Raw genomic sequence first — 135,761 nt, forward strand, 5'->3', positions numbered from 1 at the left:
GCGTGTACAAACATGTGGGCTGTGTATGTAAGCAGGCGAGTGTGTATAGGATGGGGCGGTGTGCGCACAGGTATTCATGATCACGTGTGCCTACAACTCTGTTTACATGACGCAGCTGCAGGTGTGTCCGGCCTGCTCCTCCAGCCTGGAGCGCCCTTCCGGACCTGGGTGTCCTGATCGCCCCCACTTATCTTGGGAGACTCGGCGGGGCGTCCTCCCCTCTGCGGGCGGCCGGCCCTGGCTCCTTGGCCGCTCAGCTGCGTCATCAGTCTCCCCTGGTTGTTGTTGTCTGGGGGTGGGAGGGGGTGAGGGTGTGTCCCTTCACGACTGCGTCACGCAGGTGCTTGCAACACGCCTGCCCAGGACTCTAATGGTGATAACATGGGCGTGGCTGCCGGGGCGGGCATGTGCCGGAGCGGCACCCTCGTGACCTCTCTCTAATCCCATTTATTAGTCTCAGGTGAGGAAACCAGGCCTCGGAGGGTGATTGGCCGGAACAGATACTCGGCAGAACCGGAACGTGAACCCCATGCCGAGCTGCAGCCCTGTGGTCTCCTAACTTGCTCCCTTCAGGGCTGTCTCATTCTCTGTTAAACTTTCATCTGCTTTGGAACGGAGCTCACGTGCACCTGGGAAGTGATTCAGAATGTGCAAAAGAGTACAACGTCAAAGCAAATGTCGCCCCACCCCTGTCCCCCCCAGCCTTCCTGTCCCCTGTCGGGGGCAGCCGCTGTTCCAGGTTCTTGCGGGTCCAGGGCCCCGTCACCCTGGGTTTGCTCACTCTAGGTGTGTGTGCGTGCATGTGCGTGCCTGTGTGGGTGCAGCTCCTTCCAGGGAGGTTTTAAGCACACACACACACACACACACACAGGCCACACTGCGCCAGTAGTGCCACATCCCACGTTCGGCTCCGCACCTGGCTCTGTTTACTTCACAGCACACCTCGGCAGTCTCCCCGCATCAGCGTGCAGAGAATGTCCTCCCTGCTTTTAGTGAGTGCTTGGCCCTGGTGGTGAATTCACTCAAACACTTCCTGCTTCCAGGGCTGCGATGAACGCTGTCGTACCGACTAGGCTGCCCTTGAATGAATGGGTCCGTGAGTGGGGGAGCGAGTGAAGAGGGGGGAGAGTGCGTGAGGCTGGGCCCTGGACCGGGGAGGCGCCCTGGGTGTGGGGCTGGAGACCCCTGCGGGCCTGTCTCCTAAGGGAACGGGAGACTGTGAGCATCTGCTGGAGTCCGGAGGGTCGCCACTGCCACCGCTGCTGCTGCCGCCGCCGCCACATGCAGGTCTCTGGGCAACGCCCCCTCAGCTGCTCCTTCTCCACGCAGTCGGGTCACGCTGCCGGTGAAGTGTGCCTGCCATCAGTCACCTTCCAAACTCACTGGGCCAGTGCGGCCAGTGCGGCCAGCTGCCCCCACTCCTGAGGCCAGGACCTCGCTCTCGAGATGCCTTAGCTGAGGTCACGGGGCTACTGGGTGACCACACCAGGGCTCAGGCCCAGGTGAGTCTTTGGGGTGCACACTCTCGCCTGCACTGACAGGGGAGGTGGAGGAACAGAGGTGGCTGCTGGCCTCGTTGAGCCACAGTCTCGAGGAGCGGCAAGGGAGCTGTCCAGTCGGCCGCAGTGTCCGACTGGGTCCAGGGAGGCCGAGCCGGGAGGGTGTGGCCTGGGGGCGGAGGGAGTGGGAATGAAGGTCCAGGCAGCCAGCAACGCTGCCGGGGCTTTGGGAAGACGGCGGTTGGTGCCTCCATGACGCACGGGGAGCCTGGAGCCGCAGGACGGTGAAGGGGTGAGGGCCGGCCAACGATGCGGGCACCCCTGGTACCCCTTCCTGCCGTTTCCAGGGGGCCTCCGGCCTTCCTGGCCCCCTGAGGAGGAAGCTTTTGTTCTGCGTTGCTAGGGAAGCTGGGGCAGGAGTGTGGAGGTGGCCCACCCGAGTTAGCCCCGCAGAGGGGCCCCCAGACGTCTCCCCACACCGACAGCCCACGTGGGGACCCAAGGCAGCTGGTCTCCAGGCGGTCTCCAGGGAGAGAGACCCTGGGTCAGCTTAGGAGCTCACCTGCGCAGTGAGCCCCACGGCCCTGGACTGCAGCTCAGTGACCCGGTGGCCGCGCTGCTCCGAGTGCCAGCCCCTCGCCGGGGAGGGGGGTTCATTCACACCTCCCTCGCTGCGCTGTGCTGGGATGGAGGGGCTAACGGGCGTGAATGCTCGTTGCCGGGCTCGGCACACAGTAGGGCTCAGCAGAAGGAGGCGTTTTCCCTGTTAGGGTGGGCAGCCTGAGTAAAGGGGTTTGGACTGCGGAGCCCGAGGCTTCGAGAGGTGAGTCACCCCATGAGTGACCTGGGTGAGTCAGGTCCCTTCCCTGAGCCTCGGTGTCCTCTGTAAATGGGGACCACAGTGGGCACTTCAAAGGGCGCTAATGAGCATTACGGGGACGGCGTGTGTCAGGCTGACTCACCGCCGAAGCTCCTTCAAAGCAAGTTTCTCCCTCCCTGGGCCCGAGAGCCCACGGGCCCTTGTAAAGCCCAGCTGAGACGCCGGATGACAGGGCTGACTCAGAGCTGCAGCCCGGCCCCTCTGCGCACCGGAAACTGCCCTCAGCTCCCAGCCTCTCGGGCTGGCGGTGGGGCTTTCCCGCTGGTTTATGGGGAGACCAGGCCCTTTGCCATTTGGCGTGAGGGCAGGGCTGAAGCTGTGCCCCTTCCTAGAGGGTGCCTAGCTAGGTAGTCATCCACTTCCTGTTACTAAGTCAGTCAGTCAGTCAGTCAGCAAACACACTTCCCCCTGAGACTCCATGCGCTCCCTGCGGGGCCCTGGGGAAACAGCAGTGAGTCAGAATGGGCCCCTCACCTCAAGGGGCTCAGAGTCTGGGGGGAGAACTATGTGGGGACAACATGTCAGGTGGAGGGGCTGTGGAAGTCAGAGCAGGTATCTGGCCCCATCTGAAAGATCTTGGAGGGCTGCCTGGAGGAGGCAGATGATGACTGATGGAGTCCCAATGCACCCGGCGAGGGGCGGGGATCCCGTGGGCAGGTGCATAAGGAGGAGAGCAGTGAGGTCAGATGAGTGCCTGGCCGGGTTCCCTCGGGAGCCGCTGGTGGGAGCCCGGAGCCCAGGGAGCCTGCAGGAGCAGGGAGAAGGGGCCGGGCAGGCTGAGGGGCTCCTGTGCCAAGACCAAAGGCAGCGGGGGGTGGGCAGGGCTCGGCGAAAGGAAACCACTGCTAGCCCTCTGCTTCAGAAAGTTCACGCTGGTGGTGTGACAGTGGGACAGGAGGGGAAAAGCTGGAGTCTGGGCCCTGGGGCAGAGGCTGAACGCGGCCACGGGAGCCGGGATAAGCAGCTCCGTCCAGGAGCAGGAAAGGGCAGCTGGCCGGGGCGTGGGGGGAGGAGGAGGCGCTGGGCAGTTCCTGGGGGCCAGGCTGGGTCCTCCCAGGCTGCCCGGGGCCACCCACCAGCCAGGGGTCCAGAGGGTGCAAGGGGCCAGATGTGGAGGGAGGGACCCCGAAGGGTCTGGCTTTGCACCTGCAAACACACCCGCCCCGGGGAAAGGCAGTCTCAGGAAAAGTGACAGGCGGGCACCTGCCAAAGCGGCAGGAAGGGGCCTGGACTCTCACAGGCCATGGGTGTGGGGTTTGGGCCACGTTTAACCGGGTCTCCTGGGGGTGACGGGGGCAGGGGCCTCCAGCTGGCTCCTGACTAAACGCGTGGCTCCTGTGTTCCTGGCCCCGAGCCACGCCTTCTACTTCCACAGTTTCATTTAATCCTCCTAATTGCCCCGTGACAACCGCCACCACAGCGATGACAGGAGACACTCGCCTGGCCCTGACGGGTCCTAGGCATGCTTCTGAGCGTCTTACATCTGCAAGCTTATTTCCGATCTTCACTGAGTTTCTGCGAGGCATGCGCTGTGACGCCCATTTTACAGAAGGGGAAACGGAGGCACAGAAAGCCACGCAACGCGCCCAAATCTGCAGGGCGAGGACGAGGATGCAGATGGAGAGCTGTCTGTCCCCGGTCCTGAGCTCCTGCTCCTCCCTCATCCTGCCCCCACCCCGGTGCCTGTGCCTGGTGAGGGAGGGGCGTCCAGGGTCTGGCAGGGGCAGGGGTATAACCGAGGGCATTTGGGAGGAAAGGGGGTGGGGGGATCTGCAATGGCAGCGCTTCCTGAGGGGGAGCTGCTGTGGGGTGACATTACCCCCTACCCACCCGGAGGCTCTGCAGGTCCCCGGGGCTGAGAGGGGTGAGTGGTCAGGGGGCTCCCTGACAGGTGGGGTGGCCGGAGCTCTAGGCCGGAGAAGAGGGAGGCGGAGTGGAATCTGACTCACTGGAGGTGAGGAGGAGGTGACACAGCTTCTCTGGCCTCCCCCGGCCCCCCTGCGGCCCGAGGACATTCAGTGGACTCGTGGACCTTTTCTTCCGGCCCCTGCTGGCCACTCCTTTCCTGAAGCACTCCCTCCCTCCAGCTCCTGTGAACCCACATTCCGCTCCTCCTCCTCCTCCTCCTCCTCCTCCTCCTCGGAGTTCTGTCCTCCCCTCCCCATCCCACCCGGGAGCCCGGCGCTCAGGGCCTTCCCCGACCACAGCCTCACTCCTGTCCCCGGACCGTGTCCCGAGCCAGGCCGTGCCCGCTACAGCTCTCCCGTGGCTCCACACTGGGTTCTGGATGAAGCCAGAACTTGGACCCGCGGCCCCCTCTTTGCGGGCCAGACTCCAGCTCCAGCCTGCCCCGCTGGCCTCATTTTGGGCCCCCCTGCACTCTCCAACCTGGCGCCAAACCCAGCCGCTCTGTCCCTGAAAGGGCTTCACTGTCCCATCTTAGGGACTTTGAACGTGACACTCATTCAGCCCGCAATGTGCCCTCCGGCCTCCCTGCCCAGCTCGCTCCTGCTCAGCTCCAGCACCTGCCCCTCCAGGGAGCCTCCCCTGACCTCCCAGGCTGGGCTTGCCGCCTGGTCTGTGCTGACTGTGGCTTCTTACACCCAAAGAGGAGCAGGTTGGAGGGGAAACAGGGCCTCGATAGTGACCTTAAGACTGACTGAGACTGCCCAGACCTGGGGTTCCCGAGAAAGGTCTGGGCCGGAGACAGGAAAAAGCCAAGGACAAGAAATGAGGGCCGTCCCAGGAGAACATGCAGGAGACGGGGGGCTGGAGACACCCCACGTTTGCCCCAACACGAGAGGCCTGGGCAGGAGGAAAGGATTCTGGAAGGAGGCTGGGGAGGAGGAGGAGGAGGAGGGGAGGGAGCAGGAGAAGCAGGAGGGCAGAGAGGCAAGACGACTCCCAGCATTCCCGCCCTGCTGTGTCCCCTCCCCTTGAGTCTGGTCTGGCCCCGTGACCTGGTTTTGACTAGGGTGATGAAAGCGACGCCACAGGACTTCCCAGCCTAAGTGTCATCAGAAGCCAGTAATTCCAGCTGGGTCTCAGGAGACGCGCCTTCTCGGGGCGGTCAACCGCCAGGGAAGAGGTCAGACTCCAGGCCGACCGCCAGGGTGTGTGACGCCCGAGCTAGCCGACGCAGTGGCCGCGTGGAGTAAGAGACCTCCAGGCGTCCCCGCAGCAGTCATCCCAGCTGAGGCACCAGACACCTGAGTGAAGAAGCCATTGTGAGTGCCCAACCCAGCGGAGCCTTCGGGGGGACTCCAGCCGCCATGGAACAGCGAGTGCAAAAACAAAAACAAAAACAAACCCAAAACACAAACCCCACCAAGAAAATTGCCCACTGCGCGCAGGGACAGCGCCGTGTGTGATAATGAAGGACTTGTTCTAAGGCACCGAGTTTGTGGCAGGTGGTCACACAGCAGCAGACGGTTGAAAGTTTGGCTAACTCAACACCTAACCCTGCTCTGTGACAGACGTTGTGGTCCCCGCTCACCAGCTGCGGGAATAAAGCCCAGCGAGGGATGCGGCCGTGCAGTTCAAGCAGCCGGCTGGAGGCAGCAGCTGGGGCCTGAGCCCAGGCTGGTTCGTCTGATATCCCGGCCCACGCGCTCTCCACAGGACATGCCCGGCTGCCCGGGACCTGGCAGCCACGCCGTGTGGTTTTGGCTGAACTCTCTGGGTGACAGGTTACTGGGGCTTCCCCCAGGTGGCTCACCCGGGCACCTGCTGGAACCCTAGCTGGGTTGTTTTTTTTTTTGAAAGGTGATTCACAAATGAACAAATCGTTAAGTGCACAGCATGGTATGTTTTCACACGTGTGTACACCCACGTGATTGCTACCCAGATCAGAGAACATCTCACGCTCGGAAAGTCCCCCCCGTGCCCTTTGCTAGTGAACGTGGGTCCCTCTGCCCAGCCCGGAGGTACCCACTCTTCTGCTGACCATCCCCAGGGCGACGGTTTTTCCTGTCCTTGAACTTCATGTAGGTGGAATTGTACAGCACGTGCCCTTGGTGGCCGGCTTCCTTCCCCCAGCACGATGCCTGAAGACACGTCGTGATGTCGCGTGCAGTGGTTCTGTCCTGTTGCCACATGGTGTGTTCTACGGTGTGAGTGTAGCACCGTTTCTTCGTTCGTTCACTGTTGACGGGCACATGTGTGTGTTCAGACTCGGGCAGCTGCACACGGGGCTGATGAGAACAGTATTATTCTCGTCATTCCGTGGCCCTTGGTGCTCCTGGTGTGTGGGTGTCTATGCCGGAGTGGGAGTCTAGGTCCCAGGGAGGACGTGAGTTCCACGGCCTCAGAGCCTGCCGAACCGCTGCCCGCTCCGCCAGCACCGCGTGAGGGTCCCAGGGCCCCTCCTCCCTGCGGACGCCTGGGGCTGCCACTCCGTTTCATTTGAGTGGTTCTAGTAGGTGGTGAGCGGCATCTTAAGGGGAGCACCTTTCCCATTGGCCTGACTTTTCAGCAGGTCCAGGTGGCCCTGGGGAAGGTGGGAGAGGGATGGTGAGGAGGGTGGTGCCTCAGCCCGGGTGCAAGACGGGAAGCCAGAGCTGGCTGACGGGGGATGGGGGACGGAGGCAGAGCGTGGCACCACAGGCTGCCCAGGAGGGCTGGCCGGAGGCGAGAGAGCACTGCGAGGCTGCGCGGGGGCCTGCTCACTTCTCTGGGTGCGGAGGCTGCCAGTGGCAGGCACCCCATCTCCGAGCCGCTCTGGGATGCTCCCGATCTCACGAGACAGGAAGTCCCAAGGGACAGTAGCAGCAGCAAGGCCGGGTGACTTGTCGGCTCAGGGGTCCTGGCTTTCTGCCGGACCCTCGGTAGCGCACTTGACGAGGCAAGATGACGGCCGTGTGGGGACTCCACCCAGCAGCCCAAAGGCCAGCAGAGAAGCCTGCCTTCCTTGCGACCCTTTCTCAGAGCCAGGAAGTCCTCGCAGATGACTCCCTCTGGCCCTCCAGCTCCGAGACCTCCCCTGGCATCTCAGTGGCGGGAACCGCACCCCATGCCCACTCCTGGACCCATCGCCAGCAAGAGAATCAGGCCCTTCCCCCACACCCCACGAGTGACCCCCTGTGGGTCCTCCCCCCAACACACTAGGACGTTCGCCGTGCATTTGCTCCTGCTGTGGTCTCACTCGGAGCGTGCTTCCTGATTTTTCCTCCGGAAGTCTTATCTCCAAGCCACCTCCAAAAGCCCTTTGACCTGCAGGCTGGGTCAAGGTCTCCTCCCAGTTCCCTCAGCCTCCTAGGACCCGACCTTACGTGGCCGATGTCAGCGGCCTCAGGGTGGGGGTGGGGGGCAGGGCCCGTCTTTGTTCACTTTGTGCACCCAGCGCCTGACCCAGGAGCCCGGGTGTTGATCGGAACAGCCGGAAGGACAAGGCTGGCTCCAGGCACCCTTCTGTCTTCATCACCTTAGCCACAGCTCGGAAATCAGACTGCCGGCCTGTGCCTGGTGCCGCTCACAAAGGGGCTCCTCCCAACCCCACACGGGGCCACCAGGCGGCCGTGATGAGGCCTCCCACATCCACTGCCCCCACTCCAGAGCTGAACACGACCTCTGGGCACAGCCTTAATATGGGGCTGGGGCTAAAAGGTACCCCTCTGAGGCAGAGGCTCGGAGAGGGGAAGCAATGTGCCCAGGGGCGGTCTCAGCTCCAGCGGGCCCACACCCGCCCCAGGGCTCCCAGCCCTCAAGGCGCGCGTGAACACCAAGGGCTGTGCTGGAGTGCAGACTCCCAGTCCACAGGGCGGGCGGGCCCTGGACTTGGTTGCTCCGACAGGCTGCCTGCTGGGGGGCGGGGGTGGTGGTGCCCGCCCGTGAACCCCAGCAGAGCCGCAAAGCATCGCCTGGTGGAGGAACTAGAGCCTCAGCCCCGCCCTCAGCGCCCACACACCGCCCTCCAGGAAGGGTGGGGTGCTCGGGGCAGGGGGTCAAGAAACCCCAACCTCCCAACCCACCCTGCCCAGCCATCCAGGACACCAGGGCTGCAGGAACGTTTTATTAAGTTAAGAGGGCTGACGGGCTGACGGGGCGGGAAAGAAACGTCTTCACAGAGCAGCTCCGGAAGCTCCACGCCCAGCACCCGCCGGGGGAAGAAGAGGTGGGGCCTCGGAGACAGAGGCCAGCTCCCTCTGTCCGTCTGTCCCTCTGTCCATCGTTCCAGGGTGTGGGGCGCCCCGGGCAGGAAGCAATTAGTGGGAGGTAGGGTAGGAGGAGGCCGGCCGGCTCCCTGCCTGTCCCACCAGAGTCAAACCTGGCCATCCCGCCGCCAGACCTCAGGGTGGGGCCGCAGGCCCAGAGCCCCGGCAGGAGGCTGGGGGCAGAGGAGAGCCGGTGTGGGAGGCACACGGCCACCAGGAATTGTTTTTTAAAAAGTACAAAGTGTTTTTGGAAAAAAAAAAAAAAAAAGAAAAAAGTCTATATATAAAAATCTCTTCACATATAAAATCCTGAAGAAGGTGCAAGACCCAGTGCGAGGGGCGCGCTCAGATACGCAGTGTGTGTGCACGTGCGTGTGTGTGTGTGTGTGCGGTGTGTGCATGCTGGCGTGCCTGTGCAGTGTCGGTGTGTGCCTGCGTGTGTGGTGTGTGCCTTGCCTTGCCTGTGTGCCTGCCGGTACGTGGTGTGCGCGCCTGCGCGTGTGGTGCGCGCTGTGTGGTGTGCGTGCCCGTGTGGAATGTGCGCCTGTGCGGTGCCTGTGTGCATGCCAGTGCGTGGTGTGTGCCTGTGCATGTGGTGTGTGCCGTGTGGTGGGTGTGCATGTGCGGTGTGTGCCTGTGTGTGCTAGTTGTGAGTGCACGTGTGGCCCACAGAGGGTGGGGGAGAAAGCTTGGCTTCTGACGTCCATCCAGCAGGGAAGGAGGGCACCGGGCCCCCTCGGGCCGGGGGTCTGCAGCTGGCGGGACCACAGGGACCTGGAAGACAGGAGTGGGGAGCTGAGGCTGGGAGGCCCCAGCGTGGCCTAGGCCAGGCAAGAGTGGCCTGGAGGTCCTCCTGGGCCCCAGAAGCTGAGCCCGGCCTGCTCCTCCAGGCTTCTCCCCACACGGCCTGGGGCACAGGGTGGCCTGTCGGAAAGAGGGTGCTGTCTTCCATCCAGGACACGAGAGCAGAGCTCGGGGGAGGACACACTACCGATGACTAGCGCCGTGCGCCCCGCTGCTGGTCTGAAGGGGAGCGGGCGGGCACCCTGGATTTGCCGCCCAGCCTCGGCAGATCAGCCAGGGCCACTGTCGGCGTGTGTCCGATGGTGCGTGTGGACTGACCGGGTTGTACCTGTGACACAGTCCCTGTTCACAGAAGGGGAAGCAGAGGCCGGGGGAAGGGAGGGCCCCGGACCAGGCGGCACAGCCTCGAGCGCGCACCTCCAGGCCAGGTGCCCCTCGGGCCCCGCCCCGCCCCGCCCCGCGGCACCCACCTCTACTCGGCCACGCTGTTGCGCACGGCCTCCTTCTCCTGCAGGGCCGCCATGGCGAGGCGCAGGTGCTCCTTCAGCTGCTCGATCTCCCGCTCCGAGCGCGTCTTGATGTGGTTCAGCTCCACGTAGACGTCCTGGTACTTTCCTGAGGTGAAGCGCTTGTCCTGGGGGCGGGCAGGGGCTATGAGGGCACAAGCCCGCCCTATTGGCCTCTGCCCACCTGGCGCATGCCCACCACACTCCGTGTGGCTGGCACAAAGCAGCCAGGCCCCCCCCCCTACACTCTCCATGGCCTCTCCCTCCAGGTGGCCCCCCTTGGTGGCCCTCAGCCCTGGACAGACCCCTCCCAGCACCACCCAGTGACACAGGCTGCAGCACCATTCGCATCCTGCTCAGGCTCAGGGAGATGAAGCTTTTGCCCAAGACCACACGACAACCCATGGCTGGGATGGGAACCCGGTCATCCTGGCCCGGTTCCCCAGGTCTGAGTCACTCCCAGAGCCACCAACACAGAGAGGGTGTCAAAGACACAGGGCATGGCGCCAGGCAAGCCACAGACACACAGGCCTGGGCCTGAATCCCAGCCCTCCCAGCTGCTAGCGACACGGCTCATTCCTTTGCTGGAACACACGCTCAGCGGGGATTTTGGTCCTTTTTGTTCACAGCTGCGTCCCCAGCGCCCAGCACGGTGCCTGGCACAGAGCAGGTGCTCAATAAATACTTGCTGAATACATCAAAGTGAAGGTGGAAGGTGAACTTGAGCCAGTCACTTGCCCTTCCTTAGCCCCGGTTTCTCTGCACACAGGGACGACGACACCCCCGTGAGAGAGGCGCGAGGACTGCCCGGCACAGAGCAGGCGCTCACGGGATGGGGCACCCAGGTGGATTCAGAGGCGCCCCACCCCCCCGACACCCCGCTCCAGGCAGCAGGACCCACCTTCTGCAGCATCTGGAGCTCGTCCCGGAGGCACTGCACCTCCTTCTTCAGGTACTGAAGCTCGTTCTCCTTCACGCGCAGCAGCACCTGCGGTCAAGGGGGCCAGGCTCACCCGGGGCCAGAGCCACCCGGCCCCTCTCTGCCTCGGGCCCCTAGACTGCAGCTCCCGACAGAGGCTGGGGGTCTCCCCAGGGGCACCCTCCTGCAGGGAGCCCTCTGTCCCCCGTCCACACCAGAGCACCAGGCCCTCGACTTGAGGACACAGACGACAACAGGAGGCCACAGCACGGCCGCGCTCTGAACCAGAGAGGTGGGGGCTCCCTGCAAACTTCCTCATTAGCCCCTCCCCGAGCCCCGAGGGGCAGGTGTTGCTGTCCTGACTTGACCAAGGAGGGGAAGTTTCAACCAGGCCGGGGAGGCTTCGAAGCTTAGAGCCAGACTGCGCGGTTAAAATCCCAGCTCCCGCGCCAACTGGCTGTACGACCTCGGGCAAGGTACTTGACCCTCCTTCCTGTGTCTCAGTTTCTTTATCTGTGAAGTGGGGATAGTAATAGCACGTGCCTCCTGGGGCTGTTAGGAAGATCTGGTGAGTTAAGAACTTCGGCTTACAGAAGTTCCAGGCACGGAATAAGGCCGTGTATAAATGTGTGTAAGAGGAGAAATCCCGGGGTAATGTTGGGACCGTGCCCACATGTCCGCACTGCAACCTCTCCCAGTAAGAGCAGTGCTATCCCTGTTTTATGGATGAGCTACTGGGGCTGAGAAAGGCGAGGCGACTGCCCCGGTCACACGGCAGGTGCCCTTCCTAGCCGTGCTGGCCTCTCCTTGCTGGGGCCCAGCCCCTCGGGCGCCCCCCCCACACCCAGGCCCTGAGGACGAGCTGGGCTGCCTGGTGTGCCAGAGGGCACTCACCTCCAGCTCGCAGGAGCTCCGCTCGCTGCGTCCACAGCCATTGCCCGTGCCCTGGGAGGCGATGAAGCCGCGTAGCCGATCTATCTCCTCGGACAAGCGGGCGTGCAGCTCCTGGAGAGGCGGGATGGTCAGGGCAGGGCTGCGGGGTGCCCGTGCCCCCACCCGCCGGGGCCAGCCTCACCTGGTTGTGGCGCAGCAGCTCCTGGCCCTCCTGCTGGCAGCACCGCAGCGTGTGCTCGCGCTCCTCAGCCTGCCGCGTCAGGGCGCCGATCTCCAGGCACTTCTGTGAGTACTGCTCCGACAGCACCTGCAGCTCCCGCTTCAGCGCCTCCATGTCGGACCTGCCCGGGCACCGGAGGGGAGGGGCGTGTGGGCTCGCCTGCCCTCCACCACGCGTGCCGTCGGGTCGCGGTGGCCTCCCAGCAGCTCGGGCCTCCTGAGCTCCCACCCAGCTCTGCTCTCAGCCCAGCCTTGGGGCTGTGCACTGGCGACGGCCTCCACACTCCAGGCCCGTGCCCTGTGGCAGGGAGGGGGAGTGGCCGGCTGAGGGCGGCACTGCAGCCCAGCTCTAGGGGAAACGAGTGAGGGGAAGAGGGCTGTGGAGCCCACGACCAGCCCGACGGACAGGGGCCCGAAGAACTGTGCTGTGGGTGGCGTGGGGGCGTGGCGTCCCTGTGCCACAACAACAGTGGTGGGAGTCTCAGGTGGGGACACACTGACGTGACCTCCGCCAGGGGTCTCAGCACAGGTCCCTGACTCACGAACAGCAGTGTAGGCAGCTGGGCCCCGGCTCACAGGGAGCCCAGCCTGCAGACCCCCGGCCGAGCGCCATCTTACTGATGCTGCTTCCGGAGGCCGTCTGGGCCCTGCTGGAGACTCCGCGTCTTGTTCAGCTCCCGGCTCAGCTCCTCCTGGTAGGCCTTCTTCATGGCTTCGATGGCTGCAAGCAGGGCAGAGAAGCCACGGGGAGATTGGGCGGGGCCAGCAGCACCCAACTCCACACCCTCTGAGACCCACGTGCACCGCGGAGACAGGAGCAGGAGTGGCACGCACCGAGCACCGGACCAGGCCGTGTCAGGAACTGAGTGGCTTTGGCTAAGTTGCTGGACCTCTCTAAGCCTGCCTAGCAAGAGGGGACAACAATCCCTGTCTGCTGGACGCTGCGGGGGATGCCTCAGTGCTGACTATCGGCACCTCTTGTTAGTGGCAGCTAGGCAGGGCCCCACACAGGCTGCTGTCCCCGCACCCCCCGGAGGGTCTTTAACAAGAGCCACGGGCTCTGCCCAGCTCAGTGGCCAAGGCTACAGGCTCCGCAGTCAGTAAAAATCCAGGTGACTTTGCTCAGGGGACTTAACCCCTCTGGGCCTCAGGCCCCTCTCTGGAAGCAGGGCGGAAACAGCACCCACTCCCACGAGTTAGCGGCAGCTCAGACGCGAGCTCCTGGTTCATCTCGCAGACTGAGAGCTCCCGAGGACCGAGTCTCTTCGCACTCATACAGGGTCGGCGTGAGGGTTAAACAAGTCCTCACCCCGTCTCATCCCTAACTCCAAACCCCAAGCTCTGAACACTGGACGTTTTTCATAACTTTTTTGGAGTCGTGACAAGCCCTGACCTGAACGGACGTGAGGCTATTTGAGGTCATTATTATCCCACTTAAGGGTGACATTCATATATTTCACTGGGAAAACCTTAGTGCGAGCTTTCAGGGGGACATCCAGACCCTGCTGGGGGTGGGGGGACACCTAATACACGCACTGGGCTATCCTCCTAAAAGGCAAAACACACCGGCCCCAGGGCTGGGGCATGGGGGGCCATGGACGTGAGTGTGTGTGAAGCAAGCAGCAGGTGGCAGGTCCTAAGTCATGTGATCTCTCACTTTCCGTCACTCTCCAACCCCTGCAGGGACACGGGCTGCACCCGGCCCACGCGGCAGCTGGGCAGTTCACAGAGAGGCAGGAAGCTGCCCAGCACCTCGGTCGGGCACTCCTGTCCCTGTCCTGGGACAGCAAAGGGTGACTCCAGCGTGGCTTTGCAGTCAGGGCGCTCTGGGCTCCGACTCCAGCTTCTGCCGCCTCTGAGCTGTGCCGTCTGGGACAAATCCCCAGCCTCTCTGAGCTCCCGTTTACCGTCTGTAAGCTGGGCCGCTCCCCTGGGCACTGCAAGGACTGGGACTGGGTACGAGGCTTGGGAAGTGCTCCCACTTCCCCCCGCTCTCCCGGGCCCTGGCCTGCATGCCCAGTGAGACGCCCCCTGCGAGGACTGGCTCTGAGGCTGAGCAGCGTCTCCCCACCCCCCCACCCCTTGTGTGGCACAGGCCTGGGCATGGGGTTGCAGCTTGGTGTGTATGTGGCTCAAGGAGGCCCTTCCAGAGGCTGCAGGGCCCGAGGGCGAGCACTCAGCTGATGGGGAAGTGTCTTTTCATTGCCTCGCTTTCTCCTCAAGGAGGGTCAGGGCCAGTTCTGGGGCCATCCAAGTCCTCTGGATCCCTTACCCCAAGTCTGGCACCAAGACCCCAGCCTCTTATTTAAAAACCTCCTGAATCCAGCGAGGAGGCGCCTCGGCTTGGAGGGGTGAGGGGCCCTGCCATGCCGCGCCCGCCCAGGGCCCTCACCTGAGGCTGTGGCAGCTGTCTCCTCAGCCAGGAGCCACTCCTTCTCCTGCTGCAGCCGCTGCAGCTCCCGCTCGTGGTGCCGCTGCAGCTCCTCCATCACCTGCTGGTGCGAGGACTCCATCTCTGCCAAGCTGCGCTCCCACGCCTCCTGCGGGCGGGAGGCCGGCGCGTCACGTGGCTGCCCCGCTGCCCAGGACAGGGGCCCCACTCGGGCCTCAGGAGCGGGCCTACCCTGGGGGCCAGGCTCCACCCGAACCCCGGCATCACCAGCCTGCTCCTGCCCCCATCCACCCTCTGCTTCCCCATGTACAAACCTCACCCCGTCATTCTTCTCCAAACCCTCCTGAGGCTCCTGTCCTGCAGGGTCAGGCACCCGTTCCCAGCTCTGACCCATGTAGCCTCAGCCCTGGCTCCTCCCTACTAGGAAACCTCGGGTATGAAAACCAGCTCACAGCACAGCACACCTGAGCTGTAGCTCATGCTATCTCCTCCACTACCTGGGACATTCTTTTGCATCTTTCTCTCCCTGGGTAAATCACCTGACCTGCAGCCCAGCTTAAATGTCCACTGTCTCTGGAAAACCTCTCCCCTGCCGCCAAAGGCCTTGCTTCTTTCCTCCAGATCACAAGTTCCCCAAAGACAGGGAGACCGGATCCCGCTCAGAGTCCCCGGGGTCGGGGCTGGGGCCCGATCTGTGGACCAGGCTGGGAGAGTTGCAGTGACAGGGCTCATGGAGGGCAGTTTGACAGCACGGATGCATTTTTAATGACGCCACCCAGTGACCCAGCAGGTCCCCTCGCAGGACTGGCCCCACAGAAAGTCACACGCGCACAGAGACTCTTGGAGAAGGGTGTTCCCTACGGCAAGATGGAAACAACCTAAACCAGCAACTCTTGAATAAATGACGAGATCGAGCGCTGAGAAGGACAGAAGGGCACGGCGGCTGTTGAAAGACAGAGCTGCCCCCGTGGGCTGCGGGGAAAGGAGTCTGCAGAGTTAGACTCCTGGTGAGAGCTGGCTTCTGGCTACAGCCCCGGGGCGAGCCCAGTCAGCGAGACAAACGCAGGGAGCCTGGCCCAGGGTGCGTGTGTGCAGAAACTCAGACAAGGCCGGGAAGGACACGGGGAGGCACAGCGCTGGCCCCACAGAGGTCCACGTCCTGCGCCCTAGAACCCGCGCAGGTCACCTTACGCGGCGGCAGAGGGCAACTGAGCTTGCCGATCACGTGACCCGAAAAGAGGGAGGCCGTCCCAGAGGACGCGCAGGCGCGTGCGGCCCTGGGGTCCGCAGGCGAGGAGGAGGAGGAGGCCGGAGAGCAGAGGGACAGGGAGCAGTGGCCGCGCAAGGTCGGAGGGGAGTGAGAAGGGCCCGACTCCGTACGCTCTGAAGATGAAGGGGGGCCACGAGCCGCGGAAGGTGGGCAGCCGCTGGCTGCTGAAAAAGGCGAGAAACTGGATCCTGCCCGGAGCTTGCAGCGGGAGCCGCAGTCCTGCGGCCGCCTGGACTCTAGCCCGTCCCCAGCCACGCTCGACTTCTGCGCTCCCAGACTGAGACACGACAGACAGGACACCACGCAGAGGTGCTCAGGTGGGACTCTAGGTGACCCCTGGGGCGGGGGCGGGGGCGGGGGCAGGGTGTGTGTGTGTGTGTGTGTGTGCGCGCGGGTCGGGGGGATCCATGTATGTGTTTATTTCTACCCTCTTGTTTGAATGATTTATGGAAATGTGCACCTAGTTCTTATATAATTAAAAAGTATTTAAGGTCATTAAAAAGGGAAGTGGAAGAGCCAGGAAGAACCAAGCCACAGAGGGTCAGATGAGGAACTGTATCCCCCATGGCACAGGGCACTCACAGTGACGGGGATGACACCCACCCCTCCAGCAGCCACACTTGGAAGGCCACTTTGGGGCAAGGGCAAGGCCACCGGGGTCCAGGTGTTCTAGGTAGTGAGAAGGGTGCCTGACCCCTGTGCCCCGAGTTAGGACAGGAGAACACTGCCCTGGAGCCCTAATCCGGGCTGTGCCCCGGAGGGAACTTCAACAAGCCCCTTCGCTTCTCCGAGCCTCGGTCTCTCCATCTGTAAGACGGGGCCCAGAAAACCAACCCCCAAGGGTCCCCAAGGTAAGCCAGCACGCACCTGCAGAGCCCACCCACCTGCAGAGATCAGAGAACTACGGGGGTGGAGACCTGTTCTCAAAGGGCCAGGTCAGGCAGGCAGAGCCAGTGGCTGGCCAACGGGGGCTCGGGGGGCTCTTGTCAGGAGACGCAAACCTGCTGACACGGATCAAAGTGGACAAGGCAAGCCCGTGGCCCCCACTGCAAAAACACGGAAGGGTCCCCTTTGCTAGAGAGGCATGACGGCCCCAGACCCCCAGCTGCTGAGCTGTGGTGGCAAGCCCCGCCAACTAAAAGAGGGATGTCCGCTCGGCCCAGGATACCAGGTTGGGGACTCCCTCCCCAGCTGTCACCTCTCAGGGTCCACGGAATCACCAGCCACTTCCTCCAGTGCGTGAGGGGGACACAGAGGGCTGAGCTCCTCTTCTCAGGCACCCTCTGCATCTCGGGCCACTCCCCCACTCCCGCGTTCTGCTCTCCACTTCCCCTCTGGTCCCTTCTCACTGCCCCCGCCAATCTGCCTGCTCCCCTTGCCCACCCAACCTAGCAGAACAAGACACTGACAGCCCTGGGGCGTCCAGTGGGGCCCCCGGGGGCCAGGAGGCCTGGACTGCCGGCAGACCTGCTTCCAGCTCCAAGGTCTCGCCTCCCCTCTGGGCCTCAGTTTCCCCATCGGTAAGCTGAGAAGTTGGAGAAGTGGTTTTCAAGCTTCATTTTAGTGACAGAAGCCGTTTTCCAAAGGAAACAGAATGTGCGTTCTAACAGTACAATGGGCAAAGGCGGAGCTGCACTGATTCCCGGTGGACATGAACGGACCCAGGGAAGAGCCGTCCCTGGGAGACCCCGGCTCCACAGAGCACAGCTGTGGCCCTCGGGGCGGGGCCCCACCCTGCCTGGGGATGCCCGCCCACCCCTTCCTTTGGCCTCAGGGGAGCCTTGGACAATACTGGTCCCTACCCTCTCCCCTTCCCCTTATCAGGGGGCCCCCAAGCTAGCCCTCCGAGTCAGGCCCAAATTCCCCCGGGCCCTGGTCTCCCCCTTCAGCTGAACCACCCAGCTCCAGACGGGCCCCCAGGCCTCGGCAGCAGCCCTGGCCTCAAGGCTCGCGGGTGGCCTGCCGCTCTCCTTGGGCCCAGTCACCCAGTCCTAAACCCTCCCCCTCCACATCCCCCCTCTCCGCTATCATCCCAGCTCCTGACACGGGCCTCAGCCCCGCCCCTCCAACACAGCCTTCCCAGTGTCCCTGTCAGACCCCAAACCTCCTCAGGTGCTGGGGACAAGACCCCAGCTCCCCGGCCTGGCAGTCGAGGTCTCCAGGACAGGCGCCCATGAGCCTTCCATCACAGCCCTGCCCCTGCCCCAGTCGGGGCTCAGCTCCGTGCCCGCCGCCGCCGCCGCCAGGAAGGCTTCCCTCCCGGGAGCCCGGCACAGCGACCGCTCCCCTCAGAGGTTCCAGGAGGCCCCTCCGCTCAGAGCCTGGGGTCCCAGCATCCCTTTCTGCTTCAGGCCACGGTGTGCGGACTAGAGGCAGCTGATGATCAAACTTTCAGGAATTTGGTGACGCAGTTGTTAAGTACTGGCCATTATTAAAAATTAGATACACTCATGATTAATGACATTAAAAACAAAGCTGATACTCAAAATTCATCACTTCTTAATTAGTCCACTGCATTTTATTCTCGTCTGTGCTGGAGGCACTGGTCTTCTGCGTCTGTGTGGTGGGAGTGCTCCACCGTGGTGCGCGCACTTCTTCCCGACCCCACGCTCGGGTGCTCCGGCCCCCGCGGGAGAGCTCGCACCACGGACGCTGGCAAACGCTACAAACGGGGACTCAACGCATTGTTCTGCTGACAGTCTAGACTCAGCGAGTGGTGAGAGAACGGTAACAACGCAGATCACGGTTACAAGGGCGCCACGCCTGCGACCACCACACCGTACACAGAACACACACCGGAGGAAACACCTGTGAGAAAACATTCTCAACAGAGAACTATCATCCGGTTCAACCAAAAAAATCGCTCATGACATCACCAAGGAAGGTTTCAACACGTCTCTCGTCTTGCTCGTTAACACAAGCAACAAATGTCCACCCACACGCACGCCGGGGCGACACTCACTTGTCAGCTGCGGATACAAGCGCTCAGAAAAACCACACAGTGTTCTGGGGAAACTCAGCTTGCTGTATGGAAGTTACAACAAAAATACGAGGGATTTTTTATTTGTAAGCTGTGTACTAAACATCCTTTGTGTCAGTATAATTTACAATCATCACACGTTGTGTGTATATATAGTGCCTGCTTAAGTATGTGTGCACACATGTGTACTTTTTCTGGAAAGCCAGTTGTCCCCATGGTGACAATCAAGAGTGTCTCCAGACACGGCCAGAGGTCCCCAGGAAACAAAGTCAGCCCCAGCTGAGCACTTCTCTCGGAGGCAGCCTGTGTGTGTCCCCCGAGGCCCCGGGGGCCTCCGAGCCCTGCGGGGCCCTGGTGAGGGCCCAGCCTGGCAGGCGAGGTCAGGGTCTCCCTCTCGAGGGAGCGCCTCCCAGGAGCTGCCCACGGGGGCTCCCACTCCGCACTGGCGCCCCGCTTCCCCGGGGCGGTGTGGGGAGAGCGGTCTAAGCGCGGTGTCACGTGAGGGCGGACGTCAGACCCAGCTCTGCCGCCTGCAGGCCAGCTGACCTTGGGCAAGTCACATGACCTCTCAGAGCTCAGAGGCCTCGTCTGTACACGGGCAGGGAGCTCACGCCCACCGCCGGAGGGATTCAGTGAGGCAATGCATGTCGAATGCTGCCCGCGGGGCTGGTGCACGGGAGGGGCTTCCAAAGCATTAGCTGTTCTCCGAAAACATGGCAACCAGAAACTTGCCCCCCTCCCCCAGAAAGCAGCTCTTCAGCCTCACCTGTGAGATGTAGCCTGGGGGGATGTGGCCGTCCTCCTGGGGCCTGGGTGCACTTGTGGGAGCCTCCCCTTGGAGGCGCCACGCCTCCAGCTGGGCACGGAGAGACTGGACCTGTGGGGGAGGAGACGAGGTCAGCGGGGGCCCGGGAGTGGACACAGTGCTGGCAAGAGGCAGCAAGGAGCTCTGGACTTGAGAGGGGGCCCTGGTGGGAGGTGCAGGCAGGGGGCACGGTCCGGCTGTTTCCCGGATGGCAGCGGGGGTCACAGAGCCGGAAGAGCTCTGGCCCAGCCAAGACCAGACAGGGCTGGGAACAGACCAGGGCGGCCGCAGGTCCGTGCATCATATAGGTGGCAGGGGAGCCCTCTGTGCATCTCAGCGCCCCATCAGTGAGGCTGCGGTGAGATCTACCCCCCGGGGGACCCCAAGGCTGCTGTGAACAAGTATGAGCCGCTACAGGTCAACAGGGCCCAAGACAAACCCTCCCGGAAATGGCCTCTCTGTCCTTCTCCCTTCTCTGGTCACTGAGGACAGAACTAGGGCGGGGGAAACGAACAAACAAACAAACGAACAACCCAAGGTCTAGAGAGGAAGGTCCCAGTTTACAAGGAGGCTGGGGTGTCGGACACTGGGTCAGGGGTGAGCTCCCCGTCACTGTAGGTATGCATGATAAATGCCACAGCACGACTACTGTCAGGAGGGGTGCCGATGGGGCGGGGGGGGGGGGGGGCTCCTGCAGGCCAGCCGAGACGTCTACCTCCTTCTCCAGCGCCTCGTGGCTGTCACCCGGGGGGCCCCGGCGCTCCCCGCGGCTCTGGTTGAGCAGGGCGGTGAGAGGCACCCGCTTGTTCTCCCGCAGGGGCAGCTTCTCCAGCTCCTGCCACTTCTTCTCGATCTCCTCACTGAGCCGACTCTGCTGGTCCGCTGTCAGGGGGGCTCCCAGGCCCCGCCGCGGCCCCTCGCCGGCCGGGGTCTCTGTGCTCCTGCTGTCCACGGCCTCGAACCACCTGCGTCGTTCCTCGGAGCGCTGGGCCAGGTCCCGCTCCAGCTCCTCCTGCTTGGCCGGGCGGTCGAGAGTGCGGGCCGGGGTGCGGGCCCGCTGCGGGGAGCCCTGAGTCAGCGGGGAGAGCTCCACGTAGTCCGGGGACGGCCGCTGTCCATCCGCCTTCCGAGGGCCGCCGCGGCCGATGACCTCGGAGCCCCCGCGAGGCTCGCCCGCCTTCAGGGAGCCCCTCTGGGGGCCGTGGCCGTGCAGCGTGTTCTCCTTGTTGCAGTCCGAGAGCCTAGGGTGCCAGCAGAGCCGCGTCAGGCGGGGTCCCGCCCGCCCAGTCCCAAACCAGCACTCGTGGAGTGCCACCCGAGTGCCATGGCCTGGGGACGAGCCACGGCCTGGGGGTGTGCCACGGCCGGGGAAACAGCCCCGCCCGGAGGCGAGAACTAGAGCTTCGTTCGCCGTTCACACACCCTGGGCACCACCCCACTCCCACCGCCGACCGGCAGAGGGACCAGGCCATCCGGCTGCCCTCTGTGCCCCCAGTCACTCGTCTGCGAGAGGGGACCACCATGCCTCTCACAGGACGAGTGTGAGGACGAGGTGGCGGCAGGTACGCAGAGCAACCAGGAGGCCTGTGTGGAAGGGCGACCGGAGGGCCATCATTAAGGTGTGGTTAGAGACAAGGTCCTGGGTCCCAGGGGCTCACAGCGGGACAGGGAGGTGCCCGTGGCCACTGCGGAGGAGGGGACACTGCGGAGACGTGAGAGGTGCGTGTGAAAAGTGCGGCAGTGCTCCCCCTCTTCTGTAACGACAGCTGGGTACTTGGTCACCCAGCATCCCTTGCAGCGACGTGTGGCCATGTGCCCACATCCTGCCCAGGGGAAGTGACAGGTGGCACCCATTACAGGACTGGGTGTGCCCTCGCCTGCCCCCCGCCTGCGGCTCCAGGAGAACCCGGGCGGCTTCCGGGGCCACAGGCAGAGCTGTGAGTGGAGGGCCACAGAGCTGCCCATCAGGTGCCTCTGGACGGCTCTGGAGAGAAAAATGAACCTCTCCTGGTTTAAGCCACCGTGTTTGGGGCGCCTCCGTCACAGCAGCCGAGTGCACGTACTAAGTAACAGTTCGGCTGCACTGCGCTTCAGCTCGCAAAAGCCTCTGTGCACATCCTCACGGCGCACAGCCTGACAGATGAAGACTCTGAAACTGGGACAAGAAGGCCCCTGGCCCCAGGGCTCAGCAGCCAGGCTGTGGGACAATGGGGGGACTCACGCTGGATGCCCCTCAATACCACGTCTCCATGCCTGCTGCCCAGCAGCCCCACAGGCGTCTGGGGTTCACACGGTGTGGGGGCTCTACCACCAGGGAACTGAGCCCTCCCCCGACTCTGCCCACGGGGACCTCCACAGAGAGGGAGCTCCCCTCCCAGACGGCCCAGCCACCCCCTCTCCCCAACATGGGACAAGACACAGGTCCCAGGGCCACCTACAGACAACCAACCAGCCACCCAGGGGGGCCTCTGACTCACTGGCATCTTCTCCAAAGGGCTGAGGCCTCTCCCCGCCCCTCAGGATGGACAGAGAGGGACGGCACTCCACCCCCAAATCCTCCACGTCCTTCTGCAGACCGCCAGGAAGGCTCACTGCCCTCTCCCCGCGCTGCTGCTAGAGACACCGGGCCCCAGAGGGTGCGGCCGGAGGGCCCGCAGGGGAGTGCCAGAGCGTCCCTCAAGGACTGGGCAGTGCCTCCCCAGAGCCTCGGGCCAGCCCAGCACGTACTTGGTGACATCTGGGGCCGAGGTGGGACGCACGGTCTTCCTCAGAGCTTCGATCCAGTTCCTCCGGATGCCCGAGGTCATGGCCGACAAGGTGTAGACAGCGTCGTTCGTCTGCAAGTCCACCCCACAGGTAGGCTGTCACATGGCCAGCCCCACTGCCCCCTCCCCACCAGGGACCCCAGGGAGGGCGGCCCTTCCCTCCCGAGAGGGTGTCTAAGGTCTCGAACCTGGAGGTGAGCAGAGGGGACAAGCGCAACAGCTCCCCTCTACCACCCAGCCTTGGAAGAGCCCCACTGGCTCCCAGGCCTCCCCAGCACTTGAACCGCCCCTGCCAGTGACACTACCCAGGGTCTCCCGAAACGTGCTGACGGCAGCAGAGCTCCTGACTGGCCCTGAGGATGGGGTCTCTGCGAATGAGCGACAGAGCCAGTCTCTGATGGAGAGCCACGCTCCACACCACCCCCTCCTCTGGGGGGCCACGCAGTCACGCCGCCCCCTCCCGCCGCACACAGCCTCACATGGATCTGGAAGCCATAGTTGCGCTGCACTGGGTACTCGGTGACGTCGGTGCAGGAGCGCAGGTCGATCTCGCCATCCAGCTCATCGGCCTGCAGCGGGACAGCCACAGGGGTCCATGAACCCCAGCGGCCCCACCCAAGTCCTCCAAGCCCCTTCCGGGGGTCCCCCAGCACCTGACAGGGGAGGAGTCCCCCCACCCTGCTGTCTCACCTCCTCCGCGGTGGAGTCCCTGTAGTACTTGAGGCTTGAGTCGGTCAGCACAAACCAGTGCTTCTTCCACTGCGAAGGAGGGGCGGTGGGATGAGAGGGTATGTGTGTGCCACTCTGCAGGTGCCCTGGGTGCTGCCAGGTCACCTGTTCTGCGCATAGCAGGGGCCCGGCACCCTCTCGCACCCTGCTGAGGGTGGGGGGCAAGGACGGGGCAGAGCGAGCAAACCCACAGCAGAAGCCTGGTGCTCCCTCTCCTCCCTGAGCTGCAGGGGCACATCTATGAAACGGGTCAGCGTCTCCTCAGTAGCCACGCCCTCCCTCCCCTTCTGCGAGCCCCCTTGGAGCTGTGAGCGCTGCCATACCTGTGGCGACCCTTTCCGCCAAGGTCGCTAAGGCTCCTACAAGCACATGCCCTCAGTGTGGACCAGGAAGGGGCCATGACCTGTGTAAGGCCATCTGCCTAGCAGGCCAGGGACCAGAAGTTCCCAGGTCTTTTGCATCTGCCCCTCCGGGTCTCCTCGGCCGCCAAGGGCAGGTCTCCCAGAGAGCTGGACTGGCAGGTGGCCCCGAGGGGGCGGCGGAGCACTGGTCACATTCTGTTTCTGGATCTAGAGGCTAGTTACCTGCACGCCCACCTTGTGAGGTGCGTCACCTGCAGGTTTATGATTTGGGCACCTGTCTGTAGTGCCTTTCTCTGCTCCAACTCAGGTGAGCCTGGCAGACACATCAGAGAGGAGGGGGGCGGGGGCACGGGACGGCCTGACACCGAGTGTGCCAAGCTCAGCTCTGCTTGGCTTTTGGCCACTCAGTGGAATGCTGGTCGGGGTCCACCCACTGTCAAGGTCAGTGCACGTCACCCAGTACCAGGCATCTCTGGGGCTCCCACATGTCACCAACCTACCCACACTGTTCATTATTTCAAGTACTTAAGGGTTCTTTTCCTCAAGAAAATGTTAAGTTTTCAAGGATGGGCCAGGATGACATTTTCTGCTTTTTTCCACACTGCCTCCCCGTAGCACATTCTAGAGGCCTGGGTTACAACCACGTTACCCCTCACCAGCTGAGTGTCTTTAGGTAAGTATCTTGCCCTCTCTGAGCTTTGGTCTTCTAACTCGTACAGTGGGGCTAACGGGCAGTGCCTAAGCCTCCCTGTGAGGTCGGACGTCCCTGCCCCACCCTCGTCCGTCTCTCGTGGCACCTGGCACGGCGCTGGCACGACCCGGTCGGGACTGCTCTAAAAGGCTGGCCCCCTTGGAACCACCTGCTCTTACTGAGCAACCTGGGCCGCTGCTCAGGACCTCCACTGTCCCTCTGTACCACTGGGCAGGGGTTCTGCGCCAAAGGGCGTCCCTGGCCTTCCCAGGCCTGGTCTGTGACTGTCCTAGGTGGGAGCCAGGTGGAGCTCCGAGGGCCTCAGGCGCCCTGAGCCCCAGGCCCGGGTCTGTCCGAGGTGCTGCGGGACCGGAACAGATCAAAGCCCTCGGGGTCCCGTCTCCTGTCTGTGCATACGGGCCTGGCTGCCTGCTTCCCAGGGCCCTTCCAGCTTGGACATTCCAAAACCCCAGGCAAGAGAAGGAGTAGCGGCCAGTTCTGGGTGGGGCCCATCATCTCTGCCCCCTAGAGACCCGGGGTGGGGAGGCCAGGATGGGTCACTGGCAAGGTGCCAGGCCTTGTATGAGGCTGGAGCCCGGCCAGCAGAGGACGGCGCGCAGGCAGCAGGCACAAAAGGCTGTGGGCTGGAGGGAATAAAGCATGTGGGTCGGAAACACAATGCACTTCGCTTTGGCTCCAAGCCTCCTGGCATGTGGGCTGCACACAGACCCAAGCCACGAGCGCATGCAGGGCAGGGGCGGGAAGACGTCCCCTCCCAAGGTGGGTGGGCATACAGCCAGCACCAGCTCCGGCCTGGAAGCTGAAAGGGCAGAGCTGGTAAGAGGCCACTGGCCCTCTGGTTCTGAGGATAAATACATCAGAGAAGGGGAAGGACTGTGACTGAGGCCCTAGCAGACACTGGGGGCTACGCGGGACCCTTCACATGCCTGACACCTGTGACTGTTACCGCCCTGGAAGGAATCATCATTACCTACTGTGCCCATTACACAGATGTGGCCATTGAGGCCAGAGAAAGCTGTGATTTGACCAATGGGGCCCCAGGCCTGTGGGACTTTAAGAAATGCGCTCTGAGCACCCCTGCCACCCCACAGTGCGGGGGCTGCTGCATGACCGACATGCTGGAAATCTGCGCATGCCTCAGGCCAGATGATCTCTGTGATCTCTCCCACCCAGGCCCTTGGATACCCAGCAGGGTCAACAAGAGGTGGGGGACCAAGGGGCTCTTGGTGAGAGGAGGGCATGGGGTGTAGAGCCCGAGGGGCCAGGAGGTCCCCCCAGCCCCGGGGACTCATACACTGCAGGCTGCCCCAGGAAGCCTCTGCCCCCCCACTCCCACAGCCCGAGGCTGGACGAGAAACTCCCTGCCCTCGGAGCTCCCACATCTGGCCCCCAGCCTAGAGCCCCTCTGCCTAGAGGCCAGGGTCTCTACAAGGCTGGACAGGCCAGGGAAGCAGCCCAGCCTCCTGGGCTGCCCGCAAGGACCTTACAAAGCCCCGCAGCAAGCCACCCCCTCCTCCTCACGTCAGCCCCCCTACCTCTCCAGGCTCGTCCAAGATCGACATCCATCCCTTCTTGAAGTTAAGCAGGTCGGGCTATGGGGAGACGAGGAAGCAGGTGAGTCGGGCCCAGCGGAGAACCCAACAGGGCCGTGGGGGAGAGGATGCTACACCCATCCTGACCCTGAGCCCTGCAAGGCTAAGGGCCTGGGAAGCCAGGAGAGAGGGCCGAGGGCCCAGGTAACCCCTCAGAGCCAGACAGGGTTCCCAGGGATGCAGCCTTGGCCCCTTTCCCCAACGTCCGGCAACCTCTGATTGCCAAGAGGGTGGACCAGGTGACTGCCACCCCCAAGAGATGTTCAAGCTCCCCTCCCACCTGCCAATGTTCTCATCCAAGAATGGGAGGGAGGGGGCCGAGAGAATGCTATCTGTAGAGAGACCCTCGGAGAGCTCAGAGAACAGGCTGGACCAGCGGGGCAAGCAAACCACCCAGCTCCCTTACCGACAGGGCCCAGGCCGCCCACCAGGAAAATGCCTACTACTGCCACCCAACCCCGGCCCACTGGCCCTCCAAGGGTCCGACCAGCCCTGCCCGTCCCTCGTCTCCTGGAGACCCTGAAAGGTGGAACCAAGCACAAGCTGGGGTCAGAGATCCTCTGGTCCCCCCTAGATCTCTGGATGGGCCATTCTTGGCAAGTCCTACCTGCCGAGTGCTGCCCAGGGGGGCACGGCCCCGGGGTCTGGGGGCTCCTAGCTGCAGCATATTCCACAGGGGCCTGTGAGCTATGCACCCCCATCTAGGCCTAGATGAAGAAGCTGCTCATTCTGGCATTTTCTCTGGCCAGGTCCATCTGGTGGGTGTGCCAAACACCAGACCCTCCCTGCCTGCTGGGGAGACCTCTCTAGTCCAAGTCCCAGTCCCTCTGCAGAGTCTCAGCTCCTGCCCACTGCGAGGAGAGTAGGGCGGGCCAGGCTGGTGGGCAGGAGAGAGGCATCCACCTGTTGCCATGGCTCTGAGCCCACCTATCAGCGTCCGCATCGCAGCCTCACCAGGCCAAGGTGTCTGGTTGCGTGACAGGGAGCGGGTGGCATGGCTCAAGTGGGGTGGGTGGCGAGGAAGGCAGCTGGAAACCTGGAAACCAGAGCCACCTGACCTAACCACCTCCCCTGACCTGCCTTCCTCCTAGGGAGCCCCCTCCTCCTCTTCATCAGCTGGAGGAAGCTGTCTGAGGAGCGTGGCCCAGGAGCCTGGACACTCCGAGTCCTGCAGTCACAGCCAGCCCCTGGATCTCAGCGGGCTGACAGCCCCACCCCTTCATCGAAGCCCCTCCCTGCATACCTGTCTGAGGGAAGGGACGCAGGCGGCTCTGTTCAGACCTGAGAAACTTCTGGATGGTGCTCATCCTATCTGCTCTACATTTCTCCCCGCCCTGTTCCCCAAATGTGCAGGCGTCTCAAGCTAAGCCTGAATGAAGACTGGTAGCCCCGCTCCCGGCCACTAAGTCATTTGGGTCCGCCTGCACTCGGTCTGGGGCCTCCCGTGGCCCGAGGGCCGGGCATGGGGTGGCCAGACCCCAGGGGAACCTGCTGCACACACACCCACCGTCCCTCCCCCCATCTGGTTTGTGCTTTGGAGACAGTCTCCATGCCCGCCCTCTGGCCCTGAGGAGCTAGGCTCTCTGGGATGGTCCTAAGTGACCAGCCACGGACTTTCAGAGGGTGAGAAAGAGCTCCCCAGCAGGAATGACAGGCTGGGACCCCAGGGCTGCCTGGGAAGTGGGGCCACAGTCGTATCCCCTCCTGGTACCACATGAGCCCATGTGGTAAATGACGTGGGGTCCCAGCCTCCCTGAAGTTTCACGAGACCTGAATGTGCCACCCATGGGAAAGCCCAGGGACCCTCTGGAAGCGGGTACAAACATGCCGCACACCATATGAGGCACAGGATGGCACAGTGACTCTGGCAGAGGAGGCAGCCAACTGGAGCTTTCAAACTGCTGGCAGGGGCGGTCCTACGGCCACCTGGGAACCCACCCTGCCAGGGTCAAAGGTCTGATAACCTAAATCTCTGCACCTTCACACAGGCCCTCCAGGCCCCAACCACCTTTGCTCCACCTGCAGGAGGCTCACTTTGTCCTCCTCCTTAAAGGAGCACCCACCGGCTCCCACAGCCCACCCACCGCCCTCTGGCTACAGGTCTGCACTCCCTCCCGCCCACCTGGACCTCCGGCATGGCCTCCTCCACGCACCCTCTGGCAGAGGGACCCACTCAAAAAGGCCTAGCTGTTACAAGTCTGCTTAACACCTCCAGGGATGGCTCCAGGTGGCTTCAAAACAAAATCCAGTACACGTGAAACTAATATAATAATGTGTCAACTGTGATTAAAAATGAAAACGACTTACACATGGGAAACAAGCAAACGAAATCCAGCTGCCTTAGGATGGCACAAAAACTGCAACCCCCCCCCCCCACAGCCTAGCTTCCCCCCGGCGTTGGGGGCCCCGTGTTTATGTCTCCACATATCCTCACCGACCCCCAACAACCAGGACTTCAGCCCCCTCACATGCCTGTGTACGCTGCTCCACCGGCAGGCAACGCCCCTTGTGCTTTCAGACCCAGCTCAGTCACCTCCTCTGAGGCCTGTGTCCTAGCACGCACCACGCACCACGCATGCTGCCCTCCCACGGGCCCTGAGAGGCGTCTGTTGAACCGTGGTTATGGTGTAGACATCGACTTGTCCTTCACAGGCTCGGCCAGAAGCAACTCACAGGCAGGGACATGCACCCTTCACCACCACCACCACTCCCCCACGACCCAGGGCATGTTTGTGGAATCTTATTTTTCTTTTAAGTATCACGCACTGCTCTAGACCACGAAGTCAGCTGTGAACGGGTGACGTGGCCCCTATCCTGGTGGAAGTCAGGAGACAGACACACAATAAACAAGTGTACAGGTATATAATTTGATGCCAAGCAGTGGCTGGGGAACGAGGCTTGGGGGCAAGGCTGTCCCCGGCTCAAGCAAAAGGAGGTGGAGCAAGTCGGGGTTCCCCAAGCCTCTCAGCATTTCCCTACTCACAGTACCTTTCCCGCTGGATCCATACAGTGCCCTGAGGTCGGGAAGACGGGCCGGGAGGGAGGGAAGGGGTGAGAGGAAGGTACAGCAAGGGCATTGGCCTGGAGCAGGCTTGGGACTGTCAGTGGTGATACTCAGCCTCCTCTCTGCTCCAGGCCTTTCACGGCTCCCCAGTAACCCCGACCAAAGCCTAGGCTCCTTCTCCTGGCCTTTGGGCCCCCTTTCCATACCTTCACCATTTCCCAAATGTCCCCCCAGCCTTTGTGCTCCCTGTCCCCGCCCCAGCCCATCTCCACCTGACCACGTCCTACAATCACAGGAAGGCTCCTCCCAGCCCCCCACGTGCTGCTTCCAGCGGCCTGACCCTGGCTGAGCACGTGCTTCCCCGGGAGAGGCAACTGTGTACATTTCTTATCTCCCTGCCCCACCAGAGAAGAACTGGGAGAAGAACTGAGAGAAGAACTGGGATGGCCCTTGGATACCAACTCAGGCTCAGCCAGGGCCAGCCCAGCTGTATCGCCTCTACACCTGGGTGACCTCATCTGTTAGATGGGGAGTTGCCATCAACCTCTGGTGGAGCAACTCCGATAATGCGAAAGCACCCAGTTCAGGGCCTGGCAGGCACCCCATGGGCAACAGGGCCCCCCTCCCCCTGGCCTGGGGGCACGAGGGCAGGACACTGACTCAGCTCCACCTCCACATCCCTCTTTGCTCGCTGGCAGGGCAGGGCAGGGGAGGCTGCTGACGACAGGAAGGGCCAGCTGGGAGGTGGCAGGATGTGCGGAGGCCGAGGAAGTCCAGGCAGCAGCCAGGTCATCACACTCACAGGGGCAGGGCCCTCTCCCCAACCACCACTCCGCCCCCAGCAGCCCAGACCACTTCACTGGCTCCTGGAAAGGGGACAGGCGCCGGCACACCCACACCCCGCCCAGCACCCCTCTCCTCACCAGCTGTCACAGCTCCCCAAGGCACGAGTCAGAAACCAAAAGCAGCCCTGCCCTTCCCCAGCACACCACGGGGCCAGAATGACCCAGAAAGGAGCTACTCCTTTCCCACACTCAGCATGACCTCGTGCAACTCACCAAAGCCTCTTTGCAAGCCTCGGTTTGTCCGACTGTGAAATGGGGGATAATGGGGAACTCAGCTGTGAGGCGTCATGTAACAAGGCACAAGTATTGATGGAACTAGGGTAAGGCTCACCTTCAACAGAAATACATATACCGGCCATCGTGTCCCCCACCCCCATTGGCGGGTACCCCACCCAAGGCCCCCCACGCCGCTGCGTCAGGGCAAGCCCAGGAGAACGTGGTATTCTGCCGTTCCAGAAATCCCAGGATGGGCTCCCTGATAAGGTGGGACGCGGCGACCCCTTCTCACCCACCCAACCTCCCACCAGCCCCCACCGGCGCGGGCGGTCTTCCCAAGTCCAGGTCGGCGAGACCTGTCGGACCCAAAAGGCGCCTCTCTCCGCCCCGGGCGAGCCCCCAGCCCCAAGCCAAGCACATCTGCGCTCCTCCCACGGCCCGGAGCCCGGGGGCCCCAACGGCTCTCGCAGCTTGGGGGAATCAGGTCAGGTCTTCACTAAGAGAACTGGACGAGAGGTGGGAAAGGGCCACCCCAATCGGTCCGTAACTGGTCTCGCGAAACTGAGGACGAGACGGGGTGGGGGGGCGGGGAGTGCCCATGACGGGGCTTTCCCATATACTCGGGGTCACCCGGGCTCCTGGCCCGGAAAGGTGAGGAGTCGGCTGGGGAGAGGTGAGGCAGGACGGCCGGCCCTGGCGCTGCGGTGGCCCAGTCTTCCCGCGGACACCTCCCCTTGGCTCCGGGAAGTGAGGAGGGGGTTGCCCAGGAGGGGAGAGGCTGCCCTGGCGGGGAGCGGCTGGGCTAGGCGGTCGCTCTCACTCTGGCCTGAGGCGCGGAGGGGCTGCCCAGGGGGGCACTCACCGTCATGGCGGCGCCCCGGGGTGGCGGGAGCAGGAGGCAGGCGGGTGGAAAGGGCTCTGCGGCCGGGCTCAGCGGCGCGGGAGTCCCGCCACCGCCACCGCCCCTCTCGGCCGCCCGCTGCTGTTCCTCCGGCCCTTCCCTTCCCCGGCGCTGCTCCGGCCCCTTCCATCCGCCCATAAAACTTTTTTTTTTTTCAAACTTCCTGGGAGGACCCGGTTGGGCCAATGGGCGGCGGGGAAGCCAGAACAAACAGCGGCTGGACCATGGACAGGCCAATAGGAGTGCGGAATGGACTCGGGGGCGGGACCTGCCGCTACGGGACAGTCGCGCGAGGGCAGGGCTGGCGGGGCGGGCAGGGCAGGCGGATGGGGGCGGGGAGAAGAGGGGGCGGGCACGCTTCGTTCGCGGCTGCACTGGGCGGAAGCAACTGTCCGGTGTGCAGGTAACTCGCTTCGGCCACCACGCTGCAACGCGGGGTGTGGCCCTCACGTCACCCCTGCTAAGGCTCCCCGCCCCAGCCGCGAACCTCCGGATGCCGGAGTTGGATGGGGACCTGGGCAAAGCACCCAAAACTAACAATTCAGCGGGTCCCACTCCCGGAGCCCTGCTTGTTCCCTGCGTAAACGACTTTCGTCCTCACTACAGACTTGACAGGAAAAGTGTACTCGTCCCAATTTTGCAAATGAGAAAACAGAGGCTCAGAGCGGTGAGCCTACTTGCTCCAGGTCACACACTAAGAAGAAACAGCACTGCCGGAACGTAGTCTTCCCCCAAAGTGGTCCTTCCATAAATGCCCGCTCCTGTACGCGGGTCTTTCTGGTTTAAGACCCTCGTTTTGGGTTCCTGCGTGTGGGCGTGTACCCGGTTCTCCCGTTCCCAGAGCATCTGGCAGTTTTTAGGAGGTCTCTGGTCGGCGGGAGCTCATCTGAGCCCTGAAGTCAAGGAGGGCCCTTTGGAGGAATTTGTTGCTAATGCATGTAGTAGTTTGTGTGGCATTGTGACTCAAACCCTGATACCTTAAGCAAGGCTCTTTCTTACCAGTAACCTCTCTGCCTCAACTTCACCCTCTGTTAAATGGGATAATGCTCTTGTCTCATGGGGTCGCTATATAAGGCAGAAATTGTTGTGTTGCCCCTCCCCCCCTCAAATTAATAACCATATTCTCAGGTGAGGATTAAAAAATAAATAAATAAAAGATTGAGTGGTGTGATTTCACCACTTTAAAAAAAAGAATTAAGTGTGAATTTACCGTATTTTTTGGACTATAAGATGTATTTCCCCCCAATTTGGGAGGAAATGGGGGTGTGTCTTATAGTCTGAATGTAGCTTACCTGGCTAATAATGTAAATTACTGGTAATGTGGTTTACATTTACATTGGTGAAATATGATGTTATTTATGTTATTAAATATTTTACCACATTTTTTGCTTCAAAAATTTTTTTTTCCTATTTTCCTCCTGTAAAACCTAGGTGTGTCTTATGGTCCTAAAAGTACGGTAAGTAAAATACTCAGAACACCCCACTCATCCCTAGCTAGGTACTCTTCGGTAGAATGGCAGCAGAGCTTGGAATAATCACCATTCCAATTATTTGGCCATCTCAGTTTCGAGGTCAAAAATCATTGCCATCGTCATTATAATGACTACGGCCTTTTCACAGATAAAGAAATGGAGGCCCCGGGAGCTGACGGTCTTTCCCGGTTTTCCCACCAGGAGTCTCTCCTCCACCCTGAGAAACGAGGCCAGCGATACGCCCACCTTCCCCTGGACACTGGCCTTTTGGCACAGCGTTTGATTCTGAACAACCAGGAGACATCACCTACCACAGTGCCTTGCCCAGTGGCCTGGGTGCCTGACCACCTCCTTACAGGTTTCCCGGCCCCTGGGACTCTCCATTTCCAGTGCCCTCGGCCTGGGGACCAGACCACCCCTCTGCTCAAAGTCCCACACTCCCCCGCGCCAATGGATCAAGTCCCTTTGCTTGTTCTGAGCAGTCTGCATCCATCATAATCTGGCCCCTGCCTGCTGTCCTCCACCATCATACGCTCATTTTACACGCTGGTACACAACGCTGGGCTGCTGGGCGTGCCCAGAACGAGCCAGGCCCTGTGTACCTTGGATGGGGTTGCACATGTTCTTCTCCGTGTGTCTGGGACCCTTCCTTCCCTGGCCTCGCTGCCCCCTACCCCCAACACACGCACACTCACACGTGCACACACACAGACACGCTCCCTCTCTCTCCCTCCCCTCCCTCTAAATGTTTGCCCGGGAAATTTCTCCTCGCTCTTCAAGTCTCAGTCCAAAGGAAACCGAAATGCCCTCAGCCCAGAGTTACAATGTCCTTGTCTAATGCTCCCTGCATCTGTACATTCCCCCACTAACGAGATAGCCACACTGTGTTCTAACCTGTCACGTGTCAGCGTTGTCACCAAACTGTGAGTCCCTGTGGGCAGGGATGGAGTGTTTTGGTCTCTGTCTCAGTGCCTCGGCCCACAGTAGGTCCTTAGCAAACACGGATCAAATGAATGGAGGCACAAATGAAGGAATGCCTACCTTACCACCCCCTGCCCTGGTAGGACAGGGATGGCACAGGCTCGGGGACCCAGGAGTGAGTTGTTAAACAGGACACCGAGTTTGGGGGTTGGTTATTCAGTCCTGACCTGTCCCTCTACCGAGGATAACGATGTAGGCTCACAGAAGGGAGACAATGGCCCAAAGCCCCACAAGTCAGTGCGGAGACAGAACTCAAGCCCAGGTTTCCTGGCTCTTGACCTTGGACTAATTTCACTATCCAATCAAGAGATGTTTGAAGCCGCTTTAAGTGACTGTCTGGGAGGCTCCACTGGCAGATCTGTCCCTCAGCTCCTGACCGTCCTCATTCCCAGATGACAGAACCGCTGCACACCCACCAGGCCTCAGTTGCCACGTCTGTCTCCTGGGGAAAGTCTGTGGGGACTCTCAGGCCTGCGGGGAGGGCCCGGGGAGATCCACGTGCACAGAGGTGGGGGCAGGGCACGAGGTCAGCCGGAGCAGGGTCGCAATCTCCACTCCACCCCTTGTGCAACCTGGAGTGGTGATTTTTTCCTCTTTGAGTGTCATTCCCTTGCCTGTGACACGGACAGTGTGAACCGTATCTGACAGGCCTGGTGGTGAGCATTAAAGCAACGAGGCCCGTCATGCACCGAACACAACTGAGCACATAGTAGGTGCACAATGCCGTAATTTGCCATGTATAATGCACACGTGTTGCGCAAGCTTGTGAGAGAAAAATAAGGACGCAAGTCATACATGGGAATTAGTACGAAAAACATGGGCGCACATTATACACGGCAAAATATAGGTCCATGCTGGTTAGCAGCAGGAGCAGCCTTATCCCGGAGTCCTTCCCCCGTTTCTCTCCACTGGGGATGCAGCCTGCCCCTGCCTGCTGGACCTGCCCCATCTTGGTAAGGTACACTGTAGTTCCCGCCCAGGTAACTGTTTTTCTCCATACCCCCTCGCCTTGATTTCCAAAAGGCAGCAAAGAGGAGATTAGGACGTGGATGGGGAAGGTAGTATTTGGACACGCCTCGCCCCATCACACCTCTGTGCATCCTCATCTCCCTGAGCCCCCCCTGGGGCCCTGAGTGTCTCCACGGACTTCTCCCCACGAGACAGATGCGGCGACTGAGGCTCCGTGAGTTCAGCCGCAGCCACTCACTCCCTCATCTAGGAACAAGGAGAGTTACCCAGAGGCTCCTCTGAACCCTAGCTTTCTGACCGCGGGCAAGTCGCCTGACCTCTCCGAGCCTTCGTCCCCTCATTTGTAACATGGGTGTACTGTCTCCAGCCTCTGGCTGGAGTCAGAGCCAGCACGAGGCTGAGGGGCAGCCCGTCACTGTCACCGAGAGAAGAGACCCCAGGAGCCAGCCCCTTCTCCTTCAGTGGCGAAGGGGGCAGGGGGAAGCAAGCCACAGCTGCCTCCCCTCGCTGCCCTGGAGGAAACCCCGAACCGGAGGCCCGAGTGTTTACAGGCCTCTCTGGGCAGGGACGGGTTACGTAACGCCAGATGTTTGTGAAACTGGCTCGGGCCCAGGGCAGAGACACACTTTGCAACCCCAGAGCCCCTCGCAGGGCCCTCCTTCCTCTCGCACCCCCCTCCCCTGCCCCCAACCTGGCTCCCCTTGGCCCCGTTGCTGACTGGGAACTTTTGGCTGTGAAGGCTATTCAGTCACCCCTCACCTGGGAAGTGAGCAATCCCATGCACTTGCAGGGGCCCTGGGGAGCTCAGGACTCTGCTGTTACCTCCTTTTTCCTGTGGGCCCCCCCCCCCGCCCCCCATCGCTCCCTCTCAGCCTCTGGTCTCTCTTCTCGACTAACACCAACCTCCTCCCTCTCCTCCCCCTCTCCCCACCCTCGTCCCTCCCACCGCACTGGAGCCAGCCTACCCTTCGCCAACTGAGGACCCCCAGGGACAGCAGGAACGGATTGAACAGCGTGGGCCGGTCCCCGGGCATCCGCCATGAGGTCACCAGTCGGCCTTTGAGTGGGCTCCCAGCCTTGCCCTCCGCTGGCCTCTCGTCTGCCTGTCAAACAGGGTCCAGCGTTGGCCCGCAGGTCCCTTTGGTGGGATGGGGATGACGGCAGCCTCCCCTGCGTGTTCTGCCATGCCCACCTCAGAGGCCCAGGGTTCCCTTTTCTCTCTTCTCCCGGGACTGCTGAGAACAGAGCTTGTCACCTTTTCCACCCGACACGGTGTTTGCCTGATGAGGCTCCGGGGGCCCAGCACCCGGGGGACCTGCACTTCGCCGCCCCGACCTCAAACCCCAGGTGGCCAGCAGGAGGGGGGTGCAGGCCTCGGCCCACGTGGGGTTTTCAGGTTACTTTGCATTCGGTCCCAATGTTAAATAATGAAGGGATTTAACCTTCAACTACGTATTTCTAAATTCTCTTGAAATATCTACAGATGGGGGACCCTCTTCCCCATGGCAAGAGCCCCCTGGAGCCAGAGGGTCACACGAGCCCCACCCCTTCAGTCCCAAGTCCCTGACCTGCCTACTCTCCTCAGCTTTGAGAGAGGAAGGAACCGGAGACTCCTGCAGTCCCCTGTCCTCCCGTCCTGGGCAGAACCCCCAAAAGTGCCCCCTTTGGAGGAAACAGGCCCCAGCGAAGCAGAAGCATTTGCCCGAAGTCGCAGAGCAGGCAGAAGTCAGACAGAACCCGGGTGCCCCGACCCTCCAGAATCCAGAGGGTCACTGGAGGCAGAACGTGAAGCACCAAAGCACAGGTCCCGGAGCGCTTTGGGGAAAGGCTGCCCCACCCTGCCACCGAGTCCCCATCACAGCCCTGACCACTAGACTGTGACCTCCATGCATGCCACTGCTCTGATCCACCTGTGCCCACACCCAGGCATGCAGAAGGCGCTCACTAAGTGCATGTGAAAGAATGACTGAGGCCGTTATCAATTCTGTCGAGTCCGGGCTGCCTGGGGGAGGACTGGGAGGCTTCCGTGCTGCTGGGATGGGCCCGTTTTGTGGAGATCGGAGGGGACCCTTGTATTGCTATTTCCTCTTTGTTCACAAAACTCTAGCCCCAGGAAATATGAAGAAATAACCCAAAAAGAGGAAGCGCAAAGTTGCCAGAGCCCCTGTGAGAGCTGGAAGTACCTTTGGTGACCTGTCCCCCATCCCCTCCCCGTTTCCCCATGGGAAAACGGGCCCACCAAGAGCTCTGAACGCCGCTGCTACTGCTTTGCAAGGCCATGCAGGGAATCGGGCAGGGCCAGGCAACGGCAAAGGGAAGCAGAGAGAGTGCCGGATGGGGGTCCTGAGCCCCAGATCCAGTCCGAGTTCAGCCACCAGCTGTGTGACCTGGGACAACACGCCTGCCCTTGTTCTCTCATAGGCACAGTGAGGGGGGTTGGGCAGAGTCCCCCCAGCTCTGACTAGCAGCAGAGCCAGAGCTGGGGCTCCAGGCTGCCAGAGGGACACCCCATCAGGCTTCTCAGGAGGCGGCGCAGGGGACAGCAGAACAGCAGGGCGAGGAAAGCGTAGCCCCAAGCAGCCTATTTCCTTCTCCCGCTGGCCGGGCCCTGAGCTCTGACCTCACCTCTCTGGAGTCTCAGGGCCAGGAGAACGTTTGGTTTGGCAGGTCAGGGGGAGGGGCAGGACCGAGCAGTGCATTCCAGCGGCAGCCAGCCAGGCCTCCCAGCGGCCTCAGTGGGTCCCGCCCCTGCACGTATCTGTCCGGCCCCAGGAGCCTGGAGACCTCCAGACCCGGCTGACTGGCATTTCTCGGCCCCTGCCAGTGCTGCTCTGGCCCCAGCTCCTGGAAGCTCTACCCTTTCTCCCAGCCTGGCCAGCCCTCCAGGACCAGATGGACCTTGCCAACAGGGACCATTGGGACCAAGTCGCTATATGCCAGAGGGAGGCATTCTAGATTACCTTTCCAGGGCATTCTAGCAAGTTAAGAGCAGAGCCCTGGGCTCTGACCTCAGGGTCGTCCAACCACCCAGGTCCCCAAACCGGAAGAAGGTGGCTCTGCTATCCAGCTCCACCTGAGCCCCTGTTCTCAAGGCCCCGCCCCGCACAGGGCTGACCCCATTGCAGAGCCCACCTTGGTCTGGATGACCCCGGAGCTCGTCTGAAGACCTCAGCCCACATCCAGCCTCATTTCCCGCCCCTTCCTCTCCCCTCCGCGTGTGCCCACACCCAAGACCCAACTACCGAGTCTGCCCGCCTCTGGTCGGTCAGCGAGTCTTGGCCTCCTCTTGACACTGACTCCTCAGGCTCCTCTGGGTGGAACTGGAGATAAGAAAGAACGCAGCTCAGCCCAGGTTATCCCCCAGCTTCCGTCCCTCTGTCTACCTTCTTGTCCGTCCACTCGCGGTGCACCCGAGATCCAGCGTCCACAGGTCCGTGTACCCCTGCCGCCATCCAACACCCGTCCTGCCTTGTCCACGCACCCAGCCGTCCGACACCCATCTTCCCGTTCACACAGCCGTCCTCTGCTCGTCGTCTCCCCTCCGTCCTGCACCCACGTGCCCTTCCTCAGTCCACCCGACAGCCATTCACCCACCACCCAGCTACCTGTCCTCCCACCGTTCAGTCCCCGTCCGTCACCCATATTCCACATTTACCTGTCCTTGCAACATCTATCCACCCATCCCCCCATCCCCCCATCCATCATCTAGCAACGCCCATCTAGCCAACATTCATTATGTTTCATTCATCACCATGCGTCTATCTGTCAACCATCCAACGTCTATTTATTAGTTGTCCAGCATCTAACCCCTGTCCATCGCCCATTCACACATCCGTCATCAGTGATTTATCCATCATCTACCGATTGACCCACCCATCTTTAATCAGTTTCTTACACGCACTTAAGCCTCCACGTATTCACCCATCAACCATCCACTGAGCTGAGCTCCTCCGCTGGACCAGCCCTGGGCCGGGGGCCATGGGTCCAGAATAAAGTAGGCAAAGCTCCTGCTCCCGTGAGCCCAGGTTTCTTATGGGGCAATGACAACCAAGTATGAGCAGATAAAGGGCAGCAGAAGCGCGAAGCCCAGGAGGGAGACATCACCAACCTGGGGAAAGCATCTCAGAACAGGGCACCTGATCTAAGCCTTGAACAAGGGAACAGGCGTTTAGTGAGTGAAGAGGGAAAGGAAGAGCACCCCGGGCAACGGGCACAGCACGCACAAAGGCAGGGAGACGGGCTCGCAGAGCTCTGCAGCCCACGCAGCACAACTAGAGGGCAAATCTGGGGTGGAAGGAAGTCAGGGGGCCTTGATTGCCACGCCAAGGATTTCCACAGAGGGTGAGCGGCTGGAGCCCCAGCAGGACCCGGTGAACACTTTGCTGTCATCTGTGGAAATGCCCTGAACACATGCTGCTCCCACCCCTCCCCAGTCTCCATCTCCTATCCTCCCAGGGACCCCTGAGCCTACTGTGGAGTAACTCTAGCTGAAGAATCTCTCTGCCCTCCCATCTTCCCTGTGACCCGGCATCCCAGAGTCCACCGGGACACAGCACCGCACCTTCCCCAGCTGCCTCTGATCCACCTGCCTCCCCAATGAGCCTGACAGCAGATTCTTGTGCGGGGCCTCCCAAATCCCACTTTTGTCCTGAGGGCAGAACCCAGCTGGCTTCTCCCTGTGTCTCTGGTGTCTGCACACTGAGTCGGCTAGAGGACAAGCGGATAAACAAATTCAGGGGTGGGAGCTCCCCAGTCCTGCCGTGGGCTCTGAGGCCTCCCAACAAGAAGGGTTAAACGCCAGGGCTTTGGAGCCTACACTGTGATCTCTCTTCTCACGACTTATACAGGCGTGACCACTGGCCAATGTCTAACGGTCTGAGCCTTGCACACGGCATAGCGTGGAAAGCTCCCAGACTAGGGCCTGGCGCACACAAACCCTCCGGGTCAGACAGACAAGCAGGAGCCTCGCATCACCCCAGGGGTACCTGCCAGGAAAGGGGTAGGTCAGTGTCCAAGCCCACGAGCTGCGTTCCCGGGAGCTGAGGCAGCTGCAGGGCTCTGGCCTCCAGAACCCGCGCCACTCCTCGCCTTCACATAAAATGCTCCAGACAGCACCAGGGCCCCGCGGACTCTGTGACCCTGCCCCGGGCCAAGACGGCAGGGAAGGGACTTGGAGAGCACCCACTACATGCCAGGCATTGAGCTTACGTTGCACATGGGTCCTCATTTAAGCCGCCTGGCTCAGCAGCCAACTCAACCCAATGAGCAAATGCAACCTCTTCCCCGTGCCTGGTAAAGACCAGAGCGGGGGAAAGGAGGCTGTCCTGGACCGTGAGGAGCCTGGAATCCGGCATGGGGAGGGGACAGGACCACATTGGCTGCGGTCCCAGGTAGGAGCCACGAAGGCAACGCAAATCAGGTGTCGTGGGGCTGGGAGAGGAGGAGGAGGCCCTGGCCACAGCATCTTGCTGAGGCCTCAGGGTGGTCTGCACCGAGCAGACCTGGGGTCCACCCCTGCCCCATCACTGACTAGCCAGGTAATCTTGGGCAAGTGGCTTAACCTCTCTGTCTCAGTTTCCTTATATGTAAATTAACAGTGCTTTTCTCATGAGGTTGCTATGGAAATTAAATGGGGAAAATGCCCCTAAGACACTCTGACCAGGGCTCAGCACATAGTAAGTGCGCACAGAAGTGCTGGTGGTTACCGCTGATGTCCATCTGGGCGGTTGGGAAAGGTTGTGCTCAGGATGGAGGGCCGGGGCTGAGTTTGGAGGCCGTGCAGGAGCCGACAGGAAGCCTAAGGACCCTCGTCTGGGGTGAGGCTGCCCCTCGGAAGGGAGACTGACTTACCTCCTCCCACTCTGATGAGCCGGGGCGCTCTGCAGGAATCCTGCTCCCCAGCTGGCCCGGCTCCTCCAGACCAGCCATCCTTGAGGTCTCCGGTCCACTTGTCACTTTGGTCTTTGGCCACTGGGTGGAGATGCAGGCAGGGCTGGGTGGCTGGGCCAAGCCCTGGGACCATTGCCCGGGGCCGTGTCCATTGACTAGGGTGGCCTCCGCCCCGAGTTCAGGTTGGCTGTGTCTCTCTCGTTCCAGGGCATCCTTTGTGCCTGGGGAACCCAGCTCTGGGCCTGACACTGTGGCTGGGCCACCCCAGTGTCCAGCTGGGTCCTTTCGGGGCAGCTGGGCCCGCAGGAGCTCCAGGAGGCCTTCTAAATCCAGCCTTGGAAGACGGGAAGCAAGCGTTGGCTCCTCCGCGTGGGCCCAGGCCCCCTCTCTGGGCAACCCAAGCAGGCTCACCAAGTCCCTCCAGTCAAGCTCGAGTCGCCTCTCGGGGCCGTGCAGGTGTGCGCAGACCCCCTCAGTTCCCCGGCCCACGGCAGTGGCTGCCTCAAGCCTCCAGGAATTCGAGAACTCTGCTGGGCCTTCCCTGGAGCTCTCTGGGGGGCTCACCGGCTGCTGAGGGGGACCAAACAGCTGCTGCAGGCTGCCCCAGCCCCTCTGAGCTGGCCTGTCGGGGGTCTTCTGCAGCCCATTACCGGGGGGCTCCTCCCAGGCCTCTGACTGCCCCCTGTGGCACGGGGGGCCACCCGGCTGCCCCCAGCTCTCCTCAGACTCCCTGAGCGGGCCCCTCCGTGTTCCCTCCGGACCTCCAGCAGCACCCCGGCCGGGCTCCCCAAGTTCCTGCCAGCCCCCCAGGCCTGGGCCCTCGTCCTGGCTGCTCCAGCCTCTCTCCGGGTGTCTGTGCGGGCACCGGGATCCTGGCAGCTCCTCCTGACTCTGCCACCCGCCCAGAGGCTGTCTCGGGCCTGCCCGGCCACTCTCCGGACGTTTCTCCGTTCGAGGCTGCCGCTCAGAGGTCCTGGCTGATGTCCTCGGGGGCGGCGAGGACCCCTGGAGCCGCCGGTCCCCCTCAGGTCGCCTCTGGGGGCTCCTGGGAGGAGGGGGCTCCGCTCGGCTCCTCCGGGCTGGTTCTGCCTGCTTCGCGTGGGGTGTGGTTACCTGAGGATGAGGTGAGGGGTGGGTGAGGCTCCAGAGCCCTGACTGGGTGGGCTCTGCGGAGGAGCGCAGGACACTGGGGTCTTAGCCAGGCCTCGGGGAGAGGCGAGCCGCATCCTCACGGCTAAAGCAGGTCACAAAGTGCCTAGCGTCTCCGCACACCCCCCCGGGGTCGTCTGCTCTCCCCTCTCACCCCGCCCGCCTCCTCGGTTCCAGAAACAGACCTGCGGAGAGCTGCTCACGTTCCCGGCTTCCCCCTCCCCCGGCCCGAGATATTGATTCCAACCTGGGCTATCAGGTGCACGAATTTCCACCAGCAACGCTCCATTCCACTGGCTCAGACCTTGCCCTCTAAGAGTTTCTTTAGAAGCAGAAACCCCCACCTTGGAAGAGACGGCCCTTAGTGCCAGACTGCTCTGTCCAAGGCTTTCCCCGAAAACTCAAGACAGCAGCTACCTCATGAAGGAAGGGAACGGGACCGAAGGGCCATCTTCAAAGGAGTAATTTGGGGTCCGTCTCAATTTTTGCCAAGAACTGCTGGCTCTTTGGGAGAGGGGAAAGCTGGACACCCATGACTGGGGCTCTGACCCTTTCGTAAAGGGCCTCCCTTCCCAGGACCCCTACCTAGCACCTGGGGGAAGAAAAAGCAGTGGCTTGCCCCTTGGGGTGCAGGGCCCAGGACAGGCTGGCAGTGCTCACCTCCCTGCTGAGGGCAGGGCTGGACTGTCTTCGGAGAAGCTGGCTCTGACCTTGGCCGGGCCGCTGTGACCGCCCCTCGTCCCGCGCCTGGAAGGCCCCCGGTGCCTCGGACTTCCTATGAGCAAATGCAGCCGCTCCTCTGAGGGCCTTTGGGACTGCCCCGCTCCCAGCACCCACCTCCTCTACTCCCACCCCCCATGGGAGGACATGGGGGAGATCCAGACACCCACAGCTGAAGGGACCTAAGGGAGGGATGAGCCCCTCGGGGCCTCAGTATCCCCGTCTGAAAAACGGTGGTGGTCAGCATTGCCCCACCCGCCTCTCGGGGCCGTGCTGGGCACTAAACAGGAGAAAGGGTGAGCAGCGGTGGGGGCGCAGCCCTGGCTGCCTCACTCAGACTTGCTGTTTCCAGCTGCCACCCGCCAGCAGCCCGCCTCTCAACCCCAGACAAAGGTTAGACTGGCCTTTGTGGGAACTAAGATTTATTGAGCACCTACTGGCTACCAGGCACTGCACACACGATCATGATGGCGAGCATTTACTGAGCACTTCGTGTGCTCCAGGTGCCAAGCACTCGCCACCCATCTCCTGCCATCTCACACTGCCCTCGAGGCGGAGGAGGGAGATGCGGAAGGTTACACGCCCCACAGTCCGTTCTTTCTGCCTTCTTTCTGTCCGCACGGCAAGTTCTGGACTTCCCGGGCCCACCTTTCCCCCCTTAGTAGTAACTGACAGGGCTCCGGCACCCGGCCGTGACAACCGTGGGCCGCCCGGGCCGTTGGGAACAGCTCGGCAAGATCAGAACGAAGAAGAACCGTTCTCTCTTCCTATGCAGCTCCAGGAAGGCCGGCGTCAACTGCCCATAACGCCAGCAGCATTTCTGAGACGCCGGGGTTTGAGGCATGGTTGCCACGTCCGACAAAGATCACCTCTCAGTTGTAAAAAGTCCCTAGTTCTACTACTTAGTTGTTGCACGTCATCATTGGAAGCCACGGTTATTAATATTTAATACGACATCTCTGTGGCACGTAAGAGCACCAAACACATGTAAGGGGTCAAAACAAAAGAACTGACCACTGCACTGAATATCTAGTCCACAGGGTCTGAGAGTCCAGCTCCAACTAAACTGACAAATGCCGTAGCTGGTGTGTCTCAGTGGATTGAGTGCCAGCTTGCGAACCAAAGGGTCGCCAGTTTGATTCCCAGTCTGGGCACATGCCTGGATTGAGGGTCAGGTCCTCAGTAGGGGGCGCACAAGAGGCAACCACACATTGATGTTTCTTTCTCCCTCTCTTTCTCCCTCCCTTCCCCTCTCTCTGCAAATCAATAAATAAAATCTTTAAAAATAAAATAAAATAAATAAAAATGGACAAATGGAGCTGTATCTCTGGTGGCTGAACTGAACCGGAAGAAGCCTGAAGAAAGTCGCCTGGTGCTGAGCCTTGGCCGAGCCAGCAATGCAGGAAGGAAGAGGAACCCCCACTCAGGTCTGCGAGGGGGCTGTGCTGGGCAGTCCGCCCCTGCTTGGGAGCCATGCTGGGATGCGACAGAGGCTTGGGGGCGCAGACAAATGATGGGCTTGGGGTGTTTTGTCCACGGCTTTTACCAATGTCATTAGAACCAGGTCCCTAAAGTAGCTGGAGCTTTTAGCAGTTCTTAGCAGCCGACTCACAGGGAACCCAAGCTTCCCACTGCAGTAAATAAACATCTCTAAGGTTGAGGGCTGCCTGATCAGGTTCAACTTTTAATCTCACTAGAAGTGAGGGAGCTTCCTTGCTCTGTGAGATCTGAGGCCTTAGAGGGTGTTTCCCCCGGAACCAGGGTGTAGCAGCCTCTGTGAAGCGGAGGCCCCACGGGTGACTAGGTGGAGCCGTCTCCGCGTGGGCAGTGAGGCACATGGGTGGTCTCTCTCGAGTGAGTGCATTTCCCCCCACACACTATACCTCGCTCAGTGCCTCCTGAGAAGCCCCCCCCACATGGAACTGAGAAGGAGGAACGAAGGACTCAGGTAGAATCTGAGATGCCAACAGAGACCCGGGCTTTCTGACACTGAAGCAATAGCGTCCTCGGGCCACCGGTTCCTGGAGGCCAGTGTGGCTGCACCAAGGGTGACAAAGAAAGTGACTTTCCTTTGGGAGCTCAGAGGGGCTCTTCCACCACCACAAAGTATTCAAGGACAAAGCTGTCAAGTCTAGCCAATTCCATGAAGGCTCTTTTGAATTCAAGAGATGAGGAGGTGCTTATATGATTATAAGAGATTCCAAAGGCATCCAGGGGTGGAAAATAAAGATATCAAGCCAAAATCCCTAACCCTTTCATGTGGCAGCCCTTCGAGGAAATGTGTCCAGGCTCAGTCAGCGTCAGGCTTGGACAGAGCAGGTGCGCGGTACGTGCACAGTAAGTGCACGTCGAGAGAGATGGAAGGACGGGCCAGTGCGGCCCTGGAGCCGCCCACTCATTCATTTCAGGCTTCCGGACACTCACGTGGGTTTCAAGATTCCACTCCCAGAGGACACATGGTTTTCTACTTAGAAACAGTGCCACACAACAGGAGACAATTTAATGATTCAGTAGAGTTATAAAACCTTGGTTGAAAGGTAAATAATCGATTTCACCAAGATATACACATTACATATATGCCATTTTTACGTATCAGTTATACTTCAACAAAGCTAGAAAAGATAAGTAACCTATTTCAAAGAGATAAAATAAATGAATAATGTAAAAACAATTGAGTGACTAATAAAAGTATAAACAAATTCCAGGCTTCTGTGATAAACCTTTATCTCTCTAAAAGTTACTCCAGTAAGAAAAAAAAAAAAAGAAAGAACGAACGAACTACTGGTTTAAAGACCTTAGCGTCCCGCCGAGTTACCAGATGAAGCGCAAGCATGCAGACTGAAGTCTGCCTAGAAACAGGAACCACGGGAAGGCAAAGACAAGGGGGTTTCTAGGGCAGTGGAACGATTCTGTACGACACCGTAATGGTGGACACATGCCGTTACACGTTGGTCCAGACCCACAGGAGGCACAACACCAAGAGTGAACCCGAGCGTAAACTGTGGACTTTGGGTGACAACGATGTCAGTACAGGTTTGAGGTTTGCAACAAGTGTGCCCCTCGGGCCGGGGGATGCGGACAGTGAGGAGAGGCTGTGCGTGGGGGCGGGGAGCGGACGGCATGGGAATTCTCTCTACTTTCCACTCAGTTATGCTATGGAACCTAAAACTGCTCTAAAAATTAGTGGGTTTTTTTTTTATTATTTCAAAAAAGGCAAAGAAAGAGCCCTGGCTGGTGTGGCTCAATGGATTGAGTGCTGGTTTGTGAACCAAAGGCTCACGGGTTCGATTCCCAGCCAGGGCACATGCCTGGGTTGTGAGCCAGGTCCCCAGTGGGGGCACGCGAGAGGCAACCACACATTGATGTTTGTCTCCCTCCCTTCCCCTCTGTCTGAAGATAAATAATTTAAAAAAAAATTTAAAGGCAAAGAAAGAACTATATTAATAATGGAGCCCATAGACGTTGTCACGTGGGTGGGAAATGGATTGAATCTGCTGGAAAGGAGGTGTGAAGAATCACAGAAAAGGTTTCTCATGCAGATGCTAATCTAAGCAGAAATGCTGCTGAAGGGACAACAGACAGAGGAATTCTGGATGCAAAATATTACCCACTTTTCAGGGGGATGGAAACATTCTAAAATTAGGTCACGGACATGGCTGCACAACCTAGTCCTGGTAAATCCACTACAACTCATTGTGCACTGGAAGTTCTGAGACTTCCATGCCTACTTGTTTGCTATTCTGTGGACCCCAACGAATGGAATTCCAGGCCTGAGACCGAAAGCTCCTGAGGCTGGAACTGCTGGAGAAAGGAATCTCAGCCAGATGGGTTGTGGGGGACGCCGGGGGAGTCTCCCGCCCTCTGCTGTGGAAGGCAGATGCTCTGCTGACTCCCAAACCGCCTGTGCGAACTGCGCCACTGACCAGGGAGACGCTCAGGGTCCCTGCACCCCAGGCCGTGTTGTCGCCGCCGTGTCCCAGGAAAGTGACCTTTCACCCCTAGAAAGTCTGTGATTCTGAGTTGTCTCGATGAAAGTAACGGCTCTGGCCATATGCTTTAAATGGACACCTCTGTTTTCTGGAAGACATGCATGCCCGGGACGTTTCTTTGTTAAGGAAGAAAAAAAAATCACAGGCCCTTTCTTCTCCCTTCCATAAGGAGGGAAAAATATAAAACAAACCTGTGACTCTGGACCAAATGAAGGGTTTGAGAGTTTAATCTGGTTTTAATTATCGTCCTACTGTTCTAATTTTACAGATGAGGACATTGAGGCTCAGGTAGGTTAAATCACTTTACCAGGTCACGAAGGAGAGGAGTGGCTTTGACCCGGGACTTGAACCCCACCTGCCAGACCCTGGTCTTTGCTCTTCCCCACGGGGCTATGCACGACATCACTTCATCGTCAGAAAAGACTCGGAGCACGGGGAGAGTGGGATGAAGTGACTCGCCCACGGTCGCCCCGCCAGTCGGTGGCAGCACGGGGGTCTGAACGCTTGCCGTCCGGCAACCTAAGCCTTTGCCCTGCTGCCGAGCCTCCTCCCCAGCCCACCTGGCTGACCCCGCCCTGGGCTCACCTGCGCTCTTGCCCGAATAGGCGCTCCACCTCTGCTCGGCCAGGGCTGCGGGTTCGGCCCCCGTTGCTGCACTGGGGCCCCGGCTCCCTCTGCGCCAGCCTCCTGGGCGGGGGCAGGTCAGCCAGCACGGTGTACTCCTCCCTCTCCAAGTTGTGCTTGGTCTCCCCAGGGGGTGCTGAGCCCCGGGAGCCCCCTGAGCTGCCTGGCGGGGGTGAGGGTGCCAGGAGCGCTAAGTCACTGGGCGGGTGGCGGGGTGGGGAGGAGGCTCGCGGGGCGTCCCGGTACCCGATGCAGACCTGGGGGGGCAGCACTGGGGAGCCGTGCAGAGAGTCGGTGGAGGGGGCCAGGCTCTCCATACTAGTCCCAGGGGGGTCCTGAAAGAAGAGGGAGGGCTCGGGGGCCTGGCGCGGCGGGGAAGAGAAGGAAGGTGCATCTCGGTGTCCAATGCACACGGGGGCAGGGAAGTGGGGGGGCTCGTGCAGAGAGTCCGTGGAGGGGACGAGGCTCTCGGTGCTGGCCCGGGGGAAATCCTGGAACAAGAGGGAGGGCTCAGGGGCCTGGCGCGGTGGGGAGGAGGCCCGGGGTGCATCTCGGTACCCAATGCACACAGGTGGGGGGAACTGAGGAGGCTCATGCTGGGGGGCCTGGTTCTCAGCATCTGATGTGTCTGGGAGGAAGGGGAAGGGGTCAAACTGGGTGTGGCGAGGCGGTGAGGAGGCCCGAGGGGCATCCCGGTGTCCAATGCACACCGCCGGGGGGATGTACGGGGGTTCATGGTGGGTGGATTCGCCCTCAGAAGCGTGGGGGTCTGGGAAGAAGGGGAATGGGTCATGCTGCAAAAAGCGAGGAGGCGAAGAGGCTCGGGGGGCATCCCGGTGCCCGATGCACACAGAGCACGGAGGCTGGGAGGAGTCAAAAGAGGTCTGGGATGCCCCGCGGGTGGCGAGGTGCAGAGGCGAGGACGTCCGGGAGGCACCGTGGTGGCCCGGGTTGTGGGAAGAGGCGGCGGCCCGGGTTGGTGAGCTGTGCTGGGCAGGGCCGGAGGAGGACTGGGGTGAGTCGCGCTGAGCTGGTCTGGAGGGCGATGAGGTCTGAGGCCTGTCACCTTGGGTTGGCCGCAGGGCAATGGACGCCCAGGGAACCTCGCTCTGCTTGGAGCGAGATGGGGAGGAGGTTCTCGGGCCGTCACCCTGGGTCGGCCGGAGGGGAAAGGAGGCCCAGGGAATGTCTTTGTTAGTACGATGGGGAGACGAGTTCCTGGGATTGTTCCGCTGACTGGAGCGATGGGAAGGTGACGGTCCGGGATTGCTCTGTGGGGCGCAGCACTGAGGGGAGGGGCTCCCGGGGTTGTCCCGCTGAAAGGAGGACGGTTGTGGGTTGTCCCGTTGGGTAGAAGAGGTTCTGGGGGTGTTTTGCTGAACACAAGCAGCTCTGGGGTTCTCCCGCTGGCCGGTTCGGTTGGGAGAGGAGCCTCTGGGGTTGTCCCGCTGGGCACAGGACGTTCTAGAGTTTTCTCGCTGGGTGGTTCGGTTGAGGGAGGAGGTTCTAGGGTTGTCCCGCTGGGCACAGGAGGTTCTGGTGTTCTCCCGCTGGCCGGTTCGGTTGGGAGAGGAGCCTCTGGGGTTGTTCCGTTGGGCACAGGAGGTTCTAGAGTTTTCTCGCTGGGTCGTTCGGTTGGGAGAGGAGCCTCTGGGGTTGTTCCGTTGGGCACAGGACGTTCTAGAGTTTTCTCGCTGGGTGGTGCGGTTGGGAGAGGAGGTTCTGGGGTTGTCCCGCTGGGCACAAGATGTTCTAGAGTTCTCTCGCTGGCTGGTTCGGCTGGGAGAGGAAGCTCTGGGGTTGTCGCGCTGGGCACAGGAGGTTCTAGAGTTTTCTTGCTGGGTTGTTCGGTTGGGAGAGGAGCCTCTGGGGTTGTCCCGCTGGTCACAGGGTGTTCTAGAGTTCTCTCGCTGGGTGGTGCGGTTGGGAGAGGAGGTTCTGGGGTTGTCCCGCTGGGCACAAGATGTTCTAGAGTTCTCTCGCTGGGTGGTGCGGCTGGGAGAGGAGCCTCTGGGGTGGTCCTGTTGTGTGGAAGAGGTTCTGGAGGGGTCCTGCTGGGTGGCTCTGGGGGAAGAGGAAGCGCGAGGATTGCTCCGCTGTGTGGACGAGGTTCTGGGGCTGTCCCGTTGGGCGGCTCTTGAGGGAGAACGTGCTCTGGGGGTGCCCCGCTGCGTGGAAGAGGTCCTGGCGGTGTCCCGTTGGCTGGACAAGGTTCTGGGGCTGTCCTGTTGGGCTACGTGGGAGGGAGAGGGAGCTCGGGGGGTGTCAGGTTGCGTGGAAGCAGTCTGGACAACATCCCTCTGGGCGGCGTGGTGCAGCGAGGAAGCTCGGGGGGTGGTACCTCGCGGTCCGCTCTGGGGAGTCGCAGGGGGAGCCTGGGATAGCGCCGACCGGTGCCGCTCCAGGAAGTGCCCGCTTTCTCCCCGGAGCTTCGCCCAGTGCTGTCCGGCGCTTCGGCCCCCACCAGCAGCATCTAAAGACGGAAGAGGCAAGTTCACGGTAAGGGGAGGGTGTTCTTTGCAAACTGGGAGGTGCCCCTAGAGGGATGTCAAGGAGTTTCTAGCATCTAGGATTTGGCGACTTCCTCCTGGGCCTTGGCTCCCTGCCTGCAATTTGGGACCCTGCCACCAGGTGGACGCTGGTGACTGCCTTGGATCAGGCAGGTCACAAAGTAAGGCTCCACCCACCCCACCGCCCAGGTGTTTAAGAGCTAGGAAGCAAGTATTTAGGAAAAAGTCCCACCCGCCTGTCACGCCATTCGCACCAGGGAGGCATCTCATCCCCACGTGGTATCACGTCTCACGTCTCACACGTGGGTCTCCCCAGGCCTGAGGGGCAGGGCGGTGGGATGGGGCCATGAGAGGGCAAGACCTGATTAATGTAAAAGATGGCCCCAGCTGCTATGGGAGGGGGCGGGCAGGGCAGGGGCGGAAGGACTGAAGGGGGTCAGGCCGGGGGTCAGGCGGGGGGTCAGGCCGACACAGGAGAGCTGGAGGGCACTCTGACAACAGCACCAGCCAGGGGCTTGGCCAGGGAGTCGCGGCAGAGATGGCAAGAGGATGACGGACAGGAAGTGTGTTCTGAAGGCACGCTGACCGGAGCTGCTGATGTCATTGGATACAAAGAAGAAGGAAGGAATTGGGATTTGGGGCCGGAGCCATCGGACTAGCGGTGGCACAGAGCGGACTGCCAGAGAAACGGGGTTGGGGGGTCAGGGCGCTGGTGGCCTCCGCCCCAGCCTCCCCCCTCCTCACCACCGCTCCACTTGCTCCGTAACGCAGCTGCCTCTGCACTGGCCGCTCCCTCTGCATCCATCCCGACTCGGATCTCAGCTACAATGTGCCCCACCCCCACCCAGAGAGGCCTTCCCTGCCCACCTGCCCGCTCTCACAGGGTCCTGTCTTTTTTAAAAATCCTCACCCAAAGATAGGTTCTTATTGATTTTTTTAGAGAGAGAGGAAACTGCAACCTTTCGGTATAGATGCTCCAACCAGCTGAGCCACATGGCCAGGGCTCCTGCCATAACGCTCCAAAAAAAGTCTCCGCTCTCTGATCTGGCTTTTCATTTGTTTTCTGGCAGCTTCTCCCCGCTGGAATGCCAGCTCCCTAGGGCGGGTCCTGCCCGTCTTCTTCACTCTGGTTCTCCAGCACTAGGACAGGGCCTGGCACACAGTAGGTGCTTAATAAATACCTATCGAATGAGTGAAATGAAGAAGCTGTGTGAAGTATGAGGCGCTACCGTATACGCCAGTGAAGAGGTCAGTGGTACGATGAACTAGATAGAGTCCAGGGCGGAAGTCAAGGCCAGAGGTGTGAGCTCAGGAGACGTTGATTTTTCCAGATAGTACTGAAAGCCAAGTGGCTGAGTTGTCGGGGGAGAGAACAGAAGGGAAGCCGGGGCTGGGCTCTGGGGCATCCATGCGTGAAGGTCAGGGAGAAGAAGAGGCATCAGCGGAGGAGCGTTAGAAGGAGTGGCCAGTGAAGAAGGCCCTGACCCTTTGCCGAGCACCCCGACTCCACCCCTCTGCCCCGGGGCTCTGAACCCACCTCCGCCGACACTGCCTGCACCCCGTCCCCAGCGCTCCGCTGTCAGCAAAAGGCATGGCCACCGACACAGACACCCAGGCCAGGAGCTGGGACCGTGCATTCTCCTGTCCCCAGCCCATCCAGTCCACCTCCTAAGTCTCTCTCCTTCTCTGTCCCCTCCCCACCCACAGCCGCCACCCTCATTCAGGTTCCCCATCTCTCACCCGCACAGCTGCCGCGGGCTCCAGAAACAGCGGGTCTGTAACCCACATGGCGATTCTTCCCCCAGAGTTACCAGCTGTTAACAGCATCTCATGTGCTTTATCCATCCACCCACCTACCCACCTGTCATCTCCGTCTCTCTCTCTCTCTGTTCACCTGTCATCTGTCCCTCGTGTTGGACCGTGTGAGAGTCAGAGTTGACACTTCACCCCTAACACTCTCCTGACACGTCCCCTAAGAGCAAAGACAATCTCCTCCCAGTGTCACACTCAGGAAATACAGCGCGCATGCAAAACTGGTATCTAACATGCTCTTCACAGTCAGATTCCCCCGGCCGCCCCAGTAATGTCTCCCACAGCTACAACTTTTCCCGCACTTGATCCAACCCAGAGCCCTCCACGGCAATTTGCTTCCCTGTCTCTGCGGCCTGTCTAATTCAAGAACAGCTCCCTGGGCCTTTCAGAGAGTGAGTCCTCTCAGGCCCTGGCCAGGAAGCTCAGTTGGCTAGAGTGTTGTACTGATACCCAAGGTTGTGGGTTCAATCCCTAGGGAGGGTACCTGTAAGAATCAGCTAATGAACGCATCAATAAGTGGAACAACAAATCAATGTTTCTCTCTGTCTCCCTCTCAAATCAATCAATTTTTTTAAAGTGCCATCGGTTATTTTGTGGAACATCCTTTAATTTGGGTTTGTCTGATGTTTTGCTGGGATTAGACGCAGGCGGTGCATTTTTAACCAGAAGTCTTGGGAAGGAGGCCACGTGTGTCCCCTGCTAGGACACTGAGTGGTCCCTCGGGTAAGGCAGATCTGCCCGATCTCCTGTCCTGAGAGTGGCTGTTCCTCCGCACACTGTGTAACCCGAGGGGTGACACCTTGCGATCGTGTGAATAGCCTGTTCCCCGACAGCCTTCCACCCAGGAATTCAGCATCAGCCCGTGACTTGGGCCTGAGTCAGTTACCCCTACAGTGGCTGCGGCAGTCCCTCCTTCACTGGTTTCTCGTCCCTCAGCCTCACCCTGTTCCAGTTCATTCTTCATGCCTTTGCCCTGGTGAACTTCCTTAGGCGCACATCCAACCACAGCACTCTCTTCCTCGGAAGCCTCCCGCGGCTCCCTGCTACTCAGAGCAGTCAGTCCAAACGCCTTGGCCCGGGGTGGTCTACCCCAGCTCACGCCCCCACTACACTCACGCTGAGCATCCCAGACTGCTCCCTGCTCACGCCTCCGGGCCTTTGCCCTGGCCGTCCCCTCAGGCAGAGCGCGTGTCAGGAAGGCACTGCTCTGCGAGTCCCTCCGCGCATGGAAAGCAGCTCTTTGTCCTCTGCATCCACGCCACGCCCTGCCCTTCACTCTCAGCTCTTCCTGTCCCGGGCCACTGTTTGTCACCTCCCGTCTGTCTGCTTTACTGGATGATGAGCTGTCTGGGACAGGGACCGCACCTAATTCCTTCTGAACACCCAAGCACCTGGCACCAGGTGTTATGCATAGTTGGCACTGGTACGTTTGATGACTGGGCACTATAGGAGCCATAGGGAGCTAGGATGGCCCACCTAGATACCCTGGCCCACACCCCCAAGTCCTGACGACGCCGAAGACACGTATCTGCAGGCAACACAGTGCCACCCTGAAGGGGGGGATCCAGCTTTGGGACCTGGCATATGGGGTTCACATACCAGCGAGATGCTGGCCAGCATCACACGCATCTGTGGACTTGGACTGACCAGCAGCTTTTCCTCTTTCTTTGGGAGCAATGTGACCCTGATTTCCCTTGGGCATCTCCTCTTCCCACCCCCAAGCCATGACGTTTGCACAGGGGGCTGACCCTACCCCTGATCACCAGGCTGGGCTCATGACCCGTGCTGGGCCGCAGGGAGAACCCTCCCTACGGCTCTGGCTACCTCTGTAGGGAAGATGGTACCTTCTGCCTGTGGAGGTCAACAAGCAAGTAGGATACAGCCTAGCACCGCTGCCATTCATCATGCCACCATGGGGAGGGTCTGGCTGAGGATGAAGCCACCACAGAAGAAAGCACAGCAGAGGCCAGATTTCTGATAGTGTTTGCACCTGGATCCAACTATGCCTGAAGTCATCACCCCTAGGCTTTTTACTCAGCTGGTTTGTCACTTGCAACCTGAAGATCTTAATGCACCAACTGTGTGAGAGGGTATTTCAAGCAGGTTGCATGGAATATTATGGCTGCTCCATAATTATATGGGACTGTTACTATTATTAAGATTTGAGCCACCCAAGTAAGACATACCTGGGGGCCCAGATGGCCAGTGAGAGGGCTATCTGGGCCCAGGGCCCCGGGCCATCACCACTTCCACAGCCACAGGGACCAACCTGGTCTGGCAGAAGGACTCACCCTCCTTTCTCTGGCTCCCAGTCTCTCCTCCCACAGGTGACCGGGTGAGGACAGACGGAGCCCGCTGGGCACTGTCAGCTCTTGAGCCCTCCTGCAACTTCCGAGGGATCATCGCGGTGAACTCGTCCCCGCTGGGGGCCTCCTCCTGCCTTTTGGAGATGTCCCAATCCTGCCAGGGAAGGACAGGAGGAATTGCGCTTGGTGATCAAGAAGAGAGGCCCCGGGCTGGCACTCACACTTCTCTCCCAGTGTGAGATGGGTGGACAAGGAAGGACCCGACACTGAAAGAGTGCCTGCCGTACACCCAGCACCGTGCTGGGCCCCTTGCAGCTGTAAACTCAGCTCATCTTCGATCAACCCCATGAGGGAGGCAGTCTGCAGAGCTAAGAACTTGCCCAAGATCACGCAGCCGGGACATGGTTTATGTGGGAGGGGACTTGAGCCCAGGGCAGTTGAACACAGGGTGGCAGGAGGGCCCTGGCATAGTAGGACCAAGGCACCCCGGAGACACCCCTACGATCTGGAGAGAAGTAGGTTCAAAACCTGGCCCTTCCATTTCCCAGGTGTACGGCTTCAACTAAGTGGCTTCCCTTCTCTGAGTCTCAGATTTCCTGCCCCAGAACACACCCATAAAGGGGGCTGGAGAGCCTTCCTGAGCCCATGTCTGGTCACTTCCCCCTCACGTCTCCCCGGGGGTCTCATGGGGAGTCTGCCTCTCCTACCCTGTGACAGCCCTTTGAGAGGTGAGTGCCCAGGAAATTCCCCTGAGACTCCTCTTCTTGCAGCTAAAGGGCCCCCAACCCTGGCCAGCCCCCTGCGCCACCACCCCCGACCCACCCGTTCCCTTCCTCCTGTCCTCTGCCCTGGCTGCTCCGGGCACTCAGTGGTATGTGACCAAGGCGGGGCTCAGGACCAATCCCATCCTTGCTCTGGACAACACACCCACATCCTGGCCCTCTGTGACCTGTGACCTGAGAGCTTTTGGCAGCATGAGCCAGTTGGTCATGCACATGGAGCTCTCCACCCACCGAAACTCCTTCCTCCATCTGTTCACAGGCAGGCCCCCAGCCCTCCTGGGCGGGCCCTGCAGAGACCCCTCCCCCTCCCAGGTGGGTGGTCTGGGTGGCCTGAGGTGCCCACAAAATCTTGGCCCAGTCCTTGGTGGGAGAGGTGGGCTCAGCCCTCCTCTGGAAGTTTGGGGCTGGCACAGAGGGGTGATCTGCTCTTGCCCTCGGCCCCCACCGCTGGCTCACCACAGAGGACGAGTTGCTGGTATCATCGGGGGTGTTGGAGTCAGGGCCGGAGCTGGCGCCAGAGTCAGGACCCTCGTCGGAGCTGCCACACAGGGAGGAGGCCAGGCCCTCCAGATAGGGCACTGCCTCGGGGTCCCGGCTCCTGCTCCTGGGGGTGACTGCGGGGCCCTCTGCAGGGAGCCCTGCCGATGGGCCCCTGAGAGAGGAGACAGACCCGTGACTTTTCCCCCCAAAGTCATGGGGATTGAGGAGTCAGACCCCCACCCGGGTACACACCCCCTCACGTTGCAGGAGAAGAGGGAGCTGACACTGAGGCCTCTCTGTGCTGGGCTCTTCCCATGGGCTGCCTGGTTAAGCTACAACAGCTTCCCTTTGGAGTGAGTGTGATGATTCCCATTTTACAGAAGAGGAAACTGAGGCTCAGAGAGGGCAAGGGACTAGCCAAGGTCACAGAGCTAGGAAAGAGCAGAGCTGCACTGTGAACCAGAGCTGTGGCTCCCGCCCCAGACCTCTGTCACTGGAGCAGAAGCGGGGACCCAAGCTCAGTAAGACGGAGCCATAATTATGCTGGGCTAATGGGGGGCCCTGAGAGGTAGGAGAACCCCAGGAGCGGTGACAGGGGCACCAGTCTGGTCACCAAGGGAGGGAGCTGCAGAGAAAGCCCTGCTTTGGAGAAGCCAGTCAGGGCGGCCACAGGCCCAGGCAGGCTTGGAGCTGGCCGTGCCCCCAGAGAGTGACCCACAGATGGGCCTGCAAGATGGAAATGCGTGCTGACCCCTGCAAAAGAGGTCTGTCGTCAGATGAGTTTGGGGCACACTGCACACGCCTCCCGCCACCCCCGCTCCAAAGCACAAGGCAGCCGGGGGACCGAAGGCTTTGACAGGCCCTGCAGGAGGGGGGGCCCCCACTGCGGAAACATCCCCGACGGCAGGGCTTCTGGTCTTTCAGAAAACAACACATGTGAGGAACACATGTTCCCAAAGCCATGCTGGTTTGATTCGATTCTTATTTCTGTTCATGGGGAGACTGAGGCACAAAAAGAGGGAATAACCTGCCCAGGGTCCCACCGCCCAACGAGGATGAAGCTGAGGCTGGCCCGGGTTTCCAGGCCCTGGGCCACGCCCTCCCAAAGCGCCTCAGCCGCGAAAGGGGCCTTCCGACCAGCCCAGCCCAGCCAGGGGTGGAGGGAGTCCCAGAGCCTGCACAGTCAGGTTCGTGGGTGTTAATCCTGTTTAATTTTTTAAAGCTGTGCCAAGGGAACGAGGAAATGTGAGTGGGCCGAGAGCCCTGCCCGAGGCAGGACGGGTGCATGGGTGCTCTGTGATCGAAGCTGGGCTAGGGCCGAGCAACATGCCCACTGCGCCCAGCTGCAAGGACTGACCGTGTGACCTGCGCCGGCAGCCATGGCCATTGTGAAGGGGTGTGGGGTGGGGTGGGGGAGGGCTGCCCCGGGGAGCCCCTCCCCAGGCCCTGGAGCTCTACCCACCTCTCGGACCCTGGCCCAAGGCCCAGGCCCACCACAGACTGGCACCCAGAGGTCGAAGCACCGTACGGGTCCACAGAGGCAGGTGGACGGCGGGGCAGGTCGCAGTAGGGCACCTCTGCACCTGGAGGGCTCCGGGGCTCCTGGGATGGAGTCGGAGAGAGGAGGCACCTCAGCGCCCACGTGGGGGCTCCCCTCCCCCTGCACGGTCCCTCCCCCCACTAGGGGGTGTGGGAGAGTCTCCAGGCATCTCCTCTGGGATCTTAGACTTCTCAAGGACAGCTGTCCATCAGGCTGGAAGCACCCCTGGGGACCCAAGCTGAGGGCTGGCCGAGGTACAGGGTATGTGCGTGCATATGTGTGCACAGGTATGTGTGCATATAAAGGCCGGTGCGTGCAACTGTGTGCCTGTGTGTGCAAGTCAGGGGCGGGTACACTAGAGCATACGTTCACACCAGTGCGTGCAAGCCCATTTATGCGTGTGTTGGCACATATGCAGGTGTGTGCGCCTGAGGATGTGAAGTGCACTGAAGGGAAGGACCCAAAGGGTTTTCTGTAGCTAGAAGACAAGGATGAGGAAGGAGAGTGAGGAGGAAGGAGTAAGTCAGCCTGGGGAGTGAGGGAGGAAAAGGTAATCTGAGGGAGGAGGAGGTGGGAAAAGAAGGTCTGGGAGGAAAGAAGAGATTGCCCAGTTAAGGAGAGGTGGGGGGCTCCTGGGCTGGAGGGTCAAGGCCCCGGGGGTGGAGGTGGAGGCGGAGGCCCCGAGCTGACTGCCCGCCTCTCTTCCTCCACCCTCAGCCAGGCCACACCTGGGAAGGCTGCTGCTGGGCTCACCCAGGGGGAACGGCTGCTCAGCTCTGGGAAGTCCCCCCCACTCCTCCCCACCTCCTAGGGCGGCAGGGCCCTCCCCTGGTGGTGGGAGACAGCGGCCATAGCACCCTGCACCCCGCCTCCTCTCAGGTTACCTGGGCAGCGGGCTCCGGAGCTGGCGGCTGGCGGCTGTCAGCACCCTCGTCCCCGGGGGGCTCTGCTCAGGCCCCCACGCTGCCGCCCTCCCGGGCCCCGATTCTGGGCCGTGGTGGCGGCGGCCGAGGCAGCAGAAACCTTAGAGGGGCCGGCTGCAGGAGCAGGGGCCCCTCATTACTGTTTCATGAGCCGGGGCCCAGCCAAGAACAATGCAGGACATGAAACCACAGGAACCCGATCCCCACAGCTCACCTGAGAGCCGGCAGGGCGGGGGCCTGGGCCTGGGCTCCCCGGGGACCCTGGAACCCAGGGCTCAGGGCTGAGGCCACAGCCTGGCTGCAGTCCCGGGGTGGGCACAGACTCCCTGGGTTCCCAGAAGGTGGCCACTAGCAGGACCTGGGCAGAGCCAAGGAGTGGGGCCGGGGTGTCCGCTGTGCCACTGAAGCCAGAGGAGCCTGTCTGGGTTCAGTTTCGCCCCCTGGCCTGGAGCAAGATTCTGATCAGCGCTCCACAGCGGGAGGTGTCAGATCCACAGCCTGGCCTGGCGCCTTGGCCGCCCTGGGGACCTCGCTGCGTGAATGAGGAGGGAGCAGCGCTCTGGGCATGGCCAAGGGGTCTCAGCCCAGCTGGGCCCCCCCAGGGCCCCGGCCGGTCAGGGCGTCCCTGTGCGGCCCTCACCCCCAGTCCTCATCGCTACCCACCGTCCACACGAGCAGGACCAGGAGCCACTCCCTGGCTCTGATTTCCTGTCTGGCGGGTCAGCACGGGCTCTGGCCTCAGACAGACACCAGGCCCAATCCTGGCGCCTCCACTTCCCAGCTGGGTGACCTCAGCCTGAAGCTTCCCCACTCTCAGCCTGGTTTTCTCATCTACAAAACCGGGATGATAAGAGGACCCACCTCCTAGGGGTGTTATGAGAATTAAATGAGTTAATATTTGTAAAGGGCTTAGGACAGTGCCGGGCCTGTCCACCTTAAATATAATGGATAATGTAAAGAGATTACATAGAATTATATTAGTGTTAAACACTCCTAAGAATAAGAGTATTTAACATTAGCCCTGGCCGGGTGGCTCAGCTGGTTGGAGCGCTGTCCCATACACCCAAAGGCTGCGGGTTCCGCCCTCTGTCAGGGCACACATGTAGGCTGCGGGTTCGATCTCCGGTCGGGGCTTACGCAGGAGGCACCTGATTGATGTTTCTTTCTCACATCGATATTCCTCTCTCTCTCTCTCCGAAAACCAATAAACATATTCTTGGGCAAGGATCAAAAAGAATTTTTTTTAAAGAATACATAAAAAGAGATGTGCGCTGCCTGGCATGCATCAGGACCCTCTCACCTCCTAAGCTCCCACCCTCCATCCAGAACCCAGCCGGCCGTGACCTGGTCAGGGCTGTGTGGTCGCCGGGGACGACCCCTCCCCCCGCCTCTGGTAGCCTCAGCCGAGGGTACAAAAGAGACATATCCGGAGCCGGGATCCCAGAGGAACTGGAGCAAGCTCCCAGGGGGGACCCGGGCTGTTCCTGCTGCTTGTTCCAAAGCAGGTGAGGATGTCAGAACCGGTTCCCCGGGAGGTACCTTTCGCAGGCCCCTAGGGAAGAGGGTGAGCCCAGGTGGGATGGGGGGCCCAGCCAGGGACTGCACAGCCCCGTCCAGGCCGGGGCGTGCTTCTTTGACACGCAGAGGCTGTGACTGCAGGTTTGGAACCGCCCATCCACGAGGCGGACTTTCATCAGCGTCAGATCCTGGCGGCTCGGGAGCCTTTGTCTCCCACTGAGGTCTGGCCCCTCAGCTCGGTCATCCCGTGACCTCCCTCACCTCCAGCGTGGCCCACACGCACCTCTCGCTCACCAGCCCGAACAACTCCGGGTGCACTTCCCACCCCAAGCACCTGCCTCAGGAAGTAACTTAGGAGTCAGCCGTGCTCCTCCTCCTCCATGTTGCTCAGGTGCCAAATCCTTCAGATTCTCCTGTTCCATTAGTTCTGAAATGTGTCCATTTCTCTACGAGTCAACGCCTGCATTGTCTCCAGCATGAGCAATTAATGGCACCTTTTCCTCACTGGCCACCTTGATTTACTCCCACTCCCTGTATGCCACTCTCTGCCCTGCAGTCAAAGCGACTTTGGAAAATGCAAACCTGACCACACCACTCCCGTTGAAAACCTTCAGTGGCTCCCTTGCCTCTCGGAAACAAGTCCAGTCAGCACGTCTCTAAGGCCCCGCAAAGCCTGGCGAGACCAGCCCCCACCCCGTTCTCCATCTTTGTCCTGGAATTCCCATGCCCCTCCCCCTCGCTGGCCTCTGTCCACCCTCCAAAGTGCCGCCTGCTTTCTGCCCCAGGACCTTTGCACCTACAGTTCCCTCCTCTCTTCCTCCCCCAGCTTCACTGGCCAAGGTCCCCAGTCTTTACCAAGCAGCTAAAATGTCATTTCCTTGGAGAAACCTATCACTTACCTTCGTGCCCCTTGCTACTCCTTACAACCTTTACCACAACCATAATTATGTGTATGATAAATTTCTTAGTCTGCATTTCTCTTGCTAGACTACGAGCCCCATGGACCAGGGATGCGTCTGTGTTACTTGTCACTGTTTCGCCAACACTTAGTATGATGCCTGGCACATGTTAAGCACTTATCCAATACGCGTGCACACGTGAGCTGGCCCGAGGTCTCAGCCGGGAAGTGGTAGGCCTGAGACTTCAATTCAAACCTGTCCGAATCCAAACTTCGTCTGCTCCTCACTTGCCATCTCCCCACCCACTGGGAGAAGGTCATTTGCATGGGAGACGGACTCACTCAGCTCCCAGGCAACTGTTCCCTGAACTTGGGGGTAGGCGAGCTGTTACCGTAGGTATCAAGACAGGTAGGAAGGACTCTCTCAGGGTTGTTTTCCTGCTTGGGAAGGAGGGAGAGGAAACCGATGAGTATTGAATTAGCCACATGTGACTTCGGCTGAGCAATGCCAGATGCCCTGAATGAGAAGCCTTGTTGCCCAACTTCACTCTTTAGGAGAGTGGAGCCAGACCGGGTAACCGACCCAAGGCCACACAGCAGGGAAATGGCAAACCTAGCACTGCGGCTCTGGCCTGCATGGCTCCGAAGCTGAACAGTGACTCCCTTATACTGGTCACCTCTTGGAGCCTAACCACCTGCACGGTGCTGACTGCCAGGCTTAAGAGGAGCCTCAGGACCCCTGGGAATGGCAGAGCCAGAATGGATCAAGGGCCCACAGAGAGTCACAGGTCCCATGCTTCTCATAACGGGTGTACCGGGAGCCCCGGGTTTACGCGCGCAGGGACTTGGCCTAAGATCACAGCGATCCCGAAGCAAGAGAATGCCTCACTCCTTCAGCGCCTTCAAGGGGAAAGCTTCCAGTGGGTGCTGGGGTGTCTCTAATGCCTCTCTAACACCTGCGAAGCTCCCTTTCACACAGAGACGGCGGGACTCGGGCTCAGAGCCTTCAGCCTAGATAACAATGTTATCTAGTTAGAATTTAATGACACTTTTATTTTTTGCCTTTCTCTTTTCTTTCTTTCTTTCTTTCTTTCTTTCTTTCCTTCTTTCTTTCTTTCTTTTTTCTTTCCTTTTCTTTCTCCCCCCTTTCTCTCTCTCTCTTTCTTTCTCTCTCTCCTCCCTCCCTCCCTCCCTCCCTCCCTTCCTTCCTTCCTTCCGTATAAAGGCTATGATCCTAGCCTTCTATTTGTGGTGGTGATCTAAAGTTCTGTTTTAGTGTAAGTGAAAAAAAGGGCGTTGATTTAAAGAATAGGGTGCGGAATAGATTAGAGGAGGCTATGGCAAAAAGATCACAGGGTCAGGAGGAAAATGACTGCCATTTGGGAACATTAACACGGTGCCACCACTTCACTGTACAGGTAGGGAAACTGCAGCCCTGTCCAGGAGGAAGACCAGTGTCTGGATGGACGCTCCCCCACCCCAAACCACCCCAACCACTCAAGAAAGCCAGCCCACCTGGTGCCTTGCTCTGTGGGCCTCCTCAGGGTGGAAGCAGTTTTGACAGCAGCTCTGGGCAAGGACATTGGCCTCAAAGTGTTCACAGGGGGCATTCCCAGCGCCCCCCTCCATACTAGGTGAGCCAGGCCAGGGCAGCTCCTGCGATCCAATGGTGGGGCCTGGGGAGAATAGGGCGAGGAGGCAAGGGCCAGGTGTCTGGCTGGCAGTCACCCAGACCCCGGTCCCCGCTTGCCCCTGGACAGATAAAGACCAAAGAGATAAGGTTATTCGTCCATTTATCATGTGTTCATTTATTCACTCAACAAACACTCATTAAGCACCAGGAATTCTGCCAAGCATTTAACATGTGATTTCCAGTCATTACTGCAGCGGTGTTCCATGTGTGTTCTGAGAACCCTGCGTTAGACTTGGTCCAGCTGCTTATAAAGTGTGTATTCCCAGTTCCCTCCCCACATCCACCCAGGTGAGGCCTGGGGGTGTGCATTTTAAACAAGTCCCCTAGGGCACTTGTGCACCCCAAAGCTGGAGTGCCCTTGCCTTCCAATTATCCTGCACTGTGGATAAAGTTAACGTCAGTTCAGATGAGGCAAGGAAGGCTCCCAGAGGTTCCATAACGGGCAAGGTCCCAGGGGCTGAACTGGACTCACACCCAGGTCTGCGTGCCAGGAGGTGGAAGCGAGGGGCACCGGGCCCCTTTGCCAAGTCACCCGGGCCCCTCGGGAAATACTGGGAGTGAGGCAAAAGGGCGGGCAGGTATTTTCAGTCGAGGACAAAGTCACGGGCAATCTAAAGGCACACAGCAAGTTTGCGGCAGAGCTCGGCCAGAGACAAAAGCTGGTGTTCTGACTTAGGCACACAGCTGTCCCGTCCAAGAAAGCTCCAATGCCATGCCCTGGGGCCGGGGCGGGGGGTGGGCTCCAACAGAAGAGAGTAACTTGAAGATGCCCTCCTAACCCACATGGAACAGAGCCCCGGGAGGGGATGAGTGTGAGGGGAACCCATATTCCCCAAGGCACAAGCCTCTTACGGAGCTCCTAGGTTGCTGCCCATCCCTTTCCCTCACCTGGAGAATTGCCTTCACAGCGTCCCAGGGGATCAGGCCTTCGCTGCCAATCTCACCTGAGAGCTGGGGAATTTCACATGCTCCCCTGGGTCACGCAGGGTGAAGGTTCCTGGCTCCTCCATCAGACCTGGGGAGGCAGCAGGGTGCGGTCTGGGTCAGGTGGGGGCCACCCACTGACCCACCCCTTGGTGGCCCAGGGGGGTCTCTGATCCTGTCGGGGCTCTTCTCCCGGCATCATTTCAAGCTCCCAGAGGCAGACGGGGAGTGAATCCGTCCCGCCCAGCCTGGGCGGTTCTTTCCCAGTCCCACCACAAAGGGGAGTGAGTATCTCCTCCTGGTCCCCCTCACTGCTCCTGCTTCCTCCTCCCCAACCCAAGTGGCAGAACCCTTCTCTGAAATGCACTTTAGGTGTGGATATAACAATGAAAAACCTGCAGAGGACAGGATGCCCCACCCGGAGAATGGACAGCTGGACCTCTTTCCATCCAGCCAATCATCCTGTCCCTCCCCGTATCCTTCACTCCTCTATATTTTCCCCCTTATCCTCCTCCCCTCCAACCTTTCCACAGCGCAGTACTAACCTCGGCTCAGGTTTCCACGCACGGGGGCGCCGAGGTTGGGTGCCGGGGTCACAGCCTCTTTATTTTAACAATGAATCAGAACATTGCCTGGAGGCAGATGAAAGCCACGCCCCTGCTGCTCTCTCATAGGCTCTCTCTAGGTACTTTATTTACATGAGGGCTGAGACATTGGACAATCCCACGATAAGGGGCGGGGTGGAGGCGGGCGGTGCCTAGATGCCTCTGAGCGTGGGACCCACAGCACGTTTACCACCTCAGCACACTGATCTTCAGTGGGCCCTCCAAAGGACTAGCGTGAGTCTGTCTCATTCGGGTCTCTTTCTGGTGGCTTATTCCCGCTTCAGTCCCCTAAGCTGGCTATTGCCTAGACCTTGGGCTAGAGTCTTAACCTCTGTGCTTAGTTTCCTAATCTGTAAAATACAGGTAGTAATATTATCTGTGAGGGCGAAATGAAATGTCCAGGGGTTTTCAACCTCTATTCGCACACTTCCACTGATGCAACGCTTACTCAAATGCACAGTTGTCCCTCTTTAAATTTTTTTTAATCCTCAACTGAGGACATTTTTTCATTGCTTTTAGAGACAGAAGGAGAGAAGGGAAACACTGATGTAAGAGAAACATCAATGGGTTGCCTTCAGTATGCCTGAACCAGGAGTTGAACCCACAGCCTAGGCATGTGCCCTGACTGGGAATCGAACCTGAAACCTTTCAGTTATGGGATGGTGTTCCAACCAACTGAGCCGCCACGGCCAGTTCTCCCCTTTTAAAAAGTGTAACATTTTTGCCCTGGTTGGGTAGCTCGGTTGGTTAGGGCATCACCCAATATGCCAAGGTTGTGGGTTCAATTCCCAGTTAGGGCACATACAAGAAGCAAACAATGAATGCATAAATAAGTGGAACAACAAATTGATGTTTCTCACTCCCATTCTCTCTCTCTAAAATCAATCAATCATCTAACATGTTTAAAGCTAACATTTATTCAGCACATGTGCCACCTCCTAGTCCAAAATCTTTACATACATGAAGACAGGTAAGTGAAGGATTAAGTGCCACGATCTTCATTTCACAGCAGCTGAGGATCAGAGAAACTAACTCGCCAGTGTCACACAGCTGATAAGTGGCAGAGGCGAGACTAACACCCCGTGTGTCTGCCTCCACTGGCGACCACAGAGCATCCTCATGAATTCAGTCAGACAGACGTTCACGCGTAGCTGGTATACCCATGCCCGAACTGGGTCCTGGGGAGGTAGTTAGTACTGAATAAAATGTGGCTCCTTCTGAGATGAGGAGCCCACTGGCCAGTGGGAGAGAGCTTCTGCACAGATCATCCTGGCCAGGATGGAAGAGGCAAAGATACAGCTTTATGACAAAAATAATGAGCTTTCTGCTTGGTCCCAATTACTGTGAGCAAAACAGGGAGTAGTGAGACTCATGAGCAGTATCTGGCTCTAGCACTCCCTGGCTGTGTGATCTTGGGAAAGTTCCTTGACCTCTCTGTGCCTGAGGTGGGGTAGGCACTCAGTTTGAGTTTGCAGCTCAGGGTATGACCCATCCCCTAGCCCCACCCATCAGTAAAGCCGGAAGCTAACTCTGGTGGCCCCCCTGACAACTCATTAAATACTTATCGAACCCCTACTTTTGTGAGTTGTGTGTGCTGAGGATGCGTCCATGAACAAAAGATCAGAGCTCCTGTCTTTGTAACGCTTACACTTTGGTGGAGACAAACAGACCCCAAACTAGATAAATAAGCAATATATCAATTATGTTGGCTGATGATGGTGCTGAGGAGAAAGGTGAAGCAGGAAGGGGGTTGGAAGCAGGGCATGTGGTCAGGGACACCATACTGAGATGGCAACACCTGAGCAAAGACCTGGGGAAGGTGAGACAGTGAGCACGCAGGTCCTGGAGAAGCCTGTTTCCAGTTGAGGGGACCGATAACAAGAGGCTGGAGTGGAAGGAAAAAGGGAGCGAGGGGAACAGTCCGGCCCAGGGGTGGGTCGCCCTGAGCACTCTCCCTAACCCCAGAGCTGCTTGGCTGTGCCCTCTGTGGGACGGCTCAGGGTGAAGGATGTCATGGTGGCAGCCGAGGCAGCAGTCACCACCTGTCACCACTTGGTCCCAGCCTCACATCCTTTCTACTCCTGAAGTCTGTGCCTGCTCACCTCCACCTCTGCTCACGCCACTCTCTGTGCCTGGGGACACCCGTCTTCAGAGACCTGGGGAAGCAGAACGATCGGACAGTCCTGCTCCCACTCCGCCCCACTGAGCCCTGGCTTCCTCTCAGTCAAGTGGGAAACAGTCACCCCAGCCCTCCCTGCCCACAGGCTGGATGGAGAATCCCATGCTCTGGGCAGGTGAGACAGAGATGCAGGGGGCGGTGGCCCAATGAGCTGTGGCCCAACGAGCAGGGGCAGAAAGGAGTCATCAGGGCTGGCTCCAGCCCGTGATTACCCTGCACTGTGGCGATCAGGCTTTACTGATGCCTTTAAAGACTCTTGCCTTGATAAAGCTCCTAGAGGCCTCAACCCAAAGGGCCCACAAGATGGGGAGCAGCAGAAATGAAGAACCCCGATATGGAACACGGAGAGAGCAACATGGGAGAAGACAATCCTGGAATCAGAGTTTTTCGATTCCACTACTCCTGATCCTAGGCCTGGCAACACTGCCACAACTCAGTGTCCTTGGTCTGCTGGAGGAAGTAGTGGCACACATAGGAGACAGCGACGTCAAATACTAGTAAGCATGACAAACCGTAGATGTCAGTTGTAAAGGGCCCCGTGTCACTGGGCATGGGAGCAGACCCAGGTCAGATGTCTCAGCAGGCGCAGCAGCCGCACACACACTGAAGGCACACCAGAGAATGCCAGGCGCCATGGGAACTGGTTCACATGCATGGGCTCATTTTGGCCTCTTACGAGCAGCCCTAAGCGGTAGTTACCGTCTATCACCCTAGGAATTTGAAATAGACCCAGAGAGGTCAGCACTGCGAGGAGCTCAGACAGTGGTCCAGTGGCAGAGCCAAGATTCAAACCCAAAGCCTGCTGTGTGCACTGACTCTCAGGCCCCACTCTGTCCCCGCTCACAGGGGCCTGCGAGGGCAAGGCTCACACTCAGCTCTCCTGGGCTGGGTTCCGGAACCGCCCGGAGGCTGGCCATGGGCTCTCCCCTGGATGGAGGCAATCAAGTGGGGCGAGTCACGTCACCCGAGCACAGGGGAGGACAACTGGCAGCACGAAGAGCAGGTGGAAGGAGCTGAGAAACCAGTTCACAAAGCTTCCTGGCCACCAGCCTGGGCTTTGCATTCCCATGCCCAGGTGTGGCCTTCAGACCTGCATCAGCCATCATTACGTATCAGGCAGGTTTTGATGGTGACACAGGAAAGGACCTGCCCATCCCAGGCGCAGCCCAGCAGAGCCACTGTTCCTGAGCCCACCCAGGGGGGTGGGGGAGGGCTGCTCCTGGAAGGGCCTCCACAGGGAGAGGGGGGAAGACCTGCAGCTGTGCTCTCACCACAGCACCCCCAGTCCCCTGGACCACCCTCACACTATTCCTGAACTTCACTGGGCATGACAGCACATCTGACTCCGCGTCCCATCCTAGTGTTAAGGCCCAACACGGGTCCCCCAAGCAGCACGTAACACGAGACCCCTGTGCTCCAGCTCAGAGTCAGAGGAAGCAGTAAGCGTCCAGGGAGGAGTCCGGCCGTGCTCCAGAACAGCGCCCTGGCCATCCCCCACGGCACCGCGTCTACCTCTCGCAGGTGGGTTCTGCCGGGGGCCCTTCCCGGTCAGGGGGACAGCAGAGCATGTGAGGCAGGCCACTAATAAGCTGGGAAAAGGGAGGAACAAGGCTGGTTTTCACCAGCTCTGAAGCTAAACCCGAAGAACTGAAAGGAGGGTGGAGGAATGGCAGCCTTGCCCAACATGAGCCGGACTCCTGAGGGGTCTGCTTGGAACAGGCCATACTTTCAGGCAAGACGCATGTTCTTCAAGAAGGGTTAACCACTCCTGGCACCTGGGAGCTGCTGGCAGCCCGGGCAGCTGCCCCAGCTTGGGGAGGGGGCCCAGAGCTGGTGCTGCCTTTTCCCACCCCAGGGAAAACTGCCGCGGGGCGAGGATGCACCCAGCTCCCCAACCCCACCCACCTCCCCAGAAGCCCACCCCTGGCGTGCAGCACCAGGGTCAGGGATAAACAAACCACACTGCACTTAGTTTTGCAAACCTGGTGAAAGCCCAGTGGGGTATGTATTTGGGAGGATGCTCCGAATTCGGCCCGCAGGTTCCTCCCGAGGGAGGCTAGTTCTCAGCTGCCTGCTGCTTCTGAGGTGAAAGCCCCAGGCCTCCATGCAGGCTGGGCTGTGGGGACAGCCCAGCGGAGACAGGACCAGTCCTTGCAGCCCGGGCTGGGGCGCAGCCCGGTTCTCGGGCTCACTCTCCGCTGTGCTGTGCTTTGCCGGTCAGCCGGCGGCGCTGGGTCTTGCTGGTACGAGTAGCACTTGGGGGCTTCTTGGTAGAGTCCTGAGCCCGTCGAAGGTGTTTCCTCTTGACTTTTTTGTGACTGTGCGCGTGCAACGATGCCGTGAGAGAGGAAATCCTGTGGAAGGGTGGAAGGCTAGTGAGGCTAGGGCCTCAGCTTACCCTGTGGAACAGGCAGGAGTGAAAAGCTGTGTTGGGGGTGACTGATGGCCCAGCTTGTGAAGGGGAGTCAGGACAAGCCCCAAATGCTGGGGGTACCAAGTCCATTCCAAAGGCAGCCTGCTTTGACCCCAGAGGGCCTGCTGCTCCTTAGCTCAGAGACAGAAAGGGCCTTACCCCCAACCCCCGACACAAAGGGCACCCGGGGTAGGCTGTTCTTGGGGGTGGGGGTGAGGGACAGTGATGAGGAGCTGAGGACCACATGACAGGCAAAGCAAAGGGCTGCTCTGGGCCCCACACCTGCCCCACGCCACCCGGCACGAGCCAGCAGGAGACGGCTCTGCAGACTGGGTCATCAATGCCAGCCACGCAGAGCAGGCTCAGAGGGGAGAAGAGGCCAGGGCTCACCGCTGGGATAGCAGGGGGTCCCTGGACTTCCTGGGGAAGGCTCTGGTCGGCTTCTCCACGGATGACACCTCCTCCTCAGACCCAGGCCCGGCCCCTTGCTAAAGAAGCACAGGACAAAGACTGTCAGAGAGCGGTGGACGGGGAGGCCTGGGCTGGGGCTCAGGGAAAGCCGAGCACGCGCCGGAGCAGGGACTGCGCAGGCGAGAGCTGCGTTTCAGAGCCCTCCACTGCCTCGGCTTTCCACTCAACACTCACAGACAGGAGGACTCGAGAATGGGGACGAGGCTCGTCTCTGCATGGAACCTTCCAGAAGACGGAGCACACGACAGGAGGTGCGGGTACGTGAGACGGCGCAGTGGCTCCCGGCACACTGCAGTCCACGGCAGGAAATGCGGTGACCGTGCCACTGTGTGTGTGCAGTACACGCACAGGAACCCGCACACAGCCCAGACAGACACAGCTCTGACTGGAACGAACTTACTGCCGCTTAGCAGTATCTTCAGTGCTAATTCTCTCTTTTTTTATCCTTACCTGAGGACATTTTCATTTGGTTTTTGAGAGAGAAAGAGGAAGACAGAGAAACGCTGATGTGATAGAAGCCATCGATCGGATGCCTGCACACGTACCAGACTGGGGACCGGCCCCGGAACCAGGGACTGTACCCGTCCAGACTGGGAGCTGCACACGCCTGCCCCTGGACCAGGGATGAACCCGAAACCTAGATCTGTGCCCTGACCGGAAATCGAGCCCCCAACCCCTCAGTTACGGGGCAACACTCCAACCACAGCCAGGGCTATTTCTCTCTTTTTTAAAAATTCCGGTCGCAGCCTGCTGATAACTCACATCGCGTGAGCTGAAATCTCACTGTCAGCACACACAGACGTGATCACAGTAAACAACTGTGCTAAGTGCTTCTCGTCGGTTCACCATGTTTGACCTCCCAGCAATCGCACTAGGCAGGTGCCACCCTCAGCGAACCTCAGTTGACTGACGAAGGGAAGAGGAACGGCAGAGGTGCCCACGCTGCCACAGCCGCTCGGTGCTGGAAGTGGCCTGAAGCCCCAGGGCTCAAGGGTTTTGTCCAGACGCAGGAGGGACCGAGCTGCTTGCACTGGAATCTCCATGACACGGACTGGCTTTTAGCAATCACTGACAAGCCAGACTGCTCGTGTCCCTTCTTCCCCAGGGCTGGGAGTGACACTCACCTCAGGTGGGGCCAGTCCAAGCAGCCGGGCCCCAGAGAGGTCCAGGTCGCTGATGGTAGTCACGGTGACCGTGTGGTTGGGGTGGTCATACTGCACTGACTCTGTCTTTGCTGTCACCAGCCGGTCCAGTTCATCGGCCTCCTCTGAGCAGAGTGGACACAAAACTGGGCCTCAGCCCCGGGGCACAAGTGCCCAGGCTCCAGCCCCTCCCAACCCTGGACTGCAGTGGCCCTCGCTACTCTATGGGAGAGCGTCCAGAAAGTCACTGCCTCTACAGCCTGACCTGCCAGTAAATGCTGTAAATGATCCAACTCTCCTTTTGTGCGCCACGGAAACCTCAGACCACCTGCCCCCACCCGAGACGAGCCCAGTGTGACACCGGGAGCGGCAGCTGCCTGAGAAACCAGGCTGCCTGCTTGGGGTCAGGTGTGTTTGTTTGTTTTGTTAAGATTTTATTTATTTATTTTTAGAGAGAGGGGAAGGGAAGGAGAAGAGAGGGGAACATCGATGTGCGAGAAATAAATTGATGTATGAGAGATACATCAATCAGTTGCTTCTAGCTCGCCCCCAACTGGGGATCTGGCCCAGAACCCAGGCATGTGACTTGACGGGAATGGAACCAGCAACCGTTCAGTGTGCAGGCCGGCACTCAATCCGCTGAGCCACACCAGCCAGGGCTACTCAGGGTCAATTTATCAAGAGGTTTGGGTTGTCTCCTTGTCTCTGATTCACTCACATTTAGAGGTACCCAAGGCCAACCCCTGACCCCCAGGTCATCTGCAAGACCCTCAAGTTAAGGAAGTCAGCTTCCTTGCAGCCCCTACACCCTTACCCTCCCACTTACCAAGGGATAAACACACCCAGGCCTATTGGCCATTCCCCAGGTCAGGCCAAGGATGGGACTTACCCAGTGCCTCCTCTCTCTCTGCCAACATCTTCAAGTATTCCTGGTGGCGCTGAAACCAAAAGGGAAAGGAACAGTGAGTATGACGGCCTTTCAAGCCCACCTCGGGAAGGGGCATTGCCCACTCCAGGGCAAGCGAGTGAAAGACCAGGAGATTCCATCCTAAACCTTCCCTAGACCTGGGCCCAGTGTCTCTACCTGTACAACCTGCTTCTCAGGCCTGCTCACACCTCCCCTCATCCCTGCAGCCCCCCCACTCAGGCCAGCCAAGGCTGCAAGTCCCCTAAGAGTCAGAGACTCTCCTGCCCTCCCCCTCTGCACCTCCTCCCGGAGCTTCTTCTGTTCGCGCTTGAGGCGCTGCTTCATCTCCTCTATGGCTGCCTTCTTCCGCTCCACCTTCCTCTTGTGGAAACCTGTCAGGTACTCCCTGCAGGAGAGAGGCAAGGGAGAGTCAGGAGGGGCAGGGGAAGAAAGGAAAGCTCCAAAAACAGCTAAACTGCACTCACGACGCGCCAGGCATCGTTCCTGAACGCACACGTGTCAGCTCATGTGGTCCTCACCAGGAGTGGGTGAAAGGCCAAAGCCAGTGCCATTGGCTATCGGAGCGCCAAGCAAGCCTATGGCCTTGTTAAACATGACTGCCATTTTACTCTCCAAGCTCACGTCCCCAGGACTGGAACTTACAGAAAAAGCAAGAACAGAACATGACTAACCATCACCCCAGGCAGAAGATAACACTGGAGTGAAGTGCAGCTAACCCAAAACCAGCGGAAACCCGAGTTTCGCAGTGCCCCTAACAGCCCAGGGGCCCCACAACAGCAACAACCACCCTTTTACAATCCACTTATAATGCAACCAAAGCTCACAGCCCTCACCCCTCCGTGCTGGTGGCTCTCTCCACACCGTCCCCTTTTCTCCTCTTGGAAGGTTAATAAAACTTTGCTCTCTGACTTTTCTCCTTTTTTAAAAATACTTATATACTAAGTATACAACCTCTTTTTGCCAAGGATCTTATCTTTTTTTAAAAAAGAGTTATTTATTTATTTTTAGAGAGGGAATGGAGGGAGAAAGCGAGAGAAACATCAATGTGCGGTTGCTGGGTGTCATGGCCTGCAACCCAGGCATGTACCCTGACTGGGAATCGAACCTGCGACACTTTGGTTCCCAGCCCGAGCTCAATCCACTGAGCTATGCCAGCCAGGGCTTGACTTTTCTTCTTTGTGAGTTTTTTCACAGCCTGCACCACCCACCACCCTAGCAGTAGTACTAATCCATTCTACAGACAGGGTCACTGAGGCACACGGAGGCTAGGCTGTGGCTTGCCCACACCGAGTGAGGTTATGAAAATGAGGGAGATGCTGCCTCTTTCTACCCACTACCCTCCAGGGCTCTCAGCTTCAAGCGACAGGGCCAGGAGATAGGCATCAACTGTGGGCCTGTGAACCTAGATTAGGGGTGGCCTCTTTTATGCTGCCGAATTCCACTCCCCAGTGAATTAAGCCACTTCCAGTAGGACTTCCAAGGCCACCATTATCCAGACCTCTAAACTTTCTGCTGGACCAGCACCACATCCTCCCCCGGGGCATTTGCCCCTGAACCCATCTGTGCAGGGCCTGTGGACGCCCTTGCATTTCCCCTCCTCCCTCCGCCTATCTGATCTCAGCCCCTTCTCAGCCCTCAGTGGGTACTGACTGTACCCATTTCCATCCACTCCGGGCTCCAACACTACCTAGGTTTTTCGCTGGCCCAACCCGTATGCTACGGTGGGAGTAAATTCTGGTGAGTGGATAAATGAACTTAAGCAACTCATTTCACTCATCATTTATCACCAACAGCTGGGAGTACTACGTGCAGGCAGGCTGGGCTGAGCTAGAGAGGCCGAAGCCACTGCCACTGCTCTGAGACCCAAACTCCCAGCTCTCTGGCCGCAAACACAGAAGAAACACTGCGAGTTGGGGAGCCCAGAGAGCGAAGAGAGGGCGGGGCGGACGACTCCACTACACAGGACAGGGGCCGAATGAAGCCGCTTCCATTCCACAGAGAGGGAAGGGAAGCTCCAGACAACGTGAAGAGGGCGGGGCCGGAAGGGCCCTCTGCGTGAGCGTGCGCGCCCGGACTTGTCGTAGGCCTTGCCCGGCAGCCACGGGGGATGTGGTGCAGCCTTAGCACTCACCGCCGTTTCTCCTCGTCGAAGCTGAGGACGAGCCGCGGCCGTCGGTTGTCGCCATCTCGCTTCTTCTTCTTGTTGCGGCCCATAACTGTGAGGCCTGGGCGATGCTGTTCCCCTCTCCTAAGGTACTTCCGGTGCAGCGTTTTCGGCCTTCCGGGCGCGCCTCCAACTGTGCTCCCCAGTTCCGCTCACCAGGCCCAGTCTTTTAAAGGGACCGCCCCAGCCCGTCACCTCACCCCTTCTCTCTGGGTGTAAGGAGCAGTTCTCTGCCCGGAGACCCCCCAGTCCCATCCCTTCTTCTAAGAGAGCAACGGTGAGAGCGAGTCCCCGGGGTCCTAGCGCCTAGCACGGTCCCACTTTTGATTCTGTTAATTTGGTGGCCTTCAAGATCACGTTTCTGGAAGCAAACTACCTGGATTAGAATCCTGGTATCCCAATTACAGCTGCGTAGTGCTGGACCAGTTGCCTTTGCTGTGTCTGAATTACCCTGTTTGTAAAATGGAGATAATTATAGTGACTTTGTAGTTTTATTGTAAGGCAGTGGTTTATAAACTTCGGCGTGCACCAGAATCCCCGGGAGAGCTTGCTGAAACCCCGATCACTTGGCACCACTCCGGAGTTTCTGATTCAGCAGGTCTGGAGTGAGCCCCAGAATTTGCATTTCTAACACGTTTTTAGGTGATGCGGATGTTGCTGGTCCGCGGACCGAACTTTGAGAACATGATTGTGAAGAATAAATGAGTTATGTAACATGTGTTTCCTGCACAGGCTGTCTTCCCTCTCTATGCCTCAGTTTCCAATTGTGGAATGGGGTGTAATAACTTATCCTCTACTGAAAATGAGGGCACTAATGTGAAGGCATTCAGTGAAACAACACCTGAAGGGGAATTTTAGTAAGTGGAATTGCAGGCCTGAATCTCCCTGTAAACAATAACATGTAAGGAGCCACGTTAAAATGGAGCCGGAGCTGCCAGCCTAGAGGGACTGCCTTATGCTCAAATCTTTGGAATGTTAAAACAGGGCAAAATAACTTCTGGTCCAGGCCTCAGCAACCTTGCTTCCCAAAGAACTGTTTGCAAAGAAAATAAGAAAGCAGTTATCATGACTAAGGGACTGATGACCACTGAACCAAAAATTTCAAACATTTAGCATCTCTGTGTTATGTTATCTGCACCAATGAAATGCCTTCCTTGTATTGATGTAGCTGTTCCCCCTCCCAATCTCAGGAATGTCCCTTGCCTTTGTCTCCTAGCAGAATATTTGGGCTTCTGCCTGAATTAATGATTCTTGAAGAGCTATCCTTACTAGTCTCAAATAAATGCTCGTTTGCCTGTTACTTTGAAAGGCCCTTTTATTCTTAGGTTGGTATTCCATTCTCAGCTTATCTGTGCTGGGTGGACCTGCAGGGTCCATGGTCATCACATTCTAGGGAGTGATACCTCTGCAGAAGCAGCACAGGAGGCTGCCGGAGTTCAGGGCTGGCTCCTCCAGTACAGAGCGCTGCCCAGAGGAAGCGACCCCAGAACTGGCTGAGGGCGGGGGTAACAGAGGAATAAAAGACTCTTAGAACCCAACCCTCTCCTTTGATAAGAGACTGGATCCCAGAGAGCAAGTAAACTTACATGAATTGAGTGCCTGCTGAGGGCCAGGCACACAAAGGGAACAGAACTCCATCATCTCAGACAGGGGAAGTGACTGGTCCAGGGAGACACTGCTGCTCTGTGGCAAAGCTGGGACTTGAACTTGGTTTCCTGGCCCCATGGCCCAGCATCCTGGGCCACTGGCCAGAGGGATCACTCTTCCAATGTCTAGCATGGGCCCTTTGGAGGGCAAGATGCAGACCCTGAGGCCCTGGCCAGGTAGCTCAGTTGGCTTGAGCATCACCCCCGTAAGCCAAGGTTGTGGGGTTTGACCTCTGGTCAGGCCATGTACAAGAAAGCAACCGTTGGATGCATAAATAAGGGGAACAAAAAATTGATGTCTCTCTCTTTCTCTCTTCCCCTCCCTCTCTAAAAATCAATTAAATAAATTAACAAGATGTAGACCCTGAGTTTTGAAGGAGCCAGGCACATAGTAGGTGCATCTCTCCATGAGTGTTGAACCCATTCATCAAGGGCCCTCTGCCTGGGGGATTCCATGTCGGTGCTGAGAGGGTTATTCTAAAACCCAGGACACAGCAGGGGTTGCCTGAATGGTGGGGCTTCAGGGTGATGAACAGTTGCCCCTTTGACCCTCTGTTGCCTGCTGGTTGTGCCCTGCTGTCCCCCTTGCCATCCTCTCTCTGGATAGGAGCATTGCCCTGACTACAGTCATGTCCCCACCCCAAATATGCCCAGAGAGCCACCTCCTACAGCTAGACTGCCTCCTGTGAGTCCCGAGCACTGGGTCTCAGGGCAGCTGCCTGCTGTTTCCTAGGCTTCACCTACCTCCCCTCCCCCCACCCTACCAAACTGGCTGTAGATGGAAAGTGATGGGCCTCCTACCAGACTTGATAAATCATAAACCTTCCTGGGCCTCTTCCTCTCCATGGTTCACTCATTCAGTCTCCCACTGTGCGGAAGAATGTTCTCAGGGCCACTCGTGGATTATCTCAGTCCTCGCAATCTCTTCGTGAGGTTGGCGCTGCTTTGTCCCCATTATACAGGTGAGGGGTCCGAGGCTCAGAGAGGGGAAGGGACGTGACCAAAGACACCGGGTTAGTGAGTGGCGTGCAGCCCCATTCCCTGACTGCCACCCTGGATGTGGAGTGGTTCTGCCCTTCAGAGCTCCCGGCCTGGTGCAGAGACGGACGGACTGCATCAGGAGACAGCTGCTTGTGCGGGGCCTTGCGTGGGGAAGTCTGTGCAGGGGGCCTTTGGAGCCCACCCAGCCCGAGCTGCTGGCCCACACGGGGCTCAGAAAGGCTTCGTCTGCCCAGCTCCCCATGCAGAGGGAAGCCTGCCACCTCTGGCGGTGGCTTTTGCTCCAGACTCTTCCTAGGGAGTTTCGGGTCCCCTTGTCCCAGAAGGAGACAAGGAAGCGGCGACCTCACCCAGATTCCAAAAGCTCGAGAGCCCTTTACTACAGTGCAAGGTCCGAAACACCCAGCACCCTTTTGGGCATTATTTTTGAAATTTGTCTGTTTCTTGAGCACCTACCGTGTGCCAGACACAGCGAGAGATGGCGCATTGTCTTAGTTGAAATGATAAAGAGGATAAGCAAAAGGAATTTTCCCATTTACTTAGCTTTTTAGACAATTATCTTTTTTGAGTTATGAGCCCGACTTTACTGAGGCTCAGAGAGACGGGGTCACCGCCCAAGGTCACACTGGCACCGAGAGCAAATGCTGAGGGCGGAGCCCAGGTGGGCTCCGGCCAGAGTGCTCTTGAACTTCTCTGGACTTACTTTTGTAGGCTTTTTGTTTTACGTATTTATTTTTTATGAGAACAACATGTGTCAATGACAGTAGTTTCATAGGGTTTTTAAAACATTTTATTTATCTTTAAGTTTTATTTATTTATTTACAGAGAGAGGGGAAGGGAAGGAGAAAGAGGGAGAGAAACATCAGTCAGCGATGCGGGCATGTGCCCCGACCGGGAATCAAACTGCGACCTTTTGCTTTGAGTAATGACATCCACCCAGCGGAGCCACACCGGTCCGGGCTCACACACTCTTGCTTGATACACGGTGAGTCTTAAAAGAGGTGCAGGAGCCTTGGCTGGGGAGCTCAGCTGGTTAGAGCGTCGTCCCAATGCTCCAAAGCTGTGGGTTTGAGGGCCCACACAAGAATCAACCACTGAATGCATAAATTAATAAATGGAACAACAAATCGATTTTTCTCTCCTTCCCCCCTCTCTCTAAAATCAATTTTTTTTAAAAAAAAGGTGAAGGACACCAACATTTACAGAGCCCTTACTATGTGCCATTATCTTCTGCATTATCTCAGTTAATTGTTGCAACGACCCCACAGGGTAGATACTAGTATCAGTGCAATTTGATAGATGAAGAAACCGAGAGGTTCAGAGAGGTTGAGTAACTGGTCTGAGGGCAAACAGTGATGGAGCTGGGGTTCAAACACGGGTCTAATTCTGAGCCATTTCCTTCCTCCATATGCAGTGGTCTCGTTCTTATCTTTCCCTGGCTTTCCTCTGGCTCGGTGTAGTCCCATTTCTAGTGTATGGTGGGCTTCAGCCACTTTAGGGAGAATCAATGTGCGTGGACTCTAAGGGCCAGAGCAAGACGGTCAACGGGACGCTTCCCCCAATGTCCAGCAGAGGGCAACCCTCCACAGCCGGATTTCCAGAGCTCCTCCTCTTTGGGTGGTGAGTTAGGAGACTTAGGAGAGCCTGGAGGCTGGGTGTGGCTCACAGGAGCCCCCACCAGTGAGTTCCATCCTCCTCCGCCCTCTTTTAGACTCGCGCTCCCTAGGGGACCCACTGAGGTTCGAATCTTCCATCCAAAAGCATCCAGGTGTGAATAATAACCCCCACTTTGTAGATGAGGAGGGTTAGGGACGGAAGAGACCTACCTACCCAGGGTCCCTTGGCTGCTGCTGGCTGTCCTGGGCAGTGAGATCGTCCAAGCTCCCACCCCAAGGCTCAGCCGAGTCTGGTACGGACCAGGGCATCGTGCTGCCACTCAGAACCTCGCTCTCCCCTTCAAACTGGGGTGGCGGCAGCAGGGAGGAGAAACCACTCCTAGGGGTCCGCCAGGGGTCACGAACCACACTGGGCCTCCCTCACACACCTCACTTAATCCTGGAGTCCCCTCCCGCGCGCGTCACCGAGGCTCAGGCCAGTTAAGGCACACACGGCCACACAGCTGGCAGCCCTGCCCCTCCGTCAGAACCAGCTCCTTCTGGTCCAGGGAAATAAACGGTGCCCAGTTACTCCTCCGGTTGCGCTGCCCTGACACCCCGGCACAGATCGCTCTGTCCCTCCCTCCTTCCCCCAGTTTCACTTATTTCAGCATCTTTTGAACAGCTACTGCGTGTTGGGGCCCACGTGGCTGGGAGCTGTTAGAGGGCAGGGACTAGTCGCCAAGCCCCCTCCTGGGTACTGAGCTCTCTTCTTGGCCTGGGAGACTCAGGGGAAGATGTCACTGTCCCTTAGCATCGGGGACGTGGACAGAAGTGAAGGAAGGGACAGAGCCTGGGGCAGTTGGTAGAACCGACGCACACACACACGCACACACAGATGAGGCTGGTTCAGAGGCAGCTGCCTTTATTGGGAGTTACAGGTTGCTGGCGGGCTTCATTCAAACATCAGACACTTGAGCTTCAGGTCACCGTGTATTTCCAAGTAATTGATGACGTCCACGTTGTGGCGGTTGGGGAACTTGAATATGTGTCCATCGGGCAGCTTGGTGGTCAGCTCTGCCTCGTCGAAGGAGACGCACACCTTGGGGGCGGAGAAGGGCCGTGAGCAGTGGTCCCCCAGAAGGAGCCTCAGCGCAGCCACAGCCAGGCCCCCCCCACCGGGGTCCCCTTCCTCCCAGAGCCCTGACAGCTCTTCTACGTGGGTGAGGCCGATGAGGATGGGAAGGCGTTGACACAGTGGGCAAGGGAGGGCGGGGCTATGGCAGGGGGGGAAGGGACAGAGGGGACCCAGGCCTCTAGACACTAAGCCCAGCTCTGCTCCAGCCCACCCAGCTCCTGCCCCACCCCCCGACCCACCTCTATGATGCTTCCAGGCTCCAAAGGGAAGACAGAGTCCCGAAGCTCCGTCTCCCACGCCCCTGCCTTCCTGCTGTTGAATATCAGCTTTCTGACGTCCCCGTATAATTTGAAGCGAGGATTGAAGTGCAGGTTCAGATTGTTCTCATCTTTGCCCAAGTTCATCGTGAAGCTAGGGGGTGACAGGTGGGCGGACTGAGGCCTCCACGGCCAGCTGTAGCCCCCTCAGACTCACCAGTCTGCCCTGTTCAGGGCGGCATCTACCTGGGGGAACTCACTGAGCTGGGAGGCACGAAACCTGACTTCAGCTCCTGGCCCTGCCCCCTCCTTGCTGTGTCCCTGTCCCTCTCTGAGCCTCAGTTGCCGCATGTCCACAGTGGGGGCTGCACAAGGAGGATGTCTATGGGCCTTGCCGTGCTGACAGCCAAGACTCTCGCAGACAGTAGTTTGTGCTCCAGCCCCTTCGGGCAAAGTCAGAGACTCCGGACGGTGACCTCTGGGAGCGCAAGGGTTCTGTCTGCCCTGTATGTCTTTGTAGCCCCGGTGCCCAGCATGACGCATGACACGCAGTAGGTGTGCAATAACTGTGGGGCCAGTGAAGGAACCCTAACACACTTGCTCAGCGGAGGTATAGCAATCCTTGCCCCTGCGGGTTTGTTGAGAATGAAACGTATCACGCATGGAGGGGTCTGGGGCTTTGATAAGGTCGGCCTGCTCTCTCCTCCTCTCGGAGAGACCCAGCATCTCACACCCTCCACACAACCCTTCCGCTCCCGAGGTTTTGGTTTCCTGATTAGCAAACTAAGGCTCAATGCTATTGGTTGGCTCGTCCAAGGTCAGTCACATGGCTGTTGAGAAAACAGACCGGCTGGCTGAAGGATGAGTTGATAAAGGACCAAAAGAATGAAAGGTTGAGTGAGCGAACAAACCCGACAAAGAGGGACCTCAGAGGAACAGCGCTGGACGTGACACCCCCTCCCGTTCCCTTTCCCCACTCCCCTGGCAGCCTCAGCTCCTGCCCAGAGCCAGGAGGTGGGGGCCAGCCAGAGCAGGCGATGGAGCCACAGCTGGTTTAGTTTAAGAGGCTCCAGCAGGGAGGGGAGGGGAGGGGAGCGACAGTGGTGGTAGGGGCATCCAGACCCTGCGGAGGAAGTGACTCATGCGGAAAATGCAGCTTCGGCAGCAGCCAGAGTGAATAGCCCCCCCCCACACACACACACCCCGCTGCCGGAGGGTAAGGGAGGAGTGGGACCAAGCCAGTCACACCGCCACCTGACCTCCCATCTGACCCGAGGGCTCTGAGCCCCAGGCGCTGCAGCCCAACAGCCTGCCTTGGCTTCCTTACCTTTTGGGGTCGGCGGCCACCTCGCCCTGCACTCGAATGCATCCCCCAGGTTTGAGGTTCAGGTTTTGGATCACCAGACCCTGCGCAGACAAGACCCCACCCAGGTGGTTTAGAGGGTGCAGTGTCCGTGGTTGTGGGGGTGGGGTCGTCTCTGCCCTGGATCCTCCGACCTGGCCAAGCCCTGGGGGACCAGGGGCAAGTTCCCACCTTTCTTTCTCTGCGTGGCCCTGGGCAAGTCCCTGCTCCCAACCCCGGCCAGTTTCCTATCTGTAATAAGACTGAGGTCCTAGAGGCCAAGTTCAGAAGTTTTTGCAGTTCAGCTTGGAGATTTTGGATTCAGGGCACCTTGCCGCCTCCTGTAATAATGGAGAGCATCAGACTCCTTTTGAGTGAGGGAGTTGGTGGGGGAAAAAAGGTGAATGATGGTCCATTCACCTCTCTGCTGGAGAGGAAAGGGCCTGGAGCTGGAAGGAGACCCCCCAGCGTCCCCTTGGAGCCCCTCTGCAGAGAGGGGCAGGGGCTGGAGAGAACACCTGCGGAGCAGGACCCGGCCCCTCCACAGAAGGGAGGCTGGCATTGGCCCGACTCTTGACCCCGTGGCTGGCCGGGGGTCAATATTGAATGCACAGCCTAGGAGTGAGTGGTTTCTTCTGCCAGACACTTGAACCCGTTCCCTCCGGGCCTGAGGAGGATTCCGTCTCCTTCTGCCTCATTAGCAGAAGTTTCTACCACCCCCGTCAGACCAGCCTGGACAGAACCACCCTCCACCCCTAGCCCAGGCAGGCCCCTTCCCAGGCATCCCGTGTCGGGTCCTCGAAGCTTTTCACAGCTCTCCAGAGCCGAGGGTGAGTGCCCTGGCCCACAGACTGGGGACAGCTGCAGGGGAGAGGGGTCAGGAGGCTCTTTGGGGTGGGGAGAGGGGGAAGGGGCTGAGGCCTGAGGGCCAGCAAAGCACCCCTCCCCCGACCCCCAGCAGGCCACACCCTTTCCACTCAGACTTTTCAGAGAGCTGCAGAATGTCAGACCTTGGTAGAAATACCTGCTGTCAGACCCTGGAAAAACCCAGAAAGTTCTTAAGCCAGAGAAAGACTTGGAGGACCATGGTGCCTGCCCCCATCTTAGAGACACAGTCACTAAGGCCCAGAAGAGAGAAGGTACTTGCCCAAGGCCACACCATCGGGACTAGAACCCAGATCTGCATCTGCCTGCACGCTCCCCAGCTGCCCGCCCCACACCGCCCCGAGCCTGGGGGCGGGGTCCCCACACTCACAACAGTCATGACTGCGGACAGGAGGTCAGCCCTGGGGGTTGCAGAACCAGCAGCCTGAAGACTCCACTGGAGAGAGGAGCGATGGGCCCTTTAATAGGACCAGACCCCAGTGAGTCCCGCCCCTGGGAGCTCAGCCAATTGTAAGTCAGCACAGGCACAGAGATCACTGGGGGCGGAGTCCTCGGACTTTTGAAGCCAGTTCCCAGGGGAACTGACCAATAGATGAGTGACCCCTGTTCCATTCCTTCTTAGTCTCTCCCTGGAGCCCAGGGTCCAGGCTCCACCTCTCATTCCCCTTCATCCCCACACCCCCATTAATTTTTTTTTTTTTTTTTAACGTTGGGCTGAGGCAGGAGCTGGAGAAAGCCAATGGAAAATAGTTTGAGGATGAGTTCGGCCCAGGAGTTGGTGGGAAGGGGCTTAGGGCCAGAGGGCTGAGCTCAGGGGTGCCCAGGGAAGACCGCCGAGGGGGTGCAGGGTCCTTCAGGGGATCCGAGCTGGGGCTCCTGAAGCTGCACCCTGACGGGGCCAGCGAGCGACTCCCTCGGTGGCTCACCACAGAGGGCCCCGGGCCCACGTAGCCACCACAAAGCCCGGGCCCCCACCCGGGCCTTTCCTGGAAGTGGGGATTGCGGTGGTTGCGTGTACTTCTCACTAACGCCAAAGAAAGGCTGGGCCAGGTGCCAAGTCTGAGGCTGCGGCCAGGGTTCAGGGCCGAGGCCTCGGGTCCTCCTGAGGGACCTGCTGGGGATCTTCCGAGAGCCCCTGCGTGACAGCCTCTGGCCCGTCCCAGAGGGTCAGGCCTGGGAGGGGTCCAGGCTGAGCCAGGCCGTGCGGTGTTAGGGCTCCTGCTCTGCTGCCCACTCTCGTCCACTGTCCTCACATCTCTCCCTCCGAGGCCACGCAGAGCCTCATCTTCCCCCATCTGTGTGGCAGCTGTTTTACTGAACGCCTACTATGTGCCTGGCCCGGAGCTGGTCTGAGAGAATGCAGTGATGAAACATCCCCAGTCCCTGCTCTCAAGCAGCCCACTGTTAGGGCAGAAGGTGGCTGTGGACCTCCTGAAGGAACAGCATGATGCTGGCTCTCGGGGGGTCGCCAGCAAGCACCGTGGTGGGAGGGACGCTGTCCAGCGTGGGAGGGTGGGCCTCACAGCAGCACAGGCGAAGCAGGGGGGCTGGCATTCCCGGCCGAGCGGAAGCTCTGGAGTGAGGAAGCACAGACTGGGGAAGAGTGAGTCCGGCTTGGAGTTCGGGGTGCGCTGGGGAGAGATGGGGCATGAGGCTGGGCAGCCAACAGTACCCGGATCAGGACAGGCCTCGTGGAGGGGCCGGGACATTGTTTTATCTGAGGGTGCCGGGGAGCCACAGACGGTTATAGGGAACGTGAGCGCTGGGGCCAGATCTGGGCTTCAGGGAAGATCCCTGTAGCAACAGAGTTGGGGGTGAGTTGGAGTCGTGCTCCCTTTACACCCGCAGCCAGGTGGGGAGGCGGGTGTGGGGCGCTGGGGGGGGGCGAAGGGGAGGCTCGCCAGGGAAGTGGTCAGTGGGCCCTGCGTCCTTATATCGCTGTCTTCCTCCCGAAATCTCAGCACCAAAGAGGAAAGATGGGGATCAGGAGTGACCCGCCTCGGGAGGTCAGGCCAGCACGCCCGCCCTGCTCTCCACGGCTTGCCCAGCCCACCCCAGTTCGCCTCGCCCTCCTCCAGGTGGCTGAGGCCCACCCTGGCACAGGAGGACTGGGGAGCGCATGGTAACGCAAAGGGCACAGCGGGGAGGCTGGGCTGTGCCCACGGGGAGCCCCCTCCCCCTCCTCCCAGACGAAGCAAGCTGCCTCAGAAACCAGCCACCGCAGCTCTGCTCTTCCCCGCAGGGCCTTCCCCACACCTCTCCCTGGAGGGGGGCGGGGGTACAGCCCCGCTGCCTTTCCACTGCGCTTCCCCTCCAAGGGCCACAGGCACCCCCTCTGCCTGATCGGGGAGTCCGGGCACTTCGGGAGGACGCCTAAGCCAAGGACAGAGGTGCTTAGGGCTCGGTCCTCGCCCAGCTGCCGTCCGGCGGGCCCAGCCCCGTGGTTAGGGTGGTTATGATAAGGGGGCTTAAGACTTGGGAAAATTTTAGCTTAAGGTAAATAGCCATAAATCTAGCAAGTAATGTGTATGTTAAGTTTTTGTTTCAGAAACTACAGATAAGGCCCATCCCGGTGCCTGAGAAAAAGCAGCTGACCTCCTGGGGTATTAGCTAGAGATTACCGACTGGAGACATCCCTGCCTGGAGACATCCCTACCGGGAAGAAGCAGGCGACTACCCCTCCCCCTTGGAATTTCAAGGCTTTCGCTGACCCGTTTGCCCTCCCCCAACCCCCTTATAAAAGATCTGGCCAGGAAAGAAAGGGGAGGAAGGTTTGTTAGGGTATGAACCCGCCATCTTCTCGGATCGCTGGCCATCTGAATAAAGCACCTATAAAAGATTCAATCGCTGTCATTGCTTATTGGATTTGGTAGTGACAGGCAGCCCGAACGCCGGTGTCTTTTCTGGTTCCAGTTAGGCTCTCGGGGCCCTGAGTGCTGCTTCTCCATTCTACCCCCAACCCAAAGACTCGCCCAGAGGCACCGGGGAGCATTTGCCGTTGCGCGTGGGTTCGCTTTACTCCTCGTGGGCATCCGGCCAGCCACGGGGTGGCAGGGAGATGTGTGGAACGGTGAACAGGGGCGCCCTAGAGAGGCCCCTTTGAGAGTCTGGAGACTTGGCTGCTGGTCCCAGCCCTCCCCCAGGCATCGTGGCGAGTCCCTTCTCCCCGTGTGCCTCAGGCGCCCCGCCTGTGTGTTGGAGAGGCGCAACCCTGCTCTTCTGTACCAGGTTAGCACAGGGCGATGTTCTGATCTAAATAGGTTTTTTGTGGGGTTTTTTTTTTTCATAGTCTCAGAAGGTGTTAGCTTCTTTTCCCAGGCTGTTTACCGTCCTGGGGTCAATGCCTCTGGAAGGTTCTTCCAACCCCCACCCCACCCCCATCAGTGCCCCGCTGCTGAGGCTGAGGCAAGGATCTCTCCAGATCCCAGTGTCCCCTGCAACAGGGACTGCGGTTTTCCTGGGGACAGGGGCAGGGGCAGGGCACCTTGTGTGGTGGCACCCACTTATCTGCCAGGCCCTGCGCCCGGCGCCTCGCTTTCATACGTGATCCCATTTCGTCTCCACCTGGCCGCGTCTCGTCCGGCAGCTGGGCTGAGCCACACAGGGACGCCGCCCGGGCCCTGAACTGAAGCTCCTGTTAGACTCGGGGAAAGGAAGGCAAGTCCTGGTGTGGATGGAGGCTGCCTGGCTCCGACTGGAGCCGAGTCCTTGCCGTCTCCGAACCTGCCTCCGGGCCTGAAGAGCGGGAGCTTTACCCAGTCCGTCCCCAGCTGGCTGGAGGAACCCATGAGTGACAGGTGAGGGGCTCCGCATGACTTCTCTCTTCTGCGCCTCCCCAGGCCAAGGCCCCTCTCCCCCTGGGCCTTCCCTCCCCGTTCGGCAGTCTAGAGTCCCTCCATCCTAAGGGCCTGCCCCTACGGGCTGGACCTTGCCTGCTGCAGGAGATGAGCTCAGCTTGTCCGGGGCCCTGCGGCCCTTCCCAGCCTGCCTTGCCCTTGTGAAGGCTGGGCCTCCTCTGGCCGGCAGAGGTGGGGAGGGCTGCTGGGCCCACTGAAACACCACCCACAGCCCCAGCCCCTGCCAACCTGGCTGGCCCAGGTGGGGCAGGGGCGGCAACTGGACCCAGGAGTCCTAGACGTCGGAGCAGGCAGGGACCCCAGGTTCCACTCCTTCATTTGCGGATGTAGTGACCAGCCAGCACAGTAGCAGCCTGACCAGGGTCACACAAGAAGCTGGAGCCGGTCCATCTGCTGAGCCAAGGAAAGAACGCTGTGGGCCTGGTATACCTGGACCTCAAACAATGATTTTTTGTTTGTTTTTTTAATAAAGATTTTTATTTCTTATTTGTAGAGAGAGGGGGGAAGGGAGGAAGAAAGAGAGGGAGAGAAACATCGATAGGTTGCCTCTCACACACCCCCTATGGGGGAACCTGGGCCGAAACCCGGGCATGCGCCCTGACTGGGGATGGAACTGGTGAATTTTTGGTTTGCAGGCGGGCACTCGGTCCACTGAGCCACAGCAGCCAGGGCGATGATCCTTTTTTTGGATCCTGCCACATGACGGGTAGAAAGGACTGGTGTGTGGGGTGGGGAGGGGGGCGCAGAGAACTGCACTCCCCCACCCCGCCCCCCTTCAGGCATTTTCCAACTGGTCTGTGCAGCAGGAGCCTCCCCCGGCCCACACCCCCTGCACCTCGCTCATCCATTCTCACCCCCTTGCCTTTGCTTGTGCTGTCCCTCCCGCCCCGCGGCCACCTCCCCAGACACGGTGGACGTCTGCCCCTTTCCCCTTCCCGCCTGGTGTCTGTCCCCACCTCTGCTCACAGGCCCCGACCTGCCTGTGGGTCACCACCCCCTTTCTCAGGAGGCCCGGCTGGGGCCAGGCCTGTCATTCGTTAGCCCGCCGGGGCTCAGGCATGAGTCTTTTCAGGGCTTGTTTGTTTTTTAAGTTTCCTTTTGTCATAATTATAGACTTATAGGCAGCTAAGAGCTCCGAAAATAAATATTTGAGAACTGATAGAAAAGAAGTATTGGTTTCCAAATTGTAAAACTGCAGAACTGGAATGAATATGTGTTTACTGTGCTCCAGGGAGTTCCGGGCAGGAAGGATGCAGGTGCGGGAGGCCTGCCCCGAGGTGCATCCCGATGGGGATGCCGGGGGTGGGGGATGGAGAGGGGATTTTAGAAGCAGCAGGAGAGGAGCCGTGGATCACCCGCAGGGGAGCGTCCCATACGTAAGATCATCAGCTGATTTCTCGAAGGAGCCTCCGCAGGCTGGAGGGACTGGCAGGAAGTCCTCGGGGTCAAGAAAAGCAGGAACCTACACCAGGGTTGCTCTACCCAGCAAAGATATCATTTGGGACTTCTGGTCAAGATGGAGGCAGAGGCAGGCACGCTTTGCCTCCTCGTGTGCAACCACGGGAAGGGTCACAGCCGACCTCAGAACGAGAAACACCCGGAACGGCCAGGCAGTCGAACTGTATGGAAGCCTGACAGCCGAGGGTTTGAAGAAGCCACATGCACCCAGCTGGGCAGGAGGGGTGCAGCCGGGGAGCCAGGGTGGAGAGGACGCTGTGCGGGGGGCAGGGGGGGGGCGTCAGGCAGCGGCAGGTGGGCAGGCGGTCCCACATTCACGTGTGGTGGACAGAAATTGGGAGGGACACCTTGGTAGGGAGCGATCCCAGCCCCAGGCCGGACCAGAGAGCCCACGGTTCCAGGGCCAGGGAAATGAATCCCCATAACTCACTCGCAGCTGCTAAAACCAGCGGGGGTTGGGGCAGCAGGAGATCCTGCCCCTCTCTCAGGAGAGAGCCTTTAAAGGGCCTGCACGTTCCTAGAACACGGGCCACCCACCCACCCTGGAAACCACCGCCGGGCCGCCACTGGAAGGGCGCCAGCCGCATAGGGGAAGTAGGTGCAGTGAGTGGAAACAGGGTGAGAGCCGCGCAAGCCCCCGGCAGCCCGGCAGCAGCACTGTCCCCTCTCCGAGGCTCCCCCCCCCCCCCCCCACAGAGCCACAGAACAGCTCAGCGGGCTGCCCTGCCCGGCGAATACCTAAGGCTTCACCCCACGCAACGTAATGGGTGCACTGAGGCAGAGAGTCAGCGCAGCTCTACCTAATACACAGAATCAAACACAGGGGGGCTGCCTCATTGAGGAGACGAAGAAATATGGCCCAAATGAAAGTACAGAACAAAACCCCAGAAAAAGAGCTAAACAAAGCGGAGACAGCCAACCTATCAGATGCAGAGTTCAAAACGCTGGTGACAGGGGTGCTCAGAGAGCTCGGTGCGCACGGCGCACGCATAGGGAAGAAACGAAGCCTACACTGACTGAACACAGACAAATCCAGGGGAGCCGACAGTGACGGGAAGGAAGCCAGGGTTCAAATCAACGATTTGGGGCGTAAGGAAGAAATACACATTCAACCAGAACAGAATGAAGAAACAAGAATTCAGAAAAACAAGGACAGAGTAAGAAGACTCTGGGACATCTCCGAAAGTGCCGACATCTGAATCATAGGGGTGCCAGAAGGAGAAGAGGAAGGAATAGAAAACTTATTTGAAAAATAATGAAAAAAAAAACTTGGTTAATTTGGTGACGGAAATATACATACACGTCCAGGAAGCACATAGGGTCCCAAAGAAGCTGGACCCAAAACGCACCATGACACATGACACATCATAATTACATCAGCCAAGATTAGTGATAGGGAGAGAATCCTAGAAACAGCAAGAGAAAAGGAGACATTACCTACAAGGGAGTTCCCATCAGACTGTCAGCTGATTTCTCAAGAAACCTTACAGACAAGAAGGGGCTGGAAAGTATTCCAAGTCATGAAGGGCAAGGACCTACATCCGAGATGACTCTATCTAGCAAAAGTTTCATTTTGAGTGGAAGGGCAGATAAAGTGCTTCCCAGGTAAGGTCAAGTTAAAGGAGTTCATCATCATCAAGCCTGTATTATATGAAATATTAAAAGGACTTATTTAGCCCTGGCTGGCGTAGCTCAGTGGATTGAGCTCGGGCTGCGAACCAAAGCATCGCAGGTTCGATTCCCAGTCAGGCCACATGCCTGGGTTGCAGGCCACGGCCCCCAACAACTGCACATTGATGTTTCTCTCTCTCTCTCTCTTTCTCCCTCCCTTCCCTCTCTAAAAAATATAAGTAAATAAAATCTTTTTTAAAAAACCTTGTTAAAAAGGACTTATTTAAGTAAAAGAAGACAAAAACTATGAACATTAAAATGACAACAAACTCACAACTATCAACAACTGAATCTAAAAAACAAAAACAAACTAAGCAAACCACTAGAACAGGAACAGAATCACAGAAATGGAGATCACATGGAGGGTTATTGGTGGGGAGGGGTCAGGGGGAGAGAGGGGGAAAAGGTGCAGGGAATAAGAAGCATAATTGGTAGGTACAAAACAGACATGGGGAAGTTAAGAATAGTATGGGAAATGGAGAAGCGAAAGAAATTATATACATGGCCCGTGAACATGAACTAAGGGGGGGTGGAATGCTGGTGGGGGTGGTGCAGGGCAGAGCGGGTGAAAGGGGGAAAAACTGGAACTGGAATAGCATAATCAACAAAATATACTTTAAGAACAAACAACAACAAAAAAGGGATACCATTTGGAGTTGAAGGGCAGATGAAGAGCTTCCCAGACCACAAAACACTGGGCGGGGGGGTGAGGGTGTCATCATCACCAAACCGTTGTCATGTGAAAGGTCAAAGGGGCTGGTTTCAGGAAGGGAAGAGTCCAGACTGTGGACAACAGAATGGCAATTCATGCCCGTCTGCCGGTTGAGTCTGGAGAGCGGACTGGGGGGCAGGAAGAGCAGGGACAGCAGCTTGGCTGTGGGGAGCCTTTTGACGGACGCTGGATGGCGGGGTGGGGAGGTGGGGGATCAAGAAGTGCAGGCCGAGGGTTGCAGGGTGGCCCCGGGGTGTGCAGTGCAGTGTGGGAGGTGAAGGGGCTGGGGAACTTGTGTGCATGGCCCAGGGTGGCCCACGGACGTGAACGGTGGTGTGAGGACTGCCCAGGGGTGGCGGGGGTGGTGGCGGGGGTGGGGGTTGGATGCTGGGTGGAGGTGGGCCTGTGGGGAGGGTTGGGGCAGCTGTGATGGCATGGTCAGTGGAATGTAATTTTTTAAAAAATGCCTGGAGCCCTGGCTGGTGTAGCTCAGTGGATTGAGAGTGGCTGCGAACCAAAGTGTCGCAGGTTCGATTCCCAGTCAGGGTACATGCCTGGGTTGCAGGCCATGACCCCAGCAACTGCACATTGATGTCTCTCTCTCTCTCTCTCTCTTTCTCCCTCCTTTCCCTCTCTGAAATAAATAAATAAAAATCTTTAAAATACAAATTAAAAAAAAATGCCTGGCTGGCGTAGCTCAGTGGATTGAGTGCAGGCTGCGAACCAAAGTGTCGCAGGTTCGATTCCCAGTCAGGGTACATGCCTGGGTTGCAGGCCATGACCCCCAGCAACCACACATTGATGTTCCTCTCGCTCTCTTTATCCCTGCCTTCTCTCTCTAAAAATAAATAAATAAAATCTAAAAAAATGTTTACCATGCTCAACCTTAAAAGGTGGTAGTTAATACAAATTGTATTACATTTGAAAACAATTTCAGAGGTTGAGTTTCCTTATGTCAAAAGTAGGCCCCGGTCTTCCTAGAGGCTGGTCACTCCTAAATAAGATCCCCATAACCAAATAACATCTAAAACAAAAGTATAAAAATACTTTGAAAAATGCGTATCAGAAAACACCCCATGTATACTTAATGGGGAATGTGAGTGACTTTTCACGTTTTCTAGGATGTGCCCGGAACCTGTGTATCGGGAGAGCTTTGGGCAGGAAACAGGGAGAATCGCTTTACAGTGAAGGGAAACGTTCACTTAGCGAGAAGTCTGGAGCTAGGTGGTTCTCTGGCACGTGCATTCAGCGGCTCAGTGAAATCATCCAGGATCTGGGCTCTCGTCTGGTCGTGGATTATGGCTGTGCAGACAGACAGTCCTTGCTTTTAGGGGAGAGAAGCTAAAAGATCTGGGGTGAACTGTCTTCAACATCTGCAATGTGAATCAGCTAAAAAGGTACGTGTATGTAGCCCTGGCTGGTGTGGCTCATTGGACGGAGCACCGGCCTGCAAACCAAGGGGGTGGGGGCGTCGCTGGTTCCATTCCCGGTTGGGGCACGTGCCTGGGTTGCGGCTGGGTCACCAGCAGGGGGCGTGTGAGAGGCAACCACACACTGATGAGTCTCTCCCTCTCTGCCTTCCCCTTTCTAAAAATAAGCAAATAAAAATCTTTCTTAAAAAGTAAATAAATAAAATCTTTTTTAATGACGGTAAATATATGTAAAGAACGATTAAACAAATTGAGCGAATGTCAACAACTGGGAGTCGGGGTGAAGGTCACAGGGGTGTTCATTTGCTGTTCTTATCTTTATTTCCTGTTGGTTTAAATCTTTTAAAGAATAAAGTTGGAGGGTATAAGAGAGTAAGAAATGTATATGTGGTCTCTGACCCCAGTCAGTGACAGAGTCCCTAAAACCCTTATAATTTCATAAGCAACAGAGATGCTAAAAGCATCTTTGGTTCTAACATTGTGTCTGCGACCCCATTCCCCCGCACACAGAGCTCCTAAATCCCTTGACGTTTCCTGAGTGACAGGAGCATCTTTTGTTCCAGTGAGGGGACTCGGGGTGGGCTTCCGGAGGGCTTCAGATGGGGCTGGCCATCAGAAGGACCAGTGAGAAGCTTGGGACTTCCAGCCGCACCCCCCTCCTCTGGGGGAGGGGGAGGCTGGCGATGGTTAACTCAATCGACGTGAGCACAAGAGGGAGCCTCCAGAAAAGCCCCCAAAGCACAGGGTCGGGAGAGCTTCTGGATGGTGAGCCCATCTCCCTGCTCATTTGGGACGCTCCTAGACACCCCCACCTCACCCCGGGGGGTAGCTCTTTGTCTGGCTTCATCCATACCCTTCATCGCCTCCTTTATCACATAATAAACCGGCAAACATAAATGTTCCCGAGTTCTGTGAACCTTTACAGCAAATGACCCAACCTGAGAAGGGGGTCACGGGAACCTGCAATTTATAGCCCGCCGGTCAGAAGTACAGGGGACAACCTAAGCTTGCCACTGGCATTTGAAGCGGGGTGGGGGTGGGGGGGAGCCTTAACCTGCGGCTTCCGCACGAACTCCGGGCAGTGTCAGAAGTGAATTACGTTGTCGGACACCCAGTCGGTGTCTGCAGAGAACTGGAGGATCGCTTGCTGTAGAAAAGCAACACACACACACACACAATTGCTGTCAGAAGTACTCTGTGGGTGGAGGAAACAGTTCTCCCTTCTAGTTGGCGTCGGAGGGTGGGATGTGCTCAGACGGCCCTGGCTCACGGACACGTGCGGTTTGGGAAGGGAAAGGCAGAAGGGCGGGCACGAGGAAGCTTTGACTCCTGTGAAAGTGACCAACAGAATTCAGAGATGGCTCTAACTCTTGGGGGGGGCTGGTTTACTGGGCGCATAAGGAAATGCGAAAAAAGGCACAATATGTCATCCCTCTGTTGTGGTTATTGGTGACAGATAAAGTGAAGTCTGGAGAGTGGTGGGCGGCACCTTGATGCCAGGCCACGCTGAGATTTCAGTGAGTCTGAGCTTGGGTCACCAGCCTCAAAGCCGCCCCCAAAGGGGAAAATGACTCAGGGGCGACAGAAAGGGCCTCTAAGGTCTGTGGTCACCAGGAAAGGAGTCAACTCGGGGAGAAGGCAAACGAGGAGACACTGGAAGCAGGGGTGCGGGGTGAAGCTCTTTCGTTTTGTGGGCCAGTGGTGTCCGCGCCCTGAAACATCAACAGCTGGGAGTCCGAGGGAGGGTGTGTGTTGCACCACTCTTGCACTTTTTCTGTGGGTTTGAAACTTTTCTAAACTGAAAGTTGAGGAGGAAACAACTCCAGCAAGTTCTTCCCATCTCTTTTTTTTTTCTGCCCTGCAGTCACAAAGCTGGGAAATATGTTGGTCATACCTCGAGATCACAGAATGGCTGCAACAGCTCCTGCACGCAACGCCAAAAGAGCGAGTCCCTACTCCACGTCCTGCTTTAAACGTGAGGCCAACATTCCCGGGACCTCCCCTCCTGTTTTAGTGGTCAGGAGTGTATCACAAAACAACAAGGACAGACAAACACACACCAATAAAAAAATGAGCAAACAAAAAAAAAAGTGCACCGCAAGTCCGTGGCTCACCCGATCACGGGCTGGAGGCCATCCAGCCACCGTGACTGGCTTAGGTTCAAGCTTTAAATGATCAAGATTCACTTCCTGGGACTGGGGTGTCCACCAGCTCTGACTCCCATGCCCCCAAGTGCTCCCCTGAAGGAAATCAAGGCTCTGTCAGCAAGAAAGTTGGGGAGCAGCTTCTAGGTCCAGAGTAAGGCCAGGGGGGCAAGTACTGCCTCCCTCTGGGTGGGGGGGTGGGGGCGGGGGCACGAGAATCAGGCTGGCCAACAGCTGTGCCCTGTCTCCTTGGGCACAGGTTCTGAGACAGACGAGGACCCACGCCAGGCCAAGAAGTCTGCCTTGGGATGCTGGTCGGGGGAGAGGCACCCACTGTTTGGGACACGGTGGAGGGACACACCTGGAGGGCGCCGGGCCGCCTCAAAGGGGCAGCCCCGAACTCCCTCACGCCTCGGCCAGGCTGAGCCGCGTCCGTCCCAGCCCCAGGTCTCCGAGCACGCAATCTGCTGACTTCATGGTGCCACGATGAGACTCAGTCACGCGTGCCTCTCCCGGAGAAGACTCACACTGCAGAGAATTCCTCGGGATCTCCCAGACCCACCCCGCATTCTCCCAATGAGGACGTAGGCTGAGCATGAAGGGGTTTGTGCAAGCTCCAGGGACAAGTGACTCGGTGACAGCCAGGCCTGGAACAGCCACGGCATCTCCCCACAGGCTGCTCCGGGCTGCCCCAGGGCCCGCCCTCAGCTGAGCACGCCCTCTGCACCGGGTGCCTGAAAGGCAGTGATGCATGCCCAGCCTGGAAGGGTTCACCCAGCAGGGTGGTCACACGGCACCCAGTGTGAAAGACGTGCAAGGAGGGGTGCCGCAGGCTGGGGAACGCTCCCCCCACCTGCTCCCCTGCCTCTCTGGAGAAGGGGTGCAGCCCCCTGGAGTTAGCCAACACGAATTCAAGTCCTGCCTCAGGGGATCATGCTTTGTAGGTGTGCGCCCACCTGGGCCCACCTGTGTGAGAGTTTGCACTGCCTTTCCATCTTTACCCCCAAGTGCCTTCTTCCTGAAGTGGGGTGAGGGACACAGGCTGGGGGGGGGGTCTGAGCAGGGTTCTGACACCAGTCGCCACGTACGAAGGCTCAGTGAGGGACAACGTGTGGCCGGGTTAGAGAGTCGTGCAGACAGAACACCCGGGAACTGGGGTGGGTCTCTTCACGTAGGGGAAGGTGGTGGCGGCCCCTCTCCCACCGCGGCGGACAGACTGCAGCCCACGCAGGCAATCCCACTCGCACTTTATTCAGCACGGAGGACTAGTCACAACAAGGGGGAGGCGGCAGGGAGGCCCAGCCCCCACCCCCACCGGCACTGGCACACAATGATAAATAGGTAGCCGGGACGGGCACGGGGCGGGGGGGAAGTGGCACAGCCAACACTGATGGCACAGGCAGGGACACGGAGGCCCCCATGCCGAGCGGCTGCCGCCATCAACACTGGCCGGTACCAAGATCGGGGAGGGCAGGGCGCTTGGCTCCGGCGGCCCCAGAGCCATCGAGTGGCCCCGTGGACATGGTAGCGGTGGTGGAGGGCTGCCTTCAGTGCGTGGGCCTCACCTACGGACAGAAACCTGGACCCCGGCTCACCCCGTGCGGCCCGGGTTGTCAAGAGGTCACTGCCTCCCAGGCTTCTGTCCTACTCAGGATCTATGAGACCAGCAGGCCATCACCTGCTGTCCTGGCTGGTCTGCCCAGGATCTAGGACATGAAAGGGTCACTGTCACGCACGCGCCCAGGTGGTCCACTCAGAACCCAACATCAGTGAATCACTATGTCTTAGCCTTCTGATTGGTCCATTTGGGTCTCAGGACAACAGTGGTTTGTGGTTACCTAGACCTCTGATTGGCCAGCAGGAACCCAAGGCCAGGCCCGGGAGCAGGTAGCTCTCTAGAGGCCCGGGGGGGGGGGGGGGAGCGGGGGGGTGAGGGAGTTAAGGGCTCAGGGTTGGGGGAAATCTTCAGTGGGCATCAGGGCCCCGATTTCAACAAGGGGCCATCACAGGGCAGGACAAAAGGCCACCTTGGCTGGGTCAGGCCAGGGCAAACCAGTGGGGCAAGGGGGGGCAACTTCTGGCACAGCAAAGAGTGCTCCGCCACCCTGGGAAGGGATATAACGGCCCTGTAACCTTCCCTGGGTCCCAGCCCCAGCAGGGTGTAGGGACTGGGGCGGGAGAGCTGGTGGCACTCAAGCAGCTCCTGGTGGCCGTCACCTCCGCTACGGGATCAGGGTGGGGAGGGGCGGGGCTGCGGGTGCAGGTCAGGTGGCCTCAGTGCTCCAGCCCTTCCATTAAGTCCGCCACGCTCTCCACGTAGTAGTGCGGCACCAGGTCCTGCTGGCCGGCTGCCAGGTAGGCCTGGGCCTCCTCCAGGCGGGAGACCCCCGTGAGCGTGAGCACGGTGGTCATGCCACAGCGGTGGCCGAAGAGGATGTCGGTCTCCAGGCGGTCGCCCACCATGAGCATGCGGGCAGGGTCCACGCTGAAGTGTTCCGCGATGCACTCGAACATGTAAGGGCTGGGCTTGCCCACCACCAGGGCCTGGCGTCCTGAGGCTGTCTCCACCGCGGCCGCCAGGCTCCCGGTGCCTGCAAGGAGACGGACACTGGGTCAGAGCCTGGCGCACGGGGGCAAAAGGCCTGCTTCCGAATGTCACTGGACTGGTGAGGGGCCCAGACTGTGCCCCAGACACCCACATTCAGACTCCACCCCCACCTTTCTCCGGCAGGCCGTTTGACCCCTCTGTGTCTCAGTCTCCCCGCCCCTCATTTGGCGCTGATCTCCTCCTGGGGGCATCCTAAGGACGGAACGAGCCCCGGCCTGCACCGGGCCTGGCTCCAGTGGGTCCTGCCTGAGGCTCACTGTCCCCCCTGGCAGCTGTGTGCCTTCGGGCAAGCCGCCCCACCTGTCTGAGGTTCCTGGGACTCGCTGGCAAAGGACGATGCGAGTCACGCCTGCCTTTGAAGAGGCGCTGCGGGCACCACAGAGGCAAGGGCTCTGGGCCGGGAGAAGCGCTTCCCAATCGGCCCTGTGGTGACCGCTGCACGCACGTGCGCTCCTGGCACCGGGAACGGGCGCAGCCCACCGCGGGCACAGCAGGGCACAGGAGCGTTCGCGCCTCTGACCCGGTCGGCCTCCGCCGGGGCGGCGGTCACGAGAAGGGAATTCAGGCTGGAGACAAAAAAGCTACACGCGTGGAGGTGTCTGTGGCCCCAGGAGCTACAATACCCGAAATTGCGGGCCGTGCCCAAGCATTTAACAAGGGGAGGGCCGTTTGGCAAAGGACAGTTCTGACTCCTGACCATCTGCCCCACACAATGGGTCCACTGTGCCCGTCCCCCAGACACCTCTTTGTGCCAGAATGTTCTGCCTTCACAGTCATGTCCCTGAACAAATGATGATGATGGTGATGGTGATGACAACGATAATTCACTAAGCACATTCTGAAGTGCCAGGGGCTGTGCTGGGTGCCCACGGAAGCCCATTTTATAGATGAGAAAGCTGACGCTCAGTGATGTTAAGTAGCTTGTCCAGGGCTGCACAGCTTAAAAAGTGGCAGATACACGGCATTCAGGTGGGTGTGACCCACGCGTGTGCTGCGCCAGCCTGTGCTGGTTGGGGAGTGCTGAGCGTTTCGTTTTTTGGGAATTCTGTGAGCTGGTGGCGAAACAAAGCCACTATTTAAAGTCCATTTACATAAACTTACAATCAAATGAATAATGTTCAAAACAAAGGTGACACATTCTCAAAACGGATCACTTCCTAGAGATTTTACCGCTGTCTACACTCTTAAAAGGTGATTTCTAGCTGAGCCAGTGGACATACTATGGTGGCAGGCGCACATCTGCCCCAATCCATGTGCAGAGACTTCACAATGGTGGCTTAAAACCCTGCCACAGTGGCGGGTATTTACACACAGACCCTGGCAAATGATACGAATCAGGGCTCTCCGAATCGCTACACGTGTGTCAGCACACCGCTGGTTGGACCCCGGGTGCTCTGGCCTCGTGTCTCCCTTCTCACAGCACAGTTGAGACAAAGGGGGCTCAGGGGGGTGAAGTGGCCCCCGACACGGAGGAGGGGCCTCCCCCGGGTCCCGGGACCAGGGCAGAGCTGGCTCGGAGCAACACCACCGGGAGGTTCTCCCCGACATCTGACTGAGAACTCGCCCGCTTGTTTTCATAAGACCTGAGGGGGAAAGAAAAGCCATTTGACCCTTTGGTGAGAGAGCCCCTCGAGGTTTCGAAGGGCTCAACTGAGTCACCCCAGAGTGTTTCTCTGGGCTGAAGCCAGTTCTCAGCTGTCAGCTGCTTCCTTCCCCTACCCCCCCCGCCCCCCCGGGAAACAGCTGACCACCCCTGGTCCCCATGTCCAGCTACTATTTACTGAGGCCCAGCGGGACACCAGGCACTGCTAGGCCCTGGGACAGAGCAGCGAGCACAACAAAGAGCCCTCTCCTTGGGGGAGCGCGCTTCCCAACTGGGGAGTCTATGAACTCCCGCTCTCAGACCACCACGACCCCCTGCTCTCAACATCCTATAGCCTGAGACTGTTGCATGTTCTGACGGTGGCATATACACCTAAGACGACAGGCATTTCCATTTGCCAGCTCAAGTGGCTGCCATATGGTTACAAAGTAAACACAATTTAGGAGGCCTGCAGGGGGAGGGGGAACTGGGGTGAGAGATTTGCATGATTTCAGATTTGATGCATAATGGAGGTCTTTCTTAGCACTTGCACGGCCCTGTCTCAAAGCTGCACCACTCAGGGTGCGAGCACGACAGCAGCTCCGCGTTTCTGTATTTGCTGAACCTCTGCCTCCCCCTCCAGGCTGTGGGAATGACCAGCAGGGCCGCAGGCACAGCCCAGTGGGTGCTGAGGTGGAAGGGGCAGGCGTGGGAAGGGCCTGGTCTCTCCCTGGCTCTTTCACACCACTGCTCCTCGGTCCTGGGGGCCTCTCACCCACTGCCTCCACCTGAATTCTGAGGCCTCCAGGGAGACACTCACTTTTCACAGCACGGCCCAGGGAGGCAGGAGCTGCCGCAGCTGGGGGAGTCCCCACCTTGGGTTTATGGGAAAACTGAGGCGGAAGTGGTCATGCAGCAAGCAGGGGTGCAACAAAGCTGGGACAGGCCTAAAACTATAGATTCCCAGACTGGAACTGGTTCTGCCACGGCCCAAGCCCTGCTCCAGGTTCACCCCCTGTTCTGCAAGATGTCTCCTCCAGGAAGCCTTCCCAGATCCCCTAAACTCTAGGCCCTCCCTGCCACCGCACCCTAATACTGTGTCTAATCCTCAAAGAGCACCGCCCTGCCCCACCAGGATTTGGTATTAACGACTGTCTGGGTCAGTCACCAGCAAGGATGGAGTGACGGGACATCTGTCCCTGCCCTCAGCCTGCCGACTGCAGTACTAACACGTCCACACACACTCATTACCGTCAGCCTCTGCTACCGTCTGCTCTCGTCTGACTTGAACCCTCCAAGACGTAGCAGCCTCCACCTGTTCCTGCTCCCTCTGCAGGGCTGACCACCCAGAAGACAGCAGCGAAGAGTGCCTTGGATGGAGGAGGTCAGGCCTGGGTGGCCACAAGATGCCAGTTCAGGTCCCTGTACTCTTGGGCAGCTCACTTCCGCTCTCTCAGCCTCGGTTCCTTTAACTGAGAAATGGGGCAAGAACCCCCATTTCCAGAGTAATTTGGAAACTAATTAAGAACAGATACCAAGTGTAACACGACAGGGTTCTGGATACAGCCCATGCCATTGGAGCCCCTAAGCACACATACCAGTCTCCACACTGATGACACTGGCATGCCAGCATTCCCATTTTTACAGCCAGTGCACAGATGCTCTGAGGTTATGTAACGTAACAAGATTACGGAGCGCTGGAGCTGCAAATGGACTCAGGGCAAACTCCAACCACCTCCTGTGCTCTAGCACACCTGCCTACAGCCTGCCGAGTGGTATTCCAACTCTCCAACAGGAAAGAGCCCCTTCCAGGCTTTGTTCCCAAATCTCCGACGTCACCCCAACAGCGAGAGAGACAAAAAGACAGGAGTCCTTGAGGCGGGTTCAGGAAGGTTAGGGCTGGGAGTCGGGAGGCCTGGATTCCGCCTGCGATCCCAAAGGGTCACCATGGGCCTCGGTTTCCTCTTCTGTCCATTGGGGACACCAGTGCTGCCCCTCACCGTGAGTCGGCTGCAAGAATGACAAGACCTTGACACAAAAGCACCCTGCGCTTTTGCTGGGTGGTAGACGCGCTAGCAACCCTCCTGTTCCCTGTCACCTGGAGACGCCCCTTTCCCGACCCTCACCTCCAGGTCACCCCTCGCCACCTCGCTTTCCTGGCCACCCCCGCGCTCACCAGGGGTCCGGCTGCCGTCGGTGAGAGGGTGCCACGGGTCGCGGTCGGTGGCCACCAGCAGGCAGTCAGGGTTCCGCAGGTGCGCGCACGCCTCGCTCAGTTTGGAGAAGGAAAAGTGCTCGTCGTAGCCCACGAGCACGGCACGCACGCGCGGGGCCGCGCCTGGGTCTTCGCTGGGGTCCCCAGCCAAGCGCAGCCCAGCGGCGCGCAGCTCGGCGCGTAGCCCCTCGCCGCCCAGCACGAACACTGAGCCCGGCGCGTCCGGCGGCCCGGGCAGGCGCTGGCGTAGCAAGCGCGCGGCGCACACCGCGGAGCTGAAGACTTGTTCGGCGCGCAGCCCCCCAAAGCCGAGGCGCGCGAAGCGGAGAGCCAGCTCCGGCCGCGCGCGCCTGCTGTTGTTGCTCACGAACAACGCCGCCTTGCCGGCACGCGCCAGCCGCTCCACCAGCTCCGGGGCTCCCGGCACAGCGCTCTCGCCGTTCCACAGCACCCCGTCGCAGTCAAACAGGACCCCCTGCGCCCGGCCCAGCACGTCGCGCAGGGCCGCGCCGCGTAGCAGCTCGCAGCGCGCCATGCAGCCAGCTGGCTGCCCGCACGCCCGCGCCGCGCCGCTTCCTCGCCGCGGGCACGGTGCGCTCGCCCGCAACCCACTGGTGCCCCGCACCTACCAATCGATGCGCTGAAAGGGCCTGGGGGCGGGGTTACGACCTGGCCTGCGGCCAATAGAGGCGAAAACCTTGGGAAGGAGGGAGGCTGCGAGCAAATTGAGCTTGAAGAAAAGGGTGGAATAGCGGTTGGCACTAAGGGGAGAAGACCAATGAAGATCCCGCTTGATCATTCGCCCCGCCTCCCGGCTCTGCTAGGCCAATCGCCGCTGAGTTTTAACTCCGATAACCCTCTAACAGGGGTGGGAGCCTGGGAGACTGACGCTCTTCTTGACCAATAACGAGTTACGAGAAAAAAAACTGTGGCGAGCTGAGCCTCCCTGCGCCCCTAGCCAATCAGAAGCTTAGGATAGCTGGTTGCTGAGAAGAAAACAGCTGCTAACGGAGATGTCTTTGGGTCAAATCTCCCTGCCCTCTGAACGTTGGACGCTCCAGGTGTGAGCGAAGTCCCGAGAAGCCTGTGGATATGATGAGGAGAGAGGCGCATGCTCTCTTCCTGAGCGCTGGGGCCCGTGGCCTACACCAGTGGTTTTCCATGCTCGCTGCACTGTAGAGCCCCCGGAACACTCATTATTTTTAGATATAGAATTTACATGCAGTAAGAAGTATACAGCTAAGTGTAGTTTGATGACTTTTGACAAATGGTTTTCAAAATACCAATGCGTGGTAGGACCCCAGAGATTCTGCTTTGTTTTGGGTGTAGCCTGGCATTTTTGGGTGTCTTTGTCTATAATGACGAAGGATTCTACTGTGAGGCCAAAGTGGACAGGCACTGGGCTAGAGGCAGCCTTGTCACCAAGCACCCCAGGGAGGGAAGGAGCCAGAGCATCAGTGGCCAGTTGCCCAGGACAGTGAGGGGTGACCCTGCTGCCTAGGCTCCCTCTTGGAGAGAGATGTGTCACCGTCCTGAGGCTGCCTGCCAACCTCCAAGAAGGCTCCCAAGACCTGTGAGACTTCCAGGAGCACCTGGAGCTCCAGAGCATCCCGTAACCCAGGCTTTAAGCGGAGGTACTTTCTCTTTCCCAATGTCCTGGCCTTTCCACTGGTGCGTAGGTGGTTCCTGTGGCTTGGAATGTTCTTCCTTCTTCCCCTTTTCACCTCGCCAGTTCCTGAAAGAGTCCCCTCAGATATCACCTCTTCCAGGAAGCTCTCCTTGATCTCTACCCTTCAGACACACACCACCAGTCTGGGTTAGATGGTTCTACCCTAACTGGGCCCATATGAGCTCCCAGTAGTCTTGACACTTAATTCCAGAGATCAGTTCCGCCTGCCTGTTCCCAGGAGCAACTTGGGTGTAGGGCTGTGTCGGGGACCTAGCCCAGGGTCTGGCAGGGCAGCCTCAGGGATGGTTTGCAGACAGGTCCACCCTTGCTCCTGGGGAGCAGACTGGGGGACCCGGCATCAGGGGCAGCCATCACTTATGGGGGACTTTTGTGTGCAAGGACGGTGCCTGGTCTTTACAGGAGTCTCCTTTAATCAGAACATTTCTGCAGTGGAAGTTGTTACCCGGCTTCCCGGATGAGGAGACCAGAATACCGAGAACTGAAGTTTATTGCCCGGGATGAGGCCCAGGCCCAGGCCCCGGAAGCAGTCAGACCTAGGCCCTACTCCCAGGTCCACGCCTCACCCACCGTGCGACCTTGGCAGGTCATGTTCTCAGCTTCCATCCGCTCACCTGTAAGAGGTCATGGGATTCCCTCCCCAGGGACAGGATCACATGGAAATCTTAAGCAGAACAGCACAGTGTGTGGCCTAGAGTAGGTGCTTAAAAACGTCGGCTGTTATCATTTCAGACAGGAAGAAGGAAAAGAGGCAGAGAACAGGCAATTTCCCCCCTTTATTTTGAGTACAGAAAATAAAGCTATCTTTTGGGCTGCTGCTCCAGTTTTGTCCAAAATAATTTACCTGCCTTGCAAAAAAATACGTTGGCAAGAGAAAAACCAAAGTCCTGTAGGAGCAGGCATGCTCTCCTTCCTTCTGGCGGCTCCCCGGGACCTCGCCAGAGAGCGCAGTGTCGGCCGAGCACCCCAAGCCTAGGGTGTACCCAAGAGGAAAAGGACCGGAAGTGGAGAACTGGCCTGAGTCCTCCTTGCCGTGGGGGCCGACCCAGCGGGCACCAAGGCACTTGGAGGTGAAGGCTGTGGGCAAGGGGGTGAGGGCTATGTCCTGGGAGGACCAGGGGGAGGGAGGGGACACCGAGGGCTGTCAGGGAGGAGCCCCCAGCTCAGTTGGTCTCCGAGGCAATGTTCCTGGGCTGAGGCTGAGGGGGCACAGCTGCGGGAGTGGGGGTCCTGCCTGCAGCCTCAGGGGCCCCTCCATCCTCTGTGGCCACCCCCAGGTCCACCTGCTCAGGCGTGCTCAGAGAGACGGGGCTGCAGGAGGCTGGGCCTGGGGAAGTGTGGCTGGGGGAGGCTGGTGAGCGCAGGCTCTGGCGTCGGGCAGGCTGAGGGGGCATCGGGGGCAATGGGGGTGGCACTGTGGGGGCCCGGAGGTTGCTGCCAACCAGACGGCGGGGCAGAGCTCGGGGAGCTACAGGGCTGCCAGGGCCAGGGGGTGGAGGTGGGGCCGGAGACGAGGAGCGGGTGCCGGAGACCTGGGGGGGTGGCATGGTGGGTCGGGCTGGTGCCGGGCGTTTGGCTGCAGAGGAAGGAAAGGGGCAGTCAAGTGTCCATACAGCCTGTGGCGAGGCCATCACGCTCGGTCCCACCTCAGGACCTTTGCACCTGCGGTTCCTTCTGCTGGAACACAGTTCCCACGGCTGGTCCTCATCTCCCAGGCCTCGCTGCATTATTTTGCTTGTCTCCCCCAATAGAACGTGCACTATGTGTGGCTACCGTATGTGCGGCTGGCTAGCACAGGGCTGGGCCTGGAGTAGATGTTCAGCACACTCCTGTCAAACAAAGCAATGCCACCCATCCTCCCTGACGCTCGGGTCTTGCTCACCTCCCATCAGAAGCCCACCAGAACTACCCAACCCAGACTCAGAGATGCGGCTGCACAACTCTGATGCCCAGAGGCAGTGGAAGGGTTGGGTGGAGCAGGAGGTCTGGACTTGGGCCCTAGCTCTGCCTGCACCCCCTGGGGGATCTGCGCAAACCACTTGCCCCCTGGGGCCTCCATCTCGTCTTGTCGTAAGATGGGACAAACCTCCCAGGGCTGAGGTGAGGACCAGCGCAGGTGACCCTGTGACAGTCCTTCGAACTGTGCTCAAGTGAGCAAACGTCTCACTCGCCCTGCAGCCAGGAGAGGTGACTAGATGCCCCACCTCCTTCAGGAAGGTTCCTGAGCAAGCCGCCAGCTCCTGATGGTCTGGAGGTGCCTGCGGCTGCTCCATCTACTCCAGGCTCTACTCTGTACACTCGGGTGGAAAATTCTAGAGCCTCCTGGGCTGGGTGGAGCCTCCCAAGGCTCCTGGTTACTCCGGCAGACTGCACCTGAACCCTCGGCCTTCCATCTACCTGGCTTTCAGGCAGCTCAACAGGTGAGGGCTCCAAAGGGGCCCCGGCCCCCAGCACCACCGCCGCCCCTCCCTCAGTGCCCTTTGAAGACCTTGTCCTCCCTCTTCACTCTGGGACCTCCGGGCTTCTTGAGGAACTCAGCCCCGCTGCCTGCCACGCTCAGTCACACTGGCCGACCCTTACAAGGCGGCCTGAGCCAGGCAGCAGCGTCTGATCCTCTGAACAGCCCTACAAGGCAGGCGTACTTATTGTCCACAGAGGGGGAAGCTGAGGCAAGCAGGTGAAGTCACCAGCCCAAGGTCACACAGCTGGGGTGTGCAGGCCGCAGCCCCGGCTCCCGGCTAAACACACAGGATGGTCTGGACTGCCCCCCCTGCCTCCCCCTGCACGCCCCGCCCCCGTCCTCCCACAGCCAGCTCACTCTTCCGAGCCGTGTCCTCTGCTGGGGCGGCTGCCTCTGTGGGGTTCCTGCTGACCTTGGGGGAGGCCGGTATGGGGGGCCCCTCGGCCTCTGTCCTGTGCGGGAAGGAGAGGGTCAGGCTTGGCCACCTCCCAGACATCTTCTGGAATCTTCGGGAGACTCCCAGCAACAGGCTGAGTCTGGGTCACCCACCTTGTGGCCGGGCCTGGGATCTGTCCCCCAGGCTACCCCCCCTTTCTGACATAGGTTAGGGCTTGCATCCACAGAGCGCCTGGCGGCTCTGTGATGCTGGGACAGTGTCCGTGGTCTCTGCTGGGGCCAGGGTGCCGGACAGGAAGTGGAGCCTCCCCCGCCCCAACTCTCAGCCTCCTTGTGATCTTTACAGGATGTTCCGGCCACCAGCACCAGAGAGTGGATGAGGAACAGAGGGGCTGCCCTGGCCAGCTAGCTGAGCTAGTTAGAGCATCATCCCAATACACCAAGGTCGTGGGTTCGATCCCTGGTTAGGGCACATACAAGAGACAACCAGCGAATGCATGAGTGAGTGGAACAAAAAATGAATTCCTCTCACTCTCTCATCAACACATTTTTTAAAAAAGGAAGCAGCAGCTGCAGAGTGGGAGGCTTCCGACTTCCTCCAGGTCTCTGTTCGGGTGGCTCCTCCTCAGAGGGCCTTTCCTGACCCCAAGGCTGAGGCTGCGCCCCCTCGGTCCGCTCCCCGGCTCTGCCCTCCCTCACAGCTTGCACCCCCGCCTGGCGCGGTGGTGACTGATCTCTGGTGGGCTTGTCGGCCCTCTCCGCCCGCCCTGGACACAGGCTCGAGGGCAGCGTTCGTCTGTCTCGCTCATCTGAGGAAGCCCGTGGTCTGGGCCCCGCAGCCTGATGAGCGAGTGGCACTGGGGCCGTGGGGAGGCAGCACAGCACACGCAGCCGCGCCCCAGTTCAGGGATCCCAGAGACCCTGGGAGGGGCTCCCTAGCTCCCTGCGCACTCAGAACCTGCGATGGTCCGTGCTCAGTACGCAGCCACACGAGGGAAGAGGAAACGCACCAGAGGCTGAGGGCTGTCCCCTCAGAGCCCCCACCCCGCCCGCTGCCAACTGGGAAACCTGGCCTTTGGGGTGAAAATGCAGTCCTTCCACTCCCCGACGTGCTGTTGGAAGCCCTGAGAGACGGTGCCTCGAGCCGGGCATCGTGGGGTCCGGACAGGGGGCCGTTCTTACCCCTGGGTCCTTACCTTTCCTTGGTAGCTGCTGAGGCCGGGGCAGGAGCAGGGGCCGGAGCTGGGGCCGGGGCCGGTGTGGCCGTGGCCAGAAGCTCCTCAGAGGCCGGCCTGTCGCCGACCTTGTCCTGGGGTGCCAGGGCGGAGAACAGGCCCGACACGTTGAAGTTGACCTCTGCGGACGGAAGGAAGGGAGCAGGCCTTGCTTTCGGGCTCCGCCGGCCTCCCCGCAGGGTGGGCCAGCGCCAGCACCGCTCTTCCTCTTCCCCAACACTGTCCGGGCCGCGTTTCGCCTCCCCACCCCCACAGGAGCCTCACAGCAACCCCACGATGCAGACAGGAGCACCCCCGTTTTACAGAGGGGACACGGAGGCTCAAAGTGGAGAAGCCATTTCCTCCGGGCCTCGTGGGGAGGGCACGGGGCTGCCAGGGACTGAGGCTGGTCTGGAGGGCACCGGGTCTGGGACAGGGGCATGAAGCGGGAGGGCGCGCGCACGCAGGCAGGAGCCTCACCTCCGGGGAAGAGGGTGTCTGCGCTCTGTATCAGAGCCTCCACCACGCCCACCACCTGGATGGACGACACCGAGGCCGCATCCAGCTGCGCCTGGTCGCTGGGACAGAAGGCAGTGGACACGAGTCACCACCGAGCAAAGTCTCAGTGGCCCCAACTCTCCCTGGCCCCGCGCTGGCCACTGGGGACACAGGGACCAGTCAATCACACCACGTCCCTGTTCTCAAAAGCTCACAGGCACTGTGGATGGCAAACACGCCGCTCTCACACCGAATTTCTTCCTCCCTTCGCACACGACAGGCGTCACCCGCAGGTCATGGCGCCTTTCCTCCCAGGCCTGGACCCAGGCAGCCTCTACCGGGCACCTGCACTCAGAGAACGGCCGGCATCCTCTGGCCGTACGTGGCCAGGGAGCGGGCGTGACCCCTCGCACAGGACAGCACTTTGCCGTTTTAAAGCCTTCTTGCCTGTCCATTCTCTCGCTTAATTCCCAAAGCAAAAGTCCTCGGACTCTGTGTGATTTCTAACTTGCAGAGGAGGAAACGGGGGTGGAGAGAGTGACTTCCTCAGGCCCATGGCTGGGAGGCGCAGGAGGGGCTAGAACCAGACCTCGGGCTCCCAGCCTTCCGAGCACCCCGAGAGCACCCCGTTACCCAGAATGCCATCTCTAAAGCCCTGTGGGGTCCATGGTCCCTTCAGGCTGCCCTTCATGGCAGCCTCGAGAACAGGGGCTGCTGACCACCCGAGGCTGAGGAAAGCGAGGCCCGGGGGGAAGATGGAGAGCAGACAGCTGGGCCGGGGGCTGCCTCCTTCCGCTCACCCCTCTTTCTCAGGGGGCCACAGCAGGTTGGGCCCCAGGACGATGGCGATGTTGCTGGGCGTCATCTTGTTCACCTCCTGCTCCTCGGCCAGGCGTGCCAGGAACTTCATCAGGTACCTGGGGAGGCGGGAGCGGGGCTTGGGCCAAGGGCGGGGCCATCGGGCCACAGATGTGTACCCACGCCCCTGAGACCCAAGGCTTTCCTGGCTGGGGGTTTCCAAAAGGTGGCGGAGACAGCACACAGGCTGGCTGAAGATTTGTCATAGTGAAATAGCTGACCTACTGAGTGCCATCTACGTGTCAGGCATGGAGCTAAGTTGAGACTCTCCCAGCACCCCGTGGGGCAGGTGTGGTTATGTTCCGAATCGTCTAGCCAAGGTACAGAGAGGTCAGTTCGCCTGTTCAGGGCCACACAGAGGCACAGGTGGGGTGTGAAGCCGGGTGGTGTGGCTTCAGAGGTTCAAGGTATGTATCGAGTTCAATGTCCAGCGTTAAAAAACAGGAGCAGGACAGTGCTCGCTTCTAGTGCAGCACACACACTAAAGCGGAAGTAATGCAGGAGTTTGCACGGCGGCGTGGCCTCTGCATAGAGATGACGTGCCAATTCGTGAAGCATTCCGTATTTAAGATAAAAATAATAAGTAAAAAAATGACTAGTCCACCTGCGTTCTGTTTTTAGAAATATTGCTTAGGGCAAGGGGGCAGGACCCAGACCCCAGAGTCCTGGCAGGGCCTGGCTTCCAGGAGCCCGGGGCCCAGCGTGGGGCTCACCTGAGGTTGTTGAAGTTCTGTGGGGGCAGGCGGCTGCACAGCTCCTGGAGGGCCTCCAGCCGGGCTCCGGGCTCCTTCAAGCTGGGGACGGGGACAGACCTGGTGAGCCAGCCCGGGGCGGCACCTCTGCAGCCTCCTCTTGGCCGGGACCCCCCACCTCCAACCTCACCTGGCTGCCCTCATCCAATCGTCATAGAGGTCAAAGGTCATCAGGGGCTCCGGCAGCTCCCGCAGATAGGACTTGAGGGCACCTGAGGTGGTGGTGTGAGCTCAGACGCAGCCTGAGCCTCCACCTTCGCCCCAGCACCCAGTTCTCTCCATCTGCCAGGAGCCTCTGGCCCTTGTTCACACTAACGTGTCTAGGTCTATCATTCCTGGGCCATGGGCCCGTCAGAGAAAATCATGAAGGCCAGAGATTTTGTTCTCAGAAAAGCGTACACATATGTCATGCCAGGGGGTTCGTCACAAACCCCACTCTATGGGCCCCTGTGTCCCCTCAGCAGATTATCAGCCTTAAACCCAACCCGTGGCATCATTTCAGGCAGTGGAGGTGCAGAGATTTGGGGGGTGGCCCCCCACCCTGGGGTCCTGGGAGCAGGTACCTGCCACGGCGTGGGGGTCAGAGCAGAACTCCTGCAGGCTGCTCGGGTCCGAGGCCATCGTCTGCTTGAGGCGCTTCAGCACCGAGGCCCCGGCGGCGAGGCGGAAGAGGCCCTGGGGTGCGAGAGGGACCAGGTGGGGTCACGGAGGGGTGGGTGGGACAGGACACCCTAGCCGGAAGGCCCTGCCTCACTCATGGCTTGGGGCAGGCGGCTGGCCCTCCCTGGCCCATGTCCCCACCGGTCCGGCAGGTAGAGGGGACACCAGTGTCCATGGGTCCTCTCAGCTCATAGGCTTTTGGATGTGGAGCAAAGGAGGATGTCTGGGAAGGGCTGAGAAAAGTCACGGGGAGACACGTGGGTGAGCAGTGGGAGGGGGACCCCGCAGGACCCTGGAGGGACCTCAGTCTTTGGGCAGTTCTGCCTCCTGAGGGTCTGTGCTGGGGCAGGAGCCGATGGACCGGCAATGCTGAGGCTCGAAGGGCCAATGAGGGCAGCCTGCATCAGAGGCTGCACCCAGGTCCCCGGCTCCGCCGCCACCCTCTCCTGTGCCACTGGGCACATCTGCCTCTTGGTCACCATCTCCCCTTGTCACACGGAGCCACTGAGGGCTCCCTCCCAGGGTTCCTGGGATAACTAAGTCCCTCAGTGCGCAGGGTCTACAGCATAGCGTCCGCCTGGCCCACGGGAGCATCACTAAGTGGGAGGTGTTAACGCTTCAGCAACGGGAGGCCACGCCTCCTCCCGGGACTTGTGCTCTGAGGGTGGGTCGGACTGCGGGCACAGCCTGGGCAGCGTGGGGGAGGTCTGGGATAGGCTGAGGGCCCGATGCTCCCTCCCCACCTGCCCCAGAGGGTCTCACCTCCTCCTTCACGCCCTCAGAAAGCAGCATCAGGACGCAGGCCTCGATGGGCAGGGCGATGTCCCGGCCCAGCTCCTGCAGGTGAACTCTCAGTGACACCCCATACACCCTGGAGAAGGGGGCGGCCATCATCGAGGGGGAGGGGTCTGCAGGGACGAGACAGATCAGCGGCCCAGGGTCCCCCCACCCACGAGCAGCCAGGGGCTCCCCCCAGACATCCTCAAGGGACTACTGCTTTGGCCAATGGTACTACCTCCCACCCAGCCATCCAGCCTCGCACCCTGAGGTCATCCACGCATCTCTCGAATCTGCCCGCTTCCCCTGCTTCCACCCGCCGTTCAGGCCACCATTACCTCCCTTCTGCCTCCTAACAGGTCTCCTGGCTCCAGTCCTGGCACCCTGCCCCCAGCCCTTCGGTCCTCCATGCAGCAGCCAGAGCAAACTCTGCACCACAGATCTCATCGACCCTCCCCCGGCGCAGAACCCATCTGGGGCTGCCCACTGCCTTTCAGGGTGGAGTGCAAGCTCTGCGTGAGCCTCAGCACGTGGGGGTCTGGAGTGCGGGACCGGGGCCCCCCGTGTCCCCACCTGTTTGGCTGTGGTTCTCCCTCAGCTCGGCCAGGACGGCATCCAGAGAGCTCAGAGACTTGCGATGGTAATCGGCCTGAATCTCCATGAGCTGAGGGGACAAGAGTGCGCCCCCGGGGAAAGTGAGGGAAGCTGGCCTCCCTCAGGGTCCGCAAGAGCAGACCCCTCCCTCCCTCGCTCCCTCGCTCCCTCCCTCTCAGAGAGACCCTCTGGCTCTGGTGTTGAGCCCGGCACGCTGGGGGGCTGCAGCCCAGTCTTGGACTCACGTTTATGAAGTAGTTGGCATAGGTGTCCTCCTTGGTGGCAAAGTGGTACAGGTCGGCCAAATACTCATCCTTGGGGACCGAGAGGAGGGGGGCTTGTATCAGCGAGGCCAGGGCCCAGAGGGGTTACGACTTGCCCAAGTTGTACGTGAGGGGTCCCGGCCTGCTCTCTTCTCTCTGCTGAGGTTTGCGGTTGGGGACCTCCCACAGAAAACTCCTTGAACTCCTGAGGGGCTTTTCCAGCTTCTAGTCCTCACCTCCGTGTCCCCATAACCATTCATTCATTCATCCGTCCGTCCACCTTTCATTCACTCACTCAGCAAACAGGCCAGGGCCCCGGTGAACCCAGCTCTGCCGCTTCCTACCTACGTGGCCCTGAGCAGGGGACACCACCTCTGTGAGCGGCAGTTTCCTTGTCTGTGAAATGACAGCTTCCCCCTCCACCACCCCCACACATCCCGGCAACCCCAAGTGCCTCCTCACCTTGCACTGCTCCACCTTCCTCTTCAGCTCCTCCTCCTCCTCCTTCAGCGTCTCCACCTTGTTGGCCGTGGCTGTGTGGCTGTAACCGCCTGGGCCGCCGCCCCCGCCCTGACCGCTGCCTGAGTTCTTAGCTGCCTGGCTGAGCCTGGGGACGAACCCAAGGTAGGGGGGTCACTGTCCCCATTCATGCCCAAAGTTAGGTGTCCCCTCCATATGCCTGACCACACAGGATTGTGGGAATTACAGATGCAAATCCCTGACCACAGGGGATTCTGGGATTCATAGATGCAGATCCCAGAGCTCCGCTGTGGCCTGGGCCAAGAGTGCTTGGAACGCCACCTGGTGGTAGGCTTGGAAGTCACAACCACCCAACTGCAGGGTAGAGGGTGGGAGGACTTTTCAGGGCTATCTTAGGCTTTCGGGTCACCCCCAGCTGGCATAAGCACATGCACACACATGCACTCACATGTACAGAGGGACCGTCACGTGTACCCTCACCACGTGTTCCTAAGGACCAGACGTGTGCACAGGCACACACTCTGTGCCCAGTGTCCTCCCAGTGTGGGAAGGGCCTCGAAGCTGTCTGGCCCCCTCTGTGGGCTGACCCAGGCACGGACCCCACTCACACGCTGTGGTTCCCACCTGCTCTTGAGGGCATTCCAGTCGGACACCAGCTTCTGCAAGCTTTTCTTGTGCTTGAGGATGGCTGGCAGCTCCTCCTAGGCACAGGCAAGGGGAGGGAGGGGGTGAGCGGGCTAGGGTAGTGGGAGCTGGGGACCAGGGAAGCCGGGGACAGCAGGTGGGGTCACCTCACTCAGCCTGTTGAGAGGCTGCAGGACGTCCTTCTCCAAGTTCATCTCAAACTCGGCCAGGATGCGGGCCAGCTGGTTCTGAATGACACAGCTCATCTCCAGGGCCTTCCTGTGGACACAGCACCGTGGGCCCAGCTCCTACAGTCCCTCACCCCCATCTGGAGAGGCTGGGTGGGGCTGCCCCCCTCCCCATCATCTCCTGCCCCTTCTATGGCTCCTTCATCCTCGCTGAGCCCCACGTCCTCCCAGGCCTGCCTGTCCTCACTGACCAGGTCACTGTCCCCAGCCCAGACACTCTCCCTAGCCTGGTCACCCTTCCACTGGGGCTGCCCTCCCTGCCCCAGACCCCCTTCCGGTTCAGAGCCCTCCTTGGCCTGTCCAGGGGAAGGCTGAGGCCCCGTCCGTGCTCACCCCATGCTGGAATCAGGGTCCAGCTCCTTGAAGCTCTCGGCCATTGCGGTGGACAGGGCCATGAGGGGAAGCTTCTTCTGCAGGGCAGGGCAGGGCAGGGCCGGCTGTGAGCGTGAGCGCCTGACCTCGCCTGCGGGCCTCCCCTCACCCGCTCACACTCACGGCGTGTCCCTCGGGGGCGGGACCCCACGGAGGCCCTGGGCGTGGACAGGGGAGGAGGGAACCCAGGAGGGCCACCGCCACAGACGACAGTGGAAGCAGGACGGTGACAAGGCACGGCGGGGGTGACGCTGCCTGGGACCATGTAAAGAGCTCCTGTCCCCCTGGGGCCCCCTTTCCCATTCCCAGAAGCCACTTGACCTCGGGGGGGAAGGAATGACCAAAGGCCATCACAACCCGGAAAACTAACAGCAGGAGGCCCGGAGTTTGCCAGGGTCACACAGTTGGGAGGCAAACGGAAGAGCTGGGAAGAGGCCTAGAAGCGGGCCCCCACCCCCGCCTCAGGGCTTGTGTGGCTGATACAGCCACGGGGAAGCTCAAAACCTCCGTGACCGCTGCTGCTCCCTCTCTCCCCCCGGAGCTCCGGCCACACTGAATTACTGACTGATTCCAAACCCGAGTCCCACCTAGAGAGCACCAGGTTTGGTCAGATGGATCAGGGTTCAAATCTCAGTTCTGCCACTGATTGGCTTGCATGACCCCGAGTGAGTCACTTTACCTCTGTGAGGCTCCGTTTCCTCATCGGTACCAGTGCTAATAAAGGCAACCTCCTCCTAGCACTGCTGTCAGCACGGAGTGAGGCAATGCACTGACACATCTTAGCAACAGACTAACAATGCATAAACCCTGCCTGTTGATTAAGGCCGGTGAGTGTCACCAGAAATCCAGCTCCCACGTCACTTCCTTTCAGAAGCCCTCAGACTGCCTAGTGGAGAGGGCCTGCTCCATTCTGACTGCACAGAGAAGTTCAGGTGCAGTCAGAGGCCTGACCTTGGCTCAGGGGATTGGTGCTGGGAGGAGGGCGGGGTCAAGAAGAGGATGGGGAAGACTTAGGGCCTCAAGAGTAGGGTCCCCAGGGACCTTGTGGCAGAGCGGTCTTCACCAGCTTGGGGCCAGAGGTGCAGACTGGAAGGGAGATCCAGTCCCAACCTCATTTCCCGTTGGACAGAGGTGTCCTGTCAGGCCCCTTCTTCCCTGGGACCCCCTACTCACCACCCGCTTGTCCATGTCCGCCCCGCTCTGGCCCTGCAGACAGGCCTGCAGCCGCTTGTGGACACTGTGGGCTGCCCGCTTGGCTGGCTCCAGCCGCTGCTCCACCTGGGAGGGGGTGCGGGCATTATGGATCCCAGGAGGTTGCTGTCGCCCCTCCCACCGCCCTTTCTCTTCCCCCTCCTGGGGACTCTATGACCAGCGGCTTGGGGAATGACTCAACGGAGGCCCCCAACTGGCGTCCCCGCCCGGCCCTCGGCTGATAGCCTGCACAGACCTGCCTCGCCACCCACGGCCGGCCCGGGCGCGTACCTGCTGGAGGTCCTCACCCAGGAACTCAGCAGTCTCCGGGGTGCTGTGAGGGGGATAGGGTGGGGGGAGAGCTTCTGCTGAGCCGGCCCAGCTTAGGAAAGCACCCCCCCAACAGGGTGCCTGGACCCCAGGTGCTCCCAGCACCCCTCCCAGCTGGGGCCCGCCCTGGGTGGCCCGCCTGCCTCATCCCAGTCGGAGCACATTCCATGGGGATGGCACTAGGATGCGTGGCTTTTCCTCCTCCACCCAGGGCTGAGTCCCGAGAGAGAGAGAGAGTGGATGAAACCGAAGGGGAGACTGGGGGGGGCACCCTAGGGCCCAGCCTGTCTCCTCTGCTGCCCTGGGGAGAGGAGGCCTGGGCTCGCCCCAAGAACGGGAAGTGTGTGAGCTTAGACTCTGGGGCTGTCAGCCGCACAGGGCGCTGGACTGGAGTGGTGGACAGACCCTGGGCCCCTGCCCAGGGACACGTGGGGACACAGGCCCAGACCAAGGCAGCCTGACTGCCCGGGCCCACCCACAAAGGCGTCTGTTCCAGCGTGAGACCAGAACCAGGTCTCCCCTGGGCCCAAAGATGGGAAACTCCCAATGCAGGGGGAAGAGGAGAGAAGGCGGGCTGGGGGAGCTCCCCAAACTTCCGGCTTCCACTCCACCAGCTCAGGGGCTGGGGATGGAACCTGGAGGCAGGAGATGTTTCCACCTGAGACTGGGAAAGCAGAAGCAAGACAGAGAAGCAAGCCTCTGGGCTGGGGGGAGTGGGGCATACTACGGGACGGGACCGGACTGGAACAGGCCCCTCCCACCACGTCAGGACCCTCCTCCCTCAAGACCTGGGGCCCTGACCGCCCCTCCCCCCAGGCAACCAGAGATGGTTAACTGTCCCCATTGCACAGAGGGGACAAGTGAGGCCAGGAAGGAGCGTTCACTCTGATGCCCATGCAGACAGAGAAGGCTCAGCATCCCTGATCCTCCCCACACCCCACTCCAACCAGGGGCGGCGGGCGCCCCTTCGCCCAAGAGGCAGCGCTTTTCCCTCCTGCTCTGGCTGGGAGGCGGGGGTGGCCTTCAGAGGCAAGAGCGGTAGGGCTCTGGTTAGTCAGAGGGTGGCTGTCCAGCTGTCTCCGGCCTCCCCCCCTCCCCCGCCCCGTTCCTCCACCTTCCCTCGGGTCGTGCGGGGGTGAGCGTGGGACTGAAAGGAATGGAGTGGGCACTCACCGTCCCAAGCTGCCCGTCTGGGCCAGCTGCCGCATGCGATGCAGCTGCCTCTTCATCATCTTGGGAGTGGGCTGTTGGCTGCGGGGTCACGGCAGGGGTCGAGGGCCGGCAGCCCCCAGCCCAGCCTGCCTCTGCCGGCTGCGCTCTCGCCGGGGTTGGGTGGGCGGCGCTCTCCGCTTCCTGGGCCAGCGCGCTCCCGCTCGCGCTCGCTCCCGCCGCCCTGCTCGCGGCTCCGCCCCCGGCCCCCAGGTCACTCCTCTCTCCAAGTTTGGGTTCTCGCTCTCCCCGTCTTCCGGGCTCCCTTCGGCCCTGGCCGGCCCCGAGAGTGTAGGTCCGCCGGTCGCCCCGCCGTCTACAGGTGGTGCGCGCGGCTCCTCGCCGGCCGCCTCGCCCAGTCCAGCGGTGGTGGCGGGAAGCAGGTAAGCCCGCTCCTGCCACCGCGCCTGCCCCAAGTTCCTGCCCCACCCACCGGGGTATAAATAACCTTTGCAACCCTCTCAAAGGGGAAAGAAGCCTCCTTGCTTAAGAGCCCGAGGCCAAGGACAGGCCTTCCTGATCCGGCTTGGCGCATCTGGGTCTTTCAAAGGATACTGCCCTGGACACCCTCCTTGGCCTGCTCCCTGCTGTGCGCCCTCGGACAACTCCCTGGCACTCTGGACTTGCCTCTAATGCCCTGTTGGGCCCGCTGTCCCGGCCCTGTCTGACCCAAAGAGTAGACAAGATCTGCTCCCTCCAGCGACAGTGAGCACTGCCAGAGCAGTTCCCGGACGCCCTGCGCGCCCCCAGCCCCAGCCCCAGCAGTTTTCCTCCATCTGTCAAGCCCCTTCTTCCCGTAAACCTCCTCAGTCCCTGCCCTTCCTTCTTGTAAGTCAGCGATGTGGGTGCTGCTCAGCCCCTCCAGAATCAGTAGTAGTTACATCTCTCGTTCTCCACACAAAACAGAGCTGTGCATACAGCAGGAGCTCCATAACTGCTAGTTAACACACGATGAGTCTTTGGGAAATAGTAGGCTCTCTTTCCTCTGAGTACCTGCACCCCTTAGGCATCAGGAGCCCAGGGGACTGGGGAAGAGGGAGGGGCCCAGGGTGGGGTCCTGCTACAGGCACTATGCTTTTGTGTGCCCCCTACTGGGGAGCCTGGTCTGCAACCCAGGCATGCGCCCTGACTAGGAATCGAACCGGTGACCCTTTGGCTTGAAGGCGGGCACTCAATCCACTGAGCCACACCAGCCAGGGCAGGTACCACACCTTGATTTGCTGGAACTGCGGTTCGGTTTGAGGATCATTTGAGCACACCTACTTGTGTGGGTGGGCAGCCTAGGCAGGACCTCGGCCTCAGGCACCTCAGTGTTTCAGGGCCCAGGACAGGGCCTGGCTCACAGCGGGCACTCGCTGGACCCTCTGTTCCCCACCGGGAGAGCCGGGCAGGCCCCCGAGGGGTGGGGAGGGACGGAGAACGATACCCCCAGCTGCCCGAACTGGAGGCTCCCACCTGGGCAGAAGTCTGGCCAGAAGTTGGGAGGCTGTTGGACCAAAGGCTCAGGCCAGGATGAGGCTCGGTTCCCCTGCCCACTGCCCCTCCCCCAGTGGGAAGGCTGGGGGGGGAGGATTCTACAATGGGGGCAGGGCTTGAAGGATGCCTTCATGGAGGGAGACATCAGAGTCCGGGGGAGACCTGGCTTCTTTTTTTTTTTTTTAAGATTTATTTATTTATTTTTAGAGAGGGAAGGGAAGGAGATAGAGAGAGAGAGAGACATCAATGTGCGGTTGCTGGGGGTTCCGGCCTGCAACCCAGGAATGTACCCTGGCTGGGAATCGAACCTGGGACACTTTGGTTCCCAGCCTGCGCTCAATCCACTGAGCTACGCCAGCCAGGGCTGAGACCTGGCTTCTTAAAGTGTGGGGCTGGGAGACAGTGCCTGTCCTGTGCTCTCCACTGTCATCACCAGCTAGAGCCCAGAAGTCTGAGGTGGCTCAGTGTCCCCTGTCTCTGCCATGGGGACAACCTATTGTGTGCAGAATCTGGGAACTGGAGACCCCCAAGCCAGCAGCGTGACCCCAGGTTGCCACCGTCCTGCCATCTGGGAAGTCTACAGGCTGCAGGGTGCCCCTGCCCTGGTTCAGCCCCGCCTGCGGCCCGGATGATGCGGGCTCTGGGCTTGTCCGCTTTCCCAGCTGTCCCCCCCAGGGTACGGCTTCTATTGAGTGCTCCTGTCCCTCCTAGATTTGCCCAGGCCTGAGCCCCAGCTCCAGCCCAGGGAGGGGTCGGTTGTACCCGTGGGCTGTAGCCGAGGCTGCCGGGAAACACCCTGAGCCGTGTAGCCAGGCCACTGGGGCTCCAGGCTCCCCTGCAGTCAGACCCAGGTCTCTGGGGGAAAGGCGCCTGGCTCTTCTCCGTCCGGCTGGGGTGAGGCTGCTGTGCCTTTTGCAGGGGTGAGCGGTACATTTTAGGGTGCATTTCAGCTTGAGCACACTTGGATGCTGAGTCCTGAAAGGCTGGAAGCCCCACGGGTTGGATCCTGGGATTTTTGCACTCATGAGTGTCAATCGGTGGACGTTCGGATTGTGGCTTCAGAACTGCAAGTGCAAAAGCCAACCCTCGCTCCAGCCACAGGGCTGTTCACACTGCACTGCAAGGGCGTCGTTGACCTTGCTGGGTCCCCTCTTTGGGGCCTGGGTCCCATGTGAGTCACGCTGAAGACTCCGGGGCCTGGCAACATGCGCCTCGGCCCCGGAGCGCAAAGCACGGCTGACTTGAAACTCCGGTGAAGACCAATGGACACCTGTCTCCAGCCCACAGGGCAGCAAGAGCAGGGCTCCGCCTTTCACCAGCCGGGTGACCTTGGGTGAGGAGGTTGACCTCTCTGGGCCTCGGTGTCCTCTTCAGTAAAGTGGGACTAATAGGAACAGTGTCCACCTGTGGCGAGGACCGAGGGAGTCGGCCCGTAAAATGCTCGGAGAAGCGCCCTGTCTCTCGTTTGGCTGGCAGTCAAGAGCAAAAAGGCCCTTTCCCGCCCCTCCCGCCCCCGTCCCCGCCTCGCTGACCCTAAATGTGAGCTGCCACCTTGGGACAGTGGCCCCTAGCTTCCGGCACTAGATCGAGCACGTACTCCAGTGAGTTGGTGCTGTCATCCCCATTTAACAGGCGAGCAGACCGAGGCCTAGTCAGAAAGCAGGTCTGAGGCCGGATTGCCAACGCCCACACGTGCTCCCCGGCCACGTGGGGGGGCCCCTGCCCAGAGGCCCAGAGGCCCCTGCCCCCACCTTCCTCCCCGTGTAGCTGCTTTCAGGAGCCCAGTGGCCTGGTACAGGCCGTCTGAGAAGACCCGGAACCGTCTGGGAAGCGCCTGCTGGGGAGGCTGCAGCAGGATGTGGGCGGAAGGCTGGTGGCTGGGCAGTGAGGCGGCGGTGGTGGCTGGGGTCAGCTGTGGGGCTGCAGGACTGAGCAAAAGTGTCCCTTTTTAGACACGTTGACACATTGCTTGTTTGTGGTCTGCTGGCGCTGCCCGAGTGGAGGCTTCCGCCCGCCCAGCACGGTGAGGCCTGCGGTGTGATTTCTGGGGCTCTAGGGCTTCCTTGCCGCCTCCTCAAACGCCCTTCCCAGGAGCCCCTGGGGCGGGGCCAAGGCACAGCCTCGATGGCCCTAGGGCCTGACCCTCAGCGCCAGACGCAGGGCAGAGCAGCTGTCAGGGCTGAGTGTGTGTGTGTGTGTGTGTGTGTGTGAGTGCACATGTAGGCTCAGGAGGCTGGTGACAATTGTTTGGGTCCTAAAATGCGCATGATACCACCGTCACTTGAGGATGTGCTAAAGACATAACAAAAAGTGGCCTTTATATTCAATGCAGTCCCTGAGCCTCAGGTTCCGCTTCCACAGGGCGGTTACCAGGATTCAGGGAGGTTGCGCGCAGCAGCTGCAGCGCACTGCCAGGCCTGGGGCTGGCCCCTGGCCCCTGCCGGGCTGTGCCTGCGCCCTGCCAGAGGCCTGCAGAGGCTGGGGCAGGCGCATCAGGAGGACAGCAGGACGGGCTCCCCAGGGGAGCAGCAGCTCGTTTCTCTTGGCTAGTCGCAAACAGATGAACTGTGTGCTGCGGTTGCTAAAAAAAAAAAAAAAAAAAAAAAGCCACTGTTGCTAGTCACACAGGCAGTTAAGTGGAAGTGTGGCTTCAAGGTCTGGGAAGTCCTGGTGCTCCTGGGGTGGCAGCTGGGGTCACCCCTCAAGGGGCAGAGCACACTCCCTTCCTGTGGCCCTGTTCCCGCCCGTGGTCGCCCGTGCTGGGCTCTGGACCTCTGTCTGGGCTGAAACACAGTCTGGGGACTGGCTCCTCGGGGGAAGCCAAGGGTCCCTCCTCTGACCACAGATTCAGGCCTCACTGGGCACCTGACACCACCCACTCCCGCCCCCCCCGCCCAGCTGTCAGCGTGGTGTGGAGCTTCTGGCTCACAGGCTCCACGCTGGGCTGTGAGCGCTCTGAGGACAGGGCCGTGCCTGGCCCAGGGGCTGCCACAGAGGCACCTGCAGGACGGACAGTTGGATGGACAGACTAGGAACGAGGGAGGTCAGTCTGAAAGGCAGAAGGGGCCTCCCTGTCCCTGTAACATCTGGTCACTCCACGCTGGCATCCTTGGGGACCCTTTGCCCAGGCTTCGGAGGGTCCTTACAGCTCACAAGGTCCCTCCTCCCTTTTCAGGCAACGGACCTGAAGGCCAGAGCTGGAAGGACCTTGCTCAAAGCGACACGGCAAGCCAGGGGCCCCACCAGAAGCAGTCCCGCTCCCAGGGGGCAGTCACACACACCCCCCCCCACCACCACAGCCCGCTGCCCTGCTGCCCTGCGTCGGCTGCCCCGACACCGCTCTCCACGTGGTGCTGCTGGGACCCTGGGGCGACCTTGCAGGGAATGTGGTGGTTCCACTTAGAAGGAAGAGCCTTCCAACGAGTTTCTTGAGACGTCCCAAGTGTCCGGGTCTGCCTGGGGGGAGGGGGACAGGAGCTAGGAGGACAGTGTCCAAGGGTCCAGCAGGTGAGGAGCTGGAAGTGCCACTCCTGTCCCCTCGGCAGCATGGCACGTGTGCAGCAGCATCCCCCATGCCCTGCAGTGTCGCTTGGCACAGAGAAGCGTCCTCATTTGCCGAATGGAAGCTGGGGAGCCGGAGGTGCTGGGCTCTGGGGACCCCTGCGGGCTGGGCTGTCCTCCAGCACTTCTCAACGGCGTCTAAGGGAAGGGATTTGGTGGCGGAGTCCAGGCTGGGCAACAAGAGACTGGTTCCTTAAATGCAGGACTTCCCACCGTCTGCAAGGGAGCAGAAACGACCTCGGCCTGGAGGGCAGGCTCCACGCGGTGGGGCGATTCCCTGTGCTACCGCCCCCTCGCTCAGCGCAGCGCTGGTTGGCTCTCTCAGCCGCAGCCTCTAAGCCACTCCCTCGGCTGGACCCCAGCCTCCCAGTGAAAACACTGATAACGCGAGGGGGGGGGGCGCGGGGGAAGAGGGGAAGTGCGCTGCCACGGGGGGGTGGGGCAGGGGCCCCAGGCAGGGTCCTCAGGCCTCTCCAGAAACAAGCTGCAGCTGGCACCCTGCTTCCTGGGAGCAGCCTCTGGGGAAAGGGAGACGCCGAGGCCTGGGCCTCCGCGGCGGTGCTGCACCGCAGTTGTGTTTTGACGGCTGAGTGCAGCAGGAGGAAGTGAGCAGCCTGGGCTCCTGGCGGCCCGGAGCGAGCCAGCTCACTCCCAGCTGGGACAGCCCTGGGCCCGCCACAGCCCAGAGCCCTCTTTGGTGACTCAGCACCAACCACGGGCCCCCAAGAGGGGCCTCTTCCTGTGCAGGGCCTGGTGGTGGGGAGAGGAACCATGCCTGATCACCCAGGCAGAGTGGTCTGCAGGGCAGCCCGGGCCCTCCCACTCCTGGACACCTCCCGTCTCCCTCCACCTCAGCAGGGCCAGAGCCACTGGTCCAGGAAAAGGACGTTTTATTTCCATAAATACTCCTGCTCACACTCACACACTGACCCCACATCTGCCCACGACAGATGGCCGCCTGGAGACGGGACGCCCGCAGGAGGCAGATGGACGGAGGAGACGCTGAGGCGGCCAGTGCAGGCCCTGCCTCAGCCAGAGGCCCCACGGCCCCCAGCTGGGGCCCCTGCCCCTGGCACTGCCCTCGGACCAGCAGCCACCGAGTCCCCATGGCTCCTCAGGAGGCCTGACAGCAAAGAGGCCCAGGTAGAGGGGGACCCCTAGAGGCCAGTGGGGATCCCCCAACTGGGCCCCCTGAGACGGCAACCCCAGGGCCAACCAGAAGGAAGAGCTGAGAGTCAAACCACACACCAAGAGTGCAAACAGCTGGGGGTGCAGGCGCCACCCCCGCAGTCACCCAGTTCCTGCAGAGGAGGCCTGAGCTGGTCCCTGGCTCCAGCATGGCCCCAAGTTATGGCTGGGCCTTCCCATAAGGCATAAGGACAGGCGGGGATGACCCCACCCCAGGCTGGGGTTGGGGCTGGGCCTGAGGTCCTGGCCCCCGCCCTGCAGCCATGCTTCCTCCCGAGACCCCAAGTCCTTCCAGGGCCTCGCAGCCCTGCCCGGCCCCAGGCCCCGCCTGCAGTGAAGTCCCCAGTAGTGCAAACCCAGGCCCAGCCTCCCGCTGGGTTTGGCTCAGCAGAGGGGGTTAGAGGAGGAGGGGGCCACGCGGGAGAGGGGAGAAGCACCGGGCAGAGGGGCTATGGCCACAGGGACAAAGGGTGTCCTGGGCCACCACTGCCTCCCACGCAGGCTAGCCAGTGGCCAGTCCTGTTGTCCCCTCCTGCTCTCCCCTCCCCTCCCTGTTCTAGAGGCTCCCCCAGGTCTCGGGTGGGGGGAACTGGTCCACATCCCCCATCTCGTTGTAGGTCTGGTCGCCCATGGTGAAGAGGAGCTTGTAGCGGAGGCGAACCTTCTCCTGGGGCAGAGACGGTGAAGTCAGAGGGTCAGAGGCGGAGAGAGGGCCGCCCCCGCCCCCCAGCAGGGCCCCGTCACGGCCGGGCCCTCACCTTCTGGGGGTTGGCGAGGAGCAGGACCTGGGTGATAGCCGAGGGGTGCACGATGGGGTTGAACGCAGGCAGCTCCGTGCCCGAGGGCGGCTGCAGCTTCACCTTCATGACCTGTGCGCAGGAGAGCAGGCGGGGCCGCGAGTCCTGGCTCCTCTTCCCCACCCCCTGAGGGACCGGGCCCAGCCCACCCGCCAGCTCCTCTTCTGGGCGTCCTGGGGCCCTGTCCTTCTACTCCATGTCCCCCAGGGAGAGAGAGACAGCCCGCCCCCACGCGGCCCCGAGTCACCCTGCCTTGAGAGGAGGGAGGCATGACCGTGTCACCTTGGGGACAGCTGACTGGAACACGATGTTGCGGATGGGCTGGGGGGCGGTGCTCAGCATGGAAACCACCACCACCAGCACGTCGGAGCGCCCGGGCAGCGGGTCACGAGCGAAGTGGAAGAGGACCCGGAAGCCATGCTGGTCATACACGGTCACCGGCAAGATGCTGCCTGGCAGAGGAGGGGAGGGGGGCGATGGGGGGCGCTGGGCTGGAGCCCGAGCACACCTGACCGGCTCCCACAGCTGGCTCACATCAGGGGCTCCCTGGTCTGCTGGGAACGTGGGGACCGATTCACAAACAGGTCCTTGCCACGACCCCCTAGGCAGCAGTGCAGCCAGGGGTGCAGGCTGGAGCCCGGGGGGCGTGGGGGGCAGGGGAACTTGTCGTGTGATGGCAGAGGAAGGCACCCAGCCGGGAACTCAGCCCCACGTGGGCCTCTGCCGACGCCACACACGTGGCTGCTTCCCGGGGTGCTGGGGTGAAGGACTGTGGGAGAGCTGGGGCCCCGTTCTCACGGTGTGACCCCGGGCCTGTCGCTCTGCTTCTCAGGGGCCATCTCACTGGCAAGATGACCCACACCCCCTGGGGACGGAGGGCTGGCGCCCGTGTCACAGTGCGTTCCCCAGCGGGAAGAGGCTGCGAGGACCGGCCCGCAGGTGCAGGGCCGGGGGGCTGCCGGGCCCCCACTGCTCCCGGGCGGGGGAAGCCCAGACCTCGGCCTGGGTCCCTGTCCTGGCTTGGCTGTGTGATCTCAGGGAGGCCCCGAACCTCGGCGTCCTGGCCCTGCCTTCTCAAGAGAGGAGGAGCCGGGTCCACCTGTCAGAAGTCCTCTTGCCTGTGACCGGGAGTGTGCACCACAGTTTTGCAGCCGCTCGGGGACAGATGAGGAGGCTGAGTGCTGGGGAGGGGAGGGGTCTCACCCAGGGCCCCCCCACCCGGCTGCATCAGGTGGCGGGGCTGGGAAGAAAGGCCCACTGCCCCACCTGCTCCCCCAGAAAGAGCTCCCGAAGGGACGATGAGGCGGAAGGTGCCGCCGGGCAGTGGGCTGGCCCAGCCCAGCTGGTACCCGCCGTGCACCCGCCCCACTCACTGGGTTTGATGGACTCCAGGGGCACAGTGACGCTGGCCAGCGAGAGCTCGGTCTGTGCGGGCTGCTGCAGGGGCCCGGGGGGCTCGGGGGACCCGGTGTGGAGGCCGGCGGCACTGGAGCTGGGCGAGCTGCAGCTGCTTTTATTCTGCAGGTCCCGGAGCGTGAGCCGGGGGGCTGGCTGCTGCTTCTCCCTTATTGGGGGACAGTGCGTCGACAGGTGACTCCTCGGTGGCCAAGACATCAGTGGCAGAGGGAAGGCTGGGCTTCCTGTCTGTCCCCGACACCCCAGTCTCCCTGACACCTCGACATGGGCGGCTCTTTGTCTCCCTCCTCCTCCCCCGCCCATTCGGGCTCAGTGTCCTCCTCACAGCGGGCCTTCGTCTTTTCCTGTGCCCGGACGCCTGGGGGCGGGCGGGGGAGTAGGGTGCAGGCCCCTCCCTCTCGCACACCCTGTGCTCTGTGGGACAGGCCCGAGCCTCCCTCGGGCCCAGTGCAGTGCTGGGCACAGGCGGCACCCTGAGGCCACTGCTCACAGGGACGGCCCAGCACGGGCCTCTCCCTGCGGGGTCTGGGACGGGGAGGGCCCCCCCACGCCAGCCCGGGTGCGCCCTCACCACCGCACTTGCTGGAACTCCGGGGGCAGCGACTGCTGCAGCAGGGTCTTCCCCAGGAGGTCCAGGTCGTCCAGACCACTGCTCACCGGCAGGGGCGCCTTCACGGGGGACCAGCTGTCTGCGCTGGGTGCCGGGGCGGGGGCCGGGGGCTCGGCGCTGTCGGATGACTGTGGGGCATATGAAGGTGTGGGGGGTGAGGTGGGGCTGAAAAGATGTCCCCTGTCCTGTGCTGCCAAGGAGGACCCCTCCCCACCCCTGCAGATGACACCTGGGGGCAAGCAGCAGGGAGGGGACCACATTTCTGCCAGGCCCGACCCCTTTCACTCCAGGGCCATTAGTGGGTCTGGGACTCTGCTCAAGAAACTGTCCCATTCCAGGGCGCTTGAAGTCACTCTTAGGAGAGAAGGAATAATAAGGAAGCCCCAACTCAGCCCAAGGGAGGCCTAAGGCTGAGACAGCACAGAGGTGCACCCGGAGGTGCGAGGACCTCTGGCCTTTCTCCGCCTGGGGCCCTCAGGCCACCCCTGCCAGGGGCCCTGCCGCTCATCTGTCCTCTCACTTCCCCCCAGGCTGCCGGTCCCAGCTGCCCTGCTGCCAGGAAGGGCCAGGCCGGTCCCTGGCCTCCCCTACCTGGAAGCTGTTCCATCCAGCTCCGTCCCAGCTTGGGCCTGGAGGGGGTGTGGGGTCACTGAGGCCTGCGGGGAAGAAGACAGAGGTCAAGGAGCTGGGTCCCGGGGCAGAGGTGAGAGAGCCGGGGAGAGAGCCCTTCCTCTGAGGGGCTCAGCTCACAGGGAACCCTCCCCCCCCAACTCCAGCACTTTCAGAGGGAACCAGCCAGAGCAGAAGTAGAAAGCACAAGTCCTGACCGCCTGCTCTCCAGGCCCGCACTTGCTTCCTCTCCTGCTGCTCAGAAGCCAACCCAGCTACAGGCGGACTTTCCCCTTCGTGCACCAGCGGCAGCTGCTGGTGGAAGGCTGTGTGTGCGTGCAGGGTGAGGGAGACACCCCGTGGGGTTCCTGCCCTCGCAGGTCTGGGTGGGCAGGGGTCGGCATCCTGCCCACCAGTGGCCGGCCGGAGGGCTGCCCTGAGTGTCAGAGGGCGCCGTGTGCAGTGAGCGGGGCCCTGGGCCCAGGCCTGCCCCAGGGTCGGAGCGGCTGGGGGCAAGGCGCTGGCTGGGCCGTGGGGGCCCCGCGTGCACCATGCAGGGTGGACTGGGACAGACCGGGAGGGTCCCGCCCGCCCTGGCACGTGCCAGCAAGGCTGGCCGAGCAGCGCCAGAGAGAGCGGTGCACCTCTGGAAGGCTGCTGATTGGTAGAAGGCAGCAGGTCGCCGAGCAATCTGACCTCTGCCTGCTCTGAAGCACACCCCAGCCAAGTTCACCCCGGATTTTACCCAGAGGAGACAAGTTATCCTGTTTCAGCAAACCCCGGATAAGTGAGGCCCAGCCTGAAGCGTGACGTGACTGGCAAAGGCAAGGCGCGGGAGAGGCCACCATCGGGTCTTTCCCTCTGAACGGACAGCTCTGCTACCAGGGACGCAGGTGGTAACGGACAACATCCCAATGTCCCTTACAGGGTGTCAGACGTTTCCGACCCAGGTCTCACTTAATCCTCAAGACAACAGGAAAAGGCAGGAGTGGGGTGCTCATCTCTCTTTTAGAGGTGAGAGAGGAGACGCTCAGAGGGGTTAAGTAACTCGCCCAAGGTCACAGAGCCGGGAAGCGGCAGAGTCGGGACTAGGACAGAGCGTGGCCTAATTTCGGGAGTTTAAACACCACTCTGTCACTTAGCTGTGTGGCCCTCCACGGGTGACAACCTCCAGGCGCCCGCATCAGAAGACACCGTAATAAATCAGATACGCCGCTGCGCCCCAAGAGTGCCTCCCGCCCTCTCTGAAAGACAGGAAGTCCTCACTGGCACCCCTGCCCTGCCCCCACCCCTCACCCTTCCTGCCACAGGGAACCGGTTAGGAAAAGCCCCTTGTGGCCCCAGGGCCTCCTCCACCCCGCAGGGCTGGGGTGCTGCCCGGGCACTTCTGGTTCCTGTTCCCACATTTTCTTTGCCTTCGAGAAGAAACCAGAGGAAGCTGGAGGCTCGCGCCTCTGCTGAAGCAACAGGGGGACAGGAAGTGCATGGCGCACCTCGCCTCTCCCTCTCGTGAGGAGGTGGCTCTGCCACCGCCACCCACGGGGGCGGGCCACGCACACAACAAACGCCCAGCTGGCCCTGTGGGGGAAGGTGAGGGGGAGCGGTCTGGCCCTGCCGTCCTCCACCTCCCTGCAAACAGGGCGGGGACTGTTCGCAGAACCTCCCCCGCCCAGGATGGGCAGGTGGGTGGGACTTGCCAGCGGCCCTGTGGGCGGAGCCTCCTAAGAGCGGGTGCCAGCTGGGGGAGCCAGGGACCCAGGGACCCGTGGAGAGGAACAGAACCTGGTCCGCCCCCGCATCCCTCTGAGCCCCCTTCTCCCTTTCCCGACCGGGGAGCTGAGCCGGAGTACAGACTGGCTCAGGGTAGGGCCTCGGAATCACAGCGGCCTGCAGACCCCCGTGCCCTCTTCCGGCAAGCCACCAGCCTTCCCAGCCTTCCCAGCCTTCCCAGCCTTGCTCCCGCTCCAGAGTCTGCTGGCAGCCCCCAGGGTGCGGGGTGGGTGGAGGCGGGAGGTCTGAGACAGACCCCTGAAGCCCGGGAACCCCAGCGCTCCTGCGGGCCCCTCGGGTTTGGTGCTCACTTCAGAACCCGCTCAGGAGAACCCGGCCTCACTCCTGGCTTCCGAGTCAGGTTCCCAGCACACCCTTCAAGATCCCTTTGACAGAGCCCGACCACGTCTCTATTTTTACATCTTCAGGGTACCGTGAGGGGGCTGCTACTGCACTCTCCTGCTCCTGAGCTCTAGAAGCTGGGAACCCCAACCTGCCTGGTTGGCTGGGCGCCTCCTGCTTCTCCCCGGGGGGAGCCCTGAGCCCATGGGGCCGTGACACAGGCCTGGGTCACGGAGCGAGGCGTGCTCTGGCGCAAGCTGCCCTGGCGCTTCTGGGCTGGCGCTCTCTCTTCCTCTCGGTAGGTGGGGGCGCAGCTGAACTGCTGCCTGGGCAGCACCCAGGTCCGGGCTCCTCTAACCTGCTGCAGGGGAACCTCTCTCTGCGTCTTCCCCTGGGGCCTGGGTGTCGCTGGCTTACCAGGTTCCGGGCTGGCCAGGCTCACCCTTTGACTGTCTGACCTTGCACAAGCTCCTTGATTTCTTTGATCCTCAGCTTCCTCGGTGGTCAAACCGGCCCTTGCTCCAGAGCACATGGGCGGGGCGGGGGGTGGGCTGGAGGAGCCACACGGCGACCCACCAGGCTCCACAGGCAGCGGCATCGCCCCCACCTGCAGCTGAGCCCACCCTCCTCTGCGCCCGGCCCGTGCTCACCCAGAGACATGAGCTCATCATCAAGCAGGGAGACGGAGGCGCTGGGCTGCTCGGGGCTGGCCTGGTCCCCGGGGCAGGAGGGCCTGGCAGGGGAGGCGGTGCCCGTGGGAGGGAGATCCAGGCCCGAGAGGTCCAGCAGGGCCGAGGTGCTGCCTGGGGCGGGAAAGGGGGGAATCAGGCACAGCCTGGGGGAGGACAGTCAGGTCCTCGGGGTCCCTGGGGGTGGAGGGGCAGCAAACTGACCCCCAACCCTTCATAACTCTTCTGCTTTCCCCCCCTCCCTGGCCACCTGGTCCCTCCGCCTAAACCTACCCACCGAGTCCTTTCCTCAGCAAGCGCTGCTACTCCTACCTGGAATGGATTTCCCACTTCTGTCTACCGCCTCCCACCCTCCGAGGCCCACCTCCAACTCCGCTGCTTCTGTGTCTAGTCCTGCCCCCACCTCTCCCCAAAAGGCCAATTCTAACAGCTTCTGTGGTTCTCTGAGCTGTCATTTCACCCCTATTGAAACTGAGCTGGAATGTTTATACATCAAACCCTCCCTACCACCTTCTGATAATTAAACTCAGCCTTGGGGGAGGGCGTTAAGACAGGTCCTGACTTGTCAGATGAAAGAAAGGCCTCCCTTCTTCTGCCGGTCCTCGGTCCTCGGCTCCCTCCCACGGCCCCCATGCACACTTCCGCCCCCCACAGCTGCAGGCCTGGCACAGACTCTCTCCCTGGGGGCCTTCCCATCTCAAGGGGCTAAGGTGTCCCTGGCGGCCACGGCCACCAGCTCTGGGACCGTCGCACCACCCTGGACTCCCTGGTCCCCTCCGTCCTGGCGGGCCCCTCCCCAACTCTCCCGGGCCGCCTCCTCACCGGGGATGGAGCCGGCAGCAGCCTCTCCGTTGACCTCCTCGCCCCGCACCAGCTGCTTGTACAGGTTGATCACCTGTGTGAGGCTGTCGTTGGCCTGCAGGATCTCCGCTGGAATGGGCGGGGGGGGGGGGGGGCTGGTGTGAAGGGAGGTGGGGGCCTCTGGAAGGGGACTAGCTCCCCACACCCATCCCAGAGCTCGGGAGGGGGCAGGACAGCAGGGGTCCCATCTCGTCCACTCAGACTGAGGCCCCTGCTCCCCCTTGTCCACTGCTGCCCCCACACTGCCCCAGGGTGGCCCCTGAACACCGGTCATGCTCCCCACTCCAGCCTCCACACGGCTCTGAGGTCTAGATAACCCCCCGATCTCGGCGTGGCTTCACCCCTTCCTGCCTTCAGGTCTTCACCCAAAGGCCCCTTTGGAGAGGCTTTCCTTAATCCCACCCCACACTACGCAGCCCCTCCCTGCCTGCTCGTCTCCACCTCACTGAGAACCGCCTGACAAGCAGCCACTGCTCAGTCCTGGGTCCATGGTCTGCCCCCTCTCATTAGGCTACAAGCTGCACGAGGTTGTGGCTCTTGTCGAGTTTGATCACTGCCACATCCCTGAGGGAGGAGGAGCCTGTCGGGCACACACTAGGCCCTCATCAGTACCACCTCCTGGGGAGCTGAGGCCTGGAGGGACCTGAACCTGAACAGCAAGCCTCTTGGGGTGGGCAGGCCCCTGGCCTACAGGAGGCACTCGGTGAGCTCCCGCTGAAGGGGGGGCTCGGGCGGCACCCAGACCGATGCCCACGAGGCCCTGCCGATGTGGGAGCAGAGAACAGGACCGGACCCTGATCTGGGGCCCTTGCAGGCGCCTCGGGCCCAGCTCTGGAACTGCGCAGGCCTGTGGGTTCACTCTCAGTCCGTGACGCTCAGCAGTGAGGCAGTGTCTGCAGGGAGAGTCCTGATCTACCCTGGTTCCGCCACTGTTCTCCGTGACCCAGAAAAGTCACTCCCCTCCCTTGGCCCCCCGCTGTGAAACGGAAGGATTTTCCCTCCTGTGTAGCTTGTGGGCAGTAAATGAGGTGTGTCTAAGTGGCTTGGCCCTGAGGGTCCCTCAACCACGTGGGCCCCTGCTCTCGGCTTCTTTCTTCCTCACCTCAGAGAAACCAGGGTCAGTGCTGGAGAAGGGGGCCCCCTGGTGGTGGCTCCTTCCAACGGCAGGTACTCAACAGGGCACGGCGTAGGTGGGGAAGGAGGTGGAGGGATGGGCCAGCTCTGCTTACCTAAGGCCTCGTCATTGTCCTCTGTGTCACTGGCCAGTCGGAAGAGTGTGGGCCTCATCCGCTCGCAGCGCTGGTACAGTTCCTGGGGGTGGCGGGGTGGGGAGGTCAGGGCCGGCTGGGGCCCTGGGGTGGCCCGGGGCAGGGTGGAGACGGGCGCACCTTCATCAGGTCCTCACTGCTGCGGGCTGCAGCGCCGCCCTGGCTGTGGCTCATCACCATCTCCGTCAGCAGCTTCACGTTGTTGTTCACTTCCTCAATGGCGCTCACCCGCTTCGAGATCTTCTCCATCCGCTTCTGGTCCTGGGGAGGCATCGGCAAAGGGCGCTGAGAGCTGCGAGCCAAGCACCGCCCACACCACGCTGTCCGCGGTGTCTGCAGAGCCCCCTGTGCCCGGGACAGGACAGTCTGGTCCAAGAGGCCCTGGGCCAACCCGCTCACTTCCTGTCCCCCTGCCCACGGCCCTGACCCAGGCCTCTGCACGGGCCCCTAAGAGTTCCCTGGGCCCTCGGCCAGAATCTCCAGACACGGCCCAGGCTCTCCTCCACACTGGCCAGGGGATTCTGGAGGACCAGGGCCCGGTCCTAGACCTGTGGTTCCCCGTGAGCCTTGCCTTCCTCGAGTTTGTCCCTTGAAAGGAGGTTCCTGTACTTGAGAGTGAAAGGCCTCAGAGGTCACCAAGGGCCATCTGCACGCTAGTGCAGTCATCCCTCTCAGTGTCTGTGACGCCTGGCAAATGGTGGGTGGGGCCTTGAAAGGCCACCGCAGCAAGTGCCCTGCGACCCAGGCCAACCCTTCTTCCCCTGCAGGCTGCCCCCTGGTGGAGGGAAAGGTGGGCTTGTGCTGTGCCATCCACTGCCTCGCCCTCCTGGCACAGGGCGGGCCCCGACCTTCTCCCGGCGGAGGGTGTGTGGCTTGCCTCTGGGAGACCACCCAGAACTGCCCTCTGGGTCTCTGGACTGCAAACCTTTTTGATGACTTGCCTTTGTCAATGAAAAGCGTTTTAGCACGCACCCATGATATATGTATACAGACGATCCCAACTCAGGACTCTGATGGTGCAACATGAGAGGCATAATACGCTGCGTGCCCGTCAAAAACAGGCTTTGGGTCAGGTGACTTTGCCTAGCTCTAGGCCAACGAGTGTTCTGCGCATGTGTGCGGGGGCTGGTCGAGCTGCGCGGTCAAGTTTGGTAGGTTAGGTGGATTAATCACGTCTCAACTTACAGTATTTTCAATTTACAGCGGATTTATTGGGACACAGCCCCATGGCAAATCAACGAGCATCGTATTTATTTATAAATTAAACACACATTATTCTCTCTCCCTCTCACATACACACTCCAAATGAAGTAAAGCCTAATTTATCTCATTTTTATGGAGAGAGTCAGCCTTGCAGAAGCCCACCCATTCGGGGCAGATGAGCTCAGCTGCTGGGAAATTCTTCCCTCTAAATGGGGGACCCAGCTCAGCCCACCGGGGTCCCCCAGAGTCAGCTAGCCCCCTCACTGCCGGGCCAGCCCCTGAGTGGGGTCGCTGTGGAGTTCCGCACACGCGCATGCAACCCCAGCCCGGCAACCCAGCCTCCATCCCGCCTCCTCCCTGGGCCCTGGGCCCAGCCATCACCTCCTGCACCATCTCCTTGATGAGTTTGTTGGCCGCTCGGAGGTCCTCGGGGTGGGAGCTCTTCAGCAGGCGGGCCAGCATCTGCGAGGACAGACAGAGGGCAGCAGCAACCATGATGGCAGGGCCTGGGCCTCGACTCCCGGGCCGGCTCCTCCCTTCCCAGCCGTGGGGCGTGTCACCTAGGCTCTCCGAGACACGGCGAGGACCTACTGACACCTGCCGGGGCGGCCACAGGGCAACTGGGATGCTGCACTAAGTGTCCCCTGCCAGCAACAGGTTCTCAACAAATGGGGCCGGACGTTCTGCTAGCACCGCCCGAGAGCCGCTCGCAAGGGCGCACGGGAAACGGAGCAGTGGGTACTCGCCGGGACTGGACTGGGTGGAGGGGCGCCTTTACTTTTTATCTCACTCCTTCAGTGCTGTTTAATCTCTTGCCTATGAACACGTTTCTTTAACAAAAAACTAATGAGATGACTGTTCAAAGGGTCACAGACGTACAGACATGCAAATTCCTGGTCACCCTACGAAACGCCCCCAAACCAGCCTCAGGGACACGAGGCACACTCCTGTTGATTACCTGCAGGGGGCGCCGCACAGGGGAACTCGGCCTGCAGGGAGTGCTCAACGGACGGACGGCGGCTGTCACCCGCTACAGTGGCCGTGCTCACCCTGAGCCTCTGCTCCAAGGGCAGGGAGACCCGGGACTGGAATTCTGTGACCCCCAAAGTGGGCCCCGGAGCCCTCACCGGCCCGTCTCACCTTGGATTTCTCCTCATCTTCGAAGATCACATTCTTGGGCCGAGGAGGAGGAAGGGGAAAGACGGCATCATCCGGAAGCTTGGGGTCGGACTTCACTATCCCTGGAGTGGGTGGGCGGCGGGGAGGCTGTCAAATGGGCCCAGGCCCAGGCCCAGGGGCAGGGGGTGAGACGGGGACATGGCCGGGCCGGCGCAGGAAGGGGGAGGGCAGTCTTTCTCCAGCGTGCTGGCCCTAGACCTCGGGGGACCAGGGCCTGCTCCTGACCTGCCCTGCTGGACTGCATGGGGAAGAGTCTGGACACTTATATTTTGAGGCCACTCCACAGGAGCCACTTTCTAAGGAGAAGCCTGACCCGAACCCACCTTCTCTGCACCCAAGTAGCCTCAGGCAGAGCAACAAAAAGGGCTCACTGGCCGTAAGTTCCTGACAAGTTAAAGGACAGGCCCGTGACACTGTGGCCAGAAGCGAGGGTCTGGCTTGCTGCAGCCCAGCTCAGGGAGGAGGGCAGGGGCGCAGGCCACGCCCCGGGCTCCGGCGCCTCACCCTGCTTCTTGAGCATCTGGTAGGCCTCTGCAATCTTCGCCTCCTCGGGCAGGCCGACCGTCCAGCTGTAGAGGAGCTCTAAGATCTTGTTCTTCACCTTCTCTGACGTCCGAGAGCCCTGGTACTTCAAAGACCAAGGGGAGAGGAGACCCTTGACATTGGCTGACCTCAGTCACTGCAAGCCCAGCCCCAGCCCCAGCCTAGTTATCTCCCCAGAAGCCCCTCGGAGACCTGGCCTAAGGGTCCTCACATCCCAGCCTGGTGCAGACGGAGCTCAGCTCTGTCACTCGTCAGCTGTGTGAACTGTGTGCCTCAGTTTCCCCATTGTGGAGTGTGGATGGTAACAGTGGAGCTGTAGTGAGGATGCAGAGCTGAGGCACAGCCCCGTGCCCGCCCATGTAAGGCTTAACTCTGTGACCTCAGGGAGGAGGAGCCACCGGACTGCCCAGGGGAGGGGCAGCCGTGGAGGTGCTGGGCCCCGGGCCCCACTCCGGCTCCCGGCAGTAAAGCAGGCCGAGAGAACCAGCTGTCACACCCGCCACCTTCTGGGACAGCGGGGAGGCCAGCGGGGCCCTTCAGCCACTCTGGTCAGCAGGTCTGAGTGAGGAAGGGCAAAGGGGGTGGGACCTCACCCAAGGGGCACCACACTTGACTCCTCTGGCCAAGCTGGGGGTGTGGCCCATCTGGACCCAGCAGGCTCTGTCACTCAGGTTTGGGGCCTCAGCACCCAAAGCCTTACAGGGGCCACTCTTGTGAGGTGGGGACGGGGAGACCCTCCACTACAGACCCAGGGCCCCATGTGGGCCCCATGCCGGGCCTACAGGGAGAGACCGCGGAGCCAGAGCAGCCTGTGCTGGGGCAGCTGCGTGCACCCCCGCAATGGCCCCTCCCGAGGTGCTGAGCGGCTCCAGGGCCGGCCCACCACCTGCCCGCAGAGGCACTCGTCCTGCACAGCAGCTGTCCTGGGCTCTGCCGAGTGCGGCGGCCCAGGAGACAGGGTCTGCGTTTGTGCCAGGTCCGAACTCTAAGGGGGGCCGAGGCAGCAGCAGGCGTGGGAACCCCAGCAGGAGACCCCGGGGTGAGGCTCTGAGCTCGGGCTGGGAGCACCCACCTTGGGAGACACGACCTTGATGAGCTCATTGAGAAAGCGGAACTTGCCCACCTCATCGTGGAACCTCTTGCCGCAGTTCTTCATGCATGTTTCCAGCACCTGGGGGAGGTAGGGTGCGGGGACCCCCAGGGAGGGTCAGAGCAGGCGGCCTCCCTCCCACTCCCCGGCCAGGGCCCGGGAGCCCGGGGACGGAATCATGAGGGAGAAAGTAACTGGTGAGGACAAGAGGGCTCTGGGGGTCAGAGGCCCTGACACCGATCACTCCCCTTGCGGGGCGGGGGGGGGGAGGTGGCCCCGCCGTAGCCCCTCCATGACTTGGCCACACCAGAGGACCATTTGTGGATTATTTTCTTACTATATTCCTTTGATTGTTTCTTTAAACTTACATTGGCACCCTCCACCTTTGTCTTACCCTAAGCTACATATCTGTGAGATCATAGGACTAACACGCATTTGAGGAAAAAAAATGAAAAAATAAATGTGTTAAAACAAACATGTAACTACCAAAAGGGAAACAGCTCATTACCATCACCACTCCCTGAAATCGGCCTGGCTGTACAGCTGGCTGCCGTGTGGCCAATGCCCGGGGCACAGACGGCACACCCTGCAGTGCCCTGCTGTTACGTTAGCACAGCTTCGAGACCCCTGGCCTGAGCCCGCGTCCCTCCTCGCACCCCCGCGCGAGGGACAGCGCCGCCCTGCGTCTGGAGATACCGACGGGCTGGGCTGACCCCGCAGCGCTCCTGAGAGCTTTGGAAACACGCAGACTCCTGGGTGCCGGGTCTCCAGTTCTGACTCAGCAGCTCTGGGGCGGGGCCGCCTCAGTCTCCTGGAGATCTGAGGCCCAGCTGGAGCAGGGGACCCCCGGACCCGATGACCCTAAGGGGCTTCCTCCCGCAAGAGACCCTTCTGGGATGGGAGGCCAGCCCACTGGATGTCATTGGACCTTCGGGGCTGGCCCAGACCTCCATCCCAGGCCACCTTGGCACAACTCCGAAGAGTCTGACGGGACCCCGAACACCTCAGGCTCAGCCTCCCCTGGTGCCACCCACGTGGTCCGTGGCCGGCCGGCACCCTCTCCTCCCTCCTCCTCACCGTCAGGGCCTGGATCGCCTCCCACTCCTGCGGGGACTGGATCTTGTGGGCCAGTAGCCGGGTGGCAAGTGGAGGCCTGGGTGAGAGCAAGAGACAGAGCCGGAATCGCCACAGAGCTCAGGCGCCACGGGGCAGGGCCGCCGCACGGCTCCGCGAGGGCTGCGGCTCTCAGTGGCTTCTGCAGGGCAGGTGTGAAGGCCCAGCTCCTGCCTGAATCGAGGACAAGGCCGGAGACTGTGGCACGGCAGGGTGGGAGCAGGCAGAGAGTGCCGGCTGGGGCCTTTACGAGGCGTGAGCTCAGCTCCTGGCCAGCTCTACTAAGGACTGTGACCTGCCATGTCCTTGGCTCAGCACAGGGACGAATACGGAACGATGACCACGGCCTCCAAGGGCCCAGTCTGGGAGCAGAGCACGACAGCGTGCCAGGAGACACGAGCAGACGTAGCTCCCCGGGAACTCCAGGTGGTACAGGACACTCTGCTGGGGGAAACCCGGGCGGAAGGGGTGCTGTCCTCCGCCAGACCGCAAAAGCCCCGTCACCAGTGACAGTAGCGGCCAACACGGACCGAGGGCTTACGATGGGCAAGGGGCCTCCCATGCATTTCCCTGCCTAAGCTTCACGAGAGCCCTTTGAGGTGGCCGGCACTGGTGTCCCACTTCACAGCTGAAGGAGCAGAGGCTCAGAGGTATGCAATTACCTGCCCAGCTAACAGAGGGGGTGGGAGTCGCACCCAAGCAGCCTGCCTCCAGAGCACACTCACGCTGCCTGCGTGGAGCTGTGCTTCCCAACCTTCAGCACCACCTGGGGCAGCTGCTGACGCACCCACCCCAAACTCCCCGCCAGGCCGTCTATTCCAAGCCCGTGGGCAGCCCCAAAATGTGTTTTCGCAAGCTCAGGACTACCATCTTCTCTCTGTGAGCTCTTGGGGCAACTGCTGAGTCCCTAGAGCCTCAGTTTCTTCACCTGTACAACGGCCAGCAACGGCCACCTCTGGGGGTGGTTCACAAGCAGCACTCAGAGTGCTCACCGCTGGCAATAATTTGTGAGCACGTGAAGAGCAGAAATGTCTCTGATCGAGGCCAGCGTCTGGAGCCTGCACAGCAGGCACACTGTGAGTGTCACTGAGTGTGAGCAAAGGAGGGGGATGGCCACCTACCCCTCCAAGTCCTCGTTGAGCTGCTCGCAGAAGCCGTTGATGCTGGCCCAGTTCAGCTCCTTGTTCAGGGGGTTCGTGGCTCTGTCTGCGGGAGGAGAGAGGGCCAGTGTGACCTAGCAGAGGAATCCCTGCCTCTCACTCCCCACCCCAGCAACAGGGGGCGCTCAGTATGGGGCATGTTGCCATTGTCTTGAGACCCAAGTGTTGATGTATCATTTAAGTCTGTGGATGGAAAAAAGCCCATCCACTAGCTTCCCCTCGCAGCTTCTCCCCAAAGGGTTCCACTTTTAGAGACTATTCTGGGGCTGTTCCCCTACTCCCCGTCGCCCCACCCCTACGGCTCTAAGTCTGCCATGTCTGATTGCACCTCTGATTCTGCTCCTGGAAGCAGCACCCCCACAATTCTCAAGGAATTGATGCTCAGAGGAGATCCAGAGGTAGGAGAAAAACAAACACACAGTTCCTCCGTCAAGGGTCCGCCCAGCTGGCAAGTGGGCCGAGGGAGCTGGGCTCTCAGTACAAGGAGACAGAGGGAGGCAAAGGAGCCGTGGGCACTGGAGGAGGGGACTCAGCTGAGCCCGGGATCAGGGGAGGCTGCCTGGAAGAGGCAACACAAGCAGGGACTGGAGAGAGTTAAGCAGGCTGGGTGTGCACGCCTGTGCACAGCGCAAGGGCCGTGTGAGAGGTTGGTAACTGGGCACAGGGCGGAGCGCGAAGGGCCCTGGTAAGGAGTACGGCTTAGGTGTCACCTCCTCCAGGAAGTCTTCGCTAACCCCCACTCCTGCCCAGGCTGGCACTGCCCCATCAGCTCTTTCGTCTGTGTCCCTCAGACCTGACCTTGACCGCGGGCCCAGCTTACCACCGCGTCACACCGGCCAGGTGTGTGCATGCCTGTCTCCCCCGGTAAACCAGTGCAGGAAAGAGGGCTCAGCTGCGGGCGGGCAGGAGCGGTAAGGAGGGGGCGGCAAACCAGGCCAAGCGGCCACCTCCCTCACCTCCGACACTGGCTAAAAACAACCAAGTGGGTCACAGAACGCTCCCAGACCTCCCCATCCGTGAAGCTGGACTGAAACACGGACTGATTTGGGATGACGAAGTACTTCGCCCAGGACAAGGCCGAGGCGGCAGCCAAAGGCAGGTCTTCACTACTTCCCCGAGCCTGTCTCCACGTTTCACCCTGTCCCGGCCAGTTCCGCCCGAGCCCGAGCCCTGGGCCAGAGCCACGGAGGGAACACAGCTCAGAAGGTGGGGCAGAGAAGGATCTGTGGACAGAAGGGGGCTGGAGACCTAGCACGCGGCAGCTGCCCACTTGGGGTCCTGTGCTGTGGCTGGGGGCCTGGAGCGCTGGGAGCCCGGGGCCCCGCTGCCGTCCATCCAGCTCATGTTCACTCGGTAAGTGTTCTGAGTGCTGGAGCCGCCGCACTGGGCAAGACCAAACCCTCCCCTCCTGCAGCTCACAGCCCAGCAAGAGACACGCTGCTCAGACAAACAGGCCCACACAAAACACTGTATACCGGTGGGAAGTGATGTAAGAAAAAAAGAAAAACAGAGCAGGGGGAAGGTATGGAAAGTGTTGGCGGGGGCGGGGAGACTACTACCCGGCCCAGCTGAGCAGAGATCCGAATGAAGCACTTTCTCTCCGTGCACAGGCCTCTGCTCCGGGAGCCCTGCAGAGCCCCCTGGAACCTCAGAGGAAAGAAGGCCCGAGGACCGGCCAGGGTACCAGCAAGAGGCACCTCCCCCTAAGTGTGACCATTAAATCTGCCTCGTAGCCCCCCAGCATGACCTGAGGCTGGCGAACACCAGTCTGAGGTCAGGGAAGATGAGGCTGGATACTACCCACTCAATGCCACCCGGATGGGGGACCCTAAAACAGGAAGTCCCTTCAAGTGTCAAAGACACGTGAGTCTGACTGCGGACAGAGGCTGGGTCTAGAGATAGTTCCTGAGTCAGGAGCCAGTAAGGAAGCAGTGGGATCACGAGACAGGCCCTCGGAGGGAGGGCTTCTGAGTTCAAGGAGATCTGACCAACTTCTCTGGCCCTGGCCCCAACCCCCCAGTCCATCCTGCCGATGCGGGGTGGGGGGGGGCACTTTCCCTGACAGGCAGCAGGGGAGAACACCTCCAGGGAGGGAGGGAGGGAGGGGGGTATTTCACAACTGGGGGTGACTTCACTGTGTCCCTCCACAGTGGTAACAATGTTACCGTTTACCCACCAGAAGCTACTTTTTAGCTCTACCCACCAGAAGGGAAGAGCTTACAGTTTCGCTAGGGCACAAAGGGGAAGAAAAAGAGAAAAACAATGTCAGTCCCAATTTACTGGGGTCCAACTGCTGCCCAGCCCAGGTGTCCTGATTCCTCTCAGTTTCCCAGATCAGACTGCGGTCTCCCATTGTTGCCACACCCGACACTGTTGTACCATCCAGCCCTCAAGTCCTCCTGCCTGTCACATCCCTCAGCCAGGGCCCGGCCCATCCGAGACCTGGACACTTGTGGCGCCCTGGAACAGTCTTAATGGCCACTGAGTGCCTCCTTTCCACTCTCCCCTGACCCCCCCCCCCCACCAGGGCAACACCGAAACATCCCTGGAGATGCTGCGGTTCTGGGGCTAACCTCAGGGTTCAACTCTGCTCACCCTGCATAGCTCCCTGGTGTGCCCAGGGCTAAGGGGCTGAGCTGAGGGTAGGCCCAGAGGCCTCCCTGAGGCCCCGGCACAGACATGGGTCCAGCACTGGCCCAGGGAGAAGCAAGCCACAGCTTTCTCCGGGGGCAGAGTCCAGGAGTGGGGCTGTGAGAGGCAAGGATGTCAGCAGTGGAGGGTAGGGGGCTCGGGTGGAAGTGCAATGTGAGGGCTCAGAAGCCTGAGCAGGAGTCGGAAGTGTGTCTGAGGATTCGGGGAAAGGGGTGCAGGGACCTCTGGAGGAAGTTCAGCGAGGACATGGAGTCTTGAGCGGCAGCGCACAGCGAGGGGCTGGGCTGAGGGTAGGGACACAGAAGTTGAAGCGACTTCTGGAGTCAAAGTCGGGACCTTTCACGTCTGTAGGGTTTGGGGGTTTCTTGCTGTGTGGCCAGAGCTTGGAGGATCAGAAGAACCAGTGGGTCCTCCCTTTTGGGGCAGGGGAAACAGGCAAACCTGACAGGAGCTGCAAGCTCAAGGATGGGACAGGAGGGAGTCATGACATGCAGGGCCAGACAGTGAAGGACTCGGGCCCCGGACAGGTGGGTCCTTCCCAAGTCTGAGGTGTA

The 135,761-nt window shown here is 60.3% G+C and overlaps 6 protein-coding genes and 1 long non-coding RNA gene across 9 annotated transcripts in view; 1 reads left to right on the plus strand and 6 right to left on the minus strand.

Annotated features, from left to right (window-relative positions):
• Nucleotides 1-8,376: 8,376 nt before the first annotated feature.
• LOC123816066 (TRIO and F-actin binding protein) lies at nt 8,377-60,652 on the minus strand. 2 transcript variants are annotated; one of them, XM_045834797.1, is made up of 22 exons: nt 60,524-60,652; nt 55,592-55,731; nt 54,106-54,301; nt 52,853-53,021; nt 46,201-48,712; nt 41,567-41,681; nt 39,719-40,870; nt 37,111-37,188; nt 34,834-34,971; nt 25,424-25,480; nt 22,776-22,844; nt 22,565-22,654; nt 22,048-22,157; nt 20,036-20,561; nt 19,282-19,392; nt 14,266-14,413; nt 12,492-12,594; nt 11,836-11,995; nt 11,655-11,765; nt 10,743-10,829; nt 9,806-9,969; nt 8,377-9,305 (listed from the first exon to the last, which is right to left on the minus strand). In XM_045834797.1, the coding sequence occupies exons 1-21, from the start codon at nt 60,635-60,637 to the stop codon at nt 9,808-9,810; spliced, it is 6,348 nt and encodes a 2,115-aa protein (XP_045690753.1). In that variant the 5' UTR covers nt 60,638-60,652; the 3' UTR covers nt 8,377-9,305; nt 9,806-9,807. The 2 variants fall into 2 exon arrangements, with proteins under 2 accessions (XP_045690753.1, XP_045690751.1); XM_045834795.1 differs by lacking the exons at nt 34,834-34,971; nt 37,111-37,188; nt 39,719-40,870; ... (4 more) ...; nt 55,592-55,731; nt 60,524-60,652 and adding an exon at nt 30,408-30,584.
• A 1,036-nt stretch (nt 60,653-61,688) lies between these two features.
• On the minus strand, nt 61,689-72,739 carry NOL12 (nucleolar protein 12). Of its 2 annotated transcripts, XR_006785221.1 has the most exons (7): nt 71,495-71,596; nt 69,643-69,748; nt 69,325-69,373; nt 68,418-68,560; nt 67,213-67,310; nt 66,392-66,763; nt 61,689-61,716 (listed from the first exon to the last, which is right to left on the minus strand). XR_006785221.1 is itself a non-coding variant. In XM_045834798.1 (6 exons), the coding sequence occupies exons 1-6, from the start codon at nt 71,575-71,577 to the stop codon at nt 66,598-66,600; spliced, it is 645 nt and encodes a 214-aa protein (XP_045690754.1). In that variant the 5' UTR covers nt 71,578-72,739; the 3' UTR covers nt 66,392-66,597. The 2 variants fall into 2 exon arrangements, 1 of the variants encoding a protein (XP_045690754.1); XM_045834798.1 differs by lacking the exon at nt 61,689-61,716 and having other exon boundaries at nt 71,495-72,739.
• LOC123816069 lies at nt 71,478-82,104 on the plus strand. The gene is made up of 3 exons (XR_006785222.1): nt 71,478-71,616; nt 74,998-75,157; nt 81,926-82,104. It is a non-coding gene; the product is annotated as an uncharacterized LOC123816069 (long non-coding RNA).
• Nucleotides 76,671-79,879, minus strand: LGALS1 (galectin 1). Its single transcript, XM_045834799.1, has 4 exons — nt 79,760-79,879; nt 78,490-78,569; nt 77,145-77,316; nt 76,671-76,869 (listed from the first exon to the last, which is right to left on the minus strand). Exons 1-4 carry the CDS (start codon nt 79,766-79,768, stop codon nt 76,723-76,725), a joined length of 408 nt encoding a protein of 135 aa, XP_045690755.1. The 5' UTR covers nt 79,769-79,879; the 3' UTR covers nt 76,671-76,722.
• A 9,792-nt stretch (nt 82,105-91,896) lies between the features above and the next one.
• On the minus strand, nt 91,897-97,683 carry LOC123816264 (pyridoxal phosphatase). Its single transcript, XM_045835152.1, has 2 exons — nt 97,028-97,683; nt 91,897-93,252 (listed from the first exon to the last, which is right to left on the minus strand). Exons 1-2 carry the CDS (start codon nt 97,599-97,601, stop codon nt 92,936-92,938), a joined length of 891 nt encoding a protein of 296 aa, XP_045691108.1. The 5' UTR covers nt 97,602-97,683; the 3' UTR covers nt 91,897-92,935.
• A 2,082-nt stretch (nt 97,684-99,765) lies between these two features.
• SH3BP1 (SH3 domain binding protein 1) lies at nt 99,766-112,050 on the minus strand. The gene is made up of 18 exons (XM_045835135.1): nt 111,645-112,050; nt 110,433-110,475; nt 110,124-110,228; nt 108,912-108,988; nt 108,498-108,609; nt 108,331-108,407; nt 107,689-107,833; nt 107,209-107,277; nt 106,943-107,033; nt 106,355-106,500; nt 105,496-105,607; nt 105,063-105,144; nt 104,894-104,974; nt 104,123-104,239; nt 103,305-103,402; nt 102,807-102,966; nt 101,572-101,666; nt 99,766-100,329 (listed from the first exon to the last, which is right to left on the minus strand). The coding sequence occupies exons 1-18, from the start codon at nt 111,701-111,703 to the stop codon at nt 99,917-99,919; spliced, it is 2,082 nt and encodes a 693-aa protein (XP_045691091.1). The 5' UTR covers nt 111,704-112,050; the 3' UTR covers nt 99,766-99,916.
• A 5,540-nt stretch (nt 112,051-117,590) lies between these two features.
• Nucleotides 117,591-135,761, minus strand: part of GGA1 (golgi associated, gamma adaptin ear containing, ARF binding protein 1) — an 18,935-nt gene continuing 764 nt past the window's right edge. The window contains exons 2-17 of the mRNA XM_045835048.1: nt 132,517-132,601; nt 131,360-131,435; nt 130,265-130,363; nt 129,154-129,277; nt 128,611-128,711; nt 127,852-127,932; nt 126,388-126,528; nt 126,229-126,310; nt 124,961-125,068; nt 124,100-124,252; nt 121,320-121,384; nt 120,690-120,856; nt 120,076-120,266; nt 118,985-119,154; nt 118,664-118,774; nt 117,591-118,572 (exon numbers count right to left, since the gene is read on the minus strand). Coding sequence (XP_045691004.1) covers nt 118,462-118,572; nt 118,664-118,774; nt 118,985-119,154; nt 120,076-120,266; nt 120,690-120,856; nt 121,320-121,384; nt 124,100-124,252; nt 124,961-125,068; nt 126,229-126,310; nt 126,388-126,528; nt 127,852-127,932; nt 128,611-128,711; nt 129,154-129,277; nt 130,265-130,363; nt 131,360-131,435; nt 132,517-132,601 — 1,865 coding nt within the window. The 3' untranslated portion in view covers nt 117,591-118,461. The remainder of the gene's footprint in view (nt 118,573-118,663; nt 118,775-118,984; nt 119,155-120,075; nt 120,267-120,689; nt 120,857-121,319; nt 121,385-124,099; nt 124,253-124,960; nt 125,069-126,228; nt 126,311-126,387; nt 126,529-127,851; nt 127,933-128,610; nt 128,712-129,153; nt 129,278-130,264; nt 130,364-131,359; nt 131,436-132,516; nt 132,602-135,761) is intronic.

This window comes from Phyllostomus hastatus, unplaced genomic scaffold (genome assembly GCF_019186645.2).
Source record: "Phyllostomus hastatus isolate PE091 unplaced genomic scaffold, TTU_PhHast_1.1 phas_contig_198, whole genome shotgun sequence".
NCBI lineage: Eukaryota > Metazoa > Chordata > Mammalia > Chiroptera > Phyllostomidae > Phyllostomus > Phyllostomus hastatus.

What these genes read in the sequence shown, in the direction of transcription:
- LOC123816066 (XM_045834797.1), bottom strand. Translation starts at nt 60,637, where the DNA reads ATGGAGGGGGGCGCTGGGAATGCCCCCTGTGAACACTTTGAGGCCAAT. An exon ending in GCCCTGCCCTCAGCAGGGAG is followed by an intron (nt 40,871 to 41,566) that starts GTGAGCACTGCC and finishes CCTCATCCTCAG; the next exon opens with GTAACCACACCCCACGCGAA. An exon ending in CCCCAGGCTACATCTCACAG is followed by an intron (nt 14,414 to 19,281) that starts GTGAGGCTGAAG and finishes TCCCGCCCGCAG; the next exon opens with GAGGCGTGGGAGCGCAGCTT.
- NOL12 (XM_045834798.1), bottom strand. Translation starts at nt 71,577, where the DNA reads ATGGGCCGCAACAAGAAGAAGAAGCGAGATGGCGACAACCGACGGCCG. An exon ending in TTCGACGAGGAGAAACGGCG is followed by an intron (nt 69,749 to 71,494) that starts GTGAGTGCTAAG and finishes TCTCTCCTGCAG; the next exon opens with GGAGTACCTGACAGGTTTCC. An exon ending in AGAGAGAGAGGAGGCACTGG is followed by an intron (nt 68,561 to 69,324) that starts GTAAGTCCCATC and finishes CACTCTGCTCAG; the next exon opens with AGGAGGCCGATGAACTGGAC.
- LGALS1 (XM_045834799.1), bottom strand. An exon ending in GTGGCCGCCGACCCCAAAAG is followed by an intron (nt 77,317 to 78,489) that starts GTAAGGAAGCCA and finishes GTCACCCCCTAG; the next exon opens with CTTCACGATGAACTTGGGCA. An exon ending in AGCCTGGAAGCATCATAGAG is followed by an intron (nt 76,870 to 77,144) that starts GTGGGTCGGGGG and finishes TCCGCCCCCAAG; the next exon opens with GTGTGCGTCTCCTTCGACGA.
- LOC123816264 (XM_045835152.1), bottom strand. Translation starts at nt 97,601, where the DNA reads ATGGCGCGCTGCGAGCTGCTACGCGGCGCGGCCCTGCGCGACGTGCTG. An exon ending in CGACGGCAGCCGGACCCCTG is followed by an intron (nt 93,253 to 97,027) that starts GTGAGCGCGGGG and finishes GTCTCCTTGCAG; the next exon opens with GCACCGGGAGCCTGGCGGCC.
- SH3BP1 (XM_045835135.1), bottom strand. Translation starts at nt 111,703, where the DNA reads ATGATGAAGAGGCAGCTGCATCGCATGCGGCAGCTGGCCCAGACGGGC. An exon ending in CGGACATGGACAAGCGGGTG is followed by an intron (nt 108,989 to 110,123) that starts GTGAGTAGGGGG and finishes CCTGCCCTGCAG; the next exon opens with AAGAAGCTTCCCCTCATGGC. An exon ending in GGAAGGTGGAGCAGTGCAAG is followed by an intron (nt 107,278 to 107,688) that starts GTGAGGAGGCAC and finishes TCGGTCCCCAAG; the next exon opens with GATGAGTATTTGGCCGACCT.